Source organism: Lethenteron reissneri, chromosome 56, assembly GCF_015708825.2.
Source record: "Lethenteron reissneri isolate LAM-NWPU_2019-01 chromosome 56, ASM1570882v1, whole genome shotgun sequence".
Classification (NCBI taxonomy): domain Eukaryota; kingdom Metazoa; phylum Chordata; class Hyperoartia; order Petromyzontiformes; family Petromyzontidae; genus Lethenteron; species Lethenteron reissneri.
In genome coordinates, this window is record NC_083834.1 from 6,006,130 (window position 1) to 6,150,308 (window position 144,179).

Sequence of the window (144,179 nt, forward strand, 5' to 3'; positions counted from 1 at the left end):
AGAATGTTGATGACGATGTTGTTGACGATGTTGATGACAATGATGATGACGATGTTAATGACGATGATGGCGATATGGTTGACGATGTTGATGACAATGATGATGACGATGTTAATGACGATTATGATTATGACGATGATGACGTTGATGACGATGTTGATGACGATTATGATTATGAAAATGATAACGATGTTGATAATGTTAATGACGACGATGACGTTGATGATGTTGATGACGATTATGATTACAACGACGTTGATGACGATGCTGATGACGATTAAGACGATAACGATGTTGATGTTAATGACGACGATGATGACGTCGACGACGATGTGAATGCCGTGCAGATGAAGTGTTCGTGGCGAATCTCATCGGCTGGATCGTCGGCTTCCTGGTGCTCTCGCTGACTCTCTTCCTCACGATCCGCTGCCACAGGAAGCACGGCTGCCTCCGCAAGAGAGGTAACGGAGCTCCCGCATCGCCGTTGGTATCCATGGCCCCTGCCACAGGAACGTGGAATGTTACACCGCAGCGGTACGGAGGCGCGAGCCCGGTCCCGTGGGAGACACTTGGGAGTTTGGCTCGGCTTGGGGTTGTCAACCCTCCTCCCGGATTGGCAGGGAGTCTCTACCGGAATTGGCATTGATCTTCTCCCGGTGACTATTGAGAGCTGTTTGGGTGGTCGAGTGGGTCAGTAGGTGGGTGGATGGGTGATTGGGTGGGTGGTTGGGTGGGTGAGTAGGTGGGTAGGTGGGTGGATGGGTGATTGGGTGAGTGGTTGAGTGGCTGAGTAGTTGAGTGGGTGAGTCGGTGGGTGGATGGGTGATTGGGTGAGTGGTTGAGTGGGTGAGTGGGTGGGTGGATGGGTGATTGGGTGGGTGGGTGGTTAAGTGGGTGAGTAGGTGGGTGGATAGGTGATTGGGTGAGTGGTTGAGTGGTTGAGTGGGTGAGTAGGTGGGTGGATGGGTGATTGGGTGAGTGGTTGAGTGGTTGAGTGGGTGAGTAGGTAGGTGGATGAGTGATTGGGTGGGTGGTTGAGTGGGTGAGTAGGTAGGTGGATAGGTGATTGGGTGGGTGGTTCAGTGGGTGAGGAGGTGGGTGGATGGGTGATTGGGTGGGTGGTTCAGTGGGTGAGTAGGTGGGTGGATGGGTGATTGGGTGGGTGGTTCAGTGGGTGAGTAGGTGGGTGGATGGGTGATTGGGTGGGTGGTTGAGTGAGTGAGTAGGTGGGTGGATGGGTGATTGGGTGGGTGGTTGAGTGAGTAGGTGGGTGGATAGGTGATTGGGTGGGTGGGTGGTTGAGTGGGTGAGTAGGTGGGTGGATAGGTGATTGGGTGAGTGGTTGAGTGGGTGAGTAGGTGGGTGGATAGGTGATTGGGTGGGTGGGTGGTTGAGTGGGTGAGTAGGTGGGTGGATAGGTGATTGGGTGAGTGGTTGAGTGGGTGAGTAGGTGGGTGGATAGGTGATTGGGTGGGTGGATGGTTGAGTGGGTGAGTAGGTGGGTGGATGGGTGATTGGGTGGGTGGTTGAGTGGGTGAGTAGGTGGGTGGATAGGTGATTGGGTGGGTGGGTGGTTGAGTGGGTGAGTAGGTGGGTGGATAGGTGATTGGGTGAGTGGTTGAGTGGGTGAGTAGGTGGGTGGATAGGTGATTGGGTGGGTGGTTGAGTGGGTGAGTAGGTGGGTGGATGGGTGATTGGGTGGGTGGTTCAGTGGGTGAGTAGGTGGGTGGATGGGTGATTGGGTGGGTGGTTGAGTGGGTGAGTAGGTGGGTAGGTGGGTGGATGGGTGATTAGGTGAGTGGTTGAGTGGGTGAGTAGGTGGGTGGATAGGTGATTGGGTGGGTGGTTGAGTGGGTGAGTAGGTGGGTGTTTGGGTGATTGGGTGGGTGGGTGATTGAGTGGGTGAGTAGGTGGGTGGATGAGTGATTGGGTGGGTGGTTGAGTGGGTGAGTAGGTAGGTGGATGAGTGATTGGGTGGGTGGTTGAGTGGGTGAGTAGGTGGATGGATGAGTGATTGGGTGGGTGGTTGAGTGGGTGAGTAGGTAGGTGGATGGGTGATTGGGTGGGTGGTTCAGTGGGTGAGTGGGTGGGTGGATGGGTGATTGGGTGGGTGGTTCAGTGGGTGAGTAACTGGGTGGATGAGTGATTGGGTGGGTGGTTGAGTGGGTGAGTAGGTGGGTGGATGGGTGATTGGGTGGGTGGTTGAGTGGGTAAGTAGGTGGGTGGATGGGTGATTGGGTGGGTGGTTCAGTGGGTGAGTGGGTGGGTGGATGGGTGATTGGGTGGGTGCTTGAGTGGGTGAGTGGGTGGGTGGATGGGTAATTGGGTGAGTGGTTGAGTGGGTGAGTAGGTGGGTGGATGGGTGATTGGGTGGGTGCTTGAGTGGGTGAGTGGGTGGGTGGATGGGTAATTGGGTGAGTGGTTGAGTGGGTGAGTAGGTGGGTGGATGGGTGATTGGGTGGTTGATTGAGTGGGGATCAAACCACGACCTCCTGCGTACCAGGCGAGGTAGTTGATATCTCCTAGCCACCGTCATGGCCCCCCCCTCCCCCCCCGATATAATTTCATTCGACCTCTCTTCGCCGCGAAGGATATTTCCGTGCAAGCGGCAACAAAGTGTGGCCGTCCCGGCCCATCGCCCGCGATCGCCTGCCGACTCCGAGGCCCCGGCGAGGCGTCCACGAGGCCGCCCTGGGGGTGCCCGCGGCGCGTCGTGGCCGCAGGAAAATCCGTCGGCCGAGCGACTTCTCCCTGGACGCCCCGCCGCTCCCGGGGTCGTCGGGGTCCTCATCCTCCTCCTCGGGCTCCTCGGGGTCCTTGCAGTCGTCCGGCTCCTTCCTGCCCGTCGAGGTGCGTGGGGGGGTGGGGGACGATCCACTGAGGGACGTGTCGTGTAGGGGGGTGGGGGGGTCGGTCCGAGTTCTTGACCCTCGTGCCCCCGACTGGGCGACAAAGAGCTTCATGGCTCATCGGATTGATCCCGGGGTGAATACTTGCAGGATTCTGATTCTGGATGAGCGCAGCGTGGATCTCATTCGTGTCGCGTTGAGGTCACCGCAACTCGTCCGCCCGCCCGCTCGCTCGCTCAGTTACCTATTCAGCTACTCATTCACTCATCCACTCAATTACTCAAACACCCACTCACTCACCCACCCACTAACTCACCCACCCACCCACTCACGCACGCACTCACCCACGCACTCACCCACCCACCCACTCACCCACGCACTCACCCACCCACGCACTAACCCACCCACTCACGTATATACTCACCCATGCACTCACCCACACACTCACCCACCCACTCACTCACGCACTCACCCACGCACTCACCCACCCACTCACCCACCCACTCACCCACGCACTCACTCACCCACTCACCCATGCACTCACCCACCCACTCACCCACTCACTCACCCACCCACTCACTCACTCACCTACACACTCACCCACACACTCACCCACCCACCCACTCACCTACCCACTCACCCACTCACCCACCCACTCACCCACGCACTCACCCACGCACTCACCCACCCACTCACCCACTCACTCACCCACTCACTCACCCACTCACCCACCCACCCACCCACTCACCCACGCACTCACCCACCCACTCACTCACCCACTCACCCACACACTCACCCACCCACCCACCCACTCACCCACGCACTCACCCACCCACTCATTCACCCACTCACTCACCTACGCACTCACTCACCCACTCACCCACCCACTCACCTACCCACTCACCCACTCACTCACCCACTCACCCACTCACCCACGCACTCACCCACCCACTCACCCACGCACTCACCCACGCACTCACCCACGCACCCACCCACCCACTCACCACGCACTCACCCACCCACTCACTCACCCACTCACTCACCCACTCACTCACCCACTCACTCACCCACTCACCCACGCACTCACCCACCCACCCACTCACTCACTCACCTACGCACTCACCCACGCACTCACCCACCCACCCACTCACCTACCCACTCACCCACTCACCCACCCACTCACCCACGCACTCACCCACGCACTCACCCACCCACTCACCCACTCACTCACCCACTCACTCACCCACTCACCCACCCACTCACCCACCCACTCACGCACTCACCCCAGCGCGCGGAGCGAGCGTTGCGCGGCAGCGTCACAGCGTCACGGGTCGACATCATCCCTCCATTATTGTTGTTGCCGTTACGATTAACACAACAACAGCAGGGGGCGCGATGCGTAACATACAAACTCCACCACGTGGCAGGGCAACGCTGCTCAACCGTCACCACAAGTTGAACCGACTCCGAACAACGGACACAGGCGCACGTCACCGGCACGCGCGGCTTTTAACCTTTGACCTGCCCCCCACCCCCAACCAAAGGTGGCGGTACGCTCCAACATCCCGATGGCGATGAGGGGGATGGTGCTGGAGGTGACGGGCCGCGTCACGACTCGCGCGTCCGACGTCGACGCGTCCGCCGACGCCGCTACCGGCGCTACCGGCGGTGTCGCCGGCGGTGTTGCCGGGCCGCCCTACCGCGGCCGGCCCTTGTGGTCTTCTCGCTCGGCGTGGGGGGGCGGCGGTGGCGGTGGTGGTGGTGGTTCGGTGCCCCCCCCCACCATGCAGAGGGAGAAGGCGTTCATCTGGTGACTCTCGCGATCTCTCACCCGGAGCGTTACGGGAAGTCCACCTGCCCGCGTGCCATTTCACCGTTTTCGTTGTTTGGGAAACACTCGGCATGTTACACCGTTGGAACCTCATTTGCCAGTGAAAAATATGATAATTGGTTTTGTTACCCTTCTATCTGGCAACAAAACTGACAGCTTTTTTTTTTACAAGGAGTCATGTTTGCATAGACCACAATACCTGCAGTCATAATGCAAACAAAAACATAACTCTGATAATGTATGCATTGTCCTTCAAGTTGATTGGTCCACACCCGAGACAGCTTTCCTTAGAGCCTGGTCCAACACCATGTGAGACTAGGCTCTAAGGAAAGCTGTCTCGGGTGTGGACCAATCAACTTCAAGGACAGTGCATACATTATCAGAGTTATGGTTTTTTTTGCATTATGACTGCAGGTATTGTGGTCTATGCAAACATGACTTCTTGTAAAAAAAGGTGTCAGTTTTGTTGCCAGATAGAAGGGTAAAAAAACAATTATCACTCGGCATGTTTTGTCTACTTTTTATAGTCACCCCCCCCACCTCCCTTCGTAGCCGACGCCACGATCCGTCGGTTGTTTGTTTCATGGGGCCGTGGCCACGCCGGGTTGGTTTCACGGCAAAGTTCTCGTCGGGTGGTGGAGGGCTCACGACGAAGACGACGACAAAATGTCGGAACAAAAAAACGTTACGCCACGTGGCCAAAACCCGAAACGTGTCAATGTGCACGTTGGCTTGACACGGATTCGCTGTTGACAGCCGGGTCGGGTTCGCTGCGGTTTAAACGGTTTGGCGAGGTGATGTGTCGTAAGACCCCTCCACCACCTGACGCGGCTCGCTCGCTGCGAGCAAATGCAACAATGATGACGATGTCAACTCGTGGCCGAACAACAAACGTCAATCTCGGGCCGAGTTTTGTTTTTACTTTTTTTGTTACTTTTTTTCTTACTTACTCAAATTGTACATGTTGTGGATTTGCTCTCCAACACTGCGGTGGACTGAAGTAGTATACTACACTATACACTACACTATACACTAGACTATACACTACTCTATACACTACTCTATACACTACTTTATACACTACACTATACACTACTCTATACACTACTATACACTACACTATACACTACACTATACACTACTATACACTACTATACACTACACTATACACTACACTATACACTACACTATACACTACGCTATACACTACACTATACACGACACTATTCACTACACTATGAACTAATTGGCGCGTTGTTGACGTAACAAACCTCACTTTGGCTGTGTCGGGTGGTGGATGCTTACGACACAACATTCACACTTACGCCATCAAACGCAAACACGTTTATTGTGACGAATTCACGAGAGCTCGGGTTAGAGAAGAATCGTGCACGAGCCCGGATTGCGTGAGGCTCAGCTCACTGCCGTGCGCTCGGGAACGATGGAATGGCGAGTTGCGACAAAGCCGGCAAAATCGATTCAGTGAAGGGTTTACGGCCGCCCCCCCCCCCCCCGCCGATTTTTTTTTTTGCGGAGGACACGGAAGCAAATGGGCAAAACGAGCGTGTGCCAAGAAGACAATCGTGGGATAGCTTGTTTTTTTGGCCCGTATCAAAGTGTGAACAAGTATAAGCCGTAAAAACAAAGTTTTTCACTATAAATCCTTTATATGCGTGGCGGCTAGAGTCCTCTCGTCCTCTGGCTTGAGATGGCTGCCACCTATGGGTCAGATGATTGCATTGCACCATTAAGCAATTGGTAATTAAATATAATATTTTTGTCCTAAAAAGTGTAAAATTTTGGGAAAAAAAATTTCACGAACATTAATTGTCACGCACAACGAGTCTGTGTGGAAAATGTCAGCTCGATTGGATCACGGGAAGTGGGTTAAAAAACGACCGAAAGATTTGCACAGTCGTAAGCGCGCAAGCGAACTTAATATAAAGGATTTAAAAATAAGACGAGGTTTTTACCCTTTCTGGCAATAACACATGTGGTGTGTAAGATGTTCAGACACCGAATAGAAAACTTTAGCACGGAATCAAAGTACAGTACGGCATTAACCACACGCGGTACGTGTGGTGAGCATGCAAATAAAACACGCTATCTATATATATAAAAGGGAAATTTGTGAATATGTGTGTCTGTTCTAAATGTTTAGCATGCAACAAACTTGGGGGGGGGGACACACATCCCCGCCCCCCCCCCCCCAATATTCAAATATGCTCAAAATGTCCCCCCCCCCAATACATTGCTATAAAATAGATTTCTGTTTATATGATTGTGGTTATGGTTGTACTTTATAAATCCCTAATCTCTGCCACTACATACAATGAAACAAGAAAAGGTGAAAAAGAAAAAAACAGAGCAATGTAATACAATACACTGTTAGACATTATTGTTAAAAATAAATAAAAAGTCCATCCCATGTGTTAGTAAATTTTTTTTTTATTTTCGGCAGGAAATTCGTTTTTCAATTTAGATTTTTTTTTTTCAAGGGGGGGACCCCCAGACCCCCTAGAATATTTGTTTCCCCCCAATGTTGTTGACTCCATGGCTACAGCCTTGTGACATATTGTCAGAGCACGTGTTTGTGTTTGCATGCTCACCACCGCGTGTGGCCAACGCAGAACTTGATGCCTTGCGGGGAAAATAGAAGAGTTTCTAGTTGGTGTTTGAACATTTAAACACCGCGCAACTCCTGTTTGTATTGCCGCAAGAATGTTTGCAAGGGCAGGTGACCTGCCCAACGCACTCTGCTCTCGCCAAAGCGACCCGCACAAGACGGCCACGACGAGACGCTAGGGACACTCCGATTAGCGCGGTTGGATACGCACGGTGCGAAAGAGATGATGCAACACCTCACGTACGTACCCACGTGGATACGTACGCACGTGGGTACGTACGTGAGGTGTTGCATCATATTCTCAGTTTTTTTTCGGGAAAGTCACCTGAAGACGGAAGCTTGTGTTGCCTCCGAAACGTCGTGATTTTTATTTTATTTTTATTTTACTTTTATTAATTAATTTTTTTAACCTACGTGACTTTACCGAAAAAAACCTAAGAATATGAATCCTTCCAGTCACGAAAGCTTCAAATCTAGAATTGTTGCATCATCTCCGCGAGAGGTTTTCGTTGTCCCTTTCACGACTCACGAAGCCCGATGCGTGAAACACTTTGGTGGTGGAGCTGTAACAGCAATGAACGTGATGATGTCATCTTCTTGGTTCTTTCGGTAAAGTCACGTAGAATGGAAATAATAAAATAATAAAAATAAAACATAATAGGTCTGTCGGGAAAACAGCGTCTGAACTGACGCTGTCTCCCCGACAGACCTGTTCTTCACCTGAGGACGGCTGCTTGCGTTGTGGCCGAAACTTCGTGAGAATTATTTTATTGTTTTATTTGTATTATTTTATTATTTCCATTCTACGTGACTTTACCGAAAGAACCAAGAATATGGCCACGTTCAGTTTCAAAGACAATGACATCTTTCTTCTTGGTTCTTTCGGTAAAGTCACGTAGAATTGAAATAATAAAATAATAATAAAACATAATAAAATATAATAGTATTTTATTTATTATATTATTTTATATTATTATTTTATTATATTACTTTATTATATAACATAATATTATTATATTATTTTATTATGTTTTATTTTTATTATTTTATTATTTCCATTCTACGTGACTTTACCGAAAGAACCAAGAAGATGAATCCCTGTGGTCACGAAAGCTTTAAATCGAAGTGATCATGTAATTTACGTGATTAAATTTGTTTTATCATTCGCAGACTTTTGTCATATCTGCCGCTGGACGAAGGCTTCCTCACGCTGCGTCAGTTGTAGGGGGAAGGGGGGGGTGGGGTTGATTGACCATACTTCACCACTCTGGTCATTGCGGCTTGGTGCAGTGGGGGGGGGGGGGGGGGGGCCCGCATTGGACTCGAACTGGGAGGGGACCGTTTCGTGGCTGCAGCGCGACAGCCGACAACAGCAACAGCCTCAGCAGCCACAATGAGACACGCGACGGTGATGATGACGATGATGATAATGATGATGATGACGATGACGACGATGATGATGACGATGGTGATGATGATGACGATAATGATGATGATAATGACGACGATGATGATAATGATGACGATGATGATAATGATGACGATGATGATGACGATGATGACGACGACGAAGATGATGATGACGATAATGATGATAATGACGACGATGATGATAATGACGACGATGATGATGATAATGATGATGATGATAATGACGATGATGATGATAATGACGATGATGATGATAATGACGATGATGATGATAATAACGACGATGATGATGATAATGACGACGATGATGATGACGATGATGACGACGATGATGATGATAATGACGACGATGATGATGATGATAATGACGACGATGATGATGACGATGATGACGACGATGATAATGACGACGATGATGATGACGATGATGACGACGATGATGATGATAATGACGACGATGATGATGACGATGATGATGATAATGACGACGATGACGACGATGACGACAATGACGATGACGATGATGACGACGATGATGATGATGACGATGATGACGACGATGGTGAAGGTGATGGCAGTGACGGTGATAATGTAAAGTGTCAACGATGACAGTGTCAATTGCGACAACAACTGGACACCTGTGAAACAAAGAGCTTTACAGCTCATCGGATTCCTCCTGTACAAATAAATATTCTGATTCTGCATCAGTATAATCATCAACACATTCCTGCGGAGGGAGCTGGTAGGAACGTTGGGTTGCTCGGTCAATGGCCAGGGTCAACGGCGGCGTGGTGTATTCCGCAAATATGCCCGACTGTGAGGGCGGGCACAAGCCGGCGTGAGTAGGTTAAACGTTGAGTTTCATAAGGGCACCACGGGGTGACCAGCCCCTCCCCACCCAGCCCCACCCCTCCCACCCCCCCAGCCAGCCCCACCCTCCCCACCCAGCCCCTCCCTCCCACCCAGCCCCTCCCCACCCTCTCCACCCAGCCCCTCCCCACCCTCTCCACTCAGCCCCTCCCCTCCCCACCCAGCCCAAACCTCCCCACCCAGCCCCTCCCCACCCTCCCCTCCACACCCAGCCCCTCCCTCCCCACCCATCCCCTCCCTGCACGACGGACGGACGGACACAATAATCCCCTGTGGGCTGGTGAAACCAGGAGGTTCCTACCAGTATAATCTACCCGGCTATCCACGTAAGCGTAACCCAGAGGTCGCAAACGGGTTTTGATTCCTTACCCGTACCCGTACCCGGCCGCACCAGGGTCGAAAATGGGTACCCGGCCAAGTACGGGTTCCCGTTCCCTACCCGTACCCTACCCGAAATGAGTGACAAACGGCTACTCACCAGTGACTCACGCCTACCCGTACCCGGCCGCACCAGGGTCGCAAACGGCTACCCGTACCCGGCCTCCTTTCAACGTGTAGCTGTTGGGTTAGGCAGTAGATGGCAGCACTAGACCTAACATCAAGCTCCGCAAAGAACACGTGGTTTCGTGATACATGGACTCCTCGCCTTACGAACATTCGACTCACGAACTTTTCGAGATACGAACAAACCCTGTCCGTATGTCCAGTTGTCTGGTCGGACCGAGAGTCACCAGAGGTCTCACTAAAGGCCACGAGGGGCCGCACTAAAGGCCACCAGGGGCCGCACTAAAGACCATCAGGGGCCGCACTAAAGGCCACGAGGGGCCGCACTAAAGACCATCAGGGGCCGCACTAAAGACCATCAGGGGCCGCACTAAAGGCCACCAGGGGCCACACTAAAGACCACAAGGGGCCGCACTAAAGGCCACAAGGGGCCGCACTAAAGGCCACCAGGGGCCACACTAAAGGCCACCAGGGGCCGCACTAAAGACCACCAGGGGCCGCACTAAAGGCCACAAGGGGCCGCACTAAAGGCCACCAGGGGCCACACTAAAGGCCACAAGGGGCCGCACTAAAGGCCACAAGGGGCCACACTAAAGGCCACCAGGGGCCACACTAAAGACCACCAGGGGCCACACTAAAGGCCACAAGGGGCCGCACTAAAGGCCACCAGGGGCCACACTAAAGACCACCAGGGGCCGCACTAAAGGCCACAAGGGGCCGCACTAAAGGCCACCAGGGGCCACACTAAAGACCACCAGGGGCCGCACTAAAGGCCACAAGGGGCCGCACTAAAGGCCACAAGGGGCCGCACTAAAGACCACCAGGGGCCGCACTAAAGGCCACCAGGGGCCACACTAAAGACCACCAGGGGCCGCACTAAAGGCCACAAGGGGCCGCACTAAAGGCCACAAGGGGCCGCACTAAAGACCACCAGGGGCCGCACTAAAGGCCACAAGGGGCCACACTAAAGACCACCAGGGGCCGCACTAAAGGCCACCAGGGGCCGCACTAAAGACCACCAGGGGCCGCACTAAAGGCCACCAGAGGCCGCACTAAAGGCCACCAGGGGCCGCACTAAAGACCACCAGGGGCCGCACTAAAGGCCACAAGGGGCTGCACTAAAGGCCACCAGGGGCCACACTAAAGACCACCAGGGGCCGCACTAAAGGCCACAAGGGGCCGCACTAAAGGCCACAAGGGGCCGCACTAAAGACCACCAGGGGCCGCACTAAAGGCCACCAGGGGCCACACTAAAGACCACCAGGGGCCGCACTAAAGGCCACAAGGGGCCGCACTAAAGGCCACAAGGGGCCGCACTAAAGACCACCAGGGGCCGCACTAAAGGCCACAAGGGGCCACACTAAAGACCACCAGGGGCCGCACTAAAGGCCACCAGGGGCCACACTAAAGGCCACCAGGGGCCACACTAAAGACCACCAGGGGCCGCACTAAAGGCCACCAGGGGCCGCACTAAAGGCCACCAGGGGCCACACTAAAGACCACCAGGGGCCGCACTAAAGGCCACCAGGGGCCACACTAAAGACCACCAGGGGCCGCACTAAAGGCCACCAGGGGCCACACTAAAGGCCACCAGGGGCCACACTAAAGACCACCAGGGGCCGCACTAAAGGCCACCAGGGGCCGCACTAAAGGCCACCAGGGGCCACACTAAAGACCACCAGGGGCCGCACTAAAGGCCACCAGGGGCCGCACTAAAGGCCACCAGAGGCCACACTAAAGGTCAACAGGGGCCTCACTAAAGGCCACCAGAGGCCGCACTAAAGGTCACCAGGGGCCTCACTAAAGGCCACCAGAGGCCACACTAAAGGTCACCAGGGGCCTCACTAAAGGCCACCAGAGGCCGCACTAAAGGTCACCAGAGGCCGCACTAAAGGTCACCAGGGGCCTCACTAAAGGCCACCAGGGGCCACACTAAAGGTCACCAGGGGCCTCACTAAAGGCCACCAGGGGCCACACTAAAGGTCACCAGGGGCCACACTAAAGGTCACCAGGGGCCACACTAAAGGTCACCAGGGGCCTCACTAAAGGCCACCAGGGGCCACACTAAAGGTCACCAGGGGCCTCACTAAAGGTCACCAGGGGCCACACTAAAGGTCACCAGGGGCCGCACTAAAGGTCACCAGGGGCCACACTAAAGGCCGCCAGGGGCCGCACTAAAGGCCACCAGGGGCCTCACTAAAGGTCACCAGGGGCCACACTAAAGGTCACCAGGGGCCACACTAAAGGTCACCAGGGGCCACACTAAAGGTCACCAGGGGCCTCACTAAAGGCCACCAGGGGCCACACGAAAGGTCACCAGGGGCTACACTAAAGGTCACCAGGGGCCTCACTAAAGGTCACGAGGGGCCTCACTAAAGGCCACCAGGAGCCACACTAAAGACCACTAGGGGTCACACTAAAGACCACTAGGGGTCACACTAAAGACCACCAGGGGCCACACTAAAGACCACTAGGGGTCACACTAAAGACCACCAGGAGCCACACTAAAGACCACCAGGGGCCACACTAAAGACCACCAGGGGCCACACTAAAGACCACCAGGGGCCACACTAAAGACCACTAGGGGCCACACTAAAGACCACTAGGGGCCACACTAAAGACCACCAGGGGCCACACTAAAGACCACCAGGGGCCACACTAAAGGCCACCAGGGGCCACACTAAAGACCACTAGGGGTCACACTAAAGACCACTAGGGGTCACACTAAAGACCACCAGGGGCCACACTAAAGGCCACCAGGGGCCACACTAAAGACCACCAGGGGCCGCACTAAAGGCCACCAGGGGCCGCACTAAAGGCCACCAGAGGCCACACTAAAGGTCAACAGGGGCCTCACTAAAGGCCACCAGAGGCCGCACTAAAGGTCACCAGGGGCCTCACTAAAGGCCACCAGAGGCCACACTAAAGGTCACCAGGGGCCTCACTAAAGGCCACCAGAGGCCGCACTAAAGGTCACCAGAGGCCGCACTAAAGGTCACCAGGGGCCTCACTAAAGGCCACCAGGGGCCACACTAAAGGTCACCAGGGGCCTCACTAAAGGCCACCAGGGGCCACACTAAAGGTCACCAGGGGCCACACTAAAGGTCACCAGGGGCCACACTAAAGGTCACCAGGGGCCTCACTAAAGGCCACCAGGGGCCACACTAAAGGTCACCAGGGGCCTCACTAAAGGTCACCAGGGGCCACACTAAAGGTCACCAGGGGCCGCACTAAAGGTCACCAGGGGCCACACTAAAGGCCGCCAGGGGCCGCACTAAAGGCCACCAGGGGCCTCACTAAAGGTCACCAGGGGCCACACTAAAGGTCACCAGGGGCCACACTAAAGGTCACCAGGGGCCACACTAAAGGTCACCAGGGGCCTCACTAAAGGCCACCAGGGGCCACACGAAAGGTCACCAGGGGCTACACTAAAGGTCACCAGGGGCCTCACTAAAGGTCACGAGGGGCCTCACTAAAGGCCACCAGGAGCCACACTAAAGACCACTAGGGGTCACACTAAAGACCACTAGGGGTCACACTAAAGACCACCAGGGGCCACACTAAAGACCACTAGGGGTCACACTAAAGACCACCAGGGGCCACACTAAAGACCACCAGGGGCCACACTAAAGACCACCAGGGGCCACACTAAAGACCACCAGGGGCCACACTAAAGACCACTAGGGGCCACACTAAAGACCACTAGGGGCCACACTAAAGACCACCAGGGGCCACACTAAAGACCACCAGGGGCCACACTAAAGGCCACCAGGGGCCACACTAAAGACCACTAGGGGTCACACTAAAGACCACTAGGGGTCACACTAAAGACCACCAGGGGCCACACTAAAGGCCACCAGGGGCCACACTAAAGACCACTAGGGGTCACACTAAAGACCACTAGGGGTCACACTAAAGACCACAAGGGGCCACACTAAAGACCACCAGGGGCCTCACTAAAGGCCACCAGGGGCCACACTAAAGACCACTAGGGGTCGCCAGTGGGTCCGCGGGGTTGGAACGCTGCCTCGAGACAGCGACATCTACGTCTGCAGACCGCCGCGTTGTGCGGCCTCTGCCTAATCGTCGGGACAGGAAGCGTCGTCCCGTGACTCCTTCGACAGACTGGGAGTGTGCGTTGCTGCTGCTGCTACAACACATATTTTTATAGGTTACATCGCGCAAATATATAAATGTGTCGTTAAACCCGCCACCACCCGACGCAGCCCACTAGTAAGGTTTGTCACGTAAACAGAACGTGGCCAATTCGTCACTAGTACAGCACTAGTGTATAGTGTAGTGTATAGTGTAGTGTATAGTGTAGTGTATAGTAGTGTATAGTGTAGTGTATAGTAGTGTATAGTGTAGTGTATAGTGAGTGTATAGTAGTTTATAGTGTAGTGTATAGTAGTGTATAGTGTAGTGTATAGTAGTTTATAGTGTAGTGTATAGTATTGTATAGTGTAGTGTATAGTGTAGTGTATAGTAGTGTATAGTAGTGTATAGTGTAGTGTCTAGTGTAGTGTATAGTAGTTTATAGTGTAGTGTATAGTAGTGTATAGTGTAGTGTATAGTAGTGTATAGTGTAGTGTATAATGTAGTGTATAGTGTAGTGTATAGTAGTTTATAGTGTAGTGTATAGTAGTGTATAGTGTAGTGTATAGTAGTGTAGTGTATAGTGTAGTGTATAGTAGTGTATAGTGTAGTGTATAGTGTAGTGTATAGTAGTGTATTGTAGTGTATAGTGTAGTGTATAGTGTAGTGTATAGTAGTGTATAGTGTAGTGTATCGTAGTGTATAGTGTAGTGTATAGTGTAGTGTACAGTGTATAGTGTAGTGTATAGTAGTGTATAGTGTAGTGTATAGTAGTGTATAGTAGTGTAGTGTATAGTGTAGTTTATAGTGTAGTGTATAGTGTAGTGTATAGTGTCGTGTATAGTAGTGTATAGTGTAGTGTATAGTAGTGTATAGTATTGTATAGTAGTGTATAGTGTAGTGTACTAGTACAGCAACACCGGGTGTGTGTTGGAGAGCAAAGCCACGACAACATTTACACTCCGAGTACGACGTTTCGCCAGTAATTACAACCAGCTTCATCAGGCGACGGCGGCCAGATTCGTGGAGAAGCCCTCCTCCTGTTTCGTTCCTTAAATAGAGGTGTGATGACGTCACTTGTGATTCCTTCACGTGCGAAGTGGGGGGGGGGGGGGGTGCTCCATGTGGAGTGACGTCACTTGCTCATGATTATGAATGAGGGGGGCTGGTCGACGTGGAGTGACGTCATGAGCGTTACACACAGACATTCTTGGGTAAATATAGTAGTCAATGGCTATCCATTGCCTGTTGCTACTGCTGTGAATGAGTCCCACTGAGTCGCAATGAGTCCCATTCCCGTTGGGAGTTCGTGGCATTGAGGGAGGATCGTTTACTAAAAATCGACCCCCCCCCCTCCTGCCTTACATGTCTCTGCCGGACAACTAAACCAACACGTTTTTATTTATTTATTATGAAACTCCGATTTGAAAAAGATGAAAAAAAAACTGCTCTCAATTTGGCTACCGAGCGCATAACTTGAGGTTCAAAGCATGGGAAAGGGCCCATGATGGACTTAAGATTGATGTTGAACTTGAGTATTTTCAAAGCGTTGTGTATTTACGCGAGCGTCACTTTGACGCGAGTGTGTTTGTGGCGACGTGCCGTTCACACGGGAGGGAGATAAAAAACTAAGTCAGATTTTAAAAATTAACCCGTAAAAACAAAGTTTTTCACTATAAATCCTTTATATGCGTGGCGGCTAGAGTCCTCTGGCTTGAGATGGCTGCCACCGATGGGTGAGATGATTGTCTGCCAGCATTAAGCAATTGGTAATTAAATATTTAAAAAAAATTCCCTAAACAGTGTAAAATTTTAGAAAAAAAATTTCACGAACATTAATTGTCTCGCACAACGAGTCTGTGTGCAAAATGTCAGCTCGATTGGATCACGGGAAGTGGGTTAAAAAACGACCGAAAGATTTGCACGGTCGTAAGCAAGCAAGCAAGCACGCAAGCACGCAAGCAAGCGAACTTAATATAAAGGATTTAAAAAGAAAGTCAGGTTTTTGTGGTTGTTTGAATTTTCTTCAACGTTTCACGTGTGGAATAATGATACTAATAAAGCGCATGTTATAATAATGATACATCTTCTTGGTTTTTTCGGTAAAGTCTCCCCTCCATCCCAGCATAAATAGTCGCTCCAAGCCTGGGGCGTGCCATTAAGACTCTGCCTTCTCGACACACCTGTTCTCCACCTGAAGACGGCTGCTGTGTTGCGGCCGAAACGTCGTGAGAATTATTTGATTATGTTTTATTTGTATTATTTCATTATTTTCCTTCTACGTGACTTTACCGAAAGAACCAAGAAGATGAATCCCTGCAGTCACGAAAGTTTAAATCGAAATAATGATACAATCATATTTTCTGTCAAAAAGACCTCCAGGATTTGTCAGAATGGATTTTTGTCAGGACGTGTCCAGGTATTCGTTACGGGTAGCCCTACGAACCCGGTGACCCGAGTTCGATTCCCGCTCACGGCCACCAACACCAGGTGACGATTATCTGGACCAGTCCTGAGCCTCCCCTAGGTCGACTCAGCCTGCTTAGATCCCTCTATCCGGCCGAACACAACTGTTTAGGCATGCGGTGGCTGGGCATGCGAGCTACATGACCTAGCCAACGCAGCCTTGCCTGTCGGAGGAGCTCACCGATGGGACTTTGTCCAGATCTTTCAAAGATGTGTGAGCTCCTCACACAATCCATCCTGGTTAAACCCAGGATGGATTGTAGGCAGGCCAGCCTAAATGTTTCTAACCAGCGAAGATGTCCCATTGGTGGGGTCCACGTTTCGCAAGCGTTGAGAAGGGAGGGAATGACTACGACCGAGAAGACCTGAAGCTTCGTGCGGAGCGACAAACCAGGTATCTTCCACACAGCCTTTTGCAACCAATGAAAATATAATGCCGCTCGACTGATTCGGAGTGAGACCTCTGCTGTCAAACTGAAGCCGGTCATGAGCACACTGCCCTGGAGGAGTGGAAGACGATGCCAACCTCAGCCGCAAGCGATGATTAAATTCTCGCTTGCAACTTCCATCAGCTAGCTGAGACCAGGCCATCTTGGGTTTGGATGGGGTCCTAGGTGTACACCCACCACCGGAGTGGAAGAATGGCAGGCGCATCTTACAGATGACAAGTCGATGGTCAGTGGACAGATCAGCTCCACGGTAGGTCCTGGTGTCAAGGACATGGGCCCTGCATCCGCTGTTCCGTCACTATGTAGTCCAGCAGATGTTCTTGCTTGGACTCGGCATGCATCCATGATGTTTTGTGGATGCGCCGATGCTGGAACAGCGTGTTGGTAATTACAAGCCCATGGGCTGAACAAAAACCTCGCAGCCTCCTACCGTTGTTATTGAGCTGATCTGGCCCATGGCTTCCAATCACTCCAGCCCAGGTGCCAGCATCATGACCAACTCGGGCATTGAAGTCACCCAACAAGATGACTCTGTCCCGAGGGGCCACTTTAGCCAGCACCTGTGACAGGAGGTCATAGAAGGCATCTGACTCATCGGCCTTGCCTGCATCCCTCCACGGATGTTCGTCTTCGGTGGGGGCATAAGTAACCACGACCACCACTCCTCACCTCTGGTTGATGGGAAGGCGAGCCCAAAGTAGTCTGGGGCTTACCGCTTCAAACACCTCACCGCCACGCTCCCACGTCCCCTTCATTCTTTTATTCAAAAGAAGAACCACTCCCTGTTGTTTGGCAGTCTCCTGCCCCGAGTAGAGGACTGTCCACCCGTCATGGTGGCAGGAGCCAGACCCAGTCCACCTGAATACCACAGAGATCCAGGCGGTACCGGACCAGCTCCCGACAGAGGAGTGGCAGCCTCTCCCCCGGGGCCTCCGGCACAAGCTAATTAATTATATATTTAATTGAAGGTTACCAGCCCTTCGCACCCGTCCAGAGCCCCCATTTGGTCGCTGTGGAGGTTTCAAACGCCATGAGGGGAAAGGCCAATCTGAATTGGCCCTCACCACACACACAGGTACAAAGACAAAGACACCCCGTATAGCCTCGACTGACTTTTGGGGCAAGTGCTGTTAGCGAGTAGCAGCACCTATGAAGGCCGGCACAGTGGCACACGAAGGGGTGGGTGGCCAGCACCAACGCCAGGTCCATATATAGAAATACACACGCAGAAACAGTGTGTGTAGTGTGTGTACTGTGCGTACTGTGTGTGTGTACTGTCAGTTTAATATGTAGGCAGATGTCACGAGCAGATGTTACGAGTAGAAATCACAACGTCACTAGACGTCACGAGTCACGAGTAGACGTCACGACGTCACTAGACATCACGAGTTGACGTCACGAGGCGACGTCACGAGCTGACGTCACGAGGCAACGTCACGAGTCACGAGGCGACGTCACGAGTTGACGTCACTAGACGTCACGAGTCACGAGTAGACGTCACGAGTAGACGTCACTAAACGTCACGAGTTGACGTCACGAGACGACGTCACGAGTCACGAGGCGACGTCACGAGTTGACGTCACTAGACGTCACGAGTCACGAGGCGACGTCACGAGTTGACGTCACGAGACGACGTCACGAGTCACGAGGCGACGTCACGAGGCGACGTCATGACGCTACGAGTGACGAGTAGACGTCACGACGTCACTAGACGTCACGAGTCACGAGTAGACGTCACGAGTTGACGTCACGAGGCGACGTCACGAGTCACGAGGCGATGTCACGAGTTGACGTCACTAGACGTCACGAGTAGACGTCACGAGTAGACGTCATGACGTCACGAGTCACGAGTAGACGTCACGTGGCGACGTCACGAGTCACGAGTGGACGTCACGAGTCACGAGTAGACGTCACGAGTAGACGTCATGACGTCACGAGTAGATTTGTCCTGGCACACGGCAGACCGGACATCATTCCAGTGGCATTGACCACCACGGCCGCCACTGGAATCGGCCGCGATGGATACGAAACGACCGCCTCGTGCCGCTCATTTTATATATTAAAAATATAAAAATATATAATGAAAGCCCCTTCATTTGTGACCAATTCCTCAACGGTAGCTCATGCATTTTTAAAACTAATGTCTGCGGTGGGGGTTTTATTCTTCTGCTGCTTCCGCTGCATGCATTTGAGGAGCGCTCTTTCAAGGGCTCAATAATGGATGGAAGTGCATTAAGCCTCTCTGAATGAGCCGCGGATATTCTCTGCAGGCTGAATGGGGGATAGCGGTGTGTGTGGTGTGTGGTGTGTGTGTGGTATCTGTGTGTGGTGTGTGTGTGTGGTGTGTGTGGTGTGTGTGTGTGGTGTGTGTGTGGTGTGTGTGTGGTATCTGTGTGTGGTGTGTGTGTGTGGTGTCTGTGTGTGGTGTGTGTGTGGTATCTGTGTGTGGTGTGTGTGTGTGGTGTGTGTGTGTGGTGTGTGTGCGGTGGTGTGTGTGTGTGGTGTCTGTGTGTGGTGTGTGTGTGGTGTGTGGTGTGTGTGTAGTGTGTGTGTGGTGTCTGTGTGTGGTGTGTGTGTGGTGTGCGTGTGTGGTGTGTGTGTAGTGTGTGTGTGGTGTGTGTGTGTGGTGTGTGTGTTTGGTGTGGTGGTGTGCGTGTGTGGTGTGTGTGTGTGGTGTGTTTGGTGTGTGTGTGGTGTGTGTGTTTGGTGTGTGTGTTGTGTGTGTGGTCTCTGCGGGAGTCTAAGGGTCTCTGTGTGAGTCTATGGGTCTCTGTGTGAGTCTATGGGTCTCCGTGTGAGTCTATGGGTCTCTGTGTGAGTCTATGGGTCTCTGTGTGAGTCTATGGGTCTCCGTGTGAGTCTATGGGTCTCTGTGTGAGTCTATGGGTCTCTGTGTGAGTCTGTGGGTCTGTGTGAGTCTATGGGTCTCTGTGTGAGTCTGTGGTCCTCTGTGTGAGTCTATGTATGTACAGTACATATGTTGAATTTTTTTCGCACCGTACGTAACCAACTGTATTAATCGCAGGGGCGAATGCATTTGTATGCCAATTTCTCTTACTCATGGGTGCGTGTGTATGTGCGTGCGTGTGTGTATATGTGACCCGTGGCACCTAGGTCTGCCCCGTGACCTCCTACCAGCGGGCGTTCGACACTTCACGTGGCCTCAAGGTGCACATGGCCTGGCACAAGCGTCGTGGTGACGTCACCGCCACTTCGTGGCGAATGGCGGTTGTTGTTGTTGTGTATGTGCGTGTGTGTATCTGGATTTTAAAGGTACGCTTTATCATTCAAGTTGCTCGTGTCCTGTGCTCTTACTTCGGCAGCTAATGGTGTTTAATATGTGAGGTGTATGTGGCATGTGTTTTGTTCTTATGGGGAGCGGTGGCGCAGTGGTTAGCGCACTGCGCTATGAACCTAGCGCCCCAGGTTCCATTCCCGCTCACGGCCAACACAACCGTGACGATTATCTGAACCGGTCCTGGGCCTCCCCTAGGTAGACTCAGCCTCAAATTAGTACCTGGTGCGGTGTGTAAACATCGCAACTGGGGAGACAAAGGCGGCCGGGCGTGGTGCTGGCCACCCACCCCCTCGTGTGCCACGCGGGGCCTTCATAGGTGCTCCTCGCTAACAGCACTTGCCCCAACAGTGTGATGAAGGCTACACGGGGAGCTTTGTCCTTGCGTGCGTGTGTATTTTGGTGCATCTGTGTAACGGATACGTTTTGAATTTAATTGTATTGTTTGCAACATTGTCCCCTCCTAGAAGACAGTCACGACACAGAGGCTTTCGTGGGTAAATTATGCAGAATATTAATAGTCTATACATTGTATTCGACTACTCTGAGGCAGGGCCATTGCCCGAAACGTCGCCTATTGTATATTTGTCCTATTAAGGCCCCACAGAGTGCCGTTGACAAATGTGTTGCGTCTTTGTTTAATTTAAAGTCGAACATTTTCCGTGCTTTATTTACTTGGGCCTCTTTAAATATTCGGGGCCTCTCTCCCACATCTCACCACTCGGGGTCAAGCCAAGCTGACCGCGGATTACAGGAGTCGCGGATTACTGGAGTCGCGGATTACAGGAGTCGCGGATTACAGGAGTAGCGGATTACAGGAGTAGTGGATTACTGGAGTGGCGGAATACAGGAGTCGCGGATTACAGGAGTCGCGGATTACAGGAGTCGCGGATTACTGGAGTCGCGGATTACATGAGTCGCGGATTACATGAGTTGCGGATTACTGCAGTAGCGGATTACAGGAGTCGCGGATTACAGGAGTCGCGGATTAGATGAGTCGCGGATTACAGGAGTCGCGGATTACATGAGTTGCGGATTACTGGAGTAGCGGATTACAGGAGTCGCGGATTACAGGAGTCGCGGATTAGATGAGTCGCGGATTACAGGAGTCGCGGATTACAGGAGTAGCGGATTACTGGAGTCGCGGATTACAGGAGTCGCGGATTACTGGAGTCGCGGATTACATGAGTCGCGGATTACTGGAGTCGCGGATTACTGGAGTCGCGGATTACTGGAGTCGCGGATTACTGGAGTCGCGGATTACATGAGTCGCGGATTACTGGAGTCGCGGATTACAGGAGTCGCGGATTACTGGAGTCGCGGATTACAGGAGTCGCGGATTACTGGAGTCGCGGATTACAGGAGTCGCGGATTACTGGAGTCGCGGATTACTGGAGTCGCGGATTACTGGAGTCGCGGATCACAGGAGTCGCGGATTACAGGAGTCACGGATTACTGGAGTCGCGGAATACAGGAGTCGCGGATTACAGGAGTCGCGGATTACTGGAGTCGCGGATTACAGGAGTCGCGGATTACAGGAGTCGCGGATTACTGGAGTCGCGGATTACAGGAGTCGCGGATTACAGGAGTCGCGGATTACTGGGGTCGCGGATTACTGGAGTCGCGGATTACTGGAGTCGCGGATTACTGGAGTCGCGGATTACAGGAGTCGCGGATTACAGGAGTCGCGGATTACTGGAGTCGCGGATTACTGGAGTCGCGGATTACAGGAGTTCTGTTGTCGGGTAATCGGATCGATTATCGGTAGACCAATCGATTACTCAAAATGATGGATAGCTCAGCTCTGGTGTCTAGATGTAAAGAATGCTGCGTCACGAATAATTAACATTAACCTCACCCAATGTATTGTATCAGACGACTTATACACATTAATATTGTAATATTGTTGCTATGAATGTTAATGTGTGATGACGTCTTGCATATATTAATAATTTCCAACGTATAAGTGTCGTGAGAATTATTTTATTATGTTTAATTTTTATTATTTTATTACTTCCATTCTAACGCGACTTCACCGAAAGAACCAAGAAGATGAATCCCTGCACTCACGAACGCTTTAAATCGAATTTAATTGTCAGAATCGTTACATATTCAGTGACGTCATAATTATTTAAATGAGACGTGCCTGACGTCACGACATCATAACATCCCCGCGCTGCCCCGCAATCAAATTCAACATTCACGCATAAATTAGCATATTTTATAATGACACGCCCCCTCATTAACATAAGTTATGCTGGCCTGATGACATCACGATAAAATTAGCATATTTTATAATGACACGCCCCCTCATTAACATAAGTTATGCTGGCCTGATGACATCACGCATAAATTAACATATTTATAATACCACGGCCCCTCATTAACATAAATTATCGTTGCGTCGTGACGTCAGGCGCAGGAGGGGTGAGGCGGCCCAGGCGCCCCAAGGCGAGTTCGAAGCAGTCGTCGCGATGTGGCCACGTCGGCTCAAAGCAGCGATGGAGCTCGCCAACAGGCCGACAGATTTAGCGCCATTGCGTTAACGAACATCTACGAGACACAGGGACGTGGCGGCGGCGGTGGCGGGGCGGCGGCGGCGGCGGCCAGGGAAGGGAAAGACGAAAGTTGGACCGACCGCAGTGCGGCACTCCGCCGGCGGAGGGGCACCTCGCCCGGCGCCCTGATTCAGGCAAGGCCCTAGGGGCCCGAACGCAGCTAGGCCGCGAGGGCGGTCCAAAAAAAAAAAAAATTTTTGGACACAAATTTCTTTGCGTTTTGAGGCGATTGAACAAAAATAACGCAGACTCAGTCGTGAGCATTCGTCGCCAACAACTGAGAGCAAGCCCGGCGCGATGGAGTCGGCGAAGGTGAAGCTTCCTCGTCGCAAATGGGAGGTGTTCCCGGGAAGAAACAGATTTTGCTGCAATGGGCGCATCATGATGGCAAGGCAGTCGGGCGTTTTCTACCTGACTCTGGCTCTCATCACCATCACCAGCGGCCTCTTCTTCGCCTTTGAGTAAGTATTCATTCATTATAACCAGCGGCATCGGCATCATCGGTAGCAACATCATCGGTAGCAGGAGTCTTTCATCAGCAAGAATCACTTAAAATCACAGTCGTCATTGGCATCACGAGTCGCCCACTTATTTTCGCGTGATGCTCTTCATCATCATCGGCAGCAGCAGCAGCATCATTAGCCTGCTCATCATCATCATCGGCGGCAGCAGCAGCATCATCAGCGGTGGTGTCACTGTGATCATTGTAATCATCATCATCTTTGTCATCAGCTTTCACTTGCTGTCAGCATCATCAGCCTGCTCTTCATCATGATCGGCAGCAGCAGCATCATCAGCGGCGGTGTCACTGTGATCATTGTAATCATCATCATCATCTTTGTCATCAGCTTTCACTTGCTGTCAGCATCATCAGCCTGAACATCATGAGATGTGTCATTCTACACGTGCATGAATGATCGTTATGATTTCCATAGACTCGTAAGCAGCAGCAGGATTTTAAATCGGCAGCAGCACCAATCGACGCCACTCGTCACCAGCTTGATCGTAGTATGCTTCGTTCAACACGTTCATTGTGATTCGTGAACACCGTCATCCGCAACAGCAGCGGATGATGGTATCACCACCACCACTATCATCGTCGGCTGCGTCATCATAACTGTTGGTCATCATTGGTGGACATCGGTTTCATTGAGCAGAATTATCTTTAAGTGTCAGGTAACCATCAATCCCAATCATATTCACTGCCACCATCATCATCACCACCACGTTTTAATGGAATTGGTTGAATCATCCTCTGAGTCGATCGATCCAGAGAGGATTCCTGGATAAGGCCCATCACTATATCATCGGTATCAGTGTCACCATAACCATCTTCACTGCCTTCTTCATCATCACCACTACCACCACTACAACTGGATTCATTGCGTTATTGCTTATACTGCCCTACTCGGCACCAACTACTCTATCCATCATTATCATATACGTCTCTTAACCTTATCGTAATCATGGCTTTCACCAGTGTCTTCCTAATTTATCATCATCATCATCATAACTGTAACCACCATGGTAATCATAAACATCTTACGGTGCATCTTGTAAGAGTTTTTAAGGTTCTGTGCATTTTGTTCAATGTTTTAAGTTGCGTTATTAATCACAATTATCCACACATGCAACGCCTGGGGATTTTCAGCTCCCTACCAAACACATGCAGACGCTGTGACAGCAGTGATACCCCCCCCCCCCCCCACACGTTTGTGTGTTCAGTTTATTCCCCTCCGAATAGCACGGTTGTCTACGTACGGTGCGAAAGAAGTCCAAACTTACAGCACATAGAAAACAAGCGAATGGATGGGTGGGTGGGGGGCTATGGTGATGAGGGAAAATCGTCAACAGTGTTGCAGTAAGAACGCCAGGGAAGACACTGGATTGCAAAGTCCGTGACATTCATTGGGAGGCTGTTTGGGAGGCTGTCAATTATTGGCATGGATTTGAACGAGGTGGGAACGAGGTGGGAAAGAGCACTGAGAGCAAGCAAAGGACGAGGTGAGTTGTGGACTGTGGGAACAGCAGCAGAGGAGGAGAGCGAGACCTTCCAGTGAGCGGGAGATCAATTGATGGCAAGGGGTTTCCTTCTTAAGAAGCCTTGGTTGAACGGAGCATTGTGCCGATTGTGTTGTTGGTAATGGCGAGATGTTTTTTTCGGCGCGGGCTGGTAAGTCCATCAGCGGAGTGCTGCTTTAGAGTACTGTATTGTGCTGTTCATATTGGCGTTCAGGCCCTATCGTAGACATCTTACGACCAAAAACGACAGATCTCGGAATCTGATCAGCTTTGCGCCTGGTTGACACTTTGATGAGCAGAGCACGTTTGCACAAATAGGCAGTCATAGGCTTCTGAACGGCTAAGTGGTGGTGGGTAGCAGTGGGCAGTGCCGCAAAAATCCATTGTTGTACTCTACCTATATGCGCCCCCCCCTCCCCGTGTCTATGCTCCCCGCCTTCACCAACGCACGCTGAACTGCCTGGTGTAGTATGGTCGAATAACTTTGGGGAAACTCAGGCGTTGAATATTTGTGCAGTGAGGTGATCCGGAGGGGGCAGTACAGCAACGGATTATGGAATCTATCCGTTCCTGGCTTCTGTGTGTTCTCCTTTGCGTGTGCGTGTGTGTGCGAGTTGTCCCAAGGGTTCCTCAAGTTTCAACGCGCACGAAGCCAGATGCGTGTTCATCGAATTGGCCAAACAAGCCAGTGCAGAACCCTGCTTCAAAACAAAAACAACAACGGCATCGTTATTATCTTGATGATTCTTCTTGGTTCTTTCGGTAAAGTCACGTAGAAGGGTGACTTTACCGAAAGAACCAAGAAGAATCATCAAGATAATAACGATGATGAATCCCTGCAGTCACGAAAGCTTTAAATCGAAATTTAAATCTTGATGATTATTATAACTTTCTGACTCACCCCTACTGCGCATCTGTGAAAGATGTGGCTATTGACCGGAGCCACGGATGGATTATTGCATTGTAGTATTGCAAGAGATGGCAGATTGCGGTGGGGGGAGGTTGGAGGGAAGGAGGCTTTCATCCAGCAGTGGATTGACCATGCCTGATGATTATTTTTGGAGCCAGCGCTCTGGCTGCATGTACGTATGTTGAACTTCCTTCGCACCGTACATAGCCAAACGCGCTAATCGGATGTGCCGGAGGAAGGGAAACAAACTAAACGCAAGAGCAAGCGGTTTGAAAGAAATGAGTGTTTCAGTCTAGATGATGATTTAGAAGTGCACAGTTCCCAGTGGCTTCCTAATATCGGAAGGGAAGAACGTTCCAGACGGCCGCCTAAGCGCGTTCGATCGCCGGCAAAAAGCCGCCGATTTGTGGAGGTAATTGGGTTTGAATCCGAGTAGAGTGTTGATTCTTTTTCTATTTTTGTCACAAACTGCACATTGTCTTGACATCTTGTCGGCCAGTTGGTGCCCAAAGTGTTTGCTAAGTCTGAACATTGCCGGCAACCACAGCAACGAAGCGATGACGAGCAAATAACAACTTGCAAGTCGACAGCCACTTGGCGGCCGACAGTTTTCAAACACATGTTTGGTTTACTCGAGATAAGGCCACCTAATTGGGCCTTGCCCCGATTAAGTCGGGGAAGGGGGAGTTAAAATGTTATGCACGCGTGCCAAATTTGAAGATAAATTCTGACTGAACAGATTGGCGTGGATAGGCCTGGTCGTGGATTTGGGCCAACGGCTACTACGATGGTGATGAAATTCAAGCAGGGTAGGAGGGGGAAAAAAAACCGCGCTTACGCATGGATTATGTAACACGCACGCTCCAGGATGTATTTGACTTGGGAAGTATTTAATTATCAGGACGGAATCTGGTGGGCAGGGCGAAACGCGTTTGTTTGCGAATGTTATTTTTTTTTCTCCAACTGTGGTTTGTCTCTCCCAAAGTTTCGACAACCCTTTGATGAACAATTCGGATGAATTTCCGTTTGGCTGAAGTCTTCCATTAGCAACTGAACTCTTGACTGAACGTTTGCGTCATATTTGGTTCAGTCTCCCAAGTTTTTGGCAGCCCTTTGATCAACGTGGCCGGTATTCTCCGGAGTAAGTCCCTTACAGCAACTTAAAATGCTGAATCTTTCTTTCATGTCGGATTATCCTTAACAAGAGGTGTGCGGCCTCATGTTACGGACGGACGGACAGGCGCGTTGCTTTTTCACCTGGAGTTGGAATAATAAGTGACCGGCACAAGGGCTGAACGATTTGGGGAAAATATCTAATTGTAAATTTTTCTGACAGCTATTGCGATTTGATTTGCGATTACATTTTTTAAAGTCAAGCTTCAGTTCAATATTCACTGTGTAATAGATGTAAAACATGTGATGGAGCATTACCACATGATACCATCAAAATATGAACTGCTCTATATATTCTGATGCAAGGATGAGAACTTAAAAGATATGAATTGCTTCCAACATGTATTTATTACAAATTTTAATAGAAATAGAACAATCAAACATAAAACAATTGTTAAGTAAAAAAAAAGTTATAATAATAAAAATAAAACAATTCCAATAAGAAAGTAAGAGGACTTTTCAAATCGCTAAAAATCGCAGCCTTTGCGATTTGCTAATCGCATTGTTTCATGTTGCGATTTCGATTTGAAATCGATTAATCGTTCAGCCCTCACCGGCACTGCATTGTCAGCGGGTGCGCAATCGCAAAGTTAATGGTGACGTTCATCAGATGGAATAGTTTTTAAATCCTTTATATTAAGTTCGCTTGCTTGCTTGCGTGCGTGCGTGCTTGCTTGCTTACGACCGTGCAAATCTTTCGGTCGTTTTTTAACCCACTTCCCGTGATCCAATCGAGCTGACATTTTCCACACAGACTCGTTGTGCGAGGCAATTAATTTTCGTGAAAATTTTTTTCCAAAATTTTACACTGTTTAAGGAAAAAAAATTCAATATTTAATTACCAATTGCTTAATGCTGGCAGATAATCATCTGACCCATAGGTGGCAGCCATCTCAAGCCGGAGGACGAGAGGACTCTAGCCGCCACGCATTTGAAGGATTTAGAGTGAAAAACTTTGTTTTTACGGGTTAATTTTTTTTTATTTGGCTTTGCTGCATTTCCCCACGAACCAGCAACAGCTCTCATGATATTGTGCAGGAGGAACCCGACCTATTTTCTGCTAATGTTGTTCGACTGAGTCACAGATGCCTTCGGGGAGGGAGGAGGGGGGGGCTTGCACGAGTTGCTTTGATGCATTATTCCACACTACTAGAAATGCCCTCTGAAGAAGCTTCTCCCGTCTTAGATCCGTGCTTTCGTCCCCAGTGGAGTTATTTTTCTAGAAACTGGGGTCGGCTACATGAAACAACCCAGGCGGTTTCCACATCATCATCAGCATCGCCAGCCGTGATCAAACCACTGTCGGATGAAGTCTTCCCCGAGCCTTTGCCCTCTCTCGCGTTCCTGAGACGCGACAGTCCGCACACCCGAGTTGATCGCGTCGCTTCAGCTCGCCTGCAGCAAAACTAAAAAAACTGCCCCATTACCACTGGCGGATAAAGGCTTTCCCACATCGTATCGCTCACCGCGGGTTTATCGTACGTGCGTACGTTGAACTTCTTTCGTACTGCACGTAGCTAACCGTGTTAATCGGAGGTGCGGTGCATGTAAGTTGAACGTCTTTCGTACTGCACGTAGCCATCCGTGTTAATCGGAGGTGCGGTGCATGTACGTTGAACTTCTTTCGTACTGCACGTAGCCATCCGTGTTAATCGGAGGTGCGGTGCATGTACGTTGAACTTCTTTCGCGCTGCACGTAGCCATCCGTGTTAATCGGAGGTGCGGTGCATGTACGTTGAACTTCTTTCGTACTGCACGTAGCCATCCGTGTTAATCGGAGGTGCGGTGCATGTACGTTGAACTTCTTTCGTACTGCACGTAGCCATCCGTGTTAATCGGAGGTGCGGTGCATGTACGTTGAACTTCTTTCGCGCTGCACGTAGCCATCCGTGTTAATCGGAGGTGCGGTGCATGTACGTTGAACTTCTTTCGCGCTGCACGTAGCCATCCGTGTTAATCGGAGGTGCGGTGCATGTAAGTTGAACGTCTTTCGTACTGCACGTAGCCATCCGTGTTAATCGGAGGTGCGGTGCATGTACGTTGAACTTCTTTCGTACTGCACGTAGCCATCCGTGTTAATCGGAGGTGCGGTGCATGTACGTTGAACTTCTTTCGTACTGCACGTAGCTAACCATGTTAATCGGAGGTGCGGTGCATGTAAGTTGAACGTCTTTCGTACTGCACGTAGCCATCCGTGTTAATCGGAGGTGCGGTGCATGTACGTTGAACTTCTTTCGTACTGCACGTAGCCATCCGTGTTAATCGGAGGTGCGGTGCATGTACGTTGAACTTCTTTCGTACTGCACGTAGCTAACCGTGTTAATCGGAGGTGCGGTGCATGTAAGTTGAACGTCTTTCGTACTGCACGTAGCCATCCGTGTTAATCGGAGGTGCGGTGCATGTACGTTGAACTTCTTTCGCGCTGCACGTAGCCATCCGTGTTAATCGGAGTTGCTGGGGAAGAACAACAGCAACATAAATGACTATACTTCCTCGTACTGGTCAGTTAGCGAATCCAAATCAGTGTCAGATGAGGGCAACATTCACCCACCGTGTTCATTGAAGTTGACCACGGATTGTACGGTGGCTAGGAGATGTTAACTCCTTCGCCTGGTATACAGGAGGTCGTGGGTTCGACCCCGACACTGCCGCCTGCTGCTGTATATTTGGAGTTTGCATGTCTCTGTCTCTCCCCGTGGTCGTGTGGATTTTTCTCCGGGTCCTCCAAATTTATAAACAAATTTAGAAACAAATTTATAAACATGCATTTAGAGTATTTGACTGCTATTAATTTCCACGTGATAAGCCACTTCGTTGATCTATAATTTTTGGCCAGGTCGCTTCTGAAAAATAGCTGTGGCCCTTGCCTGGTAAAGTAAAAATAGTTTAGTTTGAGTGAAAATCAAATTTCGATTTAAAGCTTTCATGACTGCAGGGATTCATCTTTTTGGTTCTTTCGGTAAAGTCACGTAGAATGGAAATAATAAAATATTAAAAATAAAGTCACGTGGAATGGAAATAATAAAATAAGAAAAATAAAACATTATTAAATATTATATTATTTTATTTTATTATGTTTTATTTTTTATTATTTCCATTCTACGTGACTTTACCGAAAGAACCAAGAAGATGAAAATCAAATGTTTTGGTTATCGCTACGAATGGCTTTCCATGGTTGCGAAGTTTGGAGGCAGTCTGTACAAACGAGAGGACAACCATTGATTCTTGAGTGGATTCGTGACATTTCAACGAGAGCGTCTGCATTGCACGTTTGACCTCCAATCGTGATTTTTATTCTTTCTGTGGGCGCGTGACGTGAGTTGTGGATTGCCCGTGCTTGAAACAGAATAGAACACAGTCTGTTCTGTAACTCGGTAATAGTTCCTGAAGAACACTGCATTATGGAAAAATCACGTATTTAATAAATAACAGGCGTAAAGCACAGTCCGCGATAACACCGTGAGATGCGTACGCAGGCCGAGCAAAGGTTGAGGGCGCGTTGGGGTATCATCTAGAAGCATCCAGCAGCATCCCACCGCCTTGTGTCGTGCTGCTACGCCGAGGCAGCCGAACGACCGCTTGTTGCTACTCGCGCTGAGACGTAGTTCCGTTCGCTCGATCGCGTTGTGTCCAATTCGCGTTATAAACAATGTGTTCCCACACACATTCATCATCGCGTTGTATCCAATTCGCGTCATGAAAACAACCCCGGGCATTATGGGAGAATGGAATTTATCTTAATTCCCCAACGCTGTTTTAATTTTCAGGCTGCTCCTCACTCGTTTGCATTGCGTATCGGATCGCACGCCACCACAAACACGCCGGCAGTACAAATCGATTGCTTTGAGAAGCAGTGAAACGCGGCAAACACGCACATCCCACTTCTTCACCCCCATCTTAGTGCAGATGAATAATAAATAAGATTTTATTGCCTAATTTTTATGTTTTACATTATCTGCGTGTGTTTTTTGTATCCTCTTCCCCCATTACCATGGGCAGTTGAGCATTGACCATACATTGTGGTCTATTTGGAATGCAATTAGGGGCATTTGTGCGGAATATGCTTTTTGGTTTTATGGGACTTGGGACGGCGATGACGAACGCCAGAGTCTCTGCAACACCTCAGCGTTACGACGTCCCTGTGGACCGCGTGAGTGGTGATCTCTCACTCCTGACTCCCGTGCATTATTGATGCACAGATGTTGTCACAATAGGGTGGAATGCTGTGTCGTCCTCCCGAATGTCCCGTCCGTTGGGCTTGGCAGCGTAAGTTACGAGCGAGCGAGCGATATTCGCGTGCCGGCTGCGAGACACGGGGGAGGAGAGAATCGGTTCCACGTTCTGTGGAAGATTTGTCATCGAGGTGACGTCGCTACCCATGGACTCTGAACGTAATTTACGATGATCGTCATAATGATTATCTTCTACAAGGCCAGGGGGGAGCATTGGGTGCGGTGTCATGCGGACTGCGCTGTGAATCTCCTGGTAACCTGAGGTTGATTCCTGGCAATAGCTAACGCTGGTGTCATCTGGTAACCCAAACCCCTGTGTTACCACCGCCGTCTTAATTCTCTTTAAAAAAAAAACACAGCCCGAAAAAAACGCCACAGTGCATTTCAAATGCAGCAACAACAACCGCCATTAATAACCAAGTGGCGGTGACGTCACGACGGCGATTGTGCCAGGCTACGTGCGCGTTGAGGCCACGTGAAGTGTCGAACGCCCGCTGGCAGGAAGTCAAGGGACAGACACAAGAACCATGGGTTGACTGACTGACTGAGATGATTGACTGCGAGGACTGAGACGACTGGCCGATGCACCACCTGCGTCCCAGTCCGTGCCAACGCATTTCAAATGCGCCACCAGTTGTCCACGCAACGTGACCTGCAAGGCAAGATTGGGGGGCCTGATATTATTATCACAATAAGGTGGACATTCTTTCTCATGTGCAACCCCTGCAGTCGGGAACACCCCCCCCCCGCCACTCCACATACGACAAATCAACTGCCATCGTATTATTAAATTCGGAACTATAAAAGCATTTTTATTCTTCCGGGGATACGCTGAAAAATAGGCTATCACTTTTGCTATTAACCTATAAAAGGGCTCAGTCCACATTACTTGCAGGAACTAATATATTTATATATTCCACCAAGGTCCTTAAAATCTTCTGAGCTCGAGCTGCTCAGCACTCAAAGGTCTAGGTTGCGTTCTTTTGGCGATCGGGCTTTTGTTAGCATGGCTATGGAATGCTTTGCGACTCGAACATGGGATTTGATCCTCATATAATGCATGTGCAGCGTTATGGGGCGCCATTAGCGTGAATGGCGTTGTATAAAATGAAAGTACTATCTTAATATTATTTCAATCGCACTTCAATATAATACCGATGGCGAAGCGGTATCAGAAACCGATCCACCCCGACTTCCCCCACTTTTACAACCCACACTGACCAACGGCGGGAGGGGAGGGGGGGGCATGGTCAAGCAAATCGCCATGACTGAAAGGCGGAATAGGTGGTGGGGGGAGGGGGGGATGCCTTCGTTTCATCCAGCAGTGGATTGGTCAAGGGCTGTACGGCGTTTTTACGACCACGACGGTGCTGTCACGGTTATTTGACCGAGCCAACATTGGCAACAGAATGCAATGCCACACGTCCAGGTTTTTGGACCCGATAGGCCATCCTCACTCTCCCCCACAGCACTCGCTCTGCCAGTTTACCCAGGTCACTGTCCCTCTGCACCAATGAGCAATCGTGGTGTTGGTGGAAGGTCACGCTTATCATCGGGTCCACAGGTGGGCCGGTGAGCTCAGGGGTCCGAGAGTAACAGAGCTGGCACTGCTGGAGCCTCAGCGTTGGATCCGGCTTTCAGCCTCCAGTGGCTAAAACGCAGTTCCCATTCGACTCGCTTTCAAGTGAACTCTTTTGTTGAACTTGACGCGTTGCCCGTTGAGATTCTTGGGAATTTTCGACTCTTTATATCTTTGAATCTACGGAGCCTAGCGGGCTGAAGTTTTTGTTATCCGTTGCCCAGAGCCGCAACCTAAATAGTTTTTTTTTTCGATTTAAAGTTTTCGTGACTGCAGGGATTCTTCTTCTTGGTTCTTTCGGTAAAGTCACGTAGAAGGGAAATAAAAAAATAAAACATAATCAAATAATTCTCACGACGTTTCGGCCACAACGCAAGCAGCCGTGCTCAGGTGAAGAACAGGTCTGTCGAGAAGACAGGGTCTGTCTTCTCGACAGACCTGTTCTTCACCTGAGGACGGCTGCTTGCGTTGTGGGCGAAACGTCGTGAGAATTATTATATTATGTTTTGTTTTTATTATTTTATTATTTCCATTCTACGTGACTTTACCGAAAGAACCAAGAAGATATACACACAGTTGTTGCTGGTCACTTTGCAGTTTGGACCTTTGGTCTCTGTGCTCGGTAACTACGAGAAGAAAAACAAAGTTTGATTGCAATCCTAAGAACACTCGACGCAGGGCATATAAAAGGTGAGTCTCACTTCTTTTGAATGGGGGGGGGGGGGGGGGAAAGGGCCACTTGACTTCAGAAGTGGTTCTGCAATGCAGTTGCCTTGGTGCTGTTCTCTGACGCAGAGTGTTGCACTGATTCTAGATTTGAAGCTTTCGTGACTGCAAGGATTCATATTCTTAGGTTCTTTCGGTAAAGTCACGTAGGTAAAAAAATTAAAATTAATTAAGTAAAATAAAAATCAAAGAAAAATCACGACGTTTCGGAGGCAACACAAGCTTCCGTCTTCAGGTGGAACCGTCACAGCACGATTGCTGTATCAAGTGAGAGAAATTCCAAGAAAACAGTCCTTGTATATATACTGGTTGAGGGTGGGAGGAGCCAAGGTAGGCCCTGAATATAATTTTTTAAATCCTTTATATTAAGTTGCTTGCTTGCGCGCTTACGACCGTGCAAATCTTTCGGTCGTTTTTTAACCCACTTCCCGTGATCCAATCGAGCTGACATTTTGCACACAGACTCGTTGTGCGTGACAATTTCTTTTCGTGCAATTTTCCCCCCAAAATTTTACACTTTTTAGGTACATTTTTTTTATATTTAATTACCAATTGCTTAATGGTGGCAGGCAATCATCTGACCCATAGGTGGCAGCCATCTCAAGCCAGAGGACAAGAGGACTCTAGCCGCCCGTTTCAAAGACCAATGTGGGCTGGGTTGTGGCCCATTGAACACGCATATAAAGGATTTATAGTGAAAAACTTTGTTTTTACGGGTAAATTTTTGTGAGGTTCGGTGCGGCTGAAGCACGCCGCGTGCGTTGCGCAAGAGGCCTGGGTGTGATTTTCCACCGTCTCCTGAATGCTACACGCGGCTCGTGGCACAACAATTCGAATTTACGGTACAGCATGTCGTCGAAATATTGCGAGAGAATGTACCGTATATGCTAGATTTGAAGTTTTCGTGACTGCAAGGATCCATACTCTTTGTTTTTTTTCGGTAAAGTCACGTAGCTAAATTAAAAATGAAAACAACTAAATAAAATCACGACGTTTCGGGCGCAACACAAGCGTCCGTCTTCGGGGTGGGGACAACGTAGCGCCCGAAACGTCGTGATTTAATTTAGTTGTTTTCATTTTTATTTAATTTTTACCTACGTGTCTTTACCGAAAAAACAAAAGAGTATAGAATGTACCGTGTCCCTTACTAAGCTAAACAATTTTTTTTTTACTTTGCCACGTAAAACCACGTAGTGGTTTTTATTCTTTCTCAGACGCAAAGTGGCAGCCCGTCGTCTCATGGAAATTTATAGCGGCCACTTCCAATGGGTTCGTCTGCAGGAATCTCGAAAATATAAAAAAAACACGCACAACCTTGAAGTTTCTCGTCAGCGATGCAGACTCGCTGTTGGCTGCTTGTCCACGCTGTGACACGCGCCCGTGCATCCCCGGCGTGCAGTCATTCTGTGGCACGCGGTAAACTGCCACACTGTTGGGAGCCGAGGTGGCTAGGAGATGTTAACTCCCTCGCCTGGTCTACAGGAGGTCGTGGGTTCGACCCCGACCCTGACACCTGCTGTGTATTTGGAGTTTGCGTGTCTCTCGCTCTCATCATCATCATCACGGTGGCTAGGAGATGTTAACTCCCTCGCCTGGTATGGAGGAGGATGTGGGTTCATTCCCGACCCTGACGCCTGCTGTATATTTGGAGTTTGCGTGTCTCTCGCTCTCATCATCATCACGGCGGCTAGGAGATGTTAACTCCCTCGCCTGGTATGCAGGAGGTCGTGGTTTCGATCCCGACCCTGGCGCCTGCTGCTGTATATTTGGAGTTTGCGTGTATCTTGCTCTCATCATCATCACGGTGGCTAGGAGATGTTAACTACCTCGCCTGGTATACAGGAGGTCGTGGTTTCGATCCCTACCCTGGCGCCTGCTGCTGTATATTTGGAGTTTGCGTGTCTCTCTCTCATCATCATCACGGTGACTAGGAGATGTTAACTACCTCGCCTGGTATACAGGAGGTCGTGGGTTCGATCTCGACCCTGACACCTGCTGTATATTTGGAGTTTGCGAGTGCGTCTCTCTCTCCGCGATCGCATGGAGTTTTCTCCGGGTCCTTGGGTTTCCCCCCCTCCACATTTTAGAAACACGCGCTTAGAGTATTTGGCTGCTATAAATTTCCACATGATAAGCCCACTTCGTTGAGCTATAATTTGTGATGAACGAGAGCTGCACAGCAGTTCCGTGGCCCTCACACCTGGTCAAATGAAAAAAAATAGTTTAGTTTTCTTGTGCGTTCCAGAATTGGCTCGCGAATTGTTCAATGGGCGTCCCGCTGGTGTGTTTTTCTGCCTCGCGTACGTAATCCTCTTCCTGTTCGTGTGATCCAAGCAAGCAATACGAACGACACTGCAAGCTGAAAATGGGCTAGTTGTGTGCGTCGCGGACCCAAATGGGTTTTGTTAAGAATAATGGATATAAATAGAGCGTGGAACCCCACCCTTGCATTAGCCTGGTATTCCCGAAGACCGATTTAACTTGGTGCAAACATTTGACCTGCAACTTCGACTCTGAGCCAACGACACGAACTCCACATCATTATGGCGTGGGTGGTTTTGGGGGTGCAGTGTTCCCGCTGAACGACCTCCGATGGTTTTATTCCGCGCAGCTCCGCGCCGCTGCTCTTGGATTTTCACGGAACCGTAGAACCGTGGTGGTGGTGGTGGCGGCGCTGGTGACGGCAGCGACAGCTGGAACCCCGGCCAAACATTCTTTTCCGGCAGCCTCTCGGCATTCCGGCGTGCGGTCCCCTGGCGCGGGAGAGGCTTGGCATTGCCCGCGGCGATTTACCGACCTTGGTGTGATGACGCCCACTCGTACTGCCGTGTCCTCGCCCGCGAGGTTCAACGTCAACTGGCGGAAACTTTTGGGTTGTCCTGCTCTTCCCCCCCCACACGGTGGCTAGGAGATGTTAACTCCCTCGCCTGGTACACAGGAGGTCGTGGGTTCGATCCCGACCCTGACGCCTGCTGCTGTATATTTGGAGTTTGCGTGTCTCTCGCTCTCATCATCATCATCATCACGGTGGCTAGGAGATGTTAACTTCCTCGCCTGGTGTACAGGAGGTTGTGGATTTGATCCCGACCCTGACGCCTGCTGCTGTATATTCGGAGTTTTCGTGTTCTCTCTCTCTCCCCGTGGTCGTTTGGATTTTTCTCCGCGTCCTCCTGTTTTTCCCCTCTACCGTTAAGAATCGACCACCGGGAGAGCGAGAGAGACACGCAAACTCCAAATATACAGCAGCAGGCGTCAGGGTCGGGATGGAAACCACGACCTCCTGTGTACCAGGCGAGGTAGTTAACATCTCGCCACGAGAAGAGAGAGAAACACGCAAACTCCAAATATACAGCAGCAGGCGTCAGGGTCGGGATGGAACCCACGACCTCCTGTATACCAGGCGAAGTAGTTAACATCTCCTATCCACCGTGATGATGATGATGAGAGAGAAACGCAAACTCCAAATATACAGCAGCAGTCGTCAGGGTCGGCATCAAACCCACGGTCTCCTGTACACCAGGCGAGGTAGTCAACATCTCCTAGCCACCGTGATGATGATGATGAGAGAGAAACGCAAACTCCAAATATACAGCAGCAGGCGTCAGGGTCGGGATGGAACCCACGACCTCCTGTGTACCAGGCGAGGTAGTTGACACCTCGCCGCCGGGACGAGAAACTTGCTCCATAGTTTCAACCCCGCCGTACCAGGAGATGGAATCGAACCGGCGACCTCTGAATTGCGAATCCAGTCGGTTAACCGCCAAGCCACAATATGTACAAAATGTTGTCACATCGCGATTGCCCTTTCTCGTAATCATTAATGTCCGCTATTTTCTTTCCCAACAAAATATTTACCGGGATATAAATAAAAAACCGAACGTCACATGTCCAGCACAAGTGTGTACGTGAGATCACTGCTACGTAAAATGTACGACGTCATCGCTTTTTGACGTCACTAATTCACGACGCAACGGATCGTTGATGGCGTCACCTATTTTAAAATCCTTTATATTAAGTTCACTTGCTTGCTTGCTTGCGCGCTTACGACCGTGCAAATCTTTCGGTCGTTTTTTAACCCACTTCCCGTGATCCAATCGAGCTGACATTTTGCACACAGACTCGTTATGCGTGACAATTTATTTTCGTGAAAAATTTTTTCTCCAAATTTTTACACTTTTTAGGAAAAAATAAATTATATTTAATTACCAATTGCTTAATGGTGGCAGGCAATCATCTGACCCATAGGTGGCAGCCATCTCAAGCCAGAGGACTAGAGGACTCTAGCCGCCACGCATATGAAGGATTTATAGTGAAAAACTTTGTTTTTACGGGTTAATTTTTGAAGATCGTTTTGCGATTACGGAATCTGTTATTTTTCTCGGCCTAACTTGTGATGGGCGTGACGCTTTATCGACCCGGCTAACGATCGCAGAGGGATGATGGCAGGCGAACGTTGAGTGCGCTGCCGTTGAAAAACATTTACGTAGCCTCCATTCCTCCCTGAGAAAAAAAAAACCAATACAACATTTACAATTTGAGTAGCGTGACGTTGCTTTTTTTTTACAACCAAGCATTCTGGCGACATCCAGGATTATGGAGAAATCCTCCCGTTTCAAATCCCTGTTGAGGGTTGGTGGTGGGGGCAGGGGTCGATAAAATAAATGCCGCTTTGTATGGGCAGCCAAACAGCGTTTGTCATATGGATAGACTGGCACCACACCCGCTGTTGGAATGTGGAATTTCCACCCGCTGGCTTGGCGTGAGGTCAATGAGAGAAGATTACTGGTTCAGTACTCATCTGACGTGGATAGGGGCCCCATCCCTTCCGACTGACCCTTGGAATGTAGCGATAATTTCACTGTGTAACAAAAAACATGTTTTTTTTGTTTCTGGGTAGTAAGTGTTATTTTCCTAATGTCTTATGCCTCAAAAGTACAGAAAATGGATGTTATTCCCCACAAACTTTGCTTTTGTGACCAGGACAGTGAATTTTTGAAATGTGCCTATTGTCAATGAGAACACGTGGTGTGCATTTGTGTCATTCCTTCATTCTTGATTTGAAGCTTTGGTGACTGCAGGAATCCATGCTCAGTCACGTAGGTAGAAAAATAAAATACATCACGACGTTTCGGGCGCAACACAAGTGTCACGTCATCAGGTCAAGTCCTGGTCCCAAAAGCAAGGTTTGTGGGAGAATAAAAGCAATTTTCTATACTTTTGCAGCATAAGCAATTTAAAAATAACACTTACTACCAAGGAACAAAAATAGGGCCCTCGCCTTGGCAACCACCGTGACTCAGCTGTGGGCCTTTAAAACCACAGCACCGCCCCAGCGACAACAGCCGCTGAAGCCACCCTCCTCCTCCTCCTCGCAGTGCACGGTGCGCTGGGTCGTGAGAGGCAAGAGAATGAAAACAACATCCCTGCGGAGCAAATCTTCCCCGCCCGCCACCCCGAACGTGGCCCCCGCGCGACTCTTCTGATCTCGAAAGCCACGCTGGGGTTGAGACTGGGGCTAAGTGCGTGGGTTGTCCATCGCCATCGCCACGCACGCCGCGTTGTTGTCAATGGCTGGCCCTTGGCGCTGCGCTGTGGAGGTGAAGAAGGCCGGCGTTGTTGTACTGTTCTCTTGTGCGCTGTCTGCCTTCGCCGGTCCACACCGATCAGTGCGGTCAAACAAAACTTCCACGACCCAACGGGGGGGGGGGGGTGGGGGGGGGGTTGAGGGAGGCACACTCATCCAGCAGTGGATTGCGCACGCACACTGCCCTTCTTGTCAATGGACTCGTGCAGCGGATGAGGCCGAACTGCTGCTGAGCGCGCCAGACGGATAGCGGGAACGAGACAGAACAAACCTTAAAAAAATGAAAAGTTTGAATGTGTGTGTGTGTTTGAACGTCTTTTGCATCCTACATAGCCAGCCGTACTAATCGGAGGTGCGGGGGAATGACAACAAGCTAAACGCAAAAGCCAGTTCTCAAGAAATGAGTTTGTCAATCTCGATGATGATGATTCAAAAGCGCATCACGACTCCCGGCGGCTTCCTAACATCGGAAGGGAAGAGCGTTCCAGACGGCCGCAGGAGCAGCGCGTCTGAATGCGAGTGGTGCGAATGGACTCTGCGAACCGGCGTTGTTAACGACGAACAGACTCTCTCCACCCCTCCCAGCAACAGCAGAGCGGCAGAGCATGAAAACTGGACGAGGTGGTGAGAGGTGGTGGGAGGTGGTGGGGTGGGAGGTGGTGGTCGTGGGGGGTGGGGTGAGAGGTGGTGGTAGTGGGTGGTGTAGAGGAGTTGACGATCGCGTTGGCCCACCGAGGTCCCGTCGGGGGCTCTCCGCACGCGACACTTTTTGCACGGCGGTCCGAGCCGGCCTCCCCAACCCTTGACCTTTGTCGGCAGCTCCAGCCACCATCAAGGCCCCCCCTGCCCCCGCCCTTGTTTGTACTTTTTCCTTCTGTCTCGTCGTGCCCCTTCCTCGCACGACGCTCCAATCCACGCTCCGCACCACGTGGCCCAACCATCCCGGTGTGGCTTCCAGCAACAATGCTGCCTCATCTCTCTCTCTCACGGTGTCATTACTCCGGCGAATCATCGAAGCGTGTGCAATACACATTTTTTTGCTGTTTGTTGCTTCAACCATTTTCTCTCCCTCCATAATTTTCTAGCTTCCCTCTTCATGTAACAATATCGTTTTTCCGTCATCTCGATGCTGTGTGTGGTGTGTGTTGGGCGCTGCATTTGCTGGGTGATGTAGCCCGCATGCCTCGCCACCGCATGCCTCTAAACAGCTTTTGTTGGCCAGAGGGGGCTAAATGGGCGTGGCATGGGCTAGAGCATAGATGGAGTGATGTAGCGCGAGAGGATATGAAACTGAGTGGACTTGCCAATAACTGGTACCAGCGGTGTCAAGACCGGCCTCTGTGGAGGAGGCTCGTGAAGGACGCTGCTATTGGGCAGTTTGTGGTTGATGGAGGGCAGAGGAGTGACGCTCACAACAACCAGCTGAGCGCCGAGCGGCTAAAGCACAGCAAGTTGGCACAGTAGGGGGCACAGGTGGTGCATCGGCCACTCCTCTCAGTCAGTCGGACCCATGGCACCCGGGTCTGCCCCGTGACCTTCACGTAGCCTCAACGTGCACATAGCCTGGCACAAGCGCCGTGGTGACGTAACAGCCACTTAGTGGCAGAGGTCGCAACCGGGTACCCGATACCCGATACCCGTACCCTACCCGATACCCGGCTACTCGTACCCGGCCGGGTACACTCGGCGGTGGTCGCCGGATTTCAATTACGCAGTGCGCTAACCACTGCGCCGCCACTCCACCCCCTCTCCCCTCGCCGCAGTTTCATGTTAACCAGGCAGGCCCCCCCCACCCCCCGTTCATATGTCACACTTCACTGACGGTAACCATGGCGGAGAGTCGAACTCTGGACTCTTATCGTAGTGCGAGACGAACGGGGCGAGCGAGGTCAGCTGATCGCTTGTGGACACGGTGACTTTTTGGTGTGGTCACGCCGGAGCGTGGGGGGGGGGGCGTGGGGGTGGGGGCAGGGTGGGGGTCGGTGGTCGCACAGCGGTGTGGTCGGTGCCGGCTCCGCACCGCACTTTGCTCTCGCGTCGTGGCGTGGCGAGGCCCTGCGTGTTGTTTTTAAATCCTTTATATTAAGTTCACTTGCTTGCTTGCTTGCGCGCTTACGACCGTGCAAATCTTTCGGTCGTTTTTTAACCCACTTCCCGTGATCCAATCGACAGACTCGTTGTGCGTGACAATTAATTTTCGTGAAAATTTTTTTCCCAAAATTTTACACTTTTTAGGAAGAAAAAAAATGATATTTAATTACCAATTGCTTAATGGTGGCAGGCAATCATCTGACCCATAGGTGGCAGCCATCTCAAGCCAGAGGACGAGAGGACTCTAGCCGCCACGCATATAAAGGATTTATAGTAAAAAACTTTGTTTTTACGGGTTAATTTTTTATTTCCTCCTTTCCCCACGCACACAGACCGCCAGTGGTGCCGTGTGTCTGTTGTCGTCGCCGTCAAAACCGGTGGCGTTCTCAGTCCGCGCCGTGTGGGTTTCATTTGGTCACCTTCGGCACTTGTTCAATGCGAACCTCCCGCACCTCCGATTAGCGCGTTTGGCTACGTGCTGTACGAAAGAAGTTCAACGTACAAGCACACAAGTGGAAAATAAATGATAAACGTTTCCAGCTTCGACTGTGGAGTGCAACAAACAGAGCGCGTAATAATAGTACTCTTCTTATAATATGTTATTCTATTATATAACAAAGGTCAACAGCTGACCACCAATCGAGATCATTAAGTTGAGACACCGGGGCGATTAATCAGCTCGACTGCGAGCGCCTTTCGAATTGCACCGAGGACCTTAGGACGTTGATTTATAACCCCTCGTTCCCATTTAGGGTTGCTCGCAAGTGCAATCGCTCCCTTTCGAAAGTAGAGGATTAAGACGAAGAAGAACAATTCGTCTCCTTGGTTCTTTCGGTAAAGTCACGTAGAAGGGAAATAATAAAATAATATAAATATAAAACATAATAAGATAATTCTCACGACGTTTCGGCCACAACGCAAGCAGCCGTCCTCAGGTGAAGAATAGGTCTGTCGGGGAGACAGCGTCTGACAGACCTGTTCTTCACCTGAGGACGGCTGCTTGCGTTGTAGCCGAAACGTCGTGAGAATTATTTTATTATGTTTAATTTTATTATTATTATTTTATTATTTCCCTTCTACGTGACTTTACCGAAAGAACCAAGAAGATGAATCCCTGCAGTCACGAAAGCTTTAAATCGAAAAAGAACAATTTGGTCGTTAAAAAGAAAACCGATGCCGACCAAAGCAATGCCACGGTCCGTCTTTATTCACTCGGTGTCGAATGACTGAATGGAAAAATCCGCGAGACCAAAGAATCGTGACGGAGTTCCACGCATCGCCTTGGGGAATTACGCACAAGGGCAAATATAATCAATCGGGAGCTCAATTTTCTTTTTATCCGTACGCGTTAACTGGCATGGTTTTTTTTTCCCTTCCCAGCTGCGTTTGTTTAACGAGCCCCACTGTGCTGGTGAGACCCAGAAGGTAATTGATAACAAGGCCCAGAATTAGCTCGCGGAAACGAATGCGGCTTGATCGTGCGTTGGTCTTGAAACGGCGCACGAGGTGCCGATGAATTGAGACGTTACTTATCCGCGCGGAGACACAAAGGCAGCAGCAGTCGGTGAGTTCTGCTTTTGTTTTGCTTATAAAATCACACAACAAGATGGACATTAGTAGACGGAGACTGGACGGACATTAGACAGACTCTGGATGGACTGACCTGCTTGACGACACTAAACTATTTAAATTTTACCAGGCAAGGCCCGCTGGGATATGTAGCTCTTTTTCAGAAGCGACATGGCTTTCACAAATGATGACTCAAAGAAGTGGCTCATCACGTGGAAATGTATCGCAGCCAAATACTCTAGAACGCGTGATGTTGATTCTGAATGTGCAGGGATCATCCCGGAGGACCCGGGGAAACATCCACGCGACCATGGGAAGTTTAGAGAGCGAGAGAGAGAAAACATGCAAACTCCAAAAATCTGAATATTTAGACTCCTGGAGGAATCTGATGAGCTGTGAAGCTCTTTATTACAGATGTCCAGCGTGTGCGGGTCAGCAAATAAAAACAGGCGTCGGGGTCGGGGTCGAACTCACGACCTCGTGCACACCAGGCGAGGTAGTTGACATCCTCCTAGCCACCGTGGCCACGGCCCGGGGTCGCGCCCCCGTCCCGGCGAGCGATTCGAGACCCCGAGTGAGACGTGGCGGAGTGGTTAACCGGAAGTCGGCCTTTTTGTCGTCGCGCTGCGAAAATGGCAACCAGGGGGAGGGCGCGGCGGAGAAAGGGGGAATTGGGAGCGGCGACAACTGGCGTGCCTGTGTTGCCGCTACCCCCTTGGCAAAATTAACGATGGGTAATAATTGTGAACAGTAGTCTCTCCCTCCTCTCCCTCCCTCTTCTCCCTCCCTCCCTCCCTCCCTCCCTCCCCTCCCTCCCTCCCCTGCTACCCACAACCCGCCCTGCCGAAGGCTTTTGGCTTCATGTTTGAGTCATTATGTGTTCCCTTTGGTTTAGTGTTCGGCTTTTAGTGGCCTGATGATGGTGGCGCGATGGGGTTATGGGAGGATGGGGTTATGGGAGGATAGGGTTATGGGAGGATGGGGTGATGGGAGGATGGGGTGATGGGAGGATGGGGTTATGGGGTGATGGGGTTATGGGGTGATGGGGTTATGGGGTGATGGGGTTATGGGAGGATGGGGTGATGGGAGCACGGGGTGATAGGGTGATGGGGTTATGTGAGGATGGGGTTATGGGAGGATGGGGTTATGGGAGGATGGGGTTATGGGAGGATGGGGTTATGGGAGGATGGGGTTATGGGAGGATGGGGTTATGGGAGGATGGGGTGATGGGAGGATGGGGTGATGGGAGGATGGGGTGATGGGGTATTGGGGCGATGGTGTGATGGGGTTATAGGATGATGGTGTGATGGTGTGATGGGGTGATGGTGTGATGGGGTGATGGGGTTGTAGGATGATGGTGTGATGATGTGATGTTGTGATGGGGTGATCACGCCATCGTCCCATCACGCCCTTGCGCTATGGCGTAATGGGACAGTGGTGTGATGGGATGATTGAGGGGACAGTTGTACCCCGCTGAGCCCTCTGCCGTGCTGACGTTACAAAACAATGCCTGCGTACTTCCACCTTTGGAGATATTGCCCCGACTACGGCGATTCCTTGCCACCTTGTGACCGAGAGGAGGTTGGGCGTTGGCAGGACGGCATTCTCACAGCACGCGAAGGCTCCCACCGCGTCCCACCAACCCCTGCTCCCTCTCACGCAGCGCACGGCCCTTGCGGTAGCCCTTTGGCCACTCGTGGCGGATGTTCGCGGTCGAGACTCGCGGCCGCCCCGGTTAATACGATGGCAGCGCGTGGTGTTGACCATTTGGGTAGGATCGCGAAAATATGAACGTTGTGTCGTTAAACCCGCCACCACCCGACATGGCCAATTAGTGAACACGCCGATTCGTCACTAGTTCAGCACACCGGTTGCGTGTTGGAGAGTAAACCCGCGACATTTACCGTTCGAGTGCACGACCTAGCGCAAAAAAAAACTCCATCGCGGATAGCATTTGCCGCGCGAGCATGCTGCGTGTTTAAAGCGAGAAAGGTTCCGTGGCGTGCGCTGGCGCCGTTGTTCAACTCCAAAAAGTTTCCCGCGCATCAATCAATTTGGGGGGGGGGGTGGAGAGGGGGAGTAAAACACGTGGCGACGAAGACCCCCTCGGTCGCGGAATGTTTTCGCAGCAACCTCCTGAGCAAAGTGGCCAACTCTCTCCCACCCCCATACTCTTAGTTCTTTCGGTAAAGTCACCATGTAGGTAAAAAATGAAATTAAAATTAATAAAAATAAAACAATAAAAATCACGACGTTTCGGAGGCAACAAAAGCTTCCGTCTTCAGATGAAACCGTCACAGCAAAATATCTGTACCTTATATAGTGGTTAAGCGGGGAGGAGCCAGGAAGGGCAGCGGGGGAGGAGGAGTTGTGAAGTGGTCAATTACTGCTTTTGTTGAACGGCCGAAGGTTCGCGAATCGATTCGAGGCGAAGGGCCGCGTCGTTGTCCGCTGCTGGCGTTGACGCAGTTTCATCTCGGCGGGCTGGAGAGCACCCCTTCGTCGGCGTACAAAGTGGCTGTCGTGCAACAGGAGAGAGAGAGAGAGAGCGAGAGAGAGACGCGTTCATTCACGGGAGCCTTCCGCTCATCGCCACAGCGACCGTTAACAAGAAAATCAGCCCCCCCTCCGCCCCCCTACAGACGTCAAGTGAGCTCCTTCCCGACCGGTTGGCACCTTGGCCAATTTGAAGAGTCGCCGATAGTTTATTTTGTCGTCATCGTTTTCGCACGACGCGAATTTCTTGATGATAATAATTGACATTTGTGATGCGCCCTTAAACGGTCGTTCTCAGGGTGCTAATTTCACGGGGTCGCCCCCTTTCCTGTCCTGCGTTGGGACGAGATTAATTAAAACAATTATAATTGTTCTTCTTGGTTCTTTCGGTAAAGTCACGTAGAAGGGAAATAATAAAATAATAAAAATAAAACATAATAAAGTACAATTCTCACGACCTTTCGGCCACAACGCAAGCAGCCGTCCTCAGGTGAAGAACAGGTCTGTCTTCAGACGCTGTCTTTCCGACAGACCTGTTCTTCACCTGAGGACGGCTGCTTGCGTTGTGGCCGAAAGGTCGTGAGAATTGTACTTTATTATGTTTTATTTTTATTATTTTATTATTTCCCTTCTACGTGACTTTACCGAAAGAACCAAGAAGATGAATCCCTGCAGTCGCGAAAGCTTTAAATCGGAAAATTATAATTGTGTACATTTTTCGTGGATTACCGTCACCGACTTATGTTATCAGCGACGATAGTTCTACCGCGTAGGTTTATGCCGGTTGTAGCTCTCCCACGTGTGTTATTGGTTCGTCGCACGCGTCGATCGGCACGATCAATATATTTATACTGGAAGAGGAATCTGATGAGCTGCAAAGCTCTTTCACAGACGTCCAGTAAATGGGGCACAGGGTCAGAACGTAACAACAACAAACAATACAAAAACACGATGGGAGGGCAAAGGTTTGGAAAGGTAAATAAATCACACAAAAAAATAACTGCAAATAAAACTAAACAAAATTAGTTTTTCTGGATTTTAAGTTTTCGTGACTGCAAGGATCCATACTCTTTGATTTTTTCGGCAAAGTCACGTGGGTGAAAACAAAATTAAATTAAATAAAAAAACTAAATTAATATTCTTAGGTTTTTTCGGTAAAGTCACGTAGGTAAAAAATTAAAATTAATTAAAGTAAAATAAAAATAAAATAAAGATCACGACGTTTCGGAGGCAACACAAGCTTCCGTCTTCAGGTGGAACCATCACAGCACGATTGCTGTTTCCCGAAACGTCGTGATTTTTATTTTTTATTTTTTATTTTTATTTTACTTTTATTAATTTTAATTTTTTACCTACGTGACTTTACCGAAAAAACCTAAGAATATGAATCCTTGCAGTCACGAAAGCTTCAAATCTAGAACTACATTCAATCGCAAAGTTTCGGAAACAACACAAGCATACACGCTGCAGTAATTTTGCTGGAGCAGTCGCACCTGATGACGGATGCTTGTGTTGCTTCCGAAACTTTGTGATTTAATTTGGTTGTTTTATTTTAATTTATTTTGTTTTCACCTACGTGACTTTACCGAAAAAACCAAAGAGTATAAACAATTTTTTTTTTATCTTACCAGGTAAGGCTCACTGAGCTATTCAATTATTTTTCAGATGCGACCTGGCCACGAATGATAGCTCAACTGCAGCGGCTTATCACGTGGACATTTATAGCAGCAGGCAAATAAAAATCCAAATCCTCTAAACGCCCGGACCGAATTGCGCCAAGGCTCAATCGAACGCAAACCTCTCCATTTGGTTCCTTAGAGAAACCTTCCAGCGTACGCTGCGAAACGTCGGACATCGTGCCGAACGAACCCATCTGCAGGGACTCGCAAAACCCGTTTGTTGTAAACGCCTCCTCTCTCTCGATGTATTTGTTTCATTTTTGCGCGTGTTCGTGTGTGCGTTACATTAGTGCTGCGGTTAGCGCTACGCTACGCTACGAACCCGGCGACCCGGGTTCGATTCCCGCTCACGACCAACACCCAGTGACGATTATCCGAACCGGTCCTGGTCCTCCCCTAGGTCGACTCGGCCTCAAATGAGTACCTGGTGCAGTGCGTAGTAAACATCGCCACTGGGGAGACAAAGGCGATCGGGCGGGGTGCTGGCCACCCACCCCCTCGTGTACCTGGCCGGCCTTCATAGGTGCTCGCTAACAGCACTTGCCCCAACAGTCTGTTAAGGCTACACGGGGGATCTTTGTTGCGTTACGGCCCCATCGTGCCTGTTCATTGACCCATAAACGTTTTCCTCCGGTCATTTGCGATGGCGGGGGGGGCGGTGGAGAGCGAGGGTGGGGAGCTGGGCGCGCTCTGGTGGAGCTTGCGTGGGGCACATTTAAATTGCTCTGCCCGTCCCTGCGTGACGCACGCGTGACGGCCAGCTGATGTGGCTTGGCCTCCCCCTTCTCCGACGACGTCTTTTGATGGCCACCGTGGACTAGTTTTTTTGTAGTATGAAGATGCGTATCTTAAGTCGCTCCCGTGTTTTAGTCTGACGCTGTTGTTGCGTCAGCTGTGCGCCGTGGGTCTCTTGCATTTTTTTTCTCAAAAATGTTCACACAATTACAAATATTTTCAACAAGTCTTTTTTTAGTTATTTGCATTCCGCTGCTAAACACACGCGCTTTCGCCTTTTTTTCTCTCCCTGCTTTAAGAGTTTTTTTTCTAAGCGGAGTGCGACAAAAAAAGACAAAGATCCCCCATATAGCCTTAACAGGCTGTTGGGGCAAGTGCTGTTATCGAGGACCTATTATGACCGGCACAGCACGCGAGGGGGTGGGTGGCCAACACCACGCCTGGCCGCCTTTGTTTTCCCAGTGGCGTTGTTTCACACCGCACCAGGTACTCATTTGAGGCTGAGTCGACCTATAGGATGCCCAGGACTGGTTAAAATATTTGTCACCGGTGTTGACCGTGAGCAGGAATCGAACCCGGGTCGTCAGGTTCGTAGCGCAGCACACTAACCACTATGCTACCGCTGGGTTTGCGAACGCACACGCATGCACGCGCACGCGCTCACACACTCACACACACTCACACACTCACCCACACTCACACACACTCACACACACGCACTCACGCACTCACACACTCACACACACCCACCCACGCACTCACACACTTACGCACTCACACACTCACACACACCCACACACCCACACACTCACAAACACCAACACTCACACACTCACACACACTCACACACACTCACACACACCCGCACACTCGCACACACTCGCACACTCGCACACACTCGCACACTCACACACACACTCACACACACTCACACACACCCGCACACTCGCACACACTCGCACACTCGCACACACTCGCACACTCACTCACACACTCACACACACTCACACACACACACACCCACACACTCACCCACACACACTCACACACACCCACACTCACACACCCACACTCACACACTCACACACTCACACACACACTCACACACACTCACACACTCACATACTCACACACACCTACCCACGCACTCACGCACTCACACACTCACACACCCACACACCCACACTCACACACACTCACACACACTCACGCACTCGCACACACTCACACACACACTCACGCACACTCACACACGCACACACACTCACGCACTCACACACTCACACTCACACACTCACACACACACTCACACACTCACACACTCACACACACTACACTCACACACACACACTCACGCACTCACACACTTACGCACTCACACACTCACACACACCCACCCACGCACTCACACACACACTCACACACTCACACACACTCACACACACTCACACACTCACTCACACACTCACACACACTCACACACACTCACGCACGCACTCACACACTTACGCACTCACACACTCACACACACCCACCCACACACTCACACACACACCCACACACTCACATACTCACACACTCGCACACTCACACACTCACACACTCGCACACACTCACTCACACACACTCACACACACTCACACACACTCACACACACACACCCACGCACACACGGGGTTACAGTGGTTGCACGACGGCGTCGCGCCTCCTACGTCACAACGTTCCGCCCTGACCCGGCGCGGCGTTTTTGCGTGTGGCGTCGCCGGCGGCAATTACCGAAGAGATGTTCGCACAGCGGACCTTTCCGTGTGTTGAACTTCTTTGGCACCGTACGTTGCCAACCCGCGCTAACCAGAGGGATTACTATGTTTAAAGCGGTTTGCGTGTATTTTTTTTGTCCGGTAACCCACTCGTGTTTGCCGGTGTGAGTTGAAGTTCACATTCTACAGGCGTCCACATATCCGACTTTTTGCACGCATACGCCTGCACGTCGTACATGCGACGTTCTGTCACTGGCGTGCTGAACTGGCGGAGTAAAACGGGGACACTGCTGGCGTGGTGGACTCGTAATCGGGGATGTCCCGACGCTGTAACAAGGCACGAGAGTTGCCCCCTTCGCCCCGAGTTGCGTTGCTCAAGAGTGGCTGCGCTAATTCGTCCTCACCCTTCACTTCCGATTCGCGTGGTTGGCGACCGACGTACGTACGTTGTAACTTCTTTCGCACCGTACGCATGGCTGTGTAATTTGCCTACGCTTTTAGACGAGTGAAACCCTAAACTGTAACCGGCGCACGTGCTCCGCAAAGACGCCGCTGGTTCCTTTCGGCGGAACTAAGAGCGCACGTCTCTTGCAAGGGGAGAGATTCGTCAGTCGGTCGCGTCTGCTGAAATTCGTATTTGGTGGTGACCCCGCAAGACATGAGGACCGACCACAATGCACCGCTTCAGGAAATGCTGATGGGTTTTTTCTTGCACTATTGCGCCAAATGCTGTGCGTTACCGTTGGCTTTGTCTCGGACATTCTCTCGCTCTCTCTCTTTCCCCGGTCTTGTTGGAGGCGGAGAATGCAACGGCTCTCGCTTCAGGTTCTCCAGCCGCACGCAGCCCGATGCGTTCCGGGGGTCACAGAGCAGCGTCCTTTAATATGCATAATGTATGTGTGCTCGATTTGAAGCTTTCGTGACTGCAAGTATTCATATTCTTAGGTTTTTTCGGTAAAGTCACGTCGGTAAAAAATCTAAATTAATAAAAGTCAAATAAAAAAATTAATAAAAATAAAAATCACGACGTTTCGGAGGCAACACAAGCTTCAGTAAAGTCACATAGGTAAAAAATCAAAATTAATAAAAGTAAAATAAAAAATAAAATAAAAATCACGACGTTTCGGAGCCAACACAAGCTGCCTGAAGACGGAAGCTTGTGTTGCCTCCGAAACGTCGTGATTTTTATTTTATTTTTATTTTACTTTTATGAATTTAGATTTTTACCTACGTGACTTTACTGAAAAAACCTAAGAATATGTATGTGTGCATCGGGCGTGCGCGTCGTGTCTGCACGTTGTGCATGTTGATTACCCTGTGGATAACCCAACTGTTAATGGATATCCATTGTAATTTATACGACTGCATTAACCTCTCTCCCCCTCTTAGATTTAAACAGAAGGAGGATTTCTCCAACTCTGTGGCTGTAGCCTGATGATGCTGGTTGTTCTAATTACTTTTGAATCGTCACAGTACTCGAATTGTAAATCTTTTCGTGCGTTTACTCTCCAACACACAACCGGTGGTGTTGAACTAGTAACGAATTGGCATGTTTGGTTTACATGATCAACTTGATTGGCTGTGTCGGCTGGCGGCGGGTTTAACGACACATTTATATTTACGCGATGTAGCCCAAACAAATCCTCTTGTGGTAAATCTCCGCGTCCCAGGGCTTTGCGCGCTGACTCGCCACTCGCTCGCTGGGATCCCGTCAATAGATTTTATATATTCCAGATTTGAAGCTTTCGTGACTGCAATGATTCATATTCTTAGGTTTTTTCGGTAAAGTCACGTAGGTAAAACATCAAAATTAATAAAAATAAAATAAGATCACGACGTTTCGGAGGCAACACAAGTCTCCGTCATCAGGTGGGACCGTCACAGCCAGATTAGCTGCATCAAGTGAGGCAATGATTCAAGATGTAATCCCTTAAAAGCGAGTTGAGGGGGGAGGAGACGGGGGGGGAGCTCATCAGAATGTGGTAGCCAATGAGCTCCCCCCCCCTCTCCTCCCCCCTCAACTCGCTTTTAAGGGATTACATCTTGAATCATTGCCTCACTTGATGCAGCTAATCTGGCTGTGACGGTCCCACCTGATGACGGAGACTTGTGTTGCCTCCGAAACGTCGTGATCTTATTTTATTTTTATTAATTTTGATGTTTTACCTACGTGACTTTACCGAAAAAACCTAAGAATAAGATTTTATATATAGAGCAGACTCTCGGGTTATCCGTGCCGATGACGGGGAGGGCGGCCGCGGATTATACAAAAATCGCGGATAATTCCAAAAGTATTTATTTTCCGCGAATCTCTGCCAAAGAGACCACATTTGGCCATGCTTAAGAGCCCGCCCGCCCCCTAAGTGGATGATCGCAGAGCCATGCCAAATCAACATCAATCAAACTCCGCCCCACTGTTGTAAACTTATGCTACTATTGTATCGTACTGCAGAGGCGATCACGTGGATTTCGGATTAACCGGAGCAATGTATTTGTTCGGTTTAAGCACGTGACTTGCAATAAATAGTTCCAAGAATGACATTGCGTTTCTGTTTTTAGATTATTCATCTGACCTATACAGCCTCTTGTTACAGCAGTCCTTTTGCCCACTTCAGCAATTGTTTTCTTGCTGCGGTTGTCCCACCTGATGACGGACGCTCGTGTTGCGCCCGAAACGTCGCGATTTAATTTTGTTATTTTATACCTACGTGACTCTAGCGAAAGAACCAAAGAGTGTGGATCCCTGCAGTCACTAAAACTTCAAATCTAGATGATTCATTTTGGCTTAAGGGAAAATGCACGAGTTATTAATTCACGTCAAAATCTCAGCTTTGCGTGGTTCATCCGCAAATCGGATAAATGGCACACGGATAATCGAGAGTCTACTGGATATTTGTTTGTCGTTGTTGCCTGCGTTGGCGGTTGCAACGTTTCTCTCGTGTCGAGCGTCCGCGTCACCTCGCCCGCTCGACATCGGCCTGCCTCGGAGACCGAGACATTGGCGGCCCGGTCTCCCATTTACTGCGCTGCAGAGACCAGTGGTGGAAATTCCACCTTCTCGTGGCAGGACGCGAGTCTCTCCCATCACCATAGGACAATCGCCGTTGTACTCTTGGTACTTGTTTTAGTGGTTTGGTGGGTGCTACGGTGGCGATGAGATGTTAACTACCGCGCCTGGTCTGGTATACAGGAGGTCGTGGTTTAGATCCCGACCCTGACGCCTGGTTTTTCCCTCCACATTTAAAATCAATGTGCGTTCAGAGCATTTGCCCGCTACAAATGTCCACTTGATGAGCCAATTGGCCGAGCTATCATTTGTGATAGCCACGTCGCTTGTGAAAAGGAGCTACATAGCTCGGTGGGCCTGGTGAAATACCAAATAGTTATTGTAATAGTTATTTAAACTCGCAACCACCTTCCGCTTGTTCTACTGTGGAGCTGTTGCCACGGCGTGTGGTGCAACTCTGTTCGAGCTGGTTGTTGCTGCGTGGCAGAGGTCGCAAACGGGTTTTGATTCCTTACCCGTACCCGGCCGCACCAGGGTCGCAAACGAGTACCCTACCCGGCCGAGTATCGGGTAGGGTACGGGTACCCGATTGCGACCTCTGGGATGAAGCCATGTTGCAGGCGCGGGTGGGTTGATTCTAGGAACTTGAATTGTGAGAAGAGACAAGACGTTGGGAAATGAGTGACAAACGGTGACTCGCCAGTGACTCACGGCCTACCCGTACCCGGCCGCACCAGGCCGGGTACGGGTAGCCATGTATCGGGTAGGGTACGGGTATCAGGTACCCGGTTGCGACCTCTGCTGCGCGTTAGTCGGTGCACTGCCACGTGACAAACCGAGTTCGATGCCCGGCCACGGCCAACAATGGTGGCGAGTGATTTCCGAACCCCCCCTCCACACAACGTCCCCTTGACCAAACCCACGTGACGTGGCGTGTGGGATACCTTCATCATCCAGCAGTGGATTGGCAAAGGGCTGTACATTAGATCCTTGTTGACAAGCATTTGTGGCCGGGTCGCTTCTGGAAAGTGAATGAATACCTCGGCGGGTTTTGCCTGGTAGGATGGATGGTTTAGTTTTATTTTAGTATGTGTTTGGGTGATATATCTTCTTGGTTCTTTCGGTAAAGTCACGTAGAAGGGAAATAATAAAATAATTAAAATAAAACATAATAAAATACAATTCTCACGACGTTTCGGCCACAACGCAAGCGGCCGTCCTCAGGTGAAGAACAGGTCTGTCGGAAAGACAGCGTCTGTATTTTTTTAATTACGTTTAAATTTTATAATGTTTTATTTTTATTATTTTATTATGTCCCTTCTACGTGACTTTTACCGAAAGAACCAATAAGAAAAAAACTGAATCTGTTCCCGGTACGAAATGTGACTCCAAATCGCGAACATTCTTTGCGTTGCAAAAGGTCGCTGAATCGTTACTTGCTTAGTGATAATGCACGTTCCTTTAAAAAAAAATGCACCACTTGGCAGGCCTTGGAGATTCGCTCGGGTGCATCGCTCGAAGGTCATCATCAGCATCATCATCAGCATCATCATCATCGGCCGTGATCAACCCACTGCTGGCTGTGATACCATTTGCCGCCATCTCTCGCGGTCCTTTTGAAGCAGCTGGCTAGCGCGTGCGCGCGAGCTGATTTCGTCGCTCCGTCTCCACGCTGGGCGTACCCGCCTTCGCACGGCTGCTAAGCCATCATTTTACTATTTCATTTTGCCAGGTAAGACCTGGCTATGACAAATTATAGTTCAACGAAGTTGCTTATCATCATCACGTGGAAATGTATAGCAGGCAAATACAGCCGTTGATTCTAAGCGTTGAGGAATAAGCTGGAGCACGCGGAACAAGAAGTCAAGCGATCGCGCGGGGAGACACGCAATCTCCAAATACACAGCAGCAGGTGTCGGGGTCGGGATTGAACCCACGACCTCCTGCATACCAGGCGAGGTAGTTAACATCTAGCCACCGTGATGATGATGAGAGAGAGAGACACGCAAACTCCAAATACACAGCAGCAGGTGTCGGGATTGAACCCACGACCTCCTGCATACCAGGCGAGGTAGTTAACATCTCGCCACGGGGAGAGAGAGAGACACGCAAACTCCAAATACACAGCAGCAGGCGTCAGGGTTGGGATTGAACCCACGACTTCCTGCATACCAGGCGAGGAAGTTAACATCTCCTAGCCACCGGTGATGATGAGAGGAACACAAACTCCAAATACACAGCAGGTGTCAGGGTCGGGATTGAACCCACGACCTCCTGTATACCAGGTGAGGTAGTTAACATCTCGCCCTGCCTTCCAGCGGGCGTTTCCTGCCTGAGCCCGTGATATTTTATTGACAGTGATCTCTTTATATCCGCGTCTGCCCTCCAATCCACTTGTTTGTCTCTGCCTCTCGGCGTAATTCCCAGCATGCACCTCACCGAGCTTCCTTTGTGCACTTGTCAGTTTGTGTTTCCGCTCGGCAATGCGAGTTATTCATTTTTTTTATCTTCAGCCCTTCAAGGTTTTGTGTTGCGGGACACTCTGCTGCTGTGTGGCGCGAGCAGGGTGTTGTCCCGTTTAAAGGTTTTCTACGCGGTTGTTCCCACACCTATGAAGAGCTCCGTGCAAGACAATAGGCCAACATCCCAAGCAGTGCTTCCCAAAGAATGAGTCTTGAGACTTGACGAGCAACAGATCTTGTTATAATTAATTTCAAAATAATTTGTTGTACGATCGCAGCGTAATTATTATTACGTGGAGAGAGAGAGGTTTCCATGGATCTTGGAACAAAAGCCATCGTTTTTACGGTCAAGGAAAGTGGGTGCCACGGTGGCTAGGAGATGTTAACTTACTCGCCTGGTGTACAGGAGGTCGTGGGTTCGGTCCCGACCCTGACGCCTGCTGCTGTATATTTGGAGTTTGCGTGTCTCTCTTTCTCCGTGGTGAGATGTTGACTACCTCGCTTGGTGTACAGGAGGTCGTTGGTTCGATCCCAACCCTGACACTTGCTGTATATTTGGAGTTTGCGTGTGTCTCTCTCTTTCCCCGTGGTGAGATGTTAACTACCTCGTCTGGTATACAGGAGGTCGTGGGTTCGATCCCAACCCTGACGCCTGCTGTATATTTGGAGTTTGCGTGTCTCTCTCTCTTTCCCCGTGGTGAGATGTTGACTACCTCGCCTGGTATACAGGAGGTTGTGGGTTCGATCCCAACCCTGACGCCTGCTGTATATTTGGAGTTTGCGTGTCTCTCTTTCCCCGTGGTGAGATGTTGACTACCTCGCCTGGTGTACAGGAGGTCGTGGGTTCGATCCCGACCCTGACGCCTGCTCTATATTTGGAGTTTGCGTGTCTCTCTTTCCCCGTGGTGAGATGTTGACTACCTCGCCTGGTGTACAGGAGGTCGTGGGTTCGATCCCGACCCTGACGCTTGCTGTATATTTGGAGTTTGCGTGTCTCTCTCTCCCCGTGGTGAGATGTTAACTACCTCGCCTGGTGTACAGGAGGTCGTGGGTTCGATCCCAACCCTGACGCCTGCTCTATATTTGGAGTTTGCGTGTCTCTCTTTCCCCGTGGTGAGATGTTGACTACCTCGCCTGGTGTACAGGAGGTCGTGGGTTCGATCCCGACCCTGACGCTTGCTGTTTATTTGGAGATTGCATCCATCTCTGTCCACGTGGTCGCGATAATTTTCTCCCGGTTCCTCCTGGTTTTCCCTCCACATTTAGAATCGACGTCACGCATTTCGGGTATTTGGCTGCTTTCAATTTCCACGTGATAAGCCACTTGATTGAGCTATCATTTGTAATAGCCAAGTCACTTCTGAAAACTAGCTACATGGTTCTAGATTTGAAGCTTTCGTGACTGCAAGGATTCATTCTCTTTGTTTTTTTGGGTAAAGTCACGTAGGTAAAAAATAAAATAAATGAAAAACAACAATTAAATCACGACGTTTCGGAGGCAACACAAGCTTCCGTCTTCAGGTGGAACCGTTACAGCCAAATTCACTGTAATAAGATTACAGTGAATTTGGCAACAAAAGTGATTTTGTCTGTAACGGTTCCACCTGAAGACGGAAGCTTGTGTTGCCTCCGAAACGTCGTGATTTAATTGTTGTTTTTCATTTATTTTATTTTTTACCTACGTGACTTTAATTGTTGTTTTTCATTTATTTTATTTTTTACCTACGTGACTTTAGAGTACTAGCTACATAGCTCAGTGGTGCTTTACCTGGTAAAATAAAATAAAAAATAATTTAGAAAGTGAGTCGGGCTTGGGCAGGCGATGTAATGGCTGCGAGAAGAGATGGCTGGCGGCTGATGGAGTGGCAGCTAACGGAAGGGCACTCTGTGGAGATGGAGCAACGAATGTAGTCCATGTGCGGGAGCGAGATCGATTGTGGCACTCGTTACACACAAAGTGCTTGCCACAATTGCACCGCAATACCTCGCCGATCTCGTCAAGGAGCATAAACCATCGTCACGCGAACTCCGCTCATCCTCGCAGCAGCAACAGCGGCTTTTGGCTCAGCCGTCGAACAAAGACGGTGGTCACCGCATCGTCGCACGGCGCTTTCAGACCAGAGGTCGCAAACGGGTTTTGATTCCTTACCCGTACCCGTACCCGGCCGCACCAGGGTCGCAAACGGGTACCCGTACCCGGCCGTACCCGTACTCTACCCGTACCCGGCCGAGTACGGGTAGGGTACGGGTATCGGGTACCTGATTGCGACCTCTGGGATGAAGCCATGTTGCAGGCGCGGGTGGGTTGATTCTAGGAACTTGAATTGTGAGAAGAGACAAGACGTTGGGAAATGAGTGACAAACAGTTTCTCACCAGTGACTCACGGTCTACCCGTACCCGTACCAGGGTCGCAAACGGGTACCCGTACCCGGGTATCAGGTAGAGTACGGGTATCGGGTACCCGGTTGCGACCTCTGTTTCAGACGCGCTTTTGCGGCCGTCTGGAACGCTCTTCCCTTCCGATATTAGCAAGCCACTGGGAGCTGTGTAATTTTAAATGATCGAAATTGACGAACTCATTTCTTGAGAACTTATTTTTGTGTTTAGTTTGTTGTCCTTCCACCACACCCCCGATTAGCGCGGTTGGCTACGTACGGTACGAAATAAGTTCAGCGTACCTACATCACAGGAGCATGAGGGATGATGGGGCGAAGGGGAGGCCTTCTTCCAGCATTGTCTAGGGCGCGTTTGATGACGATAAACCGAAGCAAAAGCTGATATTTCAGAACACTCTCCCGTCGAACTCTGGCAATTAGTTTTAGCAGTCTGGTGTTTTGCTCTCATAAAAGTTGCTCTTAAAATGTTCAGCGTTTCACGACACGAATTAAATGCTAAAACATTTGCCACTGCGGGGGTTGGAGGGGGCTGGCTTTTTAATTGGATCACATCTGCTATTAACGAGCTAATAATAGCCCCCGAGCTGATTAATGGCTGCCGTAATGCCACTACTGCTTCTTGGCACCTTTTTATTAATTGAAAATTCGTGACGCATTAGTGTCCCGTCAAGATGTCGGATCCGCAGTTGTGGGAACGTGGAGCCTCGCTTAGCCGTGTTCATTCGTTCCTTCTGGGACGTTAATTGCGGGAAGGTGATGCGTGGGTGAGAATTCACAGCCGAAATAAGCTCATTATTTAGCATTTGATTTTGCAATTAAGTGGTCGACCCTTAATGAGGTGGACTGCCAAGCCCAGAGGTCTATTCAACTTCTGCCCTTGACATTTGAGTCTGTTTTTCAACTCTGCGCTGTAAGGTTACATCCAAGGAGTGGGTTGCCTGGTTGGCTCTGACGTCAAGCGATGAGATCCTGGGTTTCTAATCCCTTTTTGAATGAGATCCTGGTTGCCCTGCAGTGGCTAGGAGATGTCAACTACCTCGGCTGGTATACAGGCGATCGTGGGTTCGATCCCAACTCTAGCGCCTGTGTATTTGGAGTTTGCATGTTGTCTATCCCCGTGGTCGTGTCGATTTTTCTCGGGGTCCTCTGGTTTTTAAAATCCTTTATATTAAGTTCGCTTGCTTGCTTGCGCGCTTACGACCGTGCAAATCTTTCGGTCGTTTTTTAACCCACTTCCCGTGATCCAATCGAGCTGACATTTTCCACACAGACTCGTTGTGCGTGACAATTTATTTTTGTGAAATTTTTTCCCCAAAATTTTACACTTTTTAGGATTTTTTTTTTATTTAATTACCAATTGCTTAAGGGTGGCAGGCAATCATCTGACCTATAGGTGGCAGCCATCTCAAGCCAGAGGACGAGAGGACTCTAGCCGCCACGCATATAAAGGATTTATAGTGAAAAACATTGTTTTTACGGGTTAATTTTTCACTCCACATTTAGAATCAATAGGCCACTTCTAAAAAAGAGCCATATAGCATCTCCGTAGGCCTTATTTGGAGAAAATAAAAAAGAGTTTCACATATTTTAGTTTCAATATGTCTTACTGTCATACTCTTAGTTCTTTCGGTAAAGTCACGTAGGTAAAAAATGAAATAAAAATTAATAAAAATAAAACAATAAAATCACATCGCATTATTTAAATTCATTTTTTACCTACGTGACTTTCCCGAAAGAACTAAGAGTATGAATCCTTGCAGTCACGAAAGCTTCAAATCTAGAATTATCTTACTGTCACCCGATAATCACTGCTGTCATATGCAGAGCGGGTGTGCAAAAGTGCTGTGTGGACCAGGTCGCGTGTAGGAATCTCCGGGGGCAGTTCTGCGATTTTCCACTTCCGTGGGAAATTCTGTGGACGTGAAGGGCCGCTCTGAGCCGCGAGAGATCCGAATGGGTCGTTGGTTTGTCCTCGGTGACGTGATGCCGATAGCACGGCCGGAAGTAAAATTGGCGGCGGGAATGACAGTAAAATGAAATGACATCAACTGCTACTGCATGGCAGTTACATGATGGGGGTGGACTGATCTTCGAATCACAACGGTTCGTTTTTCTGTCTCGAGATCGCCTGTTGAGCCAGATGCTTCAACTTTATTGAGCGACCAGGTACAAGGCGGATTGCCATTCAGACACTCTCTTTCCGACAGACCTGTTCTTCACCTGAGGACGGCTGCTTGCGTTGTGGCCGAAACGTCGTGAGAATTGTATTTTATTATGTTTTATTTCTATTATTTTATTATTTCCCTTCTTCGTGACTTTACCGAAAGAACCAAGAAGATGTACATTTTTTGTTTAACACGTAGGGAGGGGGCTTTCGCGACCAATCTCATCCATAATAGAGTTTTTTTTCGGGTTAGATCGCGTAAATATACATTTTACCTTGAAGAGAATTAAACGTGCCGGTTTCGACTCCCGCTCACGGCCACCACCACACCTCCGCACCTCCGATTAGCGATTAGCGCGGTTGGCTACGTTGCGAAAGAGGTTCAAGCATGCGTACAAGTGGGCCTTGGGCAGGTTGCGTCGCTGGAAGGGGGGGGGATGGTGGCCGGAGCAGCGGTAGCCAAGGGAGGTGACGCCAGAGGTCGCAACCGGGTACCCGATACCCGTACCCTACCCGATACCCGGCTACCCGTACCCGGCCAGGTACGGGTACGGGTACCCGTTTGCGACCCTGGTGCGGCCGGGTACGGGTACGGGTAAGGAATCAAAACCCGTTTGCGACCTCTGGGTGACGCTTTCGGGAGGACGTTCGGAATCGCAGTCTTTGTTTAGACCGCCGGAGAAAGCCGATGAGTCACGGATATTTTTTTCACAGACGTCCGCTCTGCGAGATGGGCGGCGATGAAATCTGCTCGTGCGGCTCCGAGGTGTTGTGGCGCCAATTCTGTGGAGCCTTCATCCAGCAGCAGGATTGATCGTCGCCACTGACGATGTTGGTTTCCGTTAGGAATGGTTCCATATACACATCGTCGTCGGAAATTTTGATCTGCCAATGCGCCGGTGGTTTACGGGCGACGCCCTGCTTCAGCCTCCGCGCTTGAAATTGATCGCCCATCCTCCCCTCCCCGCCGCCGTCTGGCTATCATTTTATAGTAAATCAGCAGCGCGGACTAATCGATGGAAATTTAGCGCTAACGCGGAAAATCACGGCGGACAGAGATAGTGCAACAACCTCCACTCCGCAAACAAACAAGAGAGCGTGCGCCGGGCACTGCCATTGCCTCCGCCCGAGCGGAGTTCTGTCATTAATCACGAGGTCCCAACCGAGAGACCGAGAGAGAGAGCCGAGAGAGCCGCCGTAACAATAATAATGCTTCATTTTCCCCGGGAAAGGAATGTTGCTGATATCCATCTCCCCCCCCCCCCCGTACAACATGTGCTTGCCAAGGTGGAGGGGAGAGTAAACGGATGAGAAGAAAACTGCCCTTACAAGGGGAGGGCAATTGACCGGTTAGAGATGCAGAAGAACATCTGGTCTCATCACGCAATCGGTTTAGTTTTTTCGTCGGGGGCTATGTTGGTGGTGACAGGGCCATGTTGCTATGGCTGGCTCTGGCTGTTGCTCGTTTTTCAGCAGATATTTTACGTTGGAGGTGGCCGGATGGAACTCTCGTAGCGAGCAGTGCGCACCACCTTGTGTCAGAATGGTCCTGGAAGATGATTACGTGGCACAACTGCCGCTCAAGTCCTTTCCACGTTATCTTTCGTCCGCAATGAGCGAATCGTGTATACGTGTAAATATTGGTTTGTTTTTTTATTCACGTCAGTAAAATTCACTTTCTTATTTGTTGGCAGCCAAAATTCACTGTTAGGTCGGTGGTTTGAAAATGGCAGTCCTCGCGAGCCACCACCACCATCGCCACGCTACGTCCTTCCGCGTTTACCAAACGTACTCCTCCCTATTCAGTTAGAAGTGAAACACGTCCCACGTGACGTATGTACTGTAAGTATGTTGAACTTCTTTCGCACCGTACGTAGCCAACCGTGCTAAGCAGAGGTGCGTGTGTGTGTGTGTTGAGCTTCTTTCACGCACAGCTTTCGTGACTGCAGGGATTCATCTTCTTGGTTCTTTCGGTAAAGTCACGTGACTTTAACGAAAGAACCAAGAAGATTCTTTCACGCAGTGGCATTTAGTACGGCCCCCCCCCCCAACAATCGCACAACAAGTGAGAACACCACCCCATCATCATTGTCTTGCTGCTGCTGTCACAAACCCCCAATGGTTTCAACCGTGTGGCGGCACCCTCACTCACGCTGCTGATGATGTCTGATCGACGAAACTGCCCCCCCCCCCACCTCTGAAAATTCGTTGTGAGCACCAAGTTAAGCCATTAGCGATGTCTGTGTCTCGTGGGACGCGTGTTTGAGTACACGCACGAGTGAGACACGTGTGTACGCGCGCACACACGTGCAACACGCGTGTGCGCGCGCACGCACTGAGATCTCGATCTTTATTTCAATCTGTTCCATTAACGCGGACGGAGCTAATTGCTCAGCGCGTCACGTGGGTGCACGCATTTAACAATCGTGGAGCGCGTGTGTGTGGCGTGGAATGAATTATTTTCTATTTGAATGGGGGGTGGTGGGGCGGTAAATTGGTAAACGCCGAAAGACCGACCGTCGTGGTGGAGTTGTTTGGGAATTCCTACTACGTTCAGTGAAACAACTAATTTATAGTTTTGGGTGCCGCGGTGGTGAGATGTTAACTACCTCGCCTGGTATGCAGGAGGCCGTGGGTTCAATCTCGACCCTGACACCTGCTGTGTATATGGAGTTTGCGTTTCTCTCATCACGGTGGCTAGGAGATGTTAACTCCCTCGCCTGGTGTGCAGGAGGTCGTGGGTTCCATCCCCAACCCTGACGCCTGCTGTACAGTACGTATGGAGTTTGCTTGTTCTCCCCGTGGTCGCGTGAATTTTTCTCAGGGTCGCTTTGAAAAAGAGCTCTATAGCTCAGCGAGCCATTGCTTGGTTAAAATAAAAAAAATTCGTTTAGTTTATCGTTTGGTATAATTTGTTCGTAATGTTGACGCGCGGTCACTTGACACCTTTGTTTCATTGCGGGAAGGCAGAGACCCAGATATGAACCTCGACACCAAAGCGCGCCGCCAGATTAGAGTGCTGTGACGTGCCATTAGCAGCGCCTTGGGCCAGCCGGCCCTCCCGGTACGGTCGAGTGGTTCACTAAAATAATGTCGAGCTGCCGCTGCTGCTGCTGCTGCCCCACTGGGGTAATGGATGTAGCTCGTTCGCGTGGTCACGTCACCCCGTCTGTACCCTGAGCCCTCCTCGCAGCGGCGGTCGAGTGTGTGGCGTGAGCGTGTATGTATGTGTGTATGTGAGCGTGTTTTGAGTGTGTGGCGTGAGCGTGTATGTATGTGTGTATGTGAGCATGTTTTGAGTGTGTGGCGTGAGCGCGTGTGTGTGTGTGTGCATGTGTGGGTGTGCACGCTGCGCTATGAACCTGGTGACTCGGGTTCGATTCCCGTTCACGGCCAACACCAGTGACGATTATCTCAACCGGTCCCGGGCCTTTCCTAGGTCGACTCAGCCTCAAATGAGTACCTGGTGCGGTGTGTAAACATCACCACTAGGGAGACAAAGGCGGTCGGGCGTGGTGCTGGCCACCCACCCCCTCGTGTACCGTTCCGGCCTTCATAGGTGCTCGCTAACAGCACTTGCCCCTACAGTCTGTTAAGGCTATATGGGGGATCTTTGTCTTTGTGTTGCGCGTGGGTGTGTACGTGGGTGTGTGTGGTGAGATGCCCGCTTACGGCCAACCCCGGTGATGTTCATCTCAACCGGTCCTGGGCCTCTCCCCTATGTTGACTCGGCTTCATGTGAGTTCTTGGTGCGGTGTGTCAACATGAGCACTCGCTAGACAACGGCGGCCGGACGTGGTGCTGACCACCCACCACCCCCTCGTGTACCGTGCCGGCCTTCATAGGTGTTCGCTTAACAGCACTTGCCCCCAGCAGTCGGTTAAGGCTATACGGGGGATCTTTTTGTCTTGTGGTGATGAGTGAGGGCTTAACTCGGAAGTCCTCGCTCAATAACGCTGTGGCCTTTTAAAGGAAGGCTGTGATGATCGGTGACGTTTCGGGCAACAGCCCTGCTGCATGAGCACACCAGCGAAAGGGGCCCATTCGATCAAAAAAACCCGTCTCGCGTTATACGTTTGATCTCTTAAGGCCACACGCAGCGTCGCGATCGAACGCGAGCGTTTTGATCATTGTGCCTGCGCCCCTCTGCCCAACGCAAGCGGCAGCAGCAGCAGCAGCATCGTTCGCCAAACGTTGTGCTTGAACTCGGTCAGGTCACAAGTTCAAATCCTGGTTGGGCTCTCGTACATCATTATCTACTTACGTAGATGTTATATTTAGCAGTCTTCGTCATTGCAAGGCCCTCGCGGGCCACTGGCGGCCCCTGGTGGCCTTTGGTGATACCCCTGAGGTTCGGCCCCTTGACAATCGCACGACAAGTGAGAACACCGCCCCATCATCATCATCATCGTTGTGCTGCTGCTGCTGTCAAACCCCCAATGGTTTCAAATGCTTGACGCGGCCCTCCTCACACTGATGGCTTATCGGCGCAAGTGGCCTCTCCCCCCTCTGAAAATTCGTGAACAACACCTGAAGACGGAAGCTTGTGTTGCCTCCGAAACGTCGTGATTTTTATTTTATTTTACTTTTATTAATTTTAATGTTTTACCTACGTGACTTTACCGAAAAAACCTAAGAATATGAATCCTTGCAGTCACGAAAGCTTCAAATCTAGAACCGATATGGAGCCTTAACCAAGGCGCTGAGCAGAGAATTGCCGGTTGTGCATCGTCGTCGTCATCATCATCCTTCGTCTTCATATGCCTGGCATTTTTCCACCAGCATGGGGTGCGCCCCGCCTTCCTTTGTTTTCGTTATTCACTCGTTCCTGGCCGGCGCCGTCATCTCCACGTCCACTCCACAGTCCTCATTCACATCCGGGTTCACCACTGAGAACCGCCACCGCCGCCACCACCGCCACCACCGCCACCACCACCGCCACCGCCGCCTCCTCCTCTTCATCGGCGTAAACAAAGACCCACAACCCCCTGCCGGACACCCTTTTAGAGCGAGCCGCATGTCGCCGCTTACCGCTGTGGTTATTCCGCTTGTTGCAAGTCCTCTCTGTTTCACCCAGCAAAGCCTCGCCGAGTCTCAGGACTCATTTTGTCAGGAGGCTCCTGTCATGTTTTTGTTGCGGTAGAGGGGCGAATTTCTACGCGCGTATGTTGAACTTCTTTCGCACCGTACGTAGCCAACCGTGCGTGCTTGCGCGTGTGTGCGGGGAGCGGTGGTGTAGCGGTTAGCGCGCTGCGCTACGAACCCGGCGACCGGAGTTCGATTCCTGCTCACGGCCAACACCGGTGACGATTATCAGAACCGGTCTTGGGCCTCCCCTAGGTCGATTCGGCCTCAAATTAGTACCTGGTGCGGTGTGTAAACATCGCCACGAGGGAGACAAAGGGTGTGGTGTTGACCACCCTATCCCTAGTGTGCCATGTCGGCCTTCACAGCTGCTCTCTATCAGCACTTGCCCCAAACAGTCTGTTGAAGGCTACATGGGGGATCTTTGTATTTATTATATGTGTGTCTGTGTGTGTGCGTGTTGTTTTTTTTGTTACAATCAGCTCCCATTGCTCGGAGCTCCCACCGTTTCGATTTGCCATCGGCACACGGATGCCTGCTCCGTGTTGGTCGATAACGCGGCGGAGGGGGGGGCGGGTGGGGGCGGTCTGGTGGGGGGGGGGGGCGGTCAGGTCGCAAGGTCACGCTACCGTTTCAAGCGCTACGTGCCGACTGTTACATATTGCATCAGGGTTACCAGCGCGGTGCCAAAGGTAACGACCGCTCATTATTTAATCAGCCGCTCTCTGTCGTCCGGTGTCCGGGGAGGGCTGAGAGGGGGGGGGGGGTAAAATAGGTACCGCTCACTCGATGGGGGGCGGGGGGGGGGTGCTGCTTGGCTGGCTTCGAGGTCGAAGCGCTGAGCTTGGCACTGATGAGGATCCTGGGTTGAAATTTTTTTTAAGTGATTTTATTTTTATCTTTCCTATACTTTGCACTCCCGTTGTGTTTTTGTGTCGCTTGTTGTGGTAACGTTCTGAGTCCGTGCCCCCTTTCTGGACACCTGCGAAAAAGAGCTTTCTAAGTCATCGGATTCCTCCTCCTCCAGTATAAATCAAGGTTCTGATTCTGATGCTGGGTTGCAGCCCGTGATAAATTAAACAATATAAACCAATCTTAATTTGGAGCTTTCGTGACTGCAGGAATTACTCTTTGGTTCTTTCGGTAAAGTCACGTATAAAGATAAAATAGCAAACAAATTAATTATATACTAAATTAATTTATTATTAAGCCACGTATAAAGATAAAATAATAAATACATTTGTTATATAATACTATAATTTTCCTATTATATGTATTATATAATAAATTAATTTATAATTTTTTCTTTATACGTGACTTTACCGAAAGAACCAAAGAGTAATATAAACCTCACCGGATTTTCAAGTGAAGTGAATTGCTGGTGTCATCCGCTCACGAATGGCTTGCATAGAGACATATCGTAGATACAGAGATCCATAGCGTTACACACGGATCCATAGACTCCTTAGACTCGCATAGCGGAGACCCATAAGAATCTTGCATTTACTGAGTTGTAGTTAAACGGGGTTCGCAAACGTGGTGAGTTGATGACTTCTGCCCGGTCACCAATGACTGCACAAAAAAAGCCATCGCAATCAATTTCTATTAGCACTTAAATTGGCTAAAATTCCAATTCTGACCGTTGTGACGACAAAACGTACACTCCCTGGGTGGCAAGACGTTTGCTGAAAGTGCCGCGCCGCTAACGCGTAGCTCCCGGAGGTTCGTCAACGAGGTCTCAAAAGTGTCTTGGACGTCCGCCTGGGTGGCGGACGTCCTCTCCTTCACAAAGGGTCGCAAGCGCCGCGTCAGAAATCCGTGGAACCTTCGTCCCGCGGTGCGATGCCGATAGAGCGATCGGTAGGAAATCGATGGCGGTCGTCCCGTGGGGGAGATTTGCTCAAAAGTACTGACTTTGAAACGTCCCAAGCGCATGGCTGTGATGTTAACTACCTCGCCTGGTATACAGGAGTTCATGGGTTCGATCCCGACCCTGACGCCTGCTGCTGTATATTTGGAGTCTGCGTGTCTCTCTCTTTCCGTGGTGAGATGTTAACTACCTCGCCTGGTGTACAGGAGGTCGTGGGTTCGATCCCGACCCTGACGCCTGCTGTATATTTTGAGTTTGCATCTCTCTCCTCGTGGTCACGTGGCTTTTTCTCCAGGTCCTCCGGTTTCTCCCTCCACATTTAGGATCGGCATCGCGCGTTTACTAGTATTTGGCTGCTATCAATTTCGACCTAATAATCCACTTCGTACAGCTATCATTTGTGATAGCCAGGTCACTTCTGAAAAAGACCCACATAGCTCAGTGGGGGCTTAACCTGGTAAAATAACAATCTGAATATTCCACATTCCCATGGTGGGGGCCGGTTTATCAATCGTGCCGACCCCACCGTTGATATCTCTAACAGGGCTGCCACTCATTTTGTTGGACCGTCGAGGGATGATCGGCTGCGTTTACCCCCCACCCCCAGTTCCTCTGCTGCACCCCCCGCCACTGCCCCCCCACCCTGAACTTTGTCCACCACTCGCAACGCAGCTCCTTCACAGATCCCGAGTCGCATTGCTAATTTGACGTGAATTATTGCCACTCCGTTGGACTGCGTTGACGGACGGGGGCTCTCAGTCCTTCGGCGCGAAGAGCTTGGCATTGTACCGACAGACGCTCCATCACACTCTCTCTGCAAGGCCGTATGGAAAACGGATGGATCGATACGCCCTGTGGGGAAGTCCTCTCTACCCGGCGCTCGTGCATGCATGCATGCGTTCTGCAGATGCAGTTGATGATTCTCGCGAATTTGCAGAGCCGTGAGCCGATTATACCGATGTGTGCACAAGAGGACCGTTTTCAATCGGTGCTTTTTTGCCATGAGGTGACATCTATGGTGCTGCGGTGGCGAGATGTTGACTACCTCGCCTGGTATACAGGAGGTCGTGGGTTCGATCCCGACCTTGACTCCTGCTGCTGTATATTTGGAGTTTGCGTGTCTCTCTCTCATCATCATCACGGTGGCTAGGAGATGTTAACTACCTCGCCTGGTATGCAGGATGTCGTGCGTTCGATCGTGTAAATGTGTCGTCATCCCACGAGCACCACCCCGACACAGCCGCACGAGTAAGGTTTGTCACGTGAACAAAACGTGCTGATTAGTACTTCAGCACATCGGCGTGATGGCGAGTAAACCCACAAGAGTCACAATTGGGCACGGTGACGTTTCGCTGGTGATTACAACAAACAACATCGTCAGGCGATTTGGCAGAATTGTGAAGAAGTGCTTCCTGCTTTCTGGTGATTTCTTGGCAATTACAACATTATTGTAGATATGCCTTTGAAGTAAAAAAATATTTAATGCAAAGGGGGTTCAAACACTGCTCCGTGACATTCAAACGGATCCTCGTTCGTGCGACGTGACGCTGATATGATGTGCGGGGGGGGGGGGGGTAGGCGTGTGTGGTGGGTGCGGGGTGATAGACGAAACGTAAAAAAAACACACAACGCAAACACTCCGATGCGTGTACTGTGAGAGAGACTTCAGAAGCCATGTGATTCGGCGCCCCCCCCCTAGAGAGAGCGGGGGAATTGGGTCAGGGCATGGAAAGACGGGGGGCAAGGCCGAGATGAAAACGTTGGGAGACAGAAACTCCGTGGCTAAACGGTTTAGCGCGGAGCTGGGGGGTGGGGGGGCGTATCGTGATACCTGGCCGCCCTGGAAACCAACTGGAGTTCTCTCGTCTTTCGTTCGTCTGCCCTGCAAATCCACCCCCCCCCCCCCCTTGCACCGCCCTCCTCCTCACCCTCCTTCTGAAGAAACACTTTTGTAAATTGCACGTTCCAGGAATTTCCTGTTTTGTTCTTTTGTGCTGCTTTGTTAACCACCACCCCCCGCTACCAACCCCCCCCCCCCCACCGTGGATTTTTTTTTTACCATTCTTATGAAAGAATGCGTTTAAAAAAAAAGACTAAAAAAATGAAAAGAATCCCTTTCTGTGTTTGCCTTTCAACTTCGGGCAGTGGAGGTGAGTTTATTTTCTAAATAGATGTAGAAATATAAATACATTTCTCATTTGCTTTGGCGAGGAAGTCGGTTTCCGCGATCGCTTTGCCATCGGAGTGCCCAACGCCGGGGTACTCAGTAGGCATCTGGCCCGGCCGCATGACTTTGAACAAGTGGGAATACCCACACTTTACCCCACCGAACTCGTGACCTGCTGAACTCATGACTACCAAAGGTGGGGGAAGTGGGCAAGAGGCGGGATGTTAAAGCTCAATAAAGGTGCACTTTCTTCTGGCCACCTTTTGCCAAAAGGTCTAGATTCCACATTCCCATGGCAGGCATCAGTCTACGCATAGCACAACCACTCCTGATGTCCAAAAAAAGCAATAGGTATTTTATCAACCCTGGAAGGATGATGGGCTGAGCTAAAATACGGATTCGTACCACGCTTCTTGGACATGTGTGATACATGTTGAGCTTCTTTCGCATCGGATGTAGCCAACTGCGCTAATCCGAGGCGTGTAGGTAGGACAACAAACTGAACACAAACACATTCTTGCGGAGGGAGCTGGTAGGAACGTCGGGTTGCTCGGTCAATGGCCAGGGTCAACAGCAGCGTGGTATATTCTGCAAATATGCCCGACTGTGAGGGCGGGCACAAGCCGGCGTGAGTAGGTTAAACGTTGAGTTTTATAAGGGCACCACTGGGTGACTAGCCCCTCCCCACCCAGCCCCACCCAGCCCCTCCCCACCCTCCCCTCTCCCCACCTTCTCCACCCAGCCCCACCCCCCCCATTTTTGGATGCACGATGGACGGACACAATAATCCCCTGTGGGCTGGTGTAACCAGGTGGTTCCTACCAGTAAAAGCAGTTCTTAAGAAATGAGTTTGTCAATCTAGATGATGATGATTTAAAAGTGCATAGCTCCCAGTGGCTTCCGAATATCGGAAGGAAGAGCGTTCCAGACGGCCGCGGAAGCGCGTCTGGAAGCGTCGTTGCGATGCGGTGACCGTCAAAGCACGGAGCGTTTGGGATAATTGCTCGGTGAGAAGAGATTGCTTGGAACAAATACGATTTTTTTTTTTTAAACGACGGCAGCGTGGACATTATGCAGGAGCAAACGTGCGGCGTAAACAAAAACTAGAGACGCTAACCCGCGCTCGCGAGACCGCTCTTTCCTTTTGTCCGCTTCATTCGGGTAATTTACACTCGACCTGAAAATAGCACCTCTTTAATTTCAGCCTAGAATTACGAATTGTGGGTGCATGCCTCCTGAAGCTAACGTGTTCGCGTGTTACTTCCATAAATCACAAATGGGACCCTTCCAGGTATGCAAGTACGTATGTTGAACTTCTCCCGCATCGTATGCAGCCAGCCGTGTTAATCGGCGGTACGGGGGAAGGACATCAACACACGAAACGCGTAAAGCGATTCGAAAGAAGCGAGTTTTCAGGTGGCTTCGCGTTCCAGCAAGCGCCTCGCAGTGAGAATATCGTGGTTTCAAATCCTGGTTGGTGGATGACTCGGACCAGCGTAGAGTAATGCTTTGTGCGGAAGCCAACGTTGGCTCTTCTAACAGAGGGAATAGACACTTGCGCTCCCATCATAGAAATGTGGAATTGCCCCACCTGTGGTTCGGGATGGCTCTAAAGAGGGGTATGAGCAACCGTGATGCGTCGGCGCTCGTTCCGATTCGGGAAAAAAACGTTCAGCGTCGTGGGACGCGATTCGCACGAATGACGCGATTATAAAATAAAATTAATTTGATATGGCTCCCCGTGCTCGTACACTTCGATGTGTGTCGTGAGCTGAATGGTCGACACCAGTCAACAAATCGCCGAATGCTTCTCAACTGCCGAACCAACAATTAAACTAAAATATGTTTTATTTTACCAGGTTAAGGCCCACCGCATTGTATCGTTCCTGTTCAGACGCGACGATAGTCCAATTATAAGCGGCCTATGTGGAAATTTACTGCTGCTAAATAAAATACTCTAAACGTGTGGCAATGTTGATTCTAAACGTGGAGGCAAAAACCGGGAGGACCCGGAGGAAAAATCCACGCGACCTCGGAGAGGACCTTCAAACTACTCCGAATATACAGGCGTCGGTGTCCGGATCGAACCCGCGACCCCTGTTTAGCAAACGAGGTATTTAACATGGGCACGGTGGTTTGGAGGCATGGTGGCAAGCGTGTGTGTAAATATTTATAGCGTCTCTAATCCCAGCTCGTTTGTTTCCCTCCGTGCGTGCTTGTACTTGGGGGGGGGGGGGGGGGGGTGGCGCAGCGGTTAGCGCACTGTGCTACAAACCCGGTGACCCGAGTTTCGATTCCCACTCACGGCCACTGGCACCAGTGATGAATATCCGCAGCCTGTCCCGGCCCCCGCCCCTTACGTCAAATGAGCATGTGTTGCAGCGTGTAAACATTAGCATTGGGTGGACTAAGGTGGCGGGGCGTGGTGCTGTACACACCACCCTCTCGTGTACCCTGCCGGCCTTCATAGCAGAGGTCGCAACCGGGTACCCGATACCTGTAACCTACCCGTACCCGGCCGGGTACGGGTACCCGTTTGCGACCCTGGTGCGGCCGGGTACGGGTACGGGTAGACCGTGAGTCACTGATGAGTAACTGTTTGTCACTCATTTCCCAACATCTTGTTTCTTCTAACAATTCAAGTTCCTAGAATCAACCCACCCGCGCCTGCAACGTGGCTTCATCCCAGAGGTTGCAATCAGGTACCCGATACCCGTACCCGGCCGGGTTACGGGTAGGGTACGGGTATGGCCGGGTACGGGTACCCGTTTGCGACCCTGGTGCGGCCGGGTACAGGTACGGGTAAGGAATCAAAACCCGTTTGCGACCTCTGCTTCATAGGTGCTCGCTATAACAGCAGGAATCTGTTAAAGCTACTCGGGGGGATCTTTGTCTTTGTACGTTGCATGTGGCGGCAGGGGGCCGTGTCGGCGTCACGCTTGCGCCTCTTGCCGATCGGTGACGCCGGTTTTCCTGGGTTCATCTTTGGCCACCGGTGCCCCGGGAGCGCGTGGGAGAGGCGCGCGTTTATTTTGCTTTTATTTCTGGCCGATTTTCGCCGTCGGCACCCTTGGCGAGGGCCTCCTTTAGCCGCGCCGTGAAGCCGGGCTCCCAATCGCTGCCAGGTGCCGCGGAATTCCCGCACGCGGGAAGGCACGACCGCCCCTGCAGCGGCGCATGCGACGCGGGGGTAGGGGGGCGGGCCGGAGGGGGGGCGCTGGGAAGGGTGGTAGTCGGGGGAGGAAGACCTTCAGCTGGCAATGACTAATTGTTGAAACTATGAAATGATTCGATATTTTTATTTTGGCCCGGTAAGGCCCACTGAGCTGTGCGAAGCGACCTGGCCACAAATGAAAGCTCAACAGAAGTGGCTCATCACGTGGAAATTTATTGCGGCAAAAGTAATCTTTCCATGAAGTGGTAGCTATTTTATCGACCCTCCCAGTCGTGCGCCGTGACCTCGGCTCCGCTGCCCACCCCGATTTTTTGCCCCAATGCTGCCTAAAAATACCCGGTTCCTTGCGAGCCTCAGCGGGTAACGATCAATAAGGCTCTACGGGTGGAGGTGAAAGCGAATACGGTAATGGACAAATCTGCTGACTGCTTTGTAAAATCCGACTCGGAGCCATGGTGAGAGGAAAAAGTGTGAGAATAAAAAACACCCCTCCGTAAGGTTGGTAGATATTTGGTAATAAAGTGGTGAGTGATGAGGTGGTGGATGGGCGTCTCGTAAAAAGATAATAAGCACTGTGGGTAAACGCTGAGACAGCGGCCAGCTCGAACAACCCGAGTTCGAATCCAGCGCTTCAGCCCGCCCCATGATCAGGGTTCGGTTCGTCACCCAGACCCCCAAGAGGGTTCTCTAGGGCTGCATGTCTCTCCCTTGTGGTGTGTAGAGGTTCGTAATGTGGCCACGTGTCCGAGCACTCGAGTCGGCAGATCATTGTTGGTTGTGGTTCGCTTGAGCCACCCAGACCCCTAGCGTGTTGGTGAAATTATAAAATGGGGAGAGAAAGAAAAAAGGAAAATGGGGTTGTTGTTATTTTTTGAACGTGCCAGAGATGGTGAGATTGAGTTGGGAGCTGCGGGCAGGGAGTGTGGTTTGGTGGCAACAGTGGCATTAATCTTCTTGGTTCTTTCGGTAAAGTCACGTAGAATGGAAATAATAAAATAATAAAATAAAACATAATAAAATAATTCTCATGTTTCGGCCACAACGCAAGCAGCCGTCCTCAGGTGAAGAACAGGTCTGTCGATAAGACAGTCAGAATGACACGTCCTGGGCTTGGAGCGTCTATTTAAGCTGGGAGGGAGGAGGAAGAGCGCCTTGACAAAATAATTTGCATATCAAGAGGAATTTTCGCATATTTATGGGAAATGCAAAAATAACAAAATAATAGTATTATGTTTTATTTTTATTATTTTATTATTTCCATTCTAAGTGGCATGAATGTTTGTCTGTGGTGCCTTGGTGCTGCGTCAAGTGCCTGGGGTCACGTGTGTGTGCGCCAGCGCGCCCCTCTCAAGGTCACGTGGTCACGGGGTACAGCCGCCCGCTTGGAAGACGCTGCGCTGTCGCGTCGCACCCGCCCGTGCGGCGCTTGAACTCTCCGTAAAATATTAAGGTCACAAGTCTATATCCCCAGTCCGGGGTTGGCTCAGCTATAGGTGTATCTAGATTCTAAAAGGTTTCCACGTTCAGTTGGGGGGGGCGGCGACGTTATAGGGGATGGGGCTCGGGGTGGGGGGGGTCAGGGTGTCGGCCCTGGGCCCTGCACTTTGGGGGGGCCCCGCAGCTATGGGGGGCCCGGGCTTTGGGTGGCCTCCATGTTCAGTCTGAAGACGTCGGGGTGGGGGCGTGGGGAGGGGCACGTGGTGGGGGGGGGGGGGGGGGGTGTTCCTAGAATTCCAACGTTTCAAATGGGGGTGCAGTCATTCATAGTAATACATAAATAAACAATGTGATGTATTTTCTCTGCTAAATATCAATAAAGGTGTTTTGTTCCTATGGTCTCAAAGGGGTGTGGGGTGCAATTTCCCCCATGGCCCCACCACGCGCCCCCCCCACCCCACCCTTCTGATTCAGCCCACCATCATCATTGCAAAGTCATCCCTGGTTTCGATTTAAAGCTTTCGTGACTGCAGGGATTCATCTTCTTGGTTCTTTCGGTAAAGTCACGTAGAAGGGAAATAATAAAATAATAAAAACAAAACACCTGAGGACGGCTGCTTGCGTTGTGGACGAAACGTGAGAATAATTGTATTATATTTTTATTATTTTATTATTTCCATTCTACGTGACTTTACCGAAAGAACCAAGAAGATCATCCCTGGTTGTCCGATTGATAAACTGCCTTGGCCATGTGCACGTGGAATTTCCACCTCCTGGGAGATGAGTCTCACCCCGAGGCGATGGCTTGTGAGAGCGGAGACGCTTTGAGCTGCAGGAGAATGTGCCACGTCTGGTTTTTGTTGCAGACGCTGTCATTTTTTGTAGCATTTTGTAGGCCTGTGATTATTCACGGATACACAAAAAGAAAAATCAATTCTCATCCTCGTGATGCCCGCATTACCATCCGTGAAAATCGATTCGCAATGCATCCGAATTTGATGTGATTATGTTTTCTTCAGGCTCGAATAACAATTTAGACAAAGTAGAGACGACGCTCAAAGTACCGGCGGATCCTTGGCACAGAAGAGACGAGACCGTACAGGCAACATACAACACGGATGTGTGTGGACATGAGACGGTACGGACGAGACCGTACAGGCAACATACAACATGGATGTGTGTGGACATGAGACGGTACAGACGAGACCGTACAGGCAACATACAACATGGATGTGTGTGGACATGAGACGGTACGGACGAGACCGTACAGGCAACATACAACATGGATGTGTGTGGACATGAGACGGTACAGACGAGACCGTACAGGCAACATACAACATGGATGTGTGTGGACATGAGACGGTATGGACGAGACCGTACAGGTAACATACAACACGGATGTGTGTGGACATGAGACGGTACGGACGAGACCGTAAGGCAACATACAACATGGATGTGTGTGGACATGAGACGGTACCGACGAGACCGTACAGGCAACATACAACACTGATGTGTGTGGACATGAGACGGTACGGACGCGACCGTACAGGCAACATACAACACGGATGTGTGTGGACATGAGACGGTACAGACGAGACCGTACAGGCAACATACAACATGGATGTGTGTGGACATGAGACGGTACGGACGAGACCGTGCAGGCAACATACAACACGGATGTGTGTGGACATGAGACGGTACGGACGAGACCGTACAGGCAACATACAACACGGATGTGTGTGGACATGAGACAATACAGACAAGGCGGCACAAACTACATCAAGACCCCCCCCCTCGTGTAGCAGCAGCAGCAGCACGTATAAAGGCCGGCACTGTGGCACGCGATGTGGGTTGGGTGGCCAGCACCACGCCCGCACAGATGAGATGGGCAGTAGTCCACTAGAAGGTGAAGAATGCAGTTGACGCCGGAGCGCTTCAGGCAAGACGGACAAACGCAAATAAGACGTTCATTCGAAACGCGAAGAGAGAGTACGTGTGGTACGCGTGGTACGTGTGGTACGCGTGGTTACGGCCAGCGGAAGTGAGACGCAGCACAGAGACGGTAAGAGTCGGACAACAATGAGGTGGAAGCATACGAATGAGACGGCACAAACGAGACTCGTTGCACAGGCGGTACAAATGAGACGGGGCACTCGCAAAGATCCCCCGTCTATTGCCTGTATGGACTGTTGGGGCAAGAGCTGTTAGCGAACGCCGATGAAGGCCGGCACGGCGCACGAGAGAGGGTGGAGTGGCCAGCGCCACGCCCGACTTGCACAAAGACAAAGATCCCCCGTCTAGTCTTAATACACTGTTGGGGCAAGTGCTGTTAGCGAGTAGCACCTAGGAAAGCCGGCACGGCACACGAGGGTGTGGGTGGCCAGCACCACGCTCAGCAGCCGCCTCCGTCTCCCTCGTGGCGATGTTTACTCCACACTGCACCAGGTACTCATTTGAGGCCGAGTCGACCTTGGAGGATGAGGCCCAGAACCGATTATGAAAATCGTCAGCGGTGTTGGTGGCTGTGAGCGGGAATCAAACTCGGGTCACCGACTTGCTCCACGCACACGGTGCGATCTGATACGACCTAATAATTAGAATAATTGAGTGCGCCTGCCTGCTGGGGGTTTGGCTGGTGGGTGAGTTTCTACTTGCACCGCCGTCGTGTCTCTCGCGTCCGCCGAATGGTTCGACTTGCCGCGGCACGCGCGGCTATATTTAGAGCCGACGCCAGCGCCACCGAGCGAGCCCTGGGTGGTCCGTAACGCCGTGGGTGGTGGATCTTAACTCTTTGATGACCTCATGGCGGCGCTGCTGAATGATGAAAGACGTGCCGGCCGAGTGCGAGATGTTTGACCGTGCCTCGCCACACCGGTCGGTCGCCCCGATTCGCCGCTATCTACTGCTGGAGGAAGCCCTCGCCCCTGGCCGTCGACCGTCTCGTACGGTCTAGCCGATGGCGCATTTCGTCTGGCGCCCGCCCGATGAGCTGACTTCATCAATTTATCTCTGCGGTTGACGTTCCCTCCCTTGGCTGCCACTCCTTGGTTCATCCCTCCTACCATCGGCGGTCGCCCCCTTCTCTCGCCCCCGATGGGTCCTGGGGCAAAGCACGTTTACTTTTAACGATCATCATCATCATAATAATAACCACCTCAATTTCGTAAAAGCACGTTCACATTGAAATATCTCAAAGTGCGTTACGTAAAATTTAGACTACTCTCACAGGTAAAGATGCAATCTCGGCGAAATAGAAAACTGATAACAGCGATATCAATGACTGCACTCATTCCAATAAAATAAGGAAGTATGCGAGAAGCGATTTTTTTTTTTTTACGATCAATTAACACGTTCCTGCGGAGGGAGCTGGTAGGAACGTTGGGTTGCTCGGTCAATGGCCAGGGTCAACGGCGGCGTGGTGTATTCCGCAAATATGCCCGACTGTGAGGGCGGGCACAAGCCGGCGTGAGTAGGTTATACGTTGAGGTTTATAAGGGCACCACGGGGTGAGCAGCCCCTCCCCACCCTCCCCTTTCCACCCAGCCCCACCCCTCCCATTTTTGGATGCACAATGGACGGACACAATAATCCCCTGTGGGCTGGTGGAACCAGGAGGTTCCCACCAGTATGATTTCTCTACCCTGCGTATGTTCATCTAATTAATGCGTTCTTCGTGTATCTTACATATGTTGTCGTCATTGCATCACGCGGCTACGAAGAAGAGTCACTGCCCCAAACGTCGCCAACTGCTCCGATACTTGTGGCATAGCGCTTGTACTGTTCAGCCTTTGGCGTTCTCTGGTCTGACACTGATGAGACAAAGCCATAGAGACGGCTGTCTCTGGTGTAGGCCTATCAGTTTCAAAGGCAATGCCATGTATATGATATTATCAGAGCATGTTTTCGTTGCATGTTGCTAATGGTTTCTACAGTAAATCCTTGGATTGCGAGCATAATTCGTTCCGGGAAACGTGTTTGTAATCCAAAGCACTCGTATGTCAAAGTACTCGCATGTCAGTTGTGATCACGTGACGCTCGGCAGACAAAGCGTATGCACGCGCCACTCGTTTTGCAGGACCTCGCTCGTTTATCAAATTAATATTCATTAAAAAAACGGACTGAAGGAAGGAAGGATGGGACGTACGGAAAGGTTTGAAGGAAGGATGAGATGGACGGAAGGAAGGATGGGATGGACGGGAAGGTTTGAAGGAAGGATGAGATGGACGGAAGGAAGGATGGGACTGATGGAAGGAACAAATGGAGGAAGGACTGATGGATGGATGGGCGGAAAGATGGACGGACCGCCCCCCGTGCATTCGCTTTCAGGAACTCGACAAATGCATCGCGTGCCACAAACACTGTGGCGCACGCGCGCCCTCTCTTTGTGTCCCGTTTCAATCCCAGCCAGATTCTCAGTGCTCCCATAACCCCAGGGGGGGTGTGGGGAGGGGTGTGTGTGGGGAGGGGTGTGTGTGGGGAGGGGTGTGTGTGGGGAGCGGTGGTGTAGCGGTTAGCGCGCTGCACTACGAACTTGGCGACCCGGGTTCGATTCCCGCTCACGGCCAACACCAGTGACGATTATCTGAACCGGTCCTGGGCCTCCCCTAGGTCGACTCAGCCTCAAATGAGTACCTGGTGCGGTGTGTAAACATCGCCGCTCGGGAGACAAAGGCGGTCGGGCGTGGTGCTGGCCACCCACCCCCTCGTGTACCGTTCCGGCATTCATAGGTGCTCGCTAATAACACTTGCCCCTACAGTCTGTTAAGGCTATACGGGGGATCTTTGTCTTTGTGTGGGGAGGGGTGTGTGTGGGGAGGGGGGTGTGTGGGTGGGGGGGTGTGCGTGGGGAGGGGTGTGCGTGGGGAGGGGTGTGCGTGTGTGGGGGGGCTATGTGTGTGGGGGGGCTATTTCGGGCAAAGGAAGGTGGGGCTCCCCTCTTCCTGTGCCCGAGTTGAGTGTTTATCGCCGTTTAGTAAATGCCCTCGCGGCCCCAGTGAGAGCCGAACGAGGGGGGACCATAACTGGTCAGTGAATTTCATCCCCCGCTCTAAAGCGTCCGTTTTTTATTTTTGCGCGTTGCCGGCACGGAGTTGCCCGCTCGCACCGACTGCTGGCCACAGAGGGCCCCCCCCCCGCTCCCCCCCCCGCTCCCCCCCCTCCGCTCCCCCCCCCTCTCCCCCCCCCGCTCCCCCCCCCCACCTCCGCTAGTCGCGTGCGGCCGTCGGTCACTGCGTGCCGATCCCAATCGAGTCCGTTTCTTAACGTGGTTTAGATTGATAATTGTTTTTTGACCCTTTTATCTGGCAACATAACTGACACCTTTTTTTTACAAGGAGTCATGTTTGCATAGACCACAATACCTGCAGTCATAATGCAATACAAGAAACATAACTCTGGTAATGTATGCACTGTCCTTGAAGTTGATTTACTGGCAAATGAGGTTCCAATGGTGTAAATGCTTACCCCGAGCTCTCATACTCTGATGGTGCGTTGTCTTTGAGTTGTGCACCTTTTGGCGTCATCTGGTCCAACACCATGTGAGACGAGGCTCTAAGGAAAGCTGTCTCGGGTGTGGACCAATCAACTTCAAGGACAGTGCATACATTATCAGAGTTCTGTTTTTTGTTTGCATTATGACTGCAGGTATTGTGGTCTATGCAAACATGACTCCTTGTAAAAAAAAGGTGTCAGTTTTGTTGCCAGATAGAAGGGTAAAAAAACAATTATCATATTTTTTACTGGCAAATGAGGTTCCAATGGTGGTTTATAATTTTTTCTAAGCGGCTCTTTTCGGTTGATGTCACGGGTTATCTTGATGACGTCCACCGCAAAGCGGATGACGTTGAATTGTACGAGTGCACGCGTACGTAGGCAGTACGTTCAGCTTGTTCTTTCGCGCACCGTAAGTAGGCAAACGTGCTTAGTCAGGAGGCGCGGGGGGAAGGACCGCAATTGAAAACGCAAAAAAAATGAGTTTGTCAATCTCGATGATGATGGTTTAAAAGTGGCATGGCTCCCAGTGGCTTCCTCACATTGGGAGGAAGGTGCGTTCCAGACGGCCGCAAGAAGCGCGTCTGGAAGCGCCGTGCGATGCGGTGACCGCCAGTTTTTCGATGGCCGAGCTAAAAGTGGTTACTACAGCTGTGGTCATTAACCAGAGCTGGTATTAACCAGGGCTGCCTGCCGCATTCGAACCTCGAAGCCCTGCAACGCGCTGTGCCTACCACTGGCCCCCCCGATAACTATTCAATAAACAACAAAAGATGAGCCCTTGATATTGATTTCCACGGTGGGCTCTGTGAGATGGTAGTGATTTTCTTTTTCTATCAGTCCCTTCTTAAAAAGTGCAAACTCGGCGGATGTGAACCAACGCTGCACCACGCAAACGTGGATGCATCACTTTCGACATTGTAGAGGTAAATCATTAATGAGCCACGCACATTTACATTTTATATTAAAATGAAATAGATATATATAATTAAAAAGTAACGATTTTTTCAAGTTCATAAATTGTTAATAACTGCGCATGCGATGTCCGGAACGGTACAATACAAGGTGCCAGTTTTTGGGATCTACGTTGCGTCTGTGTGCGAGGGAAAATCTGCAGAGCCGTGGACGTGATTATTTTACAGAGAGATGCTTCGGGTCTTCTCGGGTGCGACCTGTGGGTCTTCACGCGAGCCTGCGGGTCCGTGCGTGCGTCGATGCGACTGCAGCGCAGCGCGATTCAACATCGCGGTGTCTCGATGCGACCGCGTCTCCCGGCGCCGTCCCGACACGGGGGGGCGGGGAATGTTTCCTTTGTATTGAGAGCAGAGGTCGCAAACGGGTTTTGATTTTTTTACCCGTACCCGGCCGCACCAGGGTCGCAAACGGGTACCCGTACCCGGCCGTACCCGTACCCTACACCTGTACCCGGCCGGGTACGGGTATCGGGTACCTGATTGCGACCTCTGGGATGAATTAATGTTGCAGGCGCGGGTGGGTTGATTCTAGGAACTTGAATTGTGCGAAGAGACAAGACGTTGGGAAATGAGTGACAAACAGTTACTCACCAGTGACTCGCGGCCTACCCGTACCCGGCCGCACCAGGGTCGCAAACGGGTACCCGTACCCGGCTGGGTAGGGGTAGCCGGGTATCGGGTACCCGGTTGCGACCTCTGATTGAGAGGCAGTCGGTCGCGAACGGAGAGAGGACGAGGGATGGTTCGTCAGTCTCGGCCTGAACGGGGGCAGGGAGTCGGCAGCACGGTGGGCTGCGGGAAGGGTGTTTCAGACTGTGGGGGCAGCAGAGGAGAATGAGCGACCTCCCAATGAGAAACGGTTGGGTGGTGGCTTCGATAGAACGCCTCGGTTGCTGGAGCGGAGAGCGCGTGGAAGGGATTGGAGTGAGATGAGAGGTGGTAGAGTGTGTGGAGGGGGGAGTTGAGTGAGATGAGAGGGTAGCGGTAGGCAAGGGGGTGAGTTCATGGGAAGGATTCTGAAAGACCGGTGAGTGTGATCTTGATATTGATCTGGGATTGGTTTTGGAAGTCAGCGGGGGGAGGGTTAGAAGCAATCGGGGTGACGTGCTCTCAGATTCGAGGTGTGGGTGAAAAGTCTGGCGGCAGCAGCATCGCTTCGGATGGTGCGGGTAACATTTTTAATCGTGGCACCACACAATCTCTCACACCGTATCTTTGCTGAATAGAGCCTTACTCTTTGGTTCTTTCGGTAAAGTCACGTAGGTAGAAATAAACCAAAATTAATCACGATAAGCAGCACGATGTCTGCTCGCAGCAGACAATCGCGGCTATCGCGATTTTCACCTGAAGACGGGCGCTTGTGTTGCGTTCGAAACGTCGTGATTTATTTTGTTTTATTTCGATTTAAAGCTTTCGTGACTGCAGGGATTCATCTTCTTGGTTCTTTCGGTAAAGTCACGTAGAATGGAAATAATAAAATAATAAAAATGATTCTCGCGACGTTCCGGCCACAACGCAAGCAGCCGTCCTCAGGTGGAGAGCAGGTCTGTCGAGAAGACAGCGTCTGAATGACACACCCCAGGCTTGGAGCGACTATTTAAGGTATATATTTTGTTTTATTTCTACCTACGTGACTTTACCGAAAGAACCAAGAAGATGAATCCCTGCGGTCACGAAAGCTTCAATTCAAGATGGAATAAAGCCTCTTACCGAGATATAACCGCGGCCCCTCCGTCCCTCCCTCTGTCCGTCTGCCGGCAGTTGCCCGTTCCTGGCGGAGAACCTGAACCCCGCGGTGCCGGCGGTCGGCGCGGCCCTCTTCATCTTCGTCATGTGCAGCCTCCTGCGCACGAGCTTCAGCGACCCCGGCGTCCTGCCCCGAGCGGCCGCAGACGAAGCGGCCGACCTGGAGAAGCAGATCCTCGGCTCGGACGGTAAAGCGCCCCCCTCCAATCCCCCCGTGATCATTGCCGGCAAACCGCCAGCGAGTTACGGTAGCTCGCCGTGCCAACGGAACGGAGCGACGCGAGTTCTTTTGCGGTTCACGGTTGGCTATATGAGATGTTAACAGCTACATAGTTCAGTGGGGCCTTACGTGCTAAAATAAAAAATAGTTTAGTTTTTAATCGTAATCGCCCATCAACATTACCCACGATCAACATCATCATCGTCACATGTAAGTCATTTCACAACAAGTCTTAATGAATCGTGCAAATACGTGGATTATGTGACGCTTTTCCACAATCGTCGGTTGCCTTCAAGTATTTAATTAGCAAGTGCGTAGGCCTTCGTGATCAATATCATCCATAATACAGTTTTTTTTTTGGGGTTAGATCGTGTAAATATATAAATGTGTCATTTAACCCACCACCACCCGACACAGCCAACTAGTAAGGTTTGTCACGTAAACAGAGCGTGCCAATTCGTCACTAGTACAGCACTAGTGTGTGGTGTAGTGTATAGTGTAGTATACTAGTACAGCACTAGTGTGTAGTGTATAGTAGTGTATAGTGTAGTGTATATTGTAGTGTACTAGTACAGCACACCGGTTGTGTGTTGGAGAGCCAAGCCACAACATTTACAATCTGAGTATCTACTTACGTATTGGCAATCTCCTAATGCATTTCCGTTTTTAGCTCTGGCTCGTTTCTGCAATACTGTGAGCATGCGTTTCGCTCAATTTGTCCGATTTCCCGGTTCAGGCACAGTCGCGGATATCAACCGCAGCCGTTGCGCGCGAGGGGGTTTCCTTCGTCACGGCGCCACCTCTCCGAGTGGCGGAGGGGTGCGTGCCTCCGTTGCGGGGAGGGGCGAGAACGGCGGCGGCGAGCGAGAAATTGCGCTACGCCGCTGGCAGCCAGCCTCGGGGACCGGACGCGTTCGGGAAGTGAAATCCCGACGCGTGGTCGTTGTGCCACCGGTGGCGCGGCAACCTCCTCGCGCTGACGAGGCCTACGGACGAAATGCCTCTTGCAAATGTTCAACTTTTTTGATCGCGATCCACGGCGCTGTCCCCTTCTGCTCGGCGGCGTGGTTTAACCCATCGATCCCTGCCCCCCTTCAACCCCGTGCCCACCCCCCGCCACCCCCCGCCACCCCTACCCCCCTCACCCCCGCAGAGGTGGCGAACGGCGGCAACGCAAACAACTACCGGCCGCCCCCGCGCATGAAGGAGGTGAAAATCAACGGGCAGAACGTGAAGCTCAAGTACTGCCTCACGTGCAAGATATTCCGCCCGCCGCGAGCCTCCCACTGTAGCCTCTGCGACAACTGCGTGGGTGAGCGCTGGGCTGTGTGTGCTGTGAGGGGGGGGGGGGGGGGGGGGGGGTTAGGGGAGGGCGGAGCGAGCGGTTAGCGTTCGAAACGCCACTGCGCTATGAACCCCGCGAGCCGTTTGTTTCCAGATCGTGGCCAGCGTGGCGAGATGTTATCTCCCTCGCCCGGTGTACAGGAGTCCGTGGGTTCGATCCCGACCCTGACGCCTGCTGTTTATATTTGGAGTTTGCATGTCTTTCTCTTTCCCCGTGATCGCGTGGATTTTTCTCCGGGTCCTCCGGTTTTTCCCCTCCACATTTAGAATCAGCATCACCATGCGTTTAGAGTATTTGGCTGCTACAAATTTTTACGTGATGATGATGATGATGATGATAAACTTGGTTGAGCAATCATTTGTTATAGCCAAGTCACTTCTGAAAAATAGCTGCATTAGCACAGAGTGGGCCTTACCTGATCAAATAAAAAAAATAGTTTCGTTTCGTTGACGAATATCTGTACCGTTCCTCGGTCTCGCTGTAGGTTGACTGAGCCTTAAATTTGCGCTAGCTGCCTCCGGCGTGTAAACGTCGGCACTGGGGAGACAAAGGCGGCCTGGCGTGTTGCTGCCGACCCACCCCAATTGCTTGCTGTGCCGTACCGGACTTAATAGGCACTCGCTAACATCACTTTTCCAGCAGTCTGTTGAGGCTTTGCAGGGTATCTTTGATGTTTGTGTATGTGTGCGCACACACAAGGAATGATGTGGATGTATTTACGGGACCCGTTTTTGCCACTATGAAGATGATAAAGAAATAGGAGGCTTATAATACAGGATGTGTTAAGATGTTCCAAGACCAAATCGACACCTTTTTACAAAGCATCAAGTCTGCATTCACGTGAACTGTTAAAGCTTTTGCATTGTCCCTGTACTGGTCACATCTTGGCATCCTTTGGTCTCTAGCACCGGTGGGACACAAAGCCACAAGAGAGAGGGTGATGCAGACTCGATTCCTCGTAATCGGTGTCTGCGTGGCGATGTCAATGTCATTGAACAGTCTTAACGATCGCACCGCCGGTGGTGGTGGTTGTTGTTGTGTGCGCGTGTGTCTCCCGCGTGCGGTGCTGTTCGTGCGCAGAGCACTTCGACCACCACTGCCCCTGGGTGGGCAACTGCGTCGGCAAGAGGAACTACAGATTCTTCTACATGTTCGTCCTCTCCCTGTCGCTCCTCACCGTCTACATCTTCGCGTTCATCATCGTGCACATAGCCCTGCGTGAGTGGCAACCACCACCCCACCACCCACCACCACCACCAACACCGTGCAACCGCACGCGGCTCATTATTCATTTACACGATCCTTTGGTCGCCCCGTGCTCGAAGCCAACTTGCCAACATTGGCTCGGCGAATCGCGGGTCGTTGAACGGCGTAACCCGTCGGGACGAAACGCCCCCCACCCCCCACCCACCCAAAGAGGGTTACGTGCCGGAAGCACTTGGGCCCCTCGCAGGCCTCCCATCGTAGTAGCGATGACGACCGCGAGTAGCCGAAGCCTTCGGTGGCTTTCTAACGTTGCCCGCACTCTTGCTGGGACGACGACGACAACAACAACAACAAATCGATCAACGATGCCACGGATGCCCCCCCCGCCCGCTTGATTTTCCAGACGCGTCCTTCGCTGCCTAAACGCCCGCTGCCATCCCGGGTTTCCTGGAAAATGTTCACGGTTGCCGATGATAGATTTGCTTATTGACTGGATCGACACCCAGGATTCACTTACGGGGCGGGCGCTCGATGTTGCGCCCGTGACCACGTGGTCATAGCAAGGAGGAGAGGCTAGTGAAGGCCGCTTCCTGGGCAATCAAGTTCAAGTTCAAGTTTCATTTATTAGGTATTGCCCCTGTGAGCCATTCGGCTCTTGAATCGGGTGCAACCGCAACAAACAAAAAACAAAAACATGAACAAGAAAACATCTTAAAGTGAATATGTGACTGAGTGCAAACAAAAAATCCAAGAAAAGACAGCAAAATATTGCAGAAAAATCACCGTACACCAACACTGTGTGAAAAAATCCCAGTGGGATGCAAGTCAAACAACAACAACCACAAGACAACTTAGATTAAGACCATCAGTCTAACTCTGTACTACAACAAACAAACATGGCCAAACCGAAAAACTTTTCAAAAATCACCAAAATAAAGCCATAAAAGCAGTGAAACAGTGATGCCCAGGCTCGGTGCGCCTTGAGGCTACTGGGGTGCTCGCAAGCACAACGAGCGGAGCGCCGGGCAGATAAAAACGCAGCACGTTACGGACAGCTGAATTGAACTATTAAAACTGAACTAAGACTATTTGTTATTTTACCAGGTAAGGCCCACTGAGCTCTATAACTCTTTTGCTTAATATACCTAGCCACAAATGATAGCTCAATGAGAAGTGGCTTATGTGAATATTTATACCAGCCTGGCCATCTATAATAAAAGAGCATTATAGCTCATCGGATTCCTCCAGTATAAATGATTCTGATACTCTTAAATGTATATTTATGAATGTCGAGGGTCAAAACTGGAGGACCCGGAGAAAATTGCACGCGACCACGAAAACAGGCAAATTCCAAATATACAGCAGGCGTCAGGGGCCAGGATCGAAACCACGACCTCCTGTGTACCAGGCGAGGTAGTTAACATCTCACCACGGGGAGAGAGAGAGAGACACGCAAACTCCAAATATACAGCAGCAGGCGTCAGGGGCTGGGATCGAACCCACGACCTCCTGTGTACCAGGCGAGGTAGTTAACATCTCCTAGCCACCGTGATGATGATGATGATAATGAGAGAGAGAGACACGCAAACTCAAAATATACAGCAGCAGGCGTCAGGAGTCGGGATCGAACCCACGACCTCCTGTGTACCAGGCGAGGTAGTTAACATCTCCTAGCCACCACGGCGCCTCGTGACTGCAGGGCGAACGGAACCCGAGCTCTCGTTCCAAACAGCGAGACGCAATTGGTGCGGAAATATGACCCGTGAGTAGATTGTGTCGCGTGAAGTGCTGGCTAAATGCGTATTGTTGGAACGGCGCTGTGCGAGGAGGGGGGGGGGGAGCGCCTTTTCTTCCAGAGGGCAGTGTGTGCCTGAGCGTTCCTTTGTGCGCACAAAAAGACAAAGATCCCCCGTATAGCCTTTAACAGATTGTGGGGGCAAGTGCTGTTAGCGAGTAGCACCTATGAAAGGCACGGGACACGAGGGGGTGGGTGGTCAGCACCGTGCCCGGCCGCCTTTGTCTCCCCAGTGGCGATTTTTGCACACCGCACCAGGTACTCGTGTCAGGCTGAGTCGACCTAAAGGAGGCCCGGGACCGGTTCATGTATTCGTCACTGGTGTTTGGCGGTGAGCGGGAATCGAACTCGAGTCCCCGGGTTCGTAGCGCAGCGCGCTAACCACTACCGCTCGACACACAATCACACACGTGTCCTGCATTTACAGGCTGACCCGAAAAGTCAGGAGACACATTCTAAATGAATTCATTTTAACGCCGGCATGAAAGCGTTTTAGTTGTTTGTTCTTTAAGTTAACATTTTATCCACTGCTGTCATTGTTGATATCGATTTTTATTCCTGTGAGTGTCACCTGAAATCGGGGCGCTGACAAAACTCAAATGAATTGGGACAAGGCAACACAATTGAGGAATGTTCGAATTGTGTGTGTACGTTGAACTTTTTCTGCACCGTACGTAGCCAACCGTGCTAATCGGAGGTGCGAGAGGGCGCCATGGTGGCGAGATGTTAACTACCTCGCCTGGTACGCAGGAGGTCGTGGGTTCGATCCCAACCCTGATGCCTGCTGTATATTTAGAGTTTGCGTGTCTCTCTCTCTCTCATCATCATCACGTTGGCTAGGAGATGTTAACTACCTCGCCTGGTACGCAGGAGGTCGTGGGTTCGATCCCAGCCCTGACGCCTGCTGCTGTATATTTGGTGTTTGCGTGTGTCTCTCTCTCTCTCATCATCACGGTGGCTAGGAGATGTTAACTACCTCGCCTGGTACACACGAGGTCGTGGGTTCGATCCCAACCCTGACGCCTGCTGCTATATATTTGGTGTTTGCGTGTCTCTCTCTCTCATCATCATCACGGTGGCTAGTAGATGTTAACTAACTCGCCTGGTACGCAGGAGTTCGTGGGTTAGATCCCAGCCCTGACGCCTGCTGCTGTATATTTGGTACTCTTAGTTCTTTCAGTAAAGTCACGTAGGTAAAAAATGAAATGAAAATTAATAAAAAAATAAAATAATAAAATCACGACGTTTTGGAGGCAGCACAAGTCTCCGTCATCAGGTGGGACCGTCACAGCCAGATTTGCTGCATCACTTGATGCAGAAAATCTGGCTGTGACGGTCATTTTTTACCTACGTGACTTTACCGAAAGACCTAAGAGTATGAGTCCTTGCAGTCACGAAAGCTTCAAATCTAGAATGTATATTTGGTGTTTGCGTTACTCGCTCCACGTGGCCGTGTGGATTTTTCTCCGGGTCCTTCCGGGTTTGTCCCTCTACAGCTTTTGTGGACCTTTCATTTGTAAAATAAAAATAAGAAATAGTTTAGTTTTTTAATAAAAGCTGCGCGACTACTGTGTGGGTCGGCAGTGGGGAGTGCAGCAAACCCCAATGGTGACCCTACACGTTACCTGCTCTCTCCCACACCCCCATACCGCCCACGTTCACCAACCCACGCTGACCAGCGTGGCGAAGTATGGTCAAAGAAACCCCCCCCCCCTCTCCCCCGACTCATCCAACAGCGGTTCGACGACGACAAAGCAGTGAACACACGCACGCCGTGTGTACAAATAACCGTTTTCGCGCACTTTCAAATTCTCGGCCTGGGCCCCGCTTTTCAAATGGAGCGGTGGGTGTTTGTGATAGCGGCGGCCTGACCTCCCCCTCCTCCCATGTCCTCCTTCTCTCTCGTCCCGCAGTGTCTCAACGTGACGGCTTTCTGAACGCCCTCAAGGACAGCCCTGCGAGATATCCTTTCTGTGGCGTCAACCCACGTGGGCCCCCCCCCCTGACCCCCCACCTCCCGCATCCCCCCCCCCCCCACCTCCACGTCATCTCGACCGCGATTGTTGGCGTGACGCGAAATTGTTGGCCGCGTGCGACAGCAAGTTCCTCCATTGGAACCTCATTTGGCAGTAAAAAATATGATAATTATTTTTGTTACCCTTCTATCTGGCAACAAAACGGACACCTGGCGTCATCTGGTCCAATACCATGTGAGACTAGGCTCTAAGGAAAGCTGTCTCGGGTGTGGACCAATCAACTTCAAGGACAGTGCACATACATTATCAGAGTTATGTTCTTTGTTTGTATTACGACTGCAGGTATTGTGGTCTATGCAAACATGACTCCTTGTAAAAAAAAGGTGTCAGTTTTGTTGCCAGATAGAAGGGTAAAAAACCAATTATCATATTTTTACTGGCAAATGAGGTTCCAATGGTGTAAATGCTTACCCCGAGCTCTCATACTCTGATGGTGCATTGTCTTTGAGTTGTGTGCCTTTTGGCATCATCTGGTCCAACACCATGTGAGACTAGGCTCTAAGGAAAGCTGTCTCGGGTGTGGACCAATCAACTTCAAGGACAGTGCATACATTATCAGAGTTGTGTTTATTGTTTGCATTACGGCTGCAGGTATTGTGGTCTATGCAAACATGACTCCTCGTAAAAAAAAGGTGTCAGTTTTGTTGCCAGATAGAAGGGTAACAAAACAATTAGCAAGTTCTTCGTTTGACGTGCCACAGCCCGAGCAGGAGATGCTGCGTTCCCGCACGGCACCCCGCGCCGCGTGCATTACGTGGCACAAGTAAGTGACTAAAATCGATGCAAATTAGAATCGCATTTGTATGTAAAAATTTGAATCGCGTAACATTCGAATCGTCCCATGGCGGGACAAAGGTCTGAGATGAGGATAGGCCGCCGCGTCACTGTGTTCCTGTATCATTCCGCCGACCGTATCGCCATCGCTCAGCCGGCCAGCTCAAGAAAGTAGTCCGTTGTTGAGCGCTCAGAAACCGCGTTATAACGCGGGGAGGGGGGTGGGGGGGTGCTCTCCGTGTTTATAACGGCGCGTGTTTCCGCGAAACGTGTCCCCGAGTGGAAGAACCACCCATGTTGTGTACGTACGTTCGTGCCGTGGAGAGCAGGGCACCACAGTGGCTAGGAGATGTTGACTACCTCGCTTGGTATACAGGAGGTTGTGGGTTCGATCCCGACCCTGACGCCTGCTGCTGTATATTTGGAGTTTGCGTGTCTCTCTCTCTCCCCAACGTCGCATGGATTTTTTCTCCGGGTCCTCCGGTTTTTCCTTCCACATTTAGAATCCGCATCACCACGCGTTTGGAGTATTCGTCTGCTAGAAATGTCCATGTGATGATAAAAACCACTTTGTTGAGCTATAATTTGTGACCAGGTCGCTTCTGAACTGGACCTTATGTGGAAAAATCCAAAAAGTTTAGTTTGATTTCTAGTTTGAGATGAGAAAGCTCAGATGTGGCGAGCCGGCGGATGAATGTCATCTTAGCGAAGACGTCTCCTTTACGAACGCGCGCGCGGAATAATCCTCATCCGAAGCCCTTCAGACGCAATCTCGTTAGTGCCGAGACATTCCGACGTGGCTTAATTGCGTGAGCCATTTGAGAGGTGGGGGGGCGGGGGGGGGGGCATTGTCCGACACGTTATCATCCCCGGGTTGGGCGGAGCGAGAAGCCTGGAGACTCAGCATGAGCCGCAGCAATCGCAATGGGGGTTGTGTCCAGTGCTGCGCTTATCTCTGGCAGACAAATTAATCCCTCCCGGGTCAACAGTTGAAAGGTAAATATTGCAATGTCAAACACAGATAAAATGGTAGAGTGCAAAGCAGTGAACATTTTATCAAAGTTCGATTTAAAGCTTCTTTCGTGACTGCAGGGGTTCATCTTCTTGGTTCTTTCGGTAAAGTCACGTAGAAGGGAAATAATAAAATAATAAAAATAAAACAATCAAATAATTCTCACAACGTTTCGGCCACAACGCAAGCAGCCATCCTCAGGTGAAGAACAGGTCTGTCGGAAAGACGCCAAATTCTCCTGAGGACGGCTGCTTGCGTTGTGGCCGAAACGTCGTGAGAATTATTTTATTATGTTTTATTTTTATTATTTTATTATTTCCCTTCTACGTGACTTTACCGAAAGAACCAAGAAGATTTTATCAAAGCGTAGAACATTTGGACTTGGCAATATATTTCATGGCATGCGTGCAGTAATACTATGCACGTGTGTTGAACTTCTTTGGAAACGTACGTAGCCAACCCGTGCCAATCGGAGGTGCGGGGGAAGGATAAAAAACTAAACACAAAAAGCAGGTATGAAGAAAAGAGTTTAAATCCACGGCTCCAGTGGCTTCCTAATATCGGAAGGGAAGAGCGTTCCAGACGGCCGCAGAAGCAGCGCATCTGAAAGCGCCGGGCGTGTTGATGCGGTGACCATCGCCTTTGTTCGATGGCTGAGCCTAAAGCCGCTGCTGCCGCTGCGAGGATGACCGGAGTTTGCATGATGATGGTTTATAGCTCCTTTACGAGGTCAGCGAGGTATCGTGGTTCAGTTGCAGAGGTCGCAAACGGGTTTTGATTCCTTACCCGTACCCGTACCCGGCCGCACCAGGGTCGCAAACGGGTACCCGTACCCGTACCCGGCCAGGTACGGGTACCCGTTCCCTACCCGTACACGTACCCTACCCGAAATGAGTGACAAACGGTGACTCACCAGTGACTCACGGCCTACCCGTACCCGGCCGCACCAGGGTCGCAAACCGGTACCCGTACCCGTACCCGGCCGGGTACAGGTTGCCGGGTATCGGGTAGGGTACGGGTATCGGGTACCCGGTTGCGACCTCTGTTCAGTTGTGGCAAGCACTTTGTGTGTAATAGCCAAGGGGATGGAATGCGTCACGAGTAGGATGTCAACTGGGGAGACTGAGCGGGCGCGGTGTGGATTGTTGCGTCGCGGTATCGGGAGGGGGGGGGTGGCATTGGCTTGGGATGGGGGGCGTGGGAGGACTTCATCCAGCAGTGGATTGATCACTTCTGACGACAGCGACGCTCGGAGTCTCCAACCCACTGCTCGGAATTGAAAGCGGAATCCCAATTAGGGTCGGGCGCGTGACATCGGAGGGGAACATCAAACCTCTCAAGGGAGTTGCCGCTGCGAGAGAATGAAATGCGACTCTTCCGCTCGCGAAGTCTTATTTGCTTTGCATATTTATCGCCGCTTGCGATGTGTGCCGACGGCGGTGCCCGTCGCAGTTTCTCTCTCTCCCTGCCTTCCGATGCATTAAATTAAATCCGCGGCAATCTTCACGTTTCGCAAACGACACCGCGGGCCGTTTCGTGGTGACTTCAACGGGCGATTTGTTGCAAAAATCTTGATTTGAAGCTAGCGTGACTGTGGGAATCCATACTCTTTGGTTCTTTCGGGAAAGTCACGTGGGTAAAATTTTTTATTTTTTAAAAGGAGGTTCCTCGTAAATTTTTAACGGGCGACCGCCCACCCCCCCCCAACAAACACTCTGCGCCAGTCCACGGCATTCGCTGTGTGCCCCCCCAAACGGCTCCGCCGTCGGGGGGGGGAGTGGGGGGCTTTGGGCTTTGTTGGCGAGTTTGCTACGAGTCTCTCCACCTCCACCTCCCCCACCACCAGCCTGGTATGCAGGAGCAGGAGGTCGTGGGTTTCATCACGAGCCTGAGGCCCGCTGTGTACTTGGGGTTTGGGTGTTTTCTCCGCAACAGCGTGGTTTTTTCTCCGGGTCCTCCGGTTTCCCCCCCCACAGTTAGAATCGGCATCACCGCGCGTTCAGGGTAGTTGGCTGCTGCTATACGCTTCCACACGATCATTTGCGATAGCCAGGTTGCTTCTGAAAAAGAGCCAGGCCTTACCTGGTAAAAATAAAAATGTTTTAGTTTAGTAGTTTAGTTTGTCTGTATCTGTCACGGAGATAGAATTTTTTATGTTTTTGTTTAAAGGAGGTTCCTCGTAAATTTTAAACGGACGACCGCCCCATCCTCCCCCCCCCCCCCCCCCAACAAACACTCTGCGCCAGTCCACGGCATTCGATGTGCCCCCCCAAACGGCTCCGCTGTCGGGGGGGGGGGGGCGGTGGGGGGCCCCCTTGTACTTTGTTGGCGAGTTCGCCGCGAGTCTCTCCCCCTGGTGTTGGTGGCCTTGACCGCGACGGGGGCCGCACTGTGCTGGAAGCGGTCGTCTGTTTCTTCTCCGTGTGGTCGATCATCGGACTGTCGGGGTTCCACACCTACCTGGTGGCCTCTAACCAGACCACCAACGAGGACGTGAGTGGCACGCCGCACTCCACCACCACACTCCACCACCACACTCCACCACCACACTCCACCACCACGCTGAGCTACCCCACTCCACCACGCCGAACTACCGCACTTCACCACCACACCGAACTACCGCACTCCACCACACCGAACTACCACACTCCACCACCACACTCCACCACCACACTCCACCACCACACCGAACTACCACACTCCACTGCACCTCCGATTTAGCACGATTGGCTACGTACGGTACGAAAGAAGTTCGGCAAACATTCATTAAGATGAACAATTACCGGCTCGGCGCAACGGACGGCTTTGAGGTGTTCCGCAAGCGGCCGCCCTCCCCCGCCACCTGACCTGCACCCCGCCCTCTACCCCATGGCTACCTCGCTTTCATCGCCGCACCTGCTGTATCGCCCCCCCCCCCCGACAACCCGAACCACTAAATGACAGCACCGGTGAACGTACCGTGTCCCATATGTGTGTGTGTATATAAATGTAACGTAACGTTATTATTTTCATTATCAGAGTTGCTTCTTTTGGTTTGTTTTTTTGACGGCGTGTGTTGTGGTTATTGCAAACATGATGCCTTGAATAAAGGTGTCAGTTTTGTACCAGTTTAAAAGGGTAAAAACCTACTACTATATTTTGCCACTGGTAAAAGAGATGTCTCATAGTGTAAATGCTTAACCCGAGCTCTCAATACTCTGATATTGCACTGTGTTTGAGTTGTACGCCTTCTGGTGTCATCTGGCCCTACACCAATGGGGACTAGGCTCTAAAGAAAGCCGTCTCGGGTGTGGACCAATCAACTTCAAGGACAGTGCATATTATTATCATTATCAGAGTTGCTTCTTTTTGTTTGCTTTCTTGACTACTTGTGTTGTGGTTATTGCAAACATGATGCCTTGAATAAAGGTGTCAGTTTTGTACCAGTTTAAAAGGGTCAAAACCTACTACTATGTAACGTTAAAGTTTACAAACTTTCAGCCGTCCTCTGCTTCGTCCCACGTGTGTAGATCAAGGGCTCGTGGTCGAGCAAGCGAGGGAAGGATGTCTACAACCCGTTCAGCCACGGCAACGTCTTCTCCAACTGCTGCGCCGTGCTGTGCGGCCCCCTGCCTCCCAGGTATGCCGACCCTCCGCCTACCGCCCCCTCCACCTCCCCCACCACCACCACCAGCCTGGTATGCAGGAGCAGCAGGAGGTCGTGGGTTCCATCGCGAGCCTGAGGCCCGCTGTGTACTTGGGTTTCATCTTCTTGGTTCTTTCGGTAAAGTCACGTAGAAGGAAAATAATAAAATAATACAAATAAAACATAATAAAATAATTCTCACGACGTTTCGGCCACAACGCAAGCAGCCGTCCTCAGGTGGAGAACAGGTCCGTCGAGAAGACAGCGTCTGAATGAAACACCCCAAGAACAGGTCTGTCGAGAAGACAGAGTTCTGAATGAAACACTCCAGGCTTTCAGACTGTCTTCTCGACAGACCTGTTCTCCACCTGAGGACGGCTACTTGCGTTGTGGCCGAAATGTCATGAGAATTGTTTTATTATGTTTTATTTTTATTATTTTATTATTTCCCTTCTACGTGATTTTACCGAAAGAACCAAGAAGATGAATCCCTGCAGTCACGAAAGCTTTAAATCGAAATGTGTACTTGGGGTGTTTGGGTGCTTTCTCCGCGACAGCGTGGATTTTTCTCCAGGTCCTCCGGTTTTTCCCCCCCACAGTTAGAATCGGCATCACCACGCGTTCAGGGTGGTTGGCTGCTGCTCTACGCTTCCACACGATCATTTGTGATGGCCAGGTTGCTTCTGAAAAAGAGCTAGGCCTTACCTGGTAAAAAATAAATGGTTTAGTTTAGTAGTTTAGTTTGTCTGTATCTGTGTGCCTGTGTGGGTAGTGTAGTGGTTAGCGCGCTACGCTACAAACCCGGCGACCCGAGTTCCATTGCCGCTCGTGGCCAAGACCGGTAACGATTATCTGAACCGGTCCTGGGCCTCCCTTAGGTCGACTCGGCCTCAAATGAGTACCTGGTGTGGTGTGTAAACATTGCCACTGGGGAGACAAAGGCGGTCGGGCGTGGTGCTGGCCACCCACCCCCTTGTGTGCCGTGTTGGCCTTCATAGGGTGCTCTCTAAAAGCACTTGCCCCAAAAGTCTATGAATGCTATACGGGGGATCTTTGTATTTGTCTTGTCTTAAGTCTGTGCGTGTGTGTCTCTATCTGTGTGTGTTTGTCTATGGTGTAGGCCAATCCGTTTCAAAGACAATGCATATGTTATACACTATGTAACACGATTTTTGTTCCTGGGTAGTAAGCGTTATTCTTTTAATTGCCTATGCCTCAAAAGTACAGAAAGTGGCTATTATTATTTCCCACAAACTTTGCTTTGGTGACCAGGACTTTACGTGAAGGAATGACACAAATGCACACCGCGTTTTCTCATTGATGATAGGTACATTTCAAAATATCACTGTCCTGGTCACAAAAGCAAAGTTTGTGGGGAGTAATAGCCATTTTCTGTACTTTTGAGGCATAAACAATTAGGAAATAACACTTACTACCCAGGAACAAAAATTAATGTTTTTGTTACACAGTGATTAATTATCGGAGCATGTTTGTTTGCACGTTTTTGCCACGAGTTTGTGTGGGTTAATGCAGAAACTTGATGCCTTGCAAAAGGTTTCGATTTGGTGTTTGAGCATCTTCACACCTCCCTTGTTATTGCTAGGTAGGGTAAAGCCTTTTCTTATTTTAGATCCTGGCAAAAAAGTCCCATAGATATGTGTGCCCTGTGTAAATATACATGTGCCCGTATGTGTGCGTGTCTGCGCGTGCGTGTGTGGTTGCGTGTGTCTGTGTGTGTGCGTGTGTTTGTGTGCACGTGTCTGTGTGTGCGTGCATGTCTGTGCGTGCGTGTGTGATTGCATGTGTCTGTGTGTGCGTGTCTGCGCGTGCGTGTGTGGTTGCGTGTGTCTGTGTGTGTGCGTGCGTGTCTGTGCCTGCGTGTGTGGTTGCGTGTGTCTGTGTGTGTGCGTGTCTGTGCGTGTGCGTGTGTTTGTCTCAATCAGCTTAATTGACCGGCGAGGAGAGATCGAGGAGGACGCCTTGAAGACGGTCGCCGTTCACAACGGCCTCAACACCTCGGGCTCCTCGAGCTCCCAGCCTATGGTAGGCCCCGACGCGTAGCGGCGTCCTGCTGTGCCTGCAAAATCATCCTCGTGGTTCTAATATTCTTACTTAACATCGTCCAATTGTATCTTTTGTTCGTCGTCGTCGTTGTTATTATTTGCATCCTTTAATTTTTTTTTTATTTGATTTGATGACTGGACAAATCGAATTCACTGGACGTTTTTATTTTTTTTTAAACCACGCCACCACCATGCTTCGTGAAACGGAAACAAATCCCACCGACGTTTTAATTTACCCGTCGCTCCGACTCTCCTACCCGCCCGCGGCGTTTGCGTCGCGCCGTGTATATTTATATATATACACACACACACGCTTGTTGTTCGTCGGTATTTCACAATTAATTTTAAATCACTGAAGTTGTGGTCTGGGTTGGTGGGCGCGGGATGGGTGGTGGCGGGGGGGGGCGGCGGTTTGGTTGGCGTTTTAGAGAGAGCGAGAACGCCGTGTGCGCACTTTGAACCCAGTCACCGCTCCGTCGTGTCGCCCCTCTCTCGCGAGCGGTTTTCGTGATGTGCTCGGTGATCTCGTGACCCCCGTCGGAGAGTCTCGTGCGAGTTTGGCCGGCAGCGGGGGCGGCGCGTGCCTTTCTAGAGCGAGACGAGCGAGAAACTCACCCCCTCCCTCCCGCCTCCCACCTCCCACCCCAGCACGCAAGAGGCCTTTGGTGACGTCCGTTAGGATTTGTACAAAGTGATTTATTAATTGGATTCTGTATCATTTTAGAGTGCGTAAGAAACGCGACGTCCTGAAATATAAATGTGTCGTTAAACCTGCCACCACGACACACATTTACGTGATCTAACCCAAAAACTTTTATTATGGATAATATTGGTAGCGAAAGCCTACGTGTTTAACCATATATTTTTTGGTCCCAGTGTGTGGCGTCAATCGTGCGATGGGAACATAATCGGGACGAACAATTGCCGTTTGATCTTAATTTTGGAGCTTTCGTGACTGCAGGAATTGTTCTTTGGTTCTTTCGGTAAAGTCACGTATAATGATAAAATAATAAATGAAATAATAGCATACTACGACGTTTCGATTGCAACACAAGCAATCATCATCAGGTATAAAAGAAATAGCAACAAAAATCTAACCAGAAAACGATAGACAGACATCTAAGTCTGATTGCTTGTGTTGCAATCGAAACGTCGTAGTATGCTATTATTTAATTTATTATTTTATCTTTATACGTGACTTTACCGAAAGAACCGAAGAATAATTGCCGTTTGGTTTGTCTCTGACCAAATCGCCCCCAACGAGCTCGTCGGATCTCAAGATCTCATTGTACTGTACGTTGAAATTCGTTGGCCCCCTACGTAGCCTAGCCGTGCTAATCGCAGGTGCGGGCAAAGGACAACAAACTAAACACAACAAGCAGCTCTAAGCGTGCGTCGAGCTCTCACGGAATGATTATTGCGCGTGACATTTTTTGTTGCAACGATGCGTAACCGTCGCGTGCTGTTGTAGACTGGGCGAGAGAGCCACCCACCTCCCCCCCCCCACACAACCACCACCCCCACCTGCCCCCCCCCATCCTATTTCTCTGCCGTTCGTTCCAGAACCATCCTACTAATCACCGCTAGGGTTTGCCGCTATATGGAGACGCAACGGTGCGTCGCACGGCGTAAACACCACGATCATCGCATCAACGTTCGTTCGGCAAAATATCGTTTTCTCGTGATTATCGACACTCGTTTAATTTATATTTTGTGTTTTACATCCTGATCCACATATGTACGATTTCGCAAACATGGTCATCAAAGTTTTCAATATTTAGCTGTAAGCCGTTGACTTTTGGCTTAAGTGATGGCGTGATGGTCATGTGACATCCTCAATTTTAGCGTTGTGGATCTTTTAATTGTTTCTGTTTTTAACTGGCAGCAATGAAGGCTTTTGTAAATGTTACCGATCGCAAAAAAGTCGCCATAATTCGAAGACTCGTGTTGTGTTAACATCAGCCGAGGAACCTTTTTAAGTTGTCATCACGCACACTGGGAGCACAGCAACGCACAAAAACAGGACTCAAATACGTAAAAAATCGCGTGACAAAATTATCCGAAATTGAAGCCGCGATAATCGGCGTGTCGTGAAATTGTACAGCGTGGAAATCCGACTAATCGGAGACGACCGAACACATTTTGCACGGCGCAGTGCCGGAGCGTGCGATTGGCTGGTTGGCCACCGGTGGTGGGGGGTGGCGGGGCTTGCGGTTGCACTTGGCCCACTGTTTGCATCAGCGGGAATTGTGGGTAAATTGATGCAGGTGCATGCTGGGAAAGCTTAAAGCCGTTGGCTTAGATACACCCGACGCACGCAGCTGTTTGTGAGATTCGTTTGGTATTTTTTCTTTGGCCACTAGATACCAAATCGTTTTTGTCGTTAAAATTTTTATTCACTGAAATGTAATCCAATAGTACGTATTTGGTCGTCTGGCACGAACACTTTAATGGTTTAAAGATAGGTTAATCTGTGTGACATCTGCAGCAGAACATTGTGTCCCCGGCAGCCTTAATGCCAGATTTCACTGGTTTTCGTAAAAAAAAAAAAATCTAATTCCATTTTTGCTGTTGCTTGAAGTATAACGGACGTAACGGACAAAGCGAGCAGTTCTCGCCTTGTCGAGGTCTCCTCGGCTGCGTGGTCCTCCGTGCTGCCAAGACTGCGGTTGGGGAGGGATGCTGCGTTTAATGAGAAAGAAAGAAAAGTAATAAAATAATAAAAATAAAACAATAAAAAATAATTCTCACGACGTTTCGGCCACAACGCAAGCAGCCGTCCTCAGGTGAAGACCAAGTCTGTCGGGGAGACAGATAGGTTAATCTGTTTTATTTTTATTATTTTATTACTTCCCTTCTACGTGACTTTACCGAAAGAACCAAGATGAATCCCTGCAGTCATGAAAGCTTTAAATCGAAAAGAGAAAGATAGACTTGGGAAAGTCACTTTCGGGTTCGGCAGCAGCAGCAGCAGCGACGTCGCATCGCAGTCGTCTTCCTTGAGACGCTTGGCGGCGGTGGGCACGTCTGGAGCGATTTTCGGTGGGGCGCTCCTGAAAGTCGATTGGAAAGTCGTTGCGATCGTCGGAGGAAGCATCAGACTTTGTGCCCACGAGCGTGTCTCTCTCCAGTGCCTCTTTTCTCCGTTGGGCAAGCGTCTAAGTGCAAGCGGAACGGGTGGTTTTTCCACTGCCTATTTTTGTTGTGCCGATGCGGCCCCTTGGAGGAGACATCCGAGTCTGGGTTGGGGGGCCATGCGGGGCCACTGGTCGGCACGGGGTGGGGGGGGGGGGGGATAAGAGACTCGGTCTCTGCGCGTGACGTCGGCGGCACGGCTCGGTTGGTTTCTGCAGTGGAAAAACAACCTGGGGGCTTCCTGAGCCGCAGCGGGCTGGGTGTGTGTGTGTGTGTACGTTGAACTTCTTTCGCGCCGTACGTAGCCAGCCGTGCTTCATCGGACGTGCGGAGAAAGGCCATGGCATGGTTTGGCACGACACGGCACGGCCCGGGAAAGCCTGGCCCTAGCGCAGTTCAGATGTGCAAGTGGAAATCAAGAGTTTACAGCATAAGAGCTGGGGATGTTCGTTTTAAGCAAAACAAATTAACTCGGGATAATGTTTCCTTAAAGAGGGTTGCAATAGCTAACGGGTGAATGACCTCCTTCCTGAAGCCCCCAGGCCCAGTCAGCCAAAAAACATCGGTGTTCTCACCTCCCGTGACCAAAAAACAAGAGTGAAAAAAATCCCCGTTCCTATTTCCATTTTGTATAAACCCATTCGGTCAGCGTCGCCGAATCGCCCAGAATGTGCCCGACATCGCCAGATCGTGGAAGCTCCGTGGGGTTGAGCGTTAATTCTAGATTTGAAGCTTTCGTGACTGCAAGGATTCATGCTCTTAGTTTTTTCGGTAAAGTCACGTAGGTAAAAAAATTCAATTAAAATTAATAAAAATAACCTAATAAAAATCACGACGTTTCGGAGGCATCAGGTGGACCGTCACAGCCAGATTTGCTATTTTTATTCATTTTAGTTTCATATTTTTTACCTACGTGACTTTACCGAAAAAACTAAGAGTTTGAGCGTTAATCTTTGCGCCTTTACGGGCGTGGCTGCCCTGCGCGAAAGACAGGTGCCACAGCCTCCGCAGAGGGCATTGCAGCAGAATCCATTGCTGCTCTGCACTCAACGCAACAGTTTTTTTGTTATTTTACCAGGTCAGGCCCCCGATGACCTACGTAGCTCCTTTTCAGGAGCGACCTGGCTTTCACAAACGATGTTTTTTCTTCATTTTAGCGCACGGCTATTGGAAGCGATCTCAAACTGAAGTAGCCGCCCTCTTCTTGGCTTTGCGCAGCCGCGTGAAGTTTTCTCCACTCGACACATTCATCAGTAACGCCGCCCTCGGAGGATGACAGTGTATGATAAGGCCACGGAGCGGATTATCATTTGGGACTGGCTGTTATAGCTTTCCCAGTTTCAAACGGCAAGTGATGAATTGGTGAGCCGAACAATTACTTTGTAGACTTAAAGCTTTCGCGACTGCGGGAATTCATGTTCTTTGGGTCTTTCTGCAAATTCTAGATTTGAAGCTTTCGTGACTGCAAGGATTCATATTCTTAGGTTTTTTCGGTAAAGTCACGTAGGTGAAAAAATTCTAATTTTTATTTAATAAAAATTAGAATTAATAAATAAGAAATAAAAATAAAAATCACGACGTTTCGGAGGCAACACAAGCTTCCAACGTTCCACCTGAAGACGGAGGCTTGTGTTGCCTCCGAAATGTCGTGATTTTTATTTTATTTTCATTGAACTTTTATTAATTAAAATTTTTTACCTACGTGACTTTACCGAAAAAACCTAAGAATACGGAAGCTTGTGTTGCCTCCGAAACGTCGTGATTTTTATTTTATTTTTATTTTACTTTTGTTAATTAAAATTTTTTACCTACGTGACTTTACCGAAAAAACCTAAGAATATCTTTCTGTAAAGCCACGTAGATAGATTGCTTGTGTTGCGATCGAAACGTCGTGAGAATTTTATCGTTTTATATTTTTATTATTTTATTATTTCCCTTCTACTTTACCGAAAGAACCAAGAATATGAATCCCCGCAGTCACGAAAGCTTTAAATCAAAATTTTAAGTTTAGTGTTAAAAGTCAATTCAGCTCTCAGTAACTTGCACAATCTTCTCCCGGCTGTCCCGTGGGCCATAGCAGATGCAGGCACCACCCAAAGGTAGCGAGGTGAGAGTCAATACCGATTCATTTTTAAATCCTTTATATTAAGTTCGCTTGCTTGCTTAAGACTGTGCAAATCTTTCAGTCGTTTTTTAACCCACTTCCCGTGATCCAATCGAGCTGACATTTTCCACAGAGACTCGTTGTGCGTGACAATTAATGTTCGTGAAAATAAATTTCCAAAATTTTACACTTTTTAGGACAAAAATATTATATTTAATTACCTATTGCTTAATGGTGGCATGCAATCATCTGACCCATAGGTGGCAGCCATCTCAAGCCAGAGGACAAGAGGACTCTAGCCGCCACGCATATAAAGGATTTATAGTGAAAAACTTTGTTTTTATGGGTTATACTTATTACGGCTAATTGGGTGCATTGCTTCAAAGGGCCCTGCTCATTTCAAACGGCCATCGCGTAATTCAGCCATCGCTTGCCACGGAGACAAGTTTGTCACCGCTAGAGTTACACCACCTCAGGTGGTACCGATAAGTGAAGATGCCTGGTCTGAGCCTCATGGCCTACGAGTGAAGAGGTTGAGGGGGGTGGCCCCCTTCCCCATGAGGAAGAGGGTCATGTAGGGTGTTTGGCCACACTTCAGAGCGACGATCAGTGTGGTTTGAAGGGTGATATAACGCCACGTAAGGGTACAGGCGATTGTGTTCGGCTGTTGATGTCTGTGGGCCGAATAGCTGACGCCCCATCCGAAGGTGATGGGTTCGAGTCCCGGTTGTTGCCGGTCAACTTGGCACATCCTTCTGTGGTCTATAAAATCAGTACCACTTTGTGGGAAGTTAACAGCAGTCGTCTTGTGGATAGACTGGGCCTGCTGTAGGAATGAGGAATTCTCCATCACATTTGCTGAAGGTGCACTATCTCTAATAATAAAGAATAATAGTGTAAAGCTGAAGGGAAATGGGACTTAGGCAAACCCAATCTCTCTTTCTTATCATGGCATTATTATTGTTTGGAAATAACCAAACCTAATATCATCTATAACTAGGTCAACTCAGCCTCAAATGAGTACTTCGTGCAATGTGTAAACATCGCCACTTGGGAGACATAGGCAGTCGTGCATGGTTCTGGCCACCCACCCCCTCGTGTGCCGTTCCAGCTGAACGGCACTTTCCCCAACAGTCTGTTAAGGCTATACGGGGGAATCTTTGTCTTAATTTGCGTAGTAGTTAGCGCACTGCGCTACGAACCCGGCAACCTGTGTTCAATCCCTGATCTACGGCCAACATCATTTGCGATATATCTGAACCAATCCCGGGTCTCGCCCTTAAAAGAGTAACTGGTGCGCTGTGTCAACTTCAGAACTGGGGAAGACCAAGATGACCGAGAGTGGTGCTACTCCCACCACCACCCTCCCTCATAGGTGCGCCTTGCTGGCCTTCGCTTAACAGCACTTTCACCAGCAGCTTACAAAGGCTTTAGGGGCTATCTTTGCCTCTGCATTGGTGTTACATGCATGTGTGTGTTCTTGGATTATTAAGACTATGGAGAACGTTTTGGTCTGGAGTAATAGTGTCACCGGGTCAGGAGTTGTGTTTGTGAACCTGGAGAGGGTGAGGGGGATTAGAATAATTTATCAAGCCGGTGTGTGTGGAATGCATCTGTCAGTCTGTATGTGGGTGTGCTTGTGTGTGTGTGTAAGATCCATGGGGGAGCGGTAGTGCAGCGGTTAGCGCGCTGTGCTACGAACCTGGCGACCCACGTTCAGTTCCCGTTCACGGCCAACACCAGTGACTTTTCTGAACCGGTACTGGGCCCTCCCCTAGGTCGACTCAGCCTCGAATTTAGTACCTGGTGCGGATGTGTAAACATCGCCACTGGGGAGACAAAGGCGGCCGGGCGTGGTGCTGGCCTCCCACTCCCCCGTGTGCCGTGCCGGGCTTCATAGGTGCTCGCTAACAGCACTTGCCCCGGCAGTTTTTCAAGGCTACACGGGGGATCTTTGCCTTTGTGATCCTCGTGCAGTATTTCTGCCGGTGGGCTCTGTATGATTGATTCTGCATCTGCACAGCACACGGACCGTAGTGAGCAACTGAGCGGTCCGCCCTTTAATTTCCAAGCCCCAGTAAAAAAAAAAAATCGACGATTCACCGACCCTCCTCGGTGATTTTTCGTCTTTGTCGTTTGAGGCTGCAGTTGGATTTGTGGATTGATTCACTCTTTGTGCCCGCCTTGTGGTGAATGTGGACTCTGCGACTGGGGCTTTGCACTGCATTGTATTTGAATGGACGAAGCTGCCACCTTTTTAAATCCTTTATATTAAGTTCGCTTGCTTGCGTGCTTGCGTGCTTGCGTGCTTGCTTGCTTACGACCGTGCAAATCTTTCGGTCGTTTTTTAACCCACTTCCCGTGATCCAATCGAGCTGACATTTTGCACACAGACTCGTTGTGCGAGACAATTAATGTTCGTGAAAATTTTTTTCCAAAATTTTACACTGTTTAGGGAAAACAAATTAAATATTTAATTACCAATTGCTTAATACTGGCAGACAATCATCTGATCCATAGGTGGCAGCCATCTCAAGCCAGAGGACGAGAGGACTCTAGCCGCCACGCATATAAAGGCTTTAGAGTGAAAAACTTTGTTTTTATGGGTTATACTTATTCGAATAAAAGTGTTTTCGTCCTTCCCCAAAAAAAATAATCTTATTTCGCGAACAGGATAAATACAACGACCCATACGCCCCTTACGCACACATCGATACATGTTGCCAACCAATACGTTTGTGACGTAGTGAATTCGTTTCGGCCATAAGTAAGCTACGTGTGACGGATTCTATCCAATCGCAGAACAGGTAATACTAATAATGTACGCTTAATTTGTGTGACACCTTCCGCTGATATCTCAAGGCGCCTTGTAAGAATGAGGACAGGCCCGAGAGAGAAGGAGAAGCTGAATGTAATAAACAGACTTCAGAAGATGCGGTTATAAGACGAGGATTTGAAAAAGTATCCGGAAGCTGCAACCACAGCGCACTACACCACTAGGCAGCCCCCCCCCCCCCCCCCCCCCGGCGCGTGATAAGTGCAAAAGTATTATCGCTCGTTTGACAAAAGGACATCACTTGCAATGCGACAACTTTGAGCCTGTTTAACACGTAGGCTTTCGCGACCAATATTATTCATAATCAACGTTTTTGGGTTTAGATCGCGTTATTTATAAATGTGTCGTAACACTCCACCACCCGACACGGCCAATCAGTAAAAAAGTGTCACGTTGACAAAAGACAAAATAGTTCACTGCTTTAGCCCACACTGGTGTGTTGAAGCGTGAAACTACAACATTAACAATTTGAGTAGTACGACGTTTCGCTGGTAATTGCATCCAGCATCATCGGGCAATTCGCCGGAATGGTGAGAGGCTCTGCTCTGTCTTCCGTTCTTATATAGAGCAGCAGCAGCAGGGTGACATCATCATTAACTTTTAGCCTGCTCGCCGATGTCACCGATAAAGCTGCCGATTCGTCAATGTATCCCGCGGCTTGCTTGGTTACTGCTCGGTTATTTACACTCCAGTCTCTAAAAGGGGAGGCTGGGGTGGGGCTCTCTCCCCGCAGCTCCCACGAGTGGTAGCGGTGGGGAGTTCCTTCGGCCAGCGTGGCGCGGGAATTCAACTTGCGGGGCTGCGCCTTTTACTGCCGTTCACCCCTTTCCCTCACTACTTACGCTCACCACTCACCATCACCAACCATCCTCACCCTCACCCCCACCACTCTCCCTCACCACTCACCCTCACCTTAACCACTCACCTTCACCACTCACCCTCACCACTCACCCTCTCCACTCACCACTCTCACCACTCACACTCACCACTCACCACTCTCACCACTCACCCTCACCATTCACCACTCACCTTCTCCACTCACCCTCACCACTCACCACCACTACTCACCACTCATTGATATTGAATGCGGGTGGTTTTTTCTTTTGAGCTTTGTTCCAAATCGTTAAGCCCTACGATTTTGGATGTGTAATGGACGTTACATAATATAGGATTATAATGACGACGATGATATATAATATATATGCTTCGATTTAAAGCTTTCGTGACTGCAGGGATTCATCTTCTTGGTTCTTTCGGTAAAGTCACGTAGAAGGGAAATAATAAAAGAATAAAAATAAAATATAATAAAATTAATATGTTTTATTTTTATTATTTTAAAATAAAAAGAATAAAAATGAAACATATTTATTTTATTATGTTTTATTTTTATTCTTTTATTATTTCCTTTCTACGTGACTTTACCGAAAGAACCAAGAAGATGAATATATATGCTGTTGTGTGGCCCTCCAGTCGCTGCGTGTTTTTTTAAATTGCAGTATTGGGTTCGTATAGGATGGGCTGTGACCTTATTCTCTCGGAGTGATGAGGCAAACACTTTATTTTCCTCTGTATGTTATGGCAACAAACTAGGGTGTTGCGTCTTATAATCTGACGCGCGCGTGTGTGTGTGCGACTCTGATTTGCAATATCTTATTAAAACCCGGCAGAATCTTGGGGGAGCGGGGAGGCGCGCGGGGTGCATGTCTTTACTCTTTCAGAGCGTCTTACATTCTGGAGAATTACAGTAATTGGCAAGGCCACGGGACAAAATGAGCACGAGCGAACACACGGACAGCGAATGCGCGAGGCCACGCTCATTGCACGAATTCGTCTCAGGATTTCATTTCCCACGGAAGCTCTGGCTCCGTGTGGGGTGGGGGGTTGTTGCTTCGAGCAGCGCTCTCGTTGATTACACACCCTGGCTACCACCACTCTCCTGTCGGGTTTCACGAGCGTGGCTCTTGCAACGGTCGAGCCTTTTAAGTTTGAAATATTACCCGCGGCTGCCACATCTTGTGTGTGTGTGTTAACACGTAAAAGCGTTGAAGTGATGCATTCGGGGAATAATGAAGCTACCAAACATCGCCGTTTGGCTGGGGGCAGACAGGTTTAAGACGAGGCTTGTTCCCGTGTGTCCCCCCCGAATGAAGCAGTTGTGAAAATGTTTATGGCGTTTTGTAATAACTTTCTTCTCGTTGACACCGTGTAGGTGTTGTGTCAGTCAGAGCTTTAAACCTCCACTACACGTTGCGGGATAGTGTCACCCGTCGTATGCTTTCACGACCAATATTGTCCGTAACAGAGGTTTTAGGATTAGATCGCGTAAATATGAATGTGTCGTTAAACCCGCCGCCAGCCAAATTGCAAGGTTTGTCACGTAAACAGAACGCGCCAATTCGTTACGGGTACAGCAACACCGGTTGTGTGTTGGAGAGTATAAACCCACGACAACATTTACAATTAGATTGCCGTGACGTTTTGCCAGTAATTACAACAACAACCACCAGCATCATCGAGTGGCAGCCACAGAGTTCTAGAGAAACCCTCCTCCTGTTTCGGTCTTAAATAGGGCGGGGGATACACGTGATGTCATCACTTGTGAGCCAATCAGGTGCGAAGGCCAGAGGGGGGAGTGGGGGAGGGGCTCGTTGACCCTCCCGGCTCTGCTTGTGACCTGGTTGAGTCTCCCGGCTCTCCTTGTGGCCTGGTTAAGCCTCCCGGCTCTCCTTGTGGCCTGGTTGAGCCTCCCGGCTCTCCTTGTGGCCTGGTTAAGCCTCCCGGCTCTCCTTGTGGCCTGGTTAAGCTACCCGGCTCTCCTTGTGGCTTGGTTAAGCCTCCCGGCTCTCCTTGTGGCCTGGTTAAGCCTCCCGGCTCTCCTTGTGGCCTGGTTAAGCCTCCCGGCTCTCCTTGTGGCTTGGTTAAGCCTCCCGGCTCTCCTTGTGGCTTGGTTAAGCCTCCCGGCTCTCCTTGTGGCCTGGTTAAGCCTCCCGGCTCTCCTTGTGGCCTGGTTGAGCCTCCCGGCTCTCCTTGTGGCCTGGTTAAGCCTCCCGGCTCTCCTTGTGGCCTGGTTAAGCCTCCCGGCTCTCCTTGTGGCCTGGTTAAGCCTCCCGGCTCTCCTTGTGGCCTGGTTAAGCCTCCCGGCTCTCATTGTGGCCTGGTTGAGTCTCCCGGCTCTCATTGTGGCCTAGTTAAGCCTCCCGGCTCTCCTTGTGGCCTGGTTGAGTCTCCCGGCTCTCATTGTGGCCTGATTAAGCCTCCCGGCTCTCCTTGTGGCTTCCCAGACTATTTGGCCGCTCTGGTGAGTTAAGAAGCAATGCGCACTCTTTCACTGTTGAAAGTTTTAGGCCACAGACCCAGCCGGTGGGTCTTGTGGATCAATGTTTTGTTTAAGCGGCATTTGTTTTAAAATGAGGCACGCCCTTGGTTTAGATTTTTCTCGCTCCCGTCAGAAAGGACGAAAGCTGACGTCTCAAGCTGTACCTTGGTTAAGCCACACCCTGCAAAACTTAGCGAAAAGTACAGCAAACCAAACACGGTTCGTTTAACGTGAGTTGTAGGAGTCAACGGAACCCGCCCCCCCCACTCACAAAACGGGTGATTAAAATGTTTATAAATTCCACGGCGGAAGAGGTTCAATCAGTACCGCCGTGGTGACGGTCATTCACCCCCCCTGTACCCGTTCTGAGACGTCTGGCAAGTTGCAAGGGTGGTGGTGGAGGGTGGTCGTCACGTTCACTGCCGAATCTCGCAACGCGCAAACGGCGCAGCAGCAGCAGCGCCGTTGTTTTTAAAAAGGCGTCGTTGCTCGCCGCGGAGAACCGTAGCGACGCGACCGCCGCCGCTCTACCGTAGCCGGCGCCAAAACTGTGCCACACGCCCTCCCCACGTGGCCTTGTGGGAGCCCCGGTACCGGTGAAGTCGGAGCAGCAGCAAAGGGAGAATCGGCAGAGATCTCCGTTAGCGGCCGTTGTTTGGCGAAGCGGGGGGCGGCGGGTACAATGTTTTTGTTATCGCCGGCCGACTGTTATTATTAATGGTTTTTTTTTTTTTTCCCCCAAGGAAACATTTCTTCGGGGCTTATTGTTATTGTTGTTATTACGTTTCTACAAGCGCGTCAGTTTGTAGGAAAATGGTCGTAATGTACAAATATTTAAACCACTAAAATGAGACTTAACTTGCTGCTGTTTACTGAGGTTATTATTATTTTGTGGGGGCGGTTGTAAGATGATTATTGAATCGTACGTCTGGCCTTTATATATATATATACAAGGTGTGTAGTTATATTTTGTAATTATTTTGCGCTTTTGCAAACTATTCTGTGCCAGAGATGATTCAGCTCTCCTGTATACGACACGGGCTGTGTTAGTCGTCATTCACACATCGCTACGAATCCTACGGACGCTCAGAAAAGCTCGAAAAAATTGGCGGAAGTTATGAAATGTTCCTTGTTGTTGAATCGACTGTCTATTTTCCTGCGCGTGGTAATTCTAAAACCTACCCTTGTCCCGAAATGGAACGTGTACACCCAACGTAGCTGAAAAGCTATCCCCCCCCCCACCCCGAAACGGTGAACTCAAAACTCTTTAACCTGATAATTTTTGCATTATGGCTGCAGGTATTGTGGTCTATGCAAACATGACTCCTTGTAAAAAAAAGGTGTCAGTTTTGTTGCCAGATAGAAGGGTAAAAAAACCAATTATCATATTTTTTACTGGCAAATGAGGTTGCAATGGTGTAAACTCTTTAACCTGTTAAACGCGCGTCGCGGGGACAACGCCTGGTCGAGTGTTCGGAGCGCACGAAGCATGTGCGCTTTGATCGCAAACCGCGCTGTAGGCGTCACTTTCGCGGCCCCTTCCCGTCGGAGGAACGTCCCGTGGAAGTGCGGGTCGCAGAGCTACCTCCGAGATCCATTTCGGTGACGTTTTTTATTCCGCGCATTGTTGGAGTGGGAGGAAGGGGGGGAGCACGTGACCCGCTCGCCAGAGGTCGCAACCGGGTACCCGATACCCGTACCCTACCCGATACCCGGCTACCCGTACCCGGCCGGGTACGGGTAGCCGTTTGTGACCCTGGTGCGGCCAGGTACGGGTAGGCCGTGAGTCACTGGTGAGTTGCCGTTTGTCACTCATTTCCCAACGTCTTGTCTCTTCTCACAATTCAAGTTCCTAGAATCAACCCACCCGCGCCTGCAACATGGCTTCATCCCAGAGGTCTCAATCAGGTACCCGATACCCGTACCCTACCCGATACCCGGCCGGGTACGGGTACCCGTTTGCGACCCTGGTGCGGCCGGGTACGGGTAAGGAATCAAAACCTGTTTGCGACCTCTGGCGCTCGCTCTGCATATGGGAGCAACGCTCGTCGCACTGCTGTTGCGCACCGTACGTTTGCACTCCACGCATCTTAGGATGCAAGTGGTAGCTACGCAAGTGTATGTACAGAATGCATAGAAACCCTTACAGGATGCATTACCTTGGTATTCCGTGTTTTGTTCGCGCGAAGAGCTTGTTATCATTATTAAACCTTAAGTTAATTTCCCTGCAGTGGTCGTCTTGCAAACGAACTCGCCCCCGTACCCCTCTGCCCCCCCCTCTCACTCCACCGCCATAGGAATGTGGAATGTCCACCACTGGCTCAGGGCTGTAGTAAACTGGAGGCGAGCTGGGAGAGCGAGAGAGAGACACTTAGTTTTATTATTTAGTTTAATGACGATTGTGTAGATGTGCACGCGTATTTGGAGAGGGTGTTTTAGCGGGGAGCGATCGTTTTAATTTCTTCGTAAGCCACGCGCGGCGCTTGATTGCTGATCGTCGTTATTTTCTCTGCGTCCATGCCGGCGAAGTCCGGTGGCCACCTCCGTTCACCTTGACAATCGGCAGTTCCCGTTCGGCTCGCACAACTCGATCGTGTGAACTCCTTCGCCCGTTCCGAAACGTCTGCGAGTTCGCAGGGTGTGGGCCGTTCCCCCCCCCCCGTCCCCCCCCCCCCCCCCGTTAGCCGCCGAATCTCGGAACGCGCGAGGCCGTTAGGCGTTCATTTTATTTCGAGAGGCGAAGCAGCAGCAGCAGCAGCGTCGTTTTCATAAAGGCATCGTCACTCGCCGCGGTGAACCGTAGCGACGCGATCGACTCTACGATAGCCGGCGCCAAAGCTCTGCCACACGCCTCCCTCCCGCCCCCATGGCCTTGTGGGAGCCCTCGGTGTGCCGATGAAGTTATTATTTTTTTCTTCTGGTCGCGTTCCGACGACGTGTGCGTACACGTCCGCACACCGGGACGGAATCGTGAGAACAACCGACGTACACGTTGCTTCGTCGGAGCGGGCGGGCGGGGGGGGGGGGGGTGGCGTTCACTTCTGCCGTTATCCACACAGCGTGGCCAATTGCTCTTCTTCGTTTCATCGTCATTCCTGGAAATGCGTTTTCGTGCCAAACCGAAAGTGAAACCGGGGGGGGGGGGGTGGTGGTGGGGGAGGTTGCGCGCTTCGTGGTTACATGCCCTCGGTTGTGCGACCCGGCCACTTCGTGGTGGGTCCGCTCACCCCGATTGTGTCCAACCTTTTGGAAAATACATTCCTTTTATACGTCCTTGACTGAAGTCTTCTTTTAAGAGCCGATTAATAATAGATCAAGGCTGATGATTGCAAGCTGTGAGCAACCGCTCAAAGTTACAGAGGTATGTACTCATGAATTTGTCAAACAGCCGCTAAACCCCACACACTACGAGTTGCAACAGCGATGAATATTTCTGTGTTTTAATATACGGTATATATTTAAAATACAAATTTTTATATTTGCATGCAGTGCCTTAAACGTCGCGTACGATAGAAGAGAAGGCATTATTTAAAGCTATTTGTAATCGGATAAATTGGCAGCGGTGGGCTGGCTTGCGTGTGTTTTTTGTTGTTGTTAGCGTCGTCTGTGTGACTGAAATGTTTTGCGATAAGCCAGAATTTACAATAATGTGGAGGGGCTGAAAATTAATTCTGGCGACGATCAAGGGATTTCTTTCTCTGCAACGAAATCCAAAGCTAAATTTTTATTGACTTGTTGTTTAAGCGTCGCATTATTCGTGCGTGTACTCTATTTTTGGGCTGCCGGTTAAACAAAAACGCATGCCCGGTTTGCCTTAGCTTGAAGCTATCGAGGCGTTTTTGTTGTTGTTGTTGCAGGGGGCGGGGGGGGGCGGTGATCGTGAGTCGCGTCGTCCGGAAGTTATGGACCCCCGCGAGTTTGAGTGGCTGCGGTTTTTGTAATCTCCACGTTGATCAGCGCGCCTTCAAACGTTTTAATTTCTTCGTGACCATTTCGTGTTTTGTTTGTTGCGGCCATTGTTGTTATATTACTGTACAAATTCATTAAATGTTCTTTGATTTAAGAGGTTTTTTTTAAGTTGTTGCTCTTTGCTTTTATTATAATTTCATCGTCGATGTTTTATTTTTATTATTTTAATTCGCGTATTTGTTGTCGCTGTTGCTGCTCCCATGATTGGTTCGGCATTATATTCAAGGACGGCAACTGCCCCAAGCACTTCCGTGGTCACGTGACTTGACTCGCAATCGGAAGGGTCACGACCTATCAACCCCGCCCGCTTAAGGGTCAAATTAGCCCATTATCATGCATCATCACCGTATATCAACCCTGCTTAAGGGTCAAATGAGCCCATTATCATGCATCATCACCGTAAGACGGGCGTCAATAAAGTAAGTACCACTTTGGGCGCAAAGTCAACACTGATCGTCCTATTGGGAGAGACTGTCCCCCACACCCCCGCCATGGTAATGTGGAATTTCCACCAGTGGGCTCAGGGATGCCACTGGAGATACGAGCGCTTACCAAGCAACTCCGTGTGGAGCGTGGAGACATTGCGCCAGAGGTGTTGGTTCCATGGTGGGGGACAAACGGGGACCTCAGTTTACTTTCAACGTTTACTTAAAGCTGAAATAACACACACACACACGTCTTGTGCTCTGGGGGTCACAAAAGCAAACACGATTTTTGGTGCACACGCACACACGCACACACGCACACACACACACACACACAGTGGCCGTGACCCTAACGCATGCACACACGCACGCACACACACAGTCGCCGTGACCCTAACGCACACACAAAAAAGACAGATCCCCCGTGTAGCCTTAACAGACTGTTGGGGTATGTGCTGTTAGCGAGTAGCACCTATGAAGGTCGGCACGGCACACGAGGGGGTGGGTGGCCAACACCACGCCCAGTCGCCTTTGTCTCCCCAGTGGCGATGTTTTTACGCACCACACCAGGTACTCATTTGAGGCCGAGTCGACCTAGGGGAGGCCCAGGACCAGTTCAGATAATCGTCACCGATGTTGGCCGTGAGCGGGAATCGAACTCGGCTCGCCGAGTTTGCTCAGACCACAGTGCACAGAGGGCGAGCGCACGTTAATCCACGGTGTTAGGAACGCATGTGCTTCGTGTTGAGCAGTAGTATTGTTTTTGCACTCACAAGGCATTTGTTTCCCGACCATGAAGTTGCTAAGACGGCAGCGCCCAGAGAGAGCGAGATGACGTTCATCCACGCAACGATCGCGCTGGCTCGTCGTACCGCGTGTGCCTCTCGTTTGCGATGTTCCCGCGCTGGGCGAGGGTTCGCCCGCTCCGCTTTGCGCGTCCTGCGTGTCGCTCACGCGGCGGACGACCAAGGCACGCTCGCTCTGGACCGATCGCCGATAAACCCCGTGCGTTGTGTGTCGCTGGCGTTTCCCCCGCGCACGCTCGAACCGCGTTCTTCTCCGTGCGGCCGAGAGAGGCCTCGGGGCAGTACAGCAAGCGGGATCGTGAAACCGCGTGCGCGTGAGCGCCCCCACCTCCCGAGTGCACGAAACTAAACTATGAAACTGTTTTAATTTAGCAGGTGTGTGTGGCCCCACTGAGCTGTGGTTCTTTTTTTTTCGAAGCGACCTCCTGGCGATCGCAACTGATGGCTGAGCCAGGTGGCTTATCGTCTTCGTCGCGTGGAAATTTCTAGCAGCCGAATCCTCTACACGCGTGGCGATGTCGCTTCCGAATGCGGAGAGAGAAAAAATCCACGCGGCCGCGGGGATAGAGAGAGGCTCAAACTCCAAATATAGAACAAGCGTCAGGGTCGGATTTGAACCCATGATCTCCTGTGTACCGGGCGAGGTAGATAACATTTCCTAGCCACCGTGGTGACGATTCCCTTGCGTGCGTCAGGTTTCTCCGTTACACACCTTGTTTCAAACCTAAAGCGCTCGTTGCGATCAAAACTATCGCAGCAACCCAAATTGATTGTCCCAGCGCCCCGATGCGCGGGGGGGGGGGGGGGGGCGGTTCGTCACAATCTCAGCGAAGTTCGCTGAGATTGTGGCGTCGTGCGCGTGTGTGTGCGCGTGTGTGTGAGGCCACTTGAAGTGGCCTCAAAAGTGCACCGGTCCTGGCACCGGCGCCGTGGTGACGTCACCGTCGCTTCGTGGCGAATGGCGGCTGCGTTGGTGTGCGCGTGTGCGCGTGTTTGTTTAATGGTCCACTCCGCACTCCGCCCCGCGTATTGATCTCATCGATGTCCAACAAGGACGACGCTTGGCGGAGCAATGCAGCAATTAACGGGGACTCCCTCCCGACAATAATGAGGAGCTGATGCGAATTTCGTCTCGTTGGTGAGATTGTTCAGATTTATTTGGCTGCTATAAATGTCCACGCGATTTGCCACTTCGTAGAGCCATCATTCTGTGGCCAGGGTCTCTTCTGAAGAATAACGAATACCTCGGTGGGCTTTATCTGGTAAGATGTAAAAAAATAGTTTTGTTTTGGTGATTGTTTTACCTTTCGTTTGTTGTAACGTTTTGACCCGCGCCCTATTGGACATCTCTGAAAAAGAGCTCTGTCGCTCATCAGATTCCTCCAGTCGAAATAAATATCGTTTTGGGGGTGGGGGGGGGGGGGTGCAGCCGGTTTAGATTCGGCATCGTTGGGTGCCAGCGCCCCCGCCAAAATACAAAGATCCCCCGTATAGCCTTAGCAGGCGGTCGGGGGCAACTGCTGCTAGCGAGTAGCACCCACTAGGCCTCGGCAAGGCGAGGTAATTGTACCCTTTTTACCGGGTGAAAGGGTAAAGGTAAAGGTGTCGACATGCCAAGGGGTAAGGGTAAAGGGTAGGGTAAAAGGTAGGGTAGAGTGATTGTATTGTGGTAAGGGTAAAGGTAGGGTAAAGGTAGGCTCGTTGTTTTTACACTTTTACCTTACCTTGCCGAGGCCAGGCAGCACCCACGAAGGTGACGCGGCGCGGCACGCGAGAGTGGGGGGTGGGTGTCCGTCACCACGCTCTCGTTGCCACCCCCCCCCCCCCCCCCCCCCGCGTCGTAGCGGCTGCTCGATCTGACGCAGGGCGACCGTGCCGGGCGAGTTGTTTTTTGGCAGAAAATTTTGGTGGAAAACGACGACGGCAAATTGTTTTTCGGTTGCCCCCCCACACCCCCACACCCCCCTCCACCCCCCGCCCCTTTATCGCAGGATATCCTGGAAGACTTTGCCCGTACATGCGCCGGCTAAAAAACAAAACCCGAACCCCGCGCACGCAAAGCTTAATAAATCTGGCCGGATAATGAGAAAACGACGATGGTAAGCTTGCAGAGAGAGGAGGAGACAGGGAGTTGGGGGGGGGGGTTGGGGTGGGTGAGGGAGGGAGTCAACACTGTGACACTAATCCAAGATGCAAATCACGGCGTTATCAACGTGGCCAAGTGCCTCGCCCGCTGAGACAAAACGAGCGCGGCGTGAAGGGCCGGTTGCGGGCCGGGATTTATCGGCTTGAAGTTACGGGGGGGGGGGGGGGGGGACACGGTAAACACTCGTCTCGGCAATGACTAACCACCGCCTCCCCCCCCCGGCCGCTCAGAAGTAACGCTCCCGTGTGTCGACTCGTGCCGCTGCGTCTGCGCTCTCTAACGCTCTCGCCCCCCTTGTTGTCATCCTCCCTCCTCCTCCTTGTTCCTGACTCCTTCATTTCTTTTTTTTCAAACGTCCATTCTTTTCAAACATTTCCTGCGTGCGCGTTCCTCACTTCCTCCATCGTGTGGTATCCTCATCCCTCCTCCCCTGGCCCCCCTCACACAATTCCTTCCCATAATGCCCTTCGACTGCCGACCCTCCCCCCCCCCAATCTACCTTCCCTGCCACCGCTGGTACGACCACTTCCACGGGTTCCCCCCCCCCCGCCCCCCACTTCCCACCGCCGCCCCCCTTTACCACCACGCCACCCTCCCCCCCCCCCCTCACCGTCGGCGCCGCAGTGCGACCAAGACCAGTGCCTCCAGAACAGCAAGCTGATGTTCCAGGCGGCCGCCACTCCGCTGCTGCAGATGGACCACAAGGGGGCCGCGCCGGGCGCCGGCGGCAAGGGAAGCGGCGGCGGCGCCGTCAGGGAGCCGCGCCGCCGCGCTTCCTCGGCGGGCCGCGCCCCCGCGGGGCTGGCGCTCTGCGCCACCGTGGGCTCCATGGAGGAGGAGATGGCCTACGCGCCCGCGGGCGCCGGAAACCCGGCCGATGCCGCGCCGGCCTCGGCCGCCCCGCCCGCCCCATCTGACCCCGCTGCGGCCGCGGCGTCGGCGGCAGGGGGGGCCGACCCGGCGAGGAAGCCGGGGGGGGAGGCGGGTAGCGAGCGCCGGCGCGGGGAGCCGGGCCCCGGCGACGGCGCGTCCGGCCCGCCGGCGTCGCGGAAGGCCGAGCGGCCGGCGAGGACGGCGTCGCGCCGCCTGCGCCTCGAGGAGTCGATGAAGTTCCCGATGATCGACGACGACGACGAGGAGGAGGAGGACGGGGAGGACGGCGAGGAGGGGGATGAGGAGGGGGAGGGGGAGGCGGGGGGGGGGCGGCGAGGCGACGCCGGGGGGCGGCGGCCCCTGCCCCCGGGCCTGGTGGCGATGCCCATGAGCCCCATGGTGGTGCACCACAGCCACACGGTGCACACCCTCAACCCGGCGACACACGAGATGCTGCAGGAGGTGTCCGCCCGTGGGCTCGTCAAGCTCAGCTCGGTGTGACCGGTGGGAGAGGTGGCGAGCGCTCCCTCCGCTCGGCGTGACGTCACGGGAGGGGCGTGACGTCACGGGAGGAGCGTGACGTCACGGGAGGGGCGTGACGTCACGGGAGGGGCGTGACGTCACGGGAGGAGCGTGACGTCACGGGAGGAGCGTGACGTCACGGGAGGAGCGTGACGTCACTCCTCCTGTGTGTGTGCGCGCTCGCCCCCGAACGCCGCTCCCGTGTCCGTCTCCGATGCTGTCGGTGTGTTTGTGAATGTCCCTGTCGTCTCATTTTTTCCGGTCCACTCTTGTCCCATCCCTTGCCCCCCCCCCCCCCCCCCCCCCCCGTACGCTGGTCTCGTTCTCTCTCGCCCCCTTGTCTCTCATCCTTGTTGTCCCTGTGCTCTCCGTGTCCTGCCGTCATTCCGAGCACCCTTCGTTGTCTGCCTCCTCCACCGTTGCTCCGTCCCCTCGTTCGCTCGTACCCCGTGTCTGTCCCTCCCCCTCTCATCTCTTTTTGTTTCGTGGCTTTTCCCATCCTCGGTGTCCTCTCCCGTCGTCCGAATCTCTCTCCCTGCCGTCGTCCTCCCGTCTCATCCCCTCCCCATCCCCTCCTCCTCCTCCTCACCCCCTCCTCGTCAGCGTCGTCGTCCCCACACTGGCCACCCCGGTGCGTTCCGCGTCGATGGGCGTGCGAGCGCGCGCGAGAGAGGGAGATTGAAAACGGCCCCGTCGACATGAACACGTGCCGAGGAGAAGGGGTCAAGAGAGATGCTGCTTCTGCGACCCGTGTCTCCGCGGAGGTTAAAAGGGAAAAACCGACGACGATGACGGCGAAGGACAAAAAAAAATCCCGGCCGCACTTTTCCACTTGAGGACGTGTCCGTGGCAAGCGGACAAAAAAAACGTCTCGGAAATGTTTTATAAACAAGGTGGTCTTCATTGTAGTTCCTCGTACGTGTCGCACAGCTGCTGCTGTTAACAACACACGTGACGGCTGCCTCTACGTTGGATTTTTTTTTTATAGGGCCCAGGCTTGCGATCGGCCGTTTGGTCTCTTCTGTATTAATCGCAGGGAGATCCCCTTTGCTCCCCCGGTGGACACTTGTCGCCACGAACACCACCACACACACTTACACACAACACGCACACACAAACACGCTTACACACACGCACACACATACATAAAAACACGTTTGCGCACACACGCACACAAACATGCACACACGCACACAAACACACACACGCACACAAACACACACATGCACGCGCACACACGTGCACAAACACACACGCACACGCACACACGCACGCACATGCACACACGCACACACACAAACACGCACGCACACACGCGCACACACAAACACGCAAGGAGAGAAACCGGACCCCGGTCGACGATTGGTAGCGATGCGTTGTCAAATCCCCCCCCCTCCCCACCCCCCTTCACCCCCCACTACCCCCCCATCTCCCCCCCCCCCGGCCCCACGCGAACTCTCATTCTCTCGCTGAACATTTTCTACGAACGCTTCGACGCGACGGAGAAAACCTGGAGATGTTTGGCGGCAACGGCTCCCTGTTGAAGCAACAACAACAAGCAACAACAACAACAACAAAGCTCTCGGACAACTGCACGCCCCGGGGAAAATCCACGAGTCTAGAGGCGCTCGATAGCGCCGACACGGAAAAATGAATCTAACCGTGGATTTTAATATTCGCACAACACCCCCCCCCCACCCCCTCCATCATCGCCCACCCGCACAAAGAGGAAGAGAGAGACGGCACGGACAGATCTACCGAGGGACGCTGCTGACGACGGTGTCCGTGCGGGAGGGTGCTGCCCGCGCTTGCGACGGCGATCGTGGTCATCTGGAGTTGTTCCCCCCCCCCCACTCGCTCCGTGCTGCCACGGTTGCCGCCACCGCCCGCAAGCATTCGTCCACCCAAGCGGCACACGCGCGCCCTTTGGGAGCGACGGGCGCGACGGGGACCCGCTGGGTCAGTCGGAACGCGTCGACAAAACGCCGGGACGATTGCCACGCCGCCCTTCTTGGGCGTTCTTCGAGATCCCTCGTCGCGTCGTCGGGAACTTTTAGGGAAGACGACGCGACGCCTCCGATGAGAAGTTACAGTCTCGGAACTAATCTCCTTTTTTTTTTCTACTCCGAAGTATCGCTGACGATTCGTTTTTTTTAAATAAGAACACTCCGGTTCGAGTTTCTCGCCGCCGTAGACTCGCGCGGAATGGCTTCCGCCAAGTCGGCGCGCGTATGCTGACCTCACCAGGGTCATGGAGAGCCTCGTCTTGTGAGTGGAGGTGAAAAGGCGTTGAGGCCGTGGGTCAGCGTTGAGGCCGATTGGATCTTCTGCAATTCTGCGGTCCAGCGAGAAATGATTTAAGTCGGTCGATTCAAATGTCATTTCCACCTCCAAGCCAGCAGGGGGCCGTGGCCATCTTGAGTGGAGAGCAACCGCCACCAACCGACGCCTGGGCTCGACGCGTGACGCAGCCTGCCACTGTGACGTCACGCCGCGTCGTGTGGTGGTCACGTGGCCTCGACGGCTGCCCACGTAAATGTTGTCACGCGGCCGTTGGCGGTTGGTGGCGAAATCGACTCCCTGTCGCCGGTTGGAATCCACATCTGATTGTTGTTATTTGCGTTCTTGATTTTTCTATCATCATCATCATCATTCTGTGAGTTCTTTTGGTAAAGTCACGTAGGTAAAAAATGAAATTAAAATTAGTTAAAATAAAATACTAAAATCACGACGTCGTGATTTTATTATTTTATTTTTATTAATTTTAATTTCATCATCATTCTCTTGGTTCTTTCGGTAAAGTCACGTAGGTAAAAAATGAAATTAAAATTAATAAAAATATTTTTAATAAAAATAATAAAATCACGACGTCGTGATTTTATTATTTTATTAATTTTAATTTAATTTTTTACCTACGTGACTTTACCGAAAGAACTAAGAGTATGAATCCTTGCAGTCACGAAAGCTTCAAATCTAGAATCATCATCATCATTATTATTCCCCCTCGTGGTGAATGGCGAGGCATCGGGGGAAATGTGTTTTTGTCTCAGCCGCCGATGAGTCGACCAAGGTCGATTAGCGAACCGATGCATTTGATTGGTTTACTCAGATTAATCGGCACTGTATATAAATCCTCACCGGTTGCAGCCGCATTCTATTGATTATTATTCGAATAATTGTCATGTTTCATCGCGCGAAAATCTGTCTCGCAAAAGACGACGGGTTGAAAGGGGCGGGGGGGGGAGAGAACCCCTCCGCAACTTTGAGCGCCTCGCCCGCACGGAAGCTCAGCGGAGCCCCGTTGCCAAGTCGGGCGTGTGCTTGGCCTACTCTTCCGCAGCGGCCACGCTTCTTCGGATGAACAAAACAGTGTTGGTGTTAGAACCCGCTCCTAACCGCGACGCATTCGTTTCTTACTCTGCCGATTCCGCCTCTGGGTGGACAGAGGTGGTGGAGTTGGTGTGGGGGGGGGGTCGTGGTGGATAGTGGGGGTGGAGTTAGGGGGGGGGGGTGATTTAAGAATTCCTCCACCCCGATTTCTGGCCACCCGAGCAAGATGATGAAGATGAAGAGACCCATTGGATGAGATTGGACTCGATGCACACACACTCGAAGCCATGAGAAACGTCTTTAAATATCCAGCCCAGAGTGACACCCTCCCGCAAGTGTACATTGACCCCAGACACCTGTACATGAGTGTGTATATATATAATAATAATAACAACAATACTTGGGTTCCGCGTTGGTGCTTGTTCCACGCGTGGCCCGCGGTAAGGTCGGCAACTTTGTCACTAAAACCCATACACGTGTTTGTTGCTGCTGTCGTTTTTGTTTTTGTTGTTATTTACCGTTTTGTTTATCCATTGTAAATTGGCATCGCGCGTGTCGATTTGGAGACATGTACCCGGGATCGCACACCCCACACCGCTCGGCCGCTCGCTCTTTCGTTGCGCTCCCTGCTCTTGCCGTTCGATTTGGCGGCCTCATCGGCGATCCATCGGTCATGTTCGATCCACTGCTGGTTGAAGAGAAAGGACCCCCCCGTCTCCCCAGGCCTCTCGCGATGTAAATTAATCCGCTCCGGCCCAGCACCTTCAAGCGAGGCGACTTGAACGCTCCGTCCCCTTGAACCTTGAACCATCAGTTCGCCGTTCCCAATTTCGTACGTGTCCTGGCCTCCTTCCCCCGACAGTTTAAACGAGATCCTTAAGCCGTGCCAAGGGGCCATACATTGAGCAGGTACGCACAAATCTGTCAAAACCTGACCCCTCTCCCCCTCCCTGTACTCACGCGGACTTTTTACACCCCCCCCCCTCTACCTGTGTACGCTTGACGCACCCCCCCCCTCTCCGAATCCTATAGAACGGCCGATATTTAATCCACGCAGAAACGATCCAGGATCAATAATATTAACGTGTTTAAGCAAAGGGATAGTCCACCGCCGGAATATCTAACTCATTTAAAGGCCAATGTTGACAAATTATTATCGAGGCTTTACCCCCTCCCCCCCCCCCCCGTTTCCTATGTGTACATTCTCAGTAGACCCCCCATACGCAAGCTACGCATTTGGGTCAGCCCCCCTCCATGCGTACCGACTCAATGGATGCCCCCTAAGTTCTCTCATCCCACGTGGTTCCCTCCCCTCCCCCCCCCCCCATATTTTGCTATCTCAATGATAATTCCACGCGTCTGTGAAATCTGTACTCTTCAGAAGTGGGGGGGGGGGGGGGGGGGTTGGATCGTGGCAGGATGGAATTGGCCAAACATCCCTGCCCCGAATCGGTGGGGGGGGGGGGGCCTCTTGGAAATGTCTTGAGGCTCGCTGAAGTGTTCTTGGATGTACAAAGGACAACGTTGTTATTGTTGTTGTTATTATGGAAGTCTTCTTTTGTGTTGATCCTATGGTGGAACCATTCGTTATTTCATAATAGAGGGCTGTGGTTTTTTTGGCGGGATGGGGGTTCGATCTCGTAAATGTCGTCAAACCCGCCGCCACCGCTATCCGGCAGCCAATTGGTGAGGTTTGTCACGTGACGGCTTGCCAAGTGGCTGTGTCGGGTGGTGGCGGGTTTAACGACACATCGATATCCACGCGATCTCACCCAAACGCCTCTATTAGGGATACTATTGGTCGGGAAACCATCCTACGTGTCAAAACGAGCCATTCGTTATTTTCAGATTGTAAATCTTAAAGACCTTCCGCCCCCTCCCCACTGCATAACCGAACCGTGCTGGAGCCGTGCTGGAGCCGTGCTGAGCCGTGCTGAGCCGTGCTGAGCCGTGCTAGCTGGTGTGTGTGGTCTTTTTCCACTCCACTGCAGAAACCGAGCCGAGCCCGTGCCGCTGACGTCACGTGCAATGAACGAGGACGCGGCTCGCGTGTCATCGCTGCTTGCCCGCTGACGTCACACGCAATAAAATACGTCATTCGACCCCCCCCCCCCCCCTTCCTCCCCCCACCCCTGCCTGGGTGGCGCTGCTTGGCCCCATCCCACCCCACCCACCCCGAGCAAGATTCAAAGCAGATCTTCTTGCCAAGCACGGTTTGGTTTCCGGCAAACCGCCAGTGGGAAAAGAAACACAAAGCCCACACCCGTGCTGGATAGTGCTGGTGTGTGTGTGTGGGGTGTAAATATGAATGGGTTACTTTATTCCATTGCTTGTGATGCACACTGCCCATCGAATAACCATTGGATCGTAGGCATCGTCAGAACTCGCCACTTTGCAGGCGAGGCACGGGGCCGAGATTTCATCCGACGAGTTCATTTTCTCTCCCTCTGTCGCCTCCTCTCTCCTCTCTCTCCTCTCTCTCTTCTCTCTCCAGCCTGGAAAACGATTGAATTCCCGCAGGCAGTGAAAAAAAGTGTTTGCTCTGTCTCTCTCTCTCTCCGAAGGTGGCATCAGATATGTACGCTGCTACCTCCGGCCGCTGTAATTGTTACTAAATAAAAAAAACCCACAAATATTATCGCAATAATCGTTGGCGCAACTTTGTCGATCCATTGCTGGATGAAGGAAGGCCCTCGACCCACGTTGTGCCGTGTCAAATGCGATGTTGATCACTGATATCATTGCACACGATGTCTTATTTCTATGAAGGCTGTAATTATCCAACGCCTCCCCCACAACGATAAAGCCATCCTTAGGCAGCTTTGTGTTCATCTTCTTGGTTCTTTCGGTAAAGTCACGTAGAATGGAAATAATAAAATAATAAATAAAACATAATAAAATAATTCTCACAACGTTTCGGCCACAACGCGTGTCATCTGGTCGAACACCATATGAGACGAGGCTCCAAAGAAAGCTGTCTCTGTTGTGGACCAATCAGTTTCAAAGACAATGCATAAATTATCAGAGTACTGTTTTTTGTTTGCATTTGACTGCAAGTATTGTGGTTAATGTAAGCATGATTCCTTGCAAAAGGTGTCAGTTTTGTTGCCAGAAAAAAGGGGAAAACCCCTATTGGGACTGTGAATATGATGAAGAATTTGATGATGAAATTGATCATTGATATCAATGATGAATTCGATTATGACAATTTTTTTGAAACGTAATCACGACAAATTATTTAATTATAATAATAACTTAATTATGTTGACGACGATCGCCACATACCAATTGTGAGCCTTAGCGTGTCGACCACCTGCATCATCGTCACCATCGCCACCATCGCCACCACCGTCACCATCGCCACCATCGTCACCACCGTCACCATCGCCACCATCGTCACCATCGCCACCACCGTCACCATCGCCACCATCGTCACCATCGCCACCACCGTCATCATCGTCACCACCTGCATCATCGTCACCATCGCCACCGCAGCCAGCAAGATGCTGACGGGCCCACGCTGAGTTGGAAATTTCCCCGGGGCATTTCATGTATCGTTGTGGTGCCACCTAGCCCCCCCACACCCCTCCACACCTCCCCTCCACCCGACCCCCCCACTACACCACAAGCCATGCGATTGAGCAGCAAGCAAGAGGCACGCGTTCACTTTTGACAGCGGCACCCACGGGGCTTCTCATTGAGTGATGAAAGAGTCCGTCTCACCGGCCCCCACCACCACCATCACCTCGCCCCCACCACCACCTCGCCCCCACCACCACCACCTCGCCCTCACCACCACCTCGCCCTCACCACCGCCACCTCGCCCTCACCACCACCCCCCTCTTGCTGGCGTGTTGTTATCTCACGCTGAGTTGCACATTTTTGTGTGCGTGCGTGTGTGTGCGGTGTGTGTGTGTCGGAGTGTGTGTGTGTATGTGCGGTGTGGTGTGTGCGTGTGTGCGTGTGGTGTGTGCGGAATGTGTGTGTGTGTGCGTGTGTGTATGTGGTGTGCGTGTTTGTGTCTGTGGTGTGTGTATGTGCGGTGTGTGCGGAGTGTGTGTATGTGTGGTGAGTGCGGCGTGTGTGCGTGTGTGCGTGCGGAGTGTGTGTTTGTATGTGTGGTGTGTGTGTGCGTGTTTGTGTTGAAACGCAGCCACTCTGGTCGTGTTCTTGAAAAGGGATTTTTTTGTCTTCTGTTTTTTTGACTTAAAACTTTCGTGACTGCAGGAAATCATATTCGTTGGTTCTTTAGGTAAAGTCACGTAGGTAGAAAATACAAATTAAAATAAAGTAAAAAAATAGAGGCAAAAAACGTCGGTTTTTTGCTTTTATTAAAAAAAAAGATTTATTTTTATTTTCTATCTCCGTGACTTTACCCAAAGAACCAAACCATATCTGTTCTTGTTTTTCGAGGCGGCGAGGACATCGCTCGAGTCGTGGAGGCCGACCAAGCCCACGTGGCAATGAGGTTGCCACGTGGGAGCCCAGAAGGAGGAGATCGAGAGACCAAGCGGGTCACTGTCGTGTCGTCGTATTGCAGCGCTCGTTCCAGCGACGCGTTTTTAGCCTCGAGTCGGCAGCGATGGACTTCATCTCACACCAGAGGTCGCAAACGGGTTTTGATTCCTTACCCGTACCCGGCCGCACCAAGGTCGCAAATTGGTACCCGTTACCCATACCCGGCCGGGTACGGGTACCCGTTCCTTACCCGTACCCTACCCGAAATGAGTGACAAACGGTGACTCACCAGTGACTCACGGCCTACCCGTACCCGGCCGCACCAGGGTCACAAACGGGTACCCGTACCTGGCCGGGTAGCCGGGTATCGGGTAGGGTACTGTTGGGGCAAGTGCTGTTAGCGAGCACCTATGAAGGCCGGCACGACACACGAAGTGGTTGGGTGGCCAGCACCACGCCCGACCGCCTTTGTCTCCCCAGTGGCGATGTTTACGCATTTGAGGCCGAGTCGACCTAGGGGAGGCCCGGGATTTGTTCAAATATTCGCCACTCTTGAGTGGCCGTGAGCGGGAAGTGAACCCTGGTGGCTGGGTTCGTGGCGCTGTGAGCGAACCACTGAGCACCACTCCTCGCCAGAGGACACAAAACACTTAGACACACATTAGACACACAATCACACATGATGTGTGTGTGTGTATATTGTTCCGGTCTGCATAGGTGCTCGCTAACAGCACTTGCCCCGACAGTCTGTTGAGGCTAAAGCGGTGTGGGGAGTCTTTGTAAACAAGTCAAGGTCCACATCGTCATGTTTCTACGTCACGTGGAATACAAAGACAAAGATCCCCCGTATAGCCTTGACGGACTCATGGGACAAGTGCTGTTAGCGAGCACCTATGAAGGCCGCAACGGTACACGAGGGGGTGGGTGGCCAGCACCACGCCCGACCGCCTTAGTCTCCCCAGTAGCAATGTTCACACACCGCACCAGGTACTCGTTTGAGGCTGAGTTGACCTAGGGGAGGGCCAGGACAGGTTCGGATAATCGTCACTGGTGTTGGCCGTGAGCGGGAATCGAACTCGGGTCGCCAGGTTCATAGCGCAGCGTAGCGCTAACCGCTGCACTACCGCTGCACTACCGCTCCCCACTATCACACAAAGATCCCCCGTATAGCCTTAACAGACTGTAGGGGCAACACACACACACTCACACTGACACACACACACACACTGACACACACACACTGACACACACACACTGACACACACACACACTGACACACTCACATTGACACACAAAGACAAAGATCCCCCGTATAGCCTTAACAGACTGTAGGGGCAAGTGCTGTTAGCGAGCACCTATGAAGGCCGGAACGGTACACGAAGGGGTGGGTGGCCAGCACCACGCCCGACCGCCTTTGTCTCCCCAGTGGCGATGTTTACACACCGCACCAGGTACTCATTTAAGGCTGAGTCGACCTAGGGGAGGCCCAGGACCGGTTCAGATAATCGTCACTGGTGTTGGCCGTGAGCGGGAATCGAACCCGGGTCGCCAGGTTCATAGCGCAGCGCGCTAACCGCTACACTATCGCTCCCCACTGTCAGTGTGTGTGTGACACACACACACTGACACACACACACACTGACGCACTCACACTGACACTCACATTGACACACACTGACACACACTCACACACTGACACACACACACCGCCATCACCACCACCACCAGTAGCAGCAGCATCACGCCGGGACTACTCCTGCCCAGTGGCTCGCTCCGCGGGGGATTTAAGATCGCGGGCTGCGCTGCCCGAGTGTCTCCTGGCTGTGTCACCCACCTACATATTTAATGCCGTGAAGCTACAGCCCGTGGGGGAACTCAACACGACTCCCCACCACCACCTCCATCCCTCGCTCGCCCGTCTGGCCAAGTCACCCCTCGCGAATTCCACCGCATACAGAAGCGCTCCCTTAGGCGCTTCGTAATCATCGACCCACGCTGACCACGTGGTAGTCACCTACCCAGGCTGCTCACGTGGTAGTCACCAAGGCTGACCACGTGGTAGTCACCTACCCAAGCTGACCACGTGGTAGTCACCTACCCAGGCTGACCACGTGGTAGTCACCTACCCAGGCTGCTCACGTGGTAGTCACCTACCCAGGCTGACCACGCGGTAGTCACCTACCCAGGCTGACCACGTGGTAGTCACCTACCCAGGCTGACCACGTGGTAGTCACCTACCCAGGCTGACCACGTGGTAGTCACCTACCCAGGCTGACCACGCGGTAGTCACCTACCCAGGCTGACCACGTGGTAGTCACCTACCCAGGCTGACCACGCGGTAGTCACCTACCCAGGCTGACCACGTGGTGGTCACCTACCCAGGCTGACCACGTGGTAGTCACCTACCCAGGCTGACCACGTGGTAGTCACCTACCCAGGCTGACCACGTGGTAGTCACCTACCCACGCTGACCACGTGGTAGTCACCTACCCAGGCTGCTCACGTGGTAGTCACCAAGGCTGACCACGTGGTAGTCACCTACCCAAGCTGACCACGTGGTAGTCACCTACCCAGGCTGACCACATGGTAGTCACCTACCCACGCTGACCACGTGGTAGTCACCTACCCACGCTGACCACGTGGTAGTCACCTACCCAGGCTGCTCACGTGGTAGTCACCAAGGCTGACCACGTGGTAGTCACCTACCCAGGCTGACCACGTGGTAGTCACCTACCCAGGCTGACCACGTGGTAGTCACCTACCCAGGCTGACCACGTGGTAGTCACCTACCCAGGCTGCTCACGTGGTAGTCACCTACCCAGGCTGACCACGTGGTAGTCACCTACCCAGGCTGACCACGTGGTAGTCACCTACCCAAGCTGACCACGTGGTAGTCACCTACCCAGGCTGACCACGTGGTAGTCACCTACCCAGGCTGCTCACGTGGTAGTCACCCAAGCTGACCACGTGGTAGTCACCTACCCAAGCTGACCACGTGGTAGTCACCTACCCAGGCTGCTCACGTGGTAGTCACCAAGGCTGACCACGTGGTAGTCACCTACCCAAGCTGACCACGTGGTAGTCACCTACCCAGGCTGCTCACGTGGTAGTCACCCAAGCTGACCACGTGGTAGTCACCTACCCAGGCTGACCACGTGGTAGTCACCCAAGCTGACCACGTGGTAGTCACCCAGGCTGACCACGTGGTAGTCACCCAAGCTGACCACGTGGTAGTCACCCAGGCTGACCACGTGGTAGTCACCCAAGCTGACCACGTGGTAGTCACCCAAGCTGACCACGTGGTAGTCACCCAAGCTGACTACGTGGTAGTCACCCAGGCTGCTCACGTGGTAGTCACCCAGGCTGACCACGTGGTGGTCACCTACCCACTCATTCACCCCATTCATTCAATCCACTCATCATCGTCATCATCATCGTCGTCGTCATCAATTTCGCTTTCACCGAATTCACGCATCGCAGATTCGCCCCCATTGCTTCCTCTCTACGTGGAAAGAGACACGCAAACTCCAAATACACAGCAGCAGGCGTCAGGATCGGGATCGAATCCACGACCTCCTGCGTGCTAGGCGAAGGAGTTAACATCACCATGGTTCACGATGATGATGATGAGGAGCGAAGTGATGAAGACACGTGGTGAAATGTGGTGCGTGTCTTCCATGCTATGCCTGCTGAAGAGTACATTGTGATGTTTTTCAAACTACAGTCCACCACGGGGCAGTGTCCACCGTGATCAGTGTCCACCACGGGGCAGTGTCCACCGTGATCAGTGTCCACCACGCTCGCGATGATTCGTCATATTTCGAGGATGTTTCCCATCGCATCCGTTGCGTATCTACATCGCCAAACGATGTTCTCTTACCGAACGTCAACGCCCCGGTTCCCCGCAATCATCCCACCACGGGGACCTTCCTACCTCACGTGTTGTTCTTTTTTAATCGAGAGGCGAAGTGCTTCCATGCAATCCCTGGTGAACATTTGCCACTCTGCCGGCGACCGATAAATACCACACACACACAAAAAGAACATTTTTTTGGGAGGTGGCCAATTGAACGGTACCCAAGAGGGCTCAACCAAAACGAGCTGGGCCGAGGGTTAGTCTGCAACACCGCCTGCAGTTCAGTTTGCAGAACTGCACGGCAATTCTCGAAGCGGTTCGATTGCTGGCGATGGGGTGAGTTGGTGGTGGTGGTGCTGCTGTTATCGGCTAGCGGGAGATACGTGAATGGGTGTATGGCTTTGGCAACTTTCCTGGGAGTAATCAGCCGATTCGGGGAGGTGGGGGGGGATTATAAAATAAATACGAGACGAATCGAGGCTATTGTATAACTCACCGAATGTTTAACACGCAGTCGGTTTTCGCGACCAATATCATCCATAATATCTTCTTGGTTCTTTCGGTAAAGTCGCCTCGGCAGACCTGGTTTCACCTGAGGACGGCTGCTTGCGTTGTGGCCGAAACGTCGTGAGAATTATTTTATTATGTTTTATTTTTATTATTTTATTATTTCCCCTCTACGTGACTTTACCGAAAGAACCAAGAAGATGAATCCCTGCAGTCACGAAAGCTTTAAATCGAAATCATCCATTAGAGTTTTTTTTGGGTTAGATCGCGTGAATATATAAATGTGTCGTTAACTCCGCCACCACCCGACACAGCCAACTAGTAAGGGTTGTCACGTTAAAAGAACGTGGCCAATTCGTCACGAGTACAGCAACACCGGTTGTGTGTTGGAGAGGAAATTTGGCGGACAGATTTGGCTGGGTATGGGCTAGGTGGTAGGGGTATGGGCTAAGGCTAGGTGGTAGGGCTAGGTGGTAGGGGTGTGGGCTAGGTGGTAGGGGGTAGGGCTAGGTGGTAGGGCTAGGTGGTAGGGGTGTGGGCTAGGTGGTAGGGGGTAGGGTTAGGTGGTAGGGCTAGGTGGTAGGGGTATGGGCTAGGTGGTAGGGGTGTGGGCTAGGTGGTAGGGGTGTGGGCTAGGTGGTAGGGGTATGGGCTAGGTGGTAGGGGCTAGGGCTAGGTGGTAGGGGTGTGGGCTAGGTGGTAGGGCTATGGGCTAGGTGGTAGGGGTATGGGCTAGGTGGTAGGGGTGTGGCTACGCGTCACGAGTACAGCAACACCGGTTGCGTGTTGGAGAGGAAATTTGTCGGACAGATTTGGCTGTCCGCCTGATGCTGCTCGTTGCAATTTCTGGCAAAACGTCGGATTGTAAATGTTGTGGATGTTCTCTCCAACACACTAGCCTGTGTGCTGTGCTATTATACATTGACGCGATCTAAGCCCAAAAATAAACCCAAATCATGGACTCACCGATGAATTACATGGCAGTGATCTCTCTCTCTCTCTCTCACCCCGTAGTCAACATCTCTGCCATGTCAACTTCATGTATATATGTCCATGCGTGTTCCGACTCAATCATTGCCAATAACACGTTCCTTCGGAGTGGGCAGGTAGGAACTTGGTTGGACAGCGCATTCGTGCACGACAGACAGACAAATAATCCCTGGTGGGCAGCAGTGTGGAACCTGTTGTTCCTACCTGTATGTATACAAGATAACTTGACTTGAGGTAGCCAGGCAGACAGCCCCCTTGCTTAGGCACCTCCCCTTACCCCCCCCCCCCCTTAGGCCCCTCCCCTGAGCCCCCCCCCCCCCCCATATCATCAGGCCCCTCCCCTCTGACCCCCCCCCCTCAGGCCCCTCTCCTGGCTCCCCCCTCCCTTAGGCCCCTCCCCTGACCACCCCCCCCCCCATATCCTTAGGCCCCTCCCCTCTCCGTACCCTGCAGTAGGTCTCCACCAATCAAATAGCTGTTTATATTATATATATATTTATGCACGACAGACATTCAGACAGACAAATAATCCCTGGTGGGCAGTGTGGAACATATTGTTCCTACCTGTAAAACTCCCAACGTAAACCCTTTTGCTCGTTGTTTCGTTGAAGTCGACTTTGAATGATTGCCCGTTGATTATGAATGACAACAATCATCCATCCACTGCTGGATAAAGCTCAACCGTGCTCAGTGCCGTTTCGAGTTACGGACACGGTCGTTTGACCATACTTCACCACGCTAGTCACGATTAAGTTTCATTGTTTTTAAATCCTTTATATTAAGTTCGCTTGCTTGCGTGCTTGCTTGCTTACGACCGTGCAAATCTTTCGGTCGTTTTTTAACCCACTTCCCGTGATCCAATCGAGCTGACATTTTGCACACAGACTCGTTGTGCGAGACAATTAATGTTCGTGAAAATTTTTTTCAAAAATTTTACACTGTTTAGGGAAAAAAATTTAAATATTTAATTACCAATTGCTTAATACTGGCAGACAATCATCTGACCCATAGGTGGCAGCCATCTCAAGCCAGAGGACGAGAGGACTCTAGCCGCCACGCATATAAAGGATTTAGAGTGAAAAACTTTGTTTTTACGGGTTATACTTATTTTTTTCATATCCAGGCAGCATCTCATTTGCAAGAGTGACTGTGCACATGAGGCTGTGCCAGTTGCTGCTGCTCTACGTTTCATCCCAATTGAGTCAAACATTTCGTAATTTTGCAGTGGACAAATTGAGTAATTTTGCGATGTAATTTTCGAGTTGAAATTAAAACCAAACCCTAAACTATTTTTTTTATTTTACCAGGTGAAGCCAACTAAACTTTTAGCTCGTTTTCAGATGCGGCCTGGCCACAAATGATAGCTCAACGAAGTGGCTTTTATCATAATCATCATCACGTGGTCATTTATAGTAGCAGCCAAATAATCTAACCGCATGTTGATTCTAAATGTGCAGGGACAATCCGGCAAAAAAACGCGCGACCGCGCGGCAAGAGAGAGAGACACGCAAACTCCAAATACACAGCAGCAGGCGTCAGGGGTCGGGATCAAACCGACGACCTCCTGTATACCATGCGAGGTAGTCAACATCTCCTAGCCACCGTGATGATGATGAGAGAGAGACACGCAAACTCCAAATACACAGCAGCAGGCGTCAGGGGTCGGGATCAAACCGACGACCTCCTGTATACCATGCGAGGTAGTCAACATCTCCTAGCCACCGTGATGATGATGAGAGAGAGACACGCAAACTCCAAATACACAGCAGCAGGCGTCAGGGGTCGGGATCAAACCGACGACCTCCTGTATACCATGCGAGGTAGTCAACATCTCCTAGCCACCGTGATGATGATGAGAGAGAGACACGCAAACTCCAAATACACAGCAGCAGGCGTCAGGGGTCGGGATCAAACCGACGACCTCCTGTATACCATGCGAGGTAGTCAACATCTCCTAGCCACCGTGATGATGATGAGAGAGAGACACGCAAACTCCAAATACACAGCAGCAGGCGTCAGGGGTCGGGATCAAACCGACGACCTCCTGTATACCATGCGAGGTAGTCAACATCTCCTAGCCACCGTGATGATGATGAGAGAGAGACACGCAAACTCCAAATACACAGCAGCAGGCGTCAGGGGTCGGGATCAAACCGACGACCTCCTGTATACCATGCGAGGTAGTCAACATCTCCTAGCCACCGTGATGATGATGAGAGAGAGACACGCAAACTCCAAATACACAGCAGCAGGCGTCAGGGGTCGGGATCAAACCGACGACCTCCTGTATACCATGCGAGGTAGTCAACATCTCCTAGCCACCGTGATGATGATGAGAGAGAGACACGCAAACTCCAAATACACAGCAGCAGGCGTCAGGGGTCGGGATCAAACCGACGACCTCCTGTATACCATGCGAGGTAGTCAACATCTCCTAGCCACCGTGATGATGATGAGAGAGAGACACGCAAACTCCAAATACACAGCAGCAGGCGTCAGGGGTCGGGATCAAACCGACGACCTCCTGTATACCATGCGAGGTAGTCAACATCTCCTAGCCACCGTGATGATGATGAGAGAGAGACACGCAAACTCCAAATACACAGCAGCAGGCGTCAGGGGTCGGGATCAAACCGACGACCTCCTGTATACCATGCGAGGTAGTCAACATCTCCTAGCCACCGTGATGATGATGAGAGAGAGACACGCAAACTCCAAATACACAGCAGCAGGCGTCAGGGGTCGGGATCAAACCGACGACCTCCTGTATACCATGCGAGGTAGTCAACATCTCCTAGCCACCGTGATGATGATGAGAGAGAGACACGCAAACTCCAAATACACAGCAGCAGGCGTCAGGGGTCGGGATCAAACCGACGACCTCCTGTATACCATGCGAGGTAGTCAACATCTCCTAGCCACCGTGATGATGATGAGAGAGAGACACGCAAACTCCAAATACACAGCAGCAGGCGTCAGGGGTCGGGATCAAACCGACGACCTCCTGTATACCATGCGAGGTAGTCAACATCTCCTAGCCACCGTGATGATGATGAGAGAGAGACACGCAAACTCCAAATACACAGCAGCAGGCGTCAGGGGTCGGGATCAAACCGACGACCTCCTGTATACCATGCGAGGTAGTCAACATCTCCTAGCCACCGTGATGATGATGAGAGAGAGACACGCAAACTCCAAATACACAGCAGCAGGCGTCAGGGGTCGGGATCAAACCGACGACCTCCTGTATACCATGCGAGGTAGTCAACATCTCCTAGCCACCGTGATGATGATGAGAGAGAGACACGCAAACTCCAAATACACAGCAGCAGGCGTCAGGGGTCGGGATCAAACCGACGACCTCCTGTATACCATGCGAGGTAGTCAACATCTCCTAGCCACCGTGATGATGATGAGAGAGAGACACGCAAACTCCAAATACACAGCAGCAGGCGTCAGGGGTCGGGATCAAACCGACGACCTCCTGTATACCATGCGAGGTAGTCAACATCTCCTAGCCACCGTGATGATGATGAGAGAGAGACACGCAAACTCCAAATACACAGCAGCAGGCGTCAGGGGTCGGGATCAAACCGACGACCTCCTGTATACCATGCGAGGTAGTCAACATCTCCTAGCCACCGTGATGATGATGAGAGAGAGACACGCAAACTCCAAATACACAGCAGCAGGCGTCAGGGGTCGGGATCAAACCGACGACCTCCTGTATACCATGCGAGGTAGTCAACATCTCCTAGCCACCGTGATGATGATGAGAGAGAGACACGCAAACTCCAAATACACAGCAGCAGGCGTCAGGGGTCGGGATCAAACCGACGACCTCCTGTATACCATGCGAGGTAGTCAACATCTCCTAGCCACCGTGATGATGATGAGAGAGAGACACGCAAACTCCAAATACACAGCAGCAGGCGTCAGGGGTCGGGATCAAACCGACGACCTCCTGTATACCATGCGAGGTAGTCAACATCTCCTAGCCACCGTGATGATGATGAGAGAGAGACACGCAAACTCCAAATACACAGCAGCAGGCGTCAGGGGTCGGGATCAAACCGACGACCTCCTGTATACCATGCGAGGTAGTCAACATCTCCTAGCCACCGTGATGATGATGAGAGAGAGACACGCAAACTCCAAATACACAGCAGCAGGCGTCAGGGGTCGGGATCAAACCGACGACCTCCTGTATACCATGCGAGGTAGTCAACATCTCCTAGCCACCGTGATGATGATGAGAGAGAGACACGCAAACTCCAAATACACAGCAGCAGGCGTCAGGGGTCGGGATCAAACCGACGACCTCCTGTATACCATGCGAGGTAGTCAACATCTCCTAGCCACCGTGATGATGATGAGAGAGAGACACGCAAACTCCAAATACACAGCAGCAGGCGTCAGGGGTCGGGATCAAACCGACGACCTCCTGTATACCATGCGAGGTAGTCAACATCTCCTAGCCACCGTGATGATGATGAGAGAGAGACACGCAAACTCCAAATACACAGCAGCAGGCGTCAGGGGTCGGGATCGAACCCACGACCTCCTGTATACCTGGCGAGGTAGTCAACATCTCCTAGCCACCGTGATGATGATGAGAGAGAGACACGCAAATTCCAAATACACAGCAGCAGGCGTCAGGGGTAGGGATCGAACCCACGACCTCCTGTGTACCAGGCGAGATAGTCAACATCTCCCAGAGGGGCGAGGTGTTACGAGATGACATCGTTACAAGTGAACCGGTCGGCAAAATAATCATAAGTGTCAGTTAATCTTTATTTAGATACACAGTATACACACGTATATATATATAAACATCTAAACGATAACCCACATATGTAACGCGTGGATGCTAACAAACAACAGTCGTGTTTAAAAGCCGACGGCGGAGTGCGTAAACCATTTTCATTCCGTCGGTCAGTTTGGCGGCGTCAATGTCCCAGAGAAGATGGGGCAGAGCGAACGAGAGAGGCTTTAAATAAAACGTCGGACAAAGTCCACACGGTGCAAAAGTTGATGGTCGAAGACACTCAGTGGTACAACTTTCATTTGTACAGAGTGGAGGTTTTCAGCGGGCACAAATCACGCACGGATGTTGAACCGATGTCTACGGGACACTGTGCTTCATCTTCTTGGTTCTTTCGGTAAAGTCACGTAGAAGGGAAGTAATAAAATAATAAAAATACAACATGATAAAATAATTATCACGACGTTTCGGGCACAACGCAAGCAGCCGTCCTCAGGTGGTGAGCAGGTCTGTCGAGTAGACAGAGTCTGAATGACACACCCCCAGGCTTGGAGCGACTATTTAAGCTGGGATGGAGGGGGGAAGAGCGCCTTGACAAAAGAAATTCCATTCTACGTGACTTTACTGAAAGAACCAAGAAGATGAATCCCTGCAGTCACGAAAGATTTAAATCGAAAATTATGTTTTATTTTCATTATTTTATTACTTCCCTTCTACGTGACTTTACCGAAAGAACCAAGAAGATGAATCCCTGCAGTCACGAAAGCTTTAAACCGAGACTGTGCATCTTGTGATATTCCGCACCGTACGTTGACGACCGCGCTAATCGGAGGTGCCGGGGGAAAGGACGACTAACTGAAGGCAGCGATGCCCTTCGCTGCTTCGAGTTATTCGACCCGCAGGTCAATGGCAGACTCACCACCACCTGTACCGCCCCCTGCACCAACACACAAACAAGACAAAGATCCCCCTGCCCCCCGGTGTAGCCTCAACAGACTGCTGGGGCAAGTGCCGAGAACCGCGAGCGTAACGACGATGCGGGGCAGGAGGTCGCGCGGTGTATGAACCGCCTGGGTCGGGCCGTGCGAGACAAATCGCGATGTTGGGTGCCCCAACTTGACACACACCGAGTCGATGTCGTCGCTCCGCCACTGGGCGCACATCGCCGCCGGTCATCGCCGTCGTGAATCAGCGGCAGCGGATCGGAAATAACCGGCCCGGGAATCAACGTTCAAGACGCGCGATTTCCACATCGCTCGCTGCGGGCGTACGGGTCGATTGTTCGTCGTTATCGATTAATCGATTCATCATCGACACGGCTATGAACTCTTTTATTTTGACAGGTTAAGGCCTCCCACTGAGCGTTGTAGCTCTCATTCAGAAGTGAACTGGCCACAGATGGCAGCTCCACCAAGTGGCTCGACAATCGTCGCGTGGAAATTGAAAGCATATTCTGAGGTTTTTTTCGGTAAAGTCACGTAGGTAAAAAATTTAAATTAATAAAAGTAAAATAAAAAAATAAAACGACGTTTCGGAGGCAACACAAGCTTCCGTCGTCAGGTGGAACCGTCACAGCACGATAGCTGTGTCAAGTGAGAGAAATTCCAAGAAAACAGTCCATGTATATATATTTCTCTCACTTGATACAGCTATCGTGCTGTGACGGTTCCACCTGAAGACGGAAGCTTGTGTTGCCTCCGAAACGTCGTGATTTTTATTTTATTTTACTTTTATTAATTTTAATTTTTTACCTACGTGACTTTACCGAAAAAACCTAAGAATATGAATCCTTGCAGTCACGAAAGCTTCAAATCTGAAATTGAAAGCAGCCAAATACTCCAAACGCAGCGGAGGGAAAAACCGGAGGACCCGGAGAAAAAAATCCACGGGCAGAGAGAGAAAGAGAGAGAGACGCAAACTCCAAATATACAGCAGCAGCAGGCGTCAGGCTCGGGATCGAACCCACGACCTCCCGCATACCAAGCGAGGCAGTCAACATCTCCCCGCCAGCGTGGCGCCCCTTAGGGTCCCCGAGCGAGAAGCGTCGGCCTCCTCCGGCCTCCTGAAGCCCTCGTGGGGTGCCTCTCTCTCTCTCTCTCTCACGCGGGATCCCCTCCCGTGGCCCAGGCAGCTCCTCGCGTCACGAGAGGCGACCCGAATCTGTTGACTGCCACGCCGCCCGCGTCCCCGCCGCCGGCGCGCTGGAAGTGCGGCCACGGCCGACGCGGCGTGACGGAGACCTCCCGTCATCCAGCAGTGGATTGACACGAGGAGGCTTACGCGTGTGTGCGCATCGCCCGCATCGCCCGTGCGCGCAACTTTAAAAAAACAATCATTCGTCGCAGCGGCTTCATCGCCCCTACAATTTAAAAGAAACCGAAGAGAAAATATTTCCGGCATCGGCACCGAACGATGAATTTGGGTGGCCTCGTTTTTTGGGGGGTTTGTTAAAAAGCATCTTTCGAACGGAGAATGTAAATAAAAGGAATGGGGGAAATATACGCCGTAAAAACTTCCGCGCAAAAACAAGTTTGCTCGGCAAATGTTTCGCTTCCTTATCAAGAGGTCAGACGACGCTTCGCCTGTGTACGTGGCTCCTGCAGAACTGGTGGTGGAAATTCCACATTCCTATGGCGGGGGGGGGGGGAGTACATCCACAGCGCACGACTGCCATCGACCCCCCCCCCCCCACAAAGTGGTAGCTATTTTATCGACCGCGGAGGGAGGGATGATGGGGCCTGCCGAGTCAACCCCCCACTCACCCTCCCCAAACCACTACCAGAGCCACCAGGCCCGCGGTTCCACAAAGTGGTACCCTATTTTATCGCCCCCCCCCCCTGTAGAGAGGGATGGATGATGGGCCGAGTCAAAACTCATTTCTTTTAAGAACTGCTCTTGGAAAACTCATTTATTTACAACTGCTGCTTGTTGTGTTTAGTTTCTTGTCCTTCCCCCCCCGGCACCTCCGATTAGCTCGGCTGGCCACGTGGGCCAGCAGCCACAGCAGCAGCAGCTGCAGCAGCTGTAGCAGCTGTAGCAGCACCTGCAGCAGCAGTAGCAGCAGCACCAGCAGCAGCAGCAGCCGCAGCAGCAGCTGCAGCAGCAGCAGCTGCTGAGCCACCGCCGGTTTGGCAGACACGCGGCACGGTTGTGGCACGTCGAGCCGGCCGGAGACGGTGAACGCCGGTGTGGGAAGAGGTGGGGGTGGAGGTGGGGGCGGAGGTGGGGGGGGGGAGGTGGGGGGGGACGGGGTGGTGGGGGGTTGTAGGTGTGTGGTGGGGGGGGTCTCAGTGCTTGGCCATGTCTGGGCGCAGCAGCAGGCAGGCCTCTGCCCAGGCCTGGTGGTCGCCCGCCTCGTGGTTGCTGCACATGTCCTCCCAGACGGCCACCTCCTCCCCCTGCGAGTCCATCCAGTCCACGGGAGTGCCCGCGTACTCGCCTGCAACGAGCGCCACCACCACCGTCACCACCACCGCCACCGTCACCACGACCGCCGTCACAGCTACCACCACCGCCACCACTACCACCACCGCCGTCACAGCTACCACCACCGCCACCAACGTCACCACCGTCACAACCACCACCACCACCTCTACCACCACCGTCAAAACCACCACCACCGTCACAGCTACCACCACCGCCACCAACGTCACCACCATCACAACCACCACCTCTACCACCACCGTCACCACCACCACCACCGTCACAGCTACCACCACCGCCACCACCACCACCACCGCCGTCACAGCTACCTCCACCACCACCGCCACCACCACCACCGCCGTCACCACGACCGTCACAGCTACCACTGCTCTCACCACCACCACTAACACCGTCACCACCGTCACAACCGCCACCATTATCGCCACCACCACCGCCGTCACAGCTACCACCACCGCCACCAACGTCACCACCGTCACAACCACCACCATAACCACCGCCACCATCACCGCCACCACCACCACCGTCGTGTTAGGCTCGAGAGAGGAGGAGGAGGAGGGTGAGAGGGACGAGCATGAGGAGGAGGAGGAGGGTGAGAGGGGTGAGGAGGATGTTGCTTGATGTGGAGGGAAGAAGGGGAGGTAGGGGATGGGAGGGGGAGTGGATGGAGGGGTACATGGTACGTGTAGGGCTAGGGGTATTAGCTAGGGCTATGGCTAGGTGGTAGTGGTATGGGCTAGGTGGTAGGGGTATGGGCTAGGTGGTAGGGGTATAGGCTAGGGCTAGGTGGTAGGGGTATGGGCTAGGTGGTAGTGGTATGGGCTAGATGGTAGGGGTATGGGCTAGGTGGTAGGGGTATGGGCTAGGTGGTAGGGGTATGGGCTAGGTGGTAGGGGTATGGGCTAGGTGGTAGGGGTATGGGCTAGGTGGTAGGGGTATGGGCTAGGGCTAGGTGGTAGGGGTATGGGCTAGGTGGTAGGGGTATGGGCTAGGGCTAGGTGGTAGGGTATGGGCTAGGTGGTAGGGGTATGGGCTAGGTGGTAGTGGTATGGGCTAGGTGGTAGGGGTATGGGCGAGGTGGTAGGGCTAGGTGGTAGGGCTAGGTGGTAGGGGTATGGGCTAGATGGTAGGGGTAGGGGTATGGGCTAGGTGGTAGGGCTAGGTGGTAGGGGTATGGGCTAGGGGTATGGCTATGGGCTAGGTGGTAGTGGTATGGGCTAGGTGGCTAGGGGTATGAGCTAGGGGTAGTGGTATGGGCTAGGGGTATGGGCTAGGGGTATGGGCTAGGTGGTAGGGGTATGGGCTAGGTGATAGTGGTATGGGTTAGGTGGTAGGGCTAGGGCTAGGTGGTAGGGGTATGGGCGAGGTGGTAGGGGTATGGGCTAGGTGGTAGTGGTATGGGCTAGGGGTATGGGCTAGGGCTATGGGCTAGGGCTAGGTGGTAGGGCTAGGCGGTAGGGCTAGGGCTAGGTGCTAGGGCTATGTGCGAGGTATCTAGGGGGTGGCACCCACCGGAGGTGCCCATGCCCAGGTATGGGCTAGGTGGTAGGGGTATGGGCTAGGGCTAGGTGGTAGGGCTAGGCGGTAGGGCTAGGTGCTAGGTGGTAGGGCTATGGGTGTGAGCTAGGGCTAGGTGGTTGGGCTAGGTGGTAGGGGTATGTGCTAGGTGGTATGGGCTAGGGCTATGGGCTAGGGCTATGGGCTAGGTGATAGGGCTAGGTAGTAGGGCTATGGCTATGTGCTAGGGCTATGTGCTAGGGCTATGTGCTAGGGCTGTGTGCTAGGTGTCTAGGGGGCGTCACCCACCGGAGGTGCCCATGCCCAGGCGCACGCCGCCCAGGAAGTGCTTGCTGGCGATGTTCTCCTTGTCCCACACGGTGAGCTCCAGCGCCCGCTGGGCCAGCTCGTGCGGCGCCACCCCCCGCAGCACCAGCGTCTCGCCCCACACGGGGCTCACCTTCTGCTTCGCCACCGCAGTCTTCTGCCGCGTGCCCTTGGGGTCCACGGGCAGCAGGGAGCTGCGGGGGGGTGAGGGGGAGTGGGGGGTGAGGGGGGGTGGGGCGAGTAAGTTTGGTGCGTTCGACGTCGGACGGTAAATGGTTTTGCCGCACGCGCGCGTTGTTACGAATCGGGGGCATCGTGCGATCGCACACGCGTACACACGCGTACACACACACACGCGTACACACACATGTACACGCACGCATACACACACATACACACGTACACACACACACGTACACACACGCACACACATGTACACACACACATACAAACACACACGTACACACACACGTACACAAAGACAAAGATCCCCCGTATAGCCTGAACAGACTGTAGGGGCAAGTGCTGTTAGCGAGCACCTATGAAGGCCGGAACGGTACACGAGGGGGTGGGTGGCCAGCACCACGCCCGACCGCCTTTGTCTCCCTAGTGGCGATGTTTACACACCGCACCAGGTACTCATTTAAGGCTGAGTCGACCTAGGGGAGGCCCAGGACCGGTTCAGATAATCGTCACTGGTGTTAGCCGTGAGCGGGAATCGAACCCGGATCGCCAGGTTCATAGCGCAGCGCGCTAACCGCTACACTACCGCTCCCCACACACACGTACACACACACGTACACACGCACACACACACGTACACACACGTACACACACACGTACACACACACATGTACACACACACGCACACACACGTGTAAACACACACACACGTACACACACACACACGTACACACACACACGTACACACACGCACACGTACACACACGCACACACACACACGTACACACACGCGTACACACACACGCGTACACACACACGCGTACACACACACGCATACACACACACACGTACACACACACACATACGTACACACGTACACACACACACACACGCACACACGTACACACACACACACGTACACACACACACACGTACACACACACGTACACACACACGTACACACACACACGTACACACACACACGTACACACACACACGTACACACACACACGTACACACACACACGTACACACACACACACGTGCACACACACGTACACACACACACGTGTACACACACACACGTACACACACACACGTGTACACACACACACGTACACACACACACACGTACACACACACACACGTACACACACACGCGTACACACACACGTGTACACACACACGCGTACACACACACACACGTACGCCTTGACGAAGGAGTTGACGGTGCCGCCCGGCTTCAGGGGGCACAGGTTGCGCGCCTCCTTCACCAGCACGTGGATCTCTCCGCCCGCCGCCTGCGCGCTCGCCTGCTTCCTGCGCAGGGTCCTCTTCAAGCGGCTCTCAGCTGCGATGACAACAACAACAACAACGACGACAACAAAAACAACGAGAACCGGTTACAACGACACGGCGCGCAATAACAGCACTGCTACAAGAACAGTGATGCGATCGGATGCGACAAGGGGACGTGTCAGCGCCAGAGGTCGCAAGTGGGTTTTGATTCCTTACCCGTGCCCGTACCCGGCCGCACCAGGGTCGCAAACGGGTACCCGTACCCGTACCTGGCCGTACCCGTACCCTACCCGTACGGTGGCTAGATGTTAACTACCTCGCTTGGTATGCAGGAGGTCGTGGGTTCGATCCCGACCCTTACACCTGCTGCTGTACATGTGGAGTTTGCGTGTCTCTCTCTGGCTCCCCGTGGTGACGTGGATTTTTATCAGGGTCCTTTGGTTTACCCCTCCCCGCATTAAGAATCAACGAGATCACGTGTTTTTAAGAGTTGTTAGGCTGCTGCTAAAAATTGTCCACACGAATTACAATAAGGCTACTTTGACGGGCTATCGTTTGCGATGGACAGGGGGCTTCTGGAAGACAGCCGCGAAGCTCAGCAGGGTCTAACCTGGTAAAAGTAACAAAAAAGTTTAGACAATAGTTGGTGATTCCCCAAATGTCATCAATCGGAACGCAACCCAACGTTCTGCTGCGGCCCTTTGTTATTGTGTCGCGCGAAAATCTAATAACATAAAATAGTTTCTTAACTTTCCACTTTCTACCCCCCCCTCCCACGCTCTTGCCCCCCATCAGAGGAAGCTCCCTCAGCGTGAGCATTGAGTAGCGATGTTGTTTTCGACCCCACGCGGAGACTCGTACAAGGCGCACGCAAGTTCCCCTTCCCTGCAGACACCGCCGGCGCGCGTTGTAGCGGACGGGGGCTTGTGCGCTCACCCCAGTAAAACACGATGAAAAGTTTCGTTCATCCTTAATGTTTAAAAAAAAATGTAAAACATTTTACCGACTGGCTTCTCCTCGGGGACGAGATGGGCAGGCACGTACTTGAGAGACACCGTGAGCTCGCCCTTGTACTGGGGAATGCCACCCGCCTGGGCATGGGACTAAGGCCAGGCCACAACCACCACAACAACAACAACAAACAACAACAACACGCAGACAGAAGACCGTTGAGTAAACAACAAACAGCAACATTGCAAGGGGCGGCGGGGGGGATCTTCTTCTTGGTTCTTTCGGTAAAGTCACCACGTAGAAGGGAAGTAATAAAATAATAAAAATAAAACATCACAAAATAATTCTCCCCGACAGACCTGGTCTTCACCCGAGGACGGCTGCTTGCGTTGTGGCCGAAACGTCGTGAGAATTGTATTTTATTATGTTTTATTTTTATTATTTCATTACTTCCCTTCTACGTGGTGACTTTACCGAAAGAACCAAGAATATGAATCCCTGCAGTCACGAAAGCTTTAAATCTAAAGGGCGGGGGGGAGTTCTGCAAAACTGCAAATTACGAAGTTTTGCAAGTTTCCGTCCGGTGACGTTGCCGTCCGACCGGCAGCAACTCGGCTCCGGGAAGGAAACTGTCATGCTGCACTGACACCCCGACAGTGCCGGACTAAGTTAGTGCGTTTCGAATTACGTAAACAAATCTCAATATCAGATCGAACCCACGACCTCCTGCGGGCCAGGCGAGGTAGTTAACATCTCCTAGCCACCGTGATGATGATGAGAGAGAGACACGCAAACTCCGAATATACAGCAGCAGGCGTCGTCGGGGTCGGGATGGAACCCACGACCTCCTGTGTGCCAGGCGAGGTAGTTAACATCTCCTAGCCACCGTGATGATGATGATGAGAGAGAGACACGCAAACTCCGAATATACAGCAGCAGGCATCGTCGGGGTCGGGATAGAACCCACAATCTTTTGCGTACCAGGCGAGGTAGTTAACATCTCCTAGCCACTGTGATGATGAGAGAGAGACACGCAAACTCCAAATATACAGCAGCAGGCGTCAGGGTTGGGATCGAACCCACGACCTCCTGCGTGCCAGGCGAGGTAGTTAACATCTCCTAGCCACCGTGATGATGATGAGAGAGAGAGAGAGACACGCAAACTCCAAATATACAGCAGCAGGCGTCAGGGTTGGGATCGAACCCACGACCTCCTGCGTGCCAGGCGAGGTAGTTAACATCTCCTAACCACCGTGATGATGATGAGAGAGAGACACGCAAACTCCGAATATACAGCAGCAGGCGTCGTCGGGGTCGGGATGGAACCCACGACCTCCTGTGTGCCAGGCGAGGTAGTCAACATCTCCTAGCCACCGTGATGATGATGAGACAGAGAGAGACACGCAAACTCAAAATATACAGCAGGCGTCAGGATTGGGATCGGACCCACGACCTCCTGTATACCAGGCGAGGTAGTTAACATCTCCTAGCTACCGTGATGATGATGAGAGAGAGAGAGAGACACGCAAACTCCGAATATACAGCAGCAGGCGTCGTCGGGTTCGGGATCGAACCCACGACCTCCTGCGTCCCAGGCGAGGTAGTCAACATCTCCTGGCCCGCCGAGGTCACCTTGCGTTGCAGGGGCAGCCACTGCTCGTCCGTGTTGTCCAGGTTCCACGTGTCCATGTTGATCTCCGTCTCTCCCAGGAAGGCGTTCCGCCCGAACGTGTCGTGGTGCCACACAGCGAGCTGCAGCGTGCGCGTCGACAACTGCGACTGCGAGATGGTGTACTGCACGCAAAGACAAAGGTGCCACATCCGTGTAGCCTTGACGGACTGTTGGGGCAAGTGCTGTTCGTAGCGAGTAGCCCCGATGAAGACAAAGATCCCCAGTATAGCCTTAACAGGCTGTTTGGGGCAAGTGCTGCTAGCGAGTAGCAGCAGCATCTATAAAGACAAAGATCCCCCGTATAGCCTTAACAGACTGTTGGGGCAAGTGCTGTAAGCAGCAGCACCTAAAAAGATAAAGATTCCCCGCATAGCCTTAATATACTGTTGGGGCAAGTGCTGTTCGCGAGTAGCAGCAGCAACACCTATAAAGATAAAGATCCCCCACATAGCCTTAATATACTCTTGGGGCAAGTGCTGCTAGCGGAGCGCCGTCCCTGTGAAGGCCGCAGCGGCGTGCGAGGGCCGGCGATGCGCCACGCCGGCTCAGACAATCGTCACCGGCGTTGGCCGCGAGCGGGAATCAAAACTCGGCTCCCCCAGGGTAACCGGCGTGCCGATAGCCGGCCTGCGGATAACCGGGGTGCGGATAACCGGGGTGCGGATAACCGGGGTGCGGATAACCGTGGTGCGGATAACCGGCGGTAACCGCCGGTGCGGTGCGGGCGCCGCTCACCTTGAGCGTCTCGTTGTACACCGGGTTGACCGTGTTCTTTTGCGTCGTGGTCTTGCGCTTGCTCTGCTTGGACTTGTCCGGCAGCAGGTACACCTTCACGTACCTGTCCCGCACACAACAGTAGCAGCTACACCTTCACGTACCTGTCCCACACCCAACAACAGCAGCTACACCTTCACGTACCTGTCCCACACCCAACAGCAGCAGCTACTCCTTCACGTACCTGTCCCGCACACAACAGTAGCAGCTACACCTTCACGTACCTGTCCCACACCCAACAACAGCAGCTACACCTTCACGTACCTGGCCCACACCCAACAGTAACAGCTACACCTTCACGTACCTAGCCCACACCCAACAACAGCAGCTACACCTTCACGTACCTGTCCCACACCCAACAGCAGCAGCTACACCTTCACGTACCTGTCCCGCACACAACAGTAGCAGCTACACCTTC

At 51.4% G+C, this 144,179-nt stretch overlaps 3 protein-coding genes across 6 annotated transcripts in view; 2 read left to right on the forward strand and 1 right to left on the reverse strand.

Moving 5' to 3' along the window:
- The window catches only part of LOC133357074 (fibropellin-3-like), a 29,776-nt gene extending 24,952 nt beyond the window's left edge, over positions 1 to 4,824 (forward strand). The window contains exons 10-12 of the mRNA XM_061574847.1: positions 348 to 461; positions 2,591 to 2,850; positions 4,394 to 4,824. Of these exons, the coding sequence (XP_061430831.1) occupies positions 348 to 461; positions 2,591 to 2,850; positions 4,394 to 4,663 (644 nt within the window). The 3' untranslated portion in view covers positions 4,664 to 4,824. The remainder of the gene's footprint in view (positions 1 to 347; positions 462 to 2,590; positions 2,851 to 4,393) is intronic.
- An 18,022-nt stretch (positions 4,825 to 22,846) lies between these two features.
- LOC133357075 (palmitoyltransferase ZDHHC14-like) lies at positions 22,847 to 118,416 on the forward strand. The gene is made up of 9 exons (XM_061574848.1): positions 22,847 to 23,435; positions 81,520 to 81,692; positions 82,878 to 83,036; positions 84,150 to 84,287; positions 87,984 to 88,032; positions 92,283 to 92,385; positions 93,402 to 93,511; positions 95,461 to 95,560; positions 114,942 to 118,416. Exons 1-9 carry the CDS (start codon positions 23,272 to 23,274, stop codon positions 115,689 to 115,691), a joined length of 1,746 nt encoding a protein of 581 aa, XP_061430832.1. The 5' UTR covers positions 22,847 to 23,271; the 3' UTR covers positions 115,692 to 118,416.
- A 15,213-nt stretch (positions 118,417 to 133,629) lies between these two features.
- Positions 133,630 to 144,179, reverse strand: part of LOC133357066 (synaptotagmin-like protein 4) — a 39,659-nt gene continuing 29,109 nt past the window's right edge. For all 4 annotated transcript variants that reach the window (XM_061574822.1, XM_061574823.1, XM_061574821.1 and 1 more), the window contains 6 exons: positions 143,723 to 143,825; positions 142,948 to 143,109; positions 141,368 to 141,467; positions 140,275 to 140,416; positions 138,866 to 139,077; positions 133,630 to 137,057 (listed from right to left, as the gene is read on the reverse strand). In XM_061574822.1, the coding sequence (XP_061430806.1) occupies positions 136,906 to 137,057; positions 138,866 to 139,077; positions 140,275 to 140,416; positions 141,368 to 141,467; positions 142,948 to 143,109; positions 143,723 to 143,825 (871 nt within the window). In that variant the 3' untranslated portion in view covers positions 133,630 to 136,905. The remainder of the gene's footprint in view (positions 137,058 to 138,865; positions 139,078 to 140,274; positions 140,417 to 141,367; positions 141,468 to 142,947; positions 143,110 to 143,722; positions 143,826 to 144,179) is intronic.

Coding starts and splice junctions, on each gene's coding strand:
- LOC133357075 (XM_061574848.1), top strand. CDS start 23,272: ATGGAGTCGGCGAAGGTGAAGCTTCCTCGTCGCAAATGGGAGGTGTTC. Junction 23,436..81,519: donor GGCCTCTTCTTCGCCTTTGA/GTAAGTATTCAT, acceptor GTCTGCCGGCAG/TTGCCCGTTCCTGGCGGAGA. Junction 95,561..114,941: donor CCTCGAGCTCCCAGCCTATG/GTAGGCCCCGAC, acceptor TCGGCGCCGCAG/TGCGACCAAGACCAGTGCCT.